Consider the following 122,033-nt stretch of genomic DNA (forward strand, 5'->3'; position numbering starts at 1 on the left):
TGCCACAGGAGGCCAAATGGTTTATCGTGTAAATAACCGGCTACTTGTACTTATGGTACATATTTGCCAAATGTCTCATTAACACATACTTAGATAGTCTCCCTCTCTCCTCCTTTCACTAAAACACACGGAGGCTCTGGTGGCCAAATTAATGCTGCATGTTTTAATTTACTCCCTGCTGGAAATTAAGAGCTGATAATGGATGCAAATCTGGCAGATTTCTCACTGGATCTACTGAGTTGCACTCTCCACAGCGGGGGGAATGTGTGTAGTTAAGTTTGTCTCACACACACACACACTACCATCACAACATTCCAATTAGAGCTAGGAAAACCCATATATTTGCCTAGTCACAAGATACACACAAAAACATGGGAGGCCATTTGCTAATTTGAAAAATAGACCATTTTAATAAAGGCTACATCTCTTCATAATTACAATAATTAAAGTACCGAGGCATCTTTTCAACTGAGCTCTATAGAACGTATAATTTACAGTTTACAAGTGGAGTTGAGGAAGCCATGAAAAATATTATAAAACATATACATGATGAAACGGATACTAAAAGGCATAAAAATATCTTTTCGACATAAGGCCCCTTGAAAAACCAAGGGAGTAACAGGACCCTGAAAACTGGGTAAAACACGGCAAGAATCCATGTAGGCACAGCTTCTGTACTCTATTAAAACACTATGGACATAGTGTATATCACCACCATCATGATCATCTGCAGCTCATAGAGCAGGTTTCAAACACACACAGAGTAATCCTAGTCGAAAGCATCTCAGTCACACATACACATAAGTAAGCACGTAGGGGAGCACATCATAGAGCTTTTTGTTGGTAAATATTACTATTGGTGTAAACACATTTTGGGGACTCTAGGACCTGTTCAGGGCAGTTTCCTCTTAAATACATAGGCTATTTGTGCGATGCCTGCGCCGCTGAAACAAAGGCACTAAGACGCGACAGATCAAGGCTAAGCTGGGCAGAGACCCAGAGTTAGGAATTAGACATTAAAAGCATTTTCATAGTACACTCAGGGCCCTTCAGAGCAGATGGGGGACATGGCCACAAATAGCGCTGTAGTAGTAAATATATTATCAAACTTTAAGTGATGGAGAGCCGTTCTCAAAGCTTCAGCAGTGAGCTCTCCAGCAAAGAGATCACAGATGTCCAATTAAAGTCTCCAGAGCAAGGAGTGGACATTTGGAAGAGGTATTTTTGGAGTTTACAGTTCAATATAAGGGGCTGAAAATGAACACAACCATTTTCTTTGATCGAGAACTGATGCTCAGAAGGGGGGGGGAAGAGAAAAAATCATGGATATGGAAATTGGAGAAGTTTCTCCAACTCCAAGCAGCTCGTCCATGGCAGAGTAATTAGGGTGGGACAGGGATATCTTCAATAAATAGCAATAGAATTCTTTACACAGCAATACGAGCATCACAATACAATGCAATGTACATGTATATCTGCATATACATATTAGCGATGTGCGAGCAAGTGCCCAGGGGCAGACGCTGGCACAGGCAGGGTCAGGTCGGGTATCAGTCTCCGATTTAAAACCCTCTGCCCCATTTCTTGACAAGTGGTCATTCACCTAGAGTCTCTAGAAATTTCTCCTCTGGAACCATGGAGATGTTTCAGTCCAGCAACACAGTCCATCATTTTCTTCACTTCAAGGTGGGCTGTTCACATGATAGTCCTGCAATAGCGCCAACTTGTCCTCCTTCCTTTTTCCTTCTCCATATTCCATCCGATCCTTTCGCCCAGACCTCGACGACATTCCTTCAACAACGTCTCCAGTCCGACAGTCTTAGCTTAAGAAGACACATGCTTTGCGTGTGTGGGCATAACAGAGAAGTACATCCACAGAGGTGCGAAGCGTTCGTAGGAGTTTATTCCACAACATGTGGGCACCCCAGCCTCACTCCATCCTCTCCACCTTGCCCAGGATTTTGCCCTGGTACGTGGGCAGCAAGGAGCCTTCGTCTGACACTTCCTCGAACACCGCGCCGCAGTCAAACTCATCACTGGCTTTTTTGAAGTAGTACCTGCAACACAGAGACGTGACAATTAAACAAAAAGCCTGGTACACTCAGTGCACAATCAACCAAGCCTGCTGACCCACAGACGAATTTCGACGGGTGGGGTGGAACCTGCTGCAACAGTCTTGGTCTAAAATAAGAGACCGGCTCTCCTCATCTCCTCCTCTCTTTTACATCTGTATTTCTTTTTTCTCTCCACCGTGCTGTTGTGAGTTTTGCCACGGCTAACACAGGCCAATTAGGCCCACGTGCTAATGAAGGGGTCCCTATGACATAGGCTGAAATTTTGGGTGCCTGCGAGTCTGCCTGTCATTACCCCCCAACTCCTACACATCCGCTCGTGCACATGTTAGAAGGCACATGTGCATTCCCTCCGCCCAGTTTCATTATTACAGTGACAAAGACGAGAACAGAGAATACGTAGAGGAGGGGGAGACGGACTAAACAGTACACTGTGTCCTGGCTTACCCCTGTCGATAGCATGAGCTCTCACTGAGTGCTATGGAAGGACAGAAGACGGACAACTTTCTGTGTGTGTGTTGTGAAAGAAAAGAAAGGAAATCTAAGGAGGGGCCTTATCGTCAGCCATGACTTCACTGGGCCATTAATGATGCAACCCCCCTCCCCATCCTCATTTTAGAGGAAGAGAAACCAGCAGGGGTGGGTTTGTTAGGGGGGGTCTCAGAATTCACTCATTAACTATGTAATGGAAAAATGCCTCAATTTGCTCCATGTGTGGGGCCACTGGAATGTTTGTGTGTGTTTGTGAGACTTTTGTTTTTTAACGAGACGAGAGGCTGACAACGCCGAACATGCAACACTTATAAAACGAGTGCTGTAGTCTTAAAATAAAATAAAAATCCTAGCAAAAAAAGGTGCCTGGGAGTGCACGTGCTCCAGTCAGCACGAGGGTGGTCACTAATAAAAAGCAGCTTCATCTGATGTACAGGAAGGCTTCAACTAAGTGGAATGCAAGAGGCTTCTCTGAGGAAAATGAAGAGAGTTAATAAGACTAAGTAGATAAATAAGACGGCATGAAAGAGCACAAGACATGCCTGATAATTGTATCCTCCTTTCCTATCTGGAGGAGGAAGAAAAAAAAAAGAAAAAGTTGAGCCGTCCTACTCTTATAAAAAAAAAACTTCAAAGAGGCATGATCTTTTTTTGCTGAGAGAGACAGACAGAGACAGAGAGAGCCTGAATTTCCACTGGAACATGTTTTATGTGGCTAGATCTGTTTTTCCCCCCTTCTCCCCTGCTCTCTGCGTTCGCACTGACATCTGGCACCAATATCGTCTGGCAGGGCCCAGCAGTACTGTTCTTTGTTGAACCGCTGCCATGTTGAAATGACCCAACTCCACACATTCTCTGGCTGCTATTAAAGCACCGCGCAGCTCTCTTTCCCAAAAAATGTGGATGGTATGACACAGGAACTGAGACAGCGAGCCAGGGAGAAAAGAAGAGGTGCGGGGGGGTTGGGATGGGGTGGGGTGCAAACAGACAGATGTGAAGAACTCGGCGCTAAGTGCCTGTCACATTTGTTGATCCAAAAACACTGCACACATCTGGAGGAGGAGGACATTTCTGGGAGTTCCTTTGCCTTTTTATTCACCCAGAAATCATAGTTTGATACCTATAATTATTAACACAATACTCAACCCGTGCTTATCCTGGAGACCGTGGCAGCCCGAACAATACGCTTTGATCTTTTCCCTTTAATGCCCACTGGTAAGAAGCAATCAAAGTAAAATCTCTCTGAGCAAACACACACTGAAACGGTGTAGCCTCAGCCGGGGCCCTGTAAGTACGGCAAACAAGCGGATCTGGCATTTAACAATCTGCCTTTCAAATATATCCATAAAATGATTACAACATGTGTAAACATTGTGCGTGTTCGACACAAGCACATTCATGCGTGCACACGCACACACACACACACACACACTCGAGCTGAGGGAGAAAAAAAAAAGAGCCCCTGATAGCATCAGTGAAGAATTTGCACACTGGCCATTTGTGTGAGTCTTTGTTGGTTGAAATGAAAGGGGCCGGGGCTTCAAAGCCATGTGTATTAAGTGTGCCTTAGCATGGAAATCAATACCAGATGGGACCCAAATCGCTGCAGTTCAAACTCTCCCTCTAACCCCCGCTCCACCCAGCCTCCCTCCCTCTTGTCCTTTCCTTTTCATTGCACCCCCCTCAAGAGACGCACACACACCACAGAGGCCTGAAACTGTTTGCACACACACATTGAAACCAACCCTGATAACGGCGCTTCACAAAAACGTGCATGAAACACATTTAAAGTAAGGAGGAGATTTATTGTTTAAGGTCTTGAAGGTCACAGGTACTGACCAAAACTCAAAGATATACATTTACCACAAGACGGTGCAGCCTGGATCATTCAGTTAGCAAACATCAGCCACGCTGGCCAAGTCACCACATTATGAGATTGCATTAAGGATCACAGATCGCGAAGTCAGCCATACTGCTCCCATGCCATCGAAGATACCGGGCATTGCTAATTTATATCTGTCCTCCACATCTTGCCTGTGTGTTTGCCATTTTGAGGAACTACACCAAGGAGGTTATGGCTTAATTTGTGTTTGTTAGCATGATAACACAAAAACTACTGGACAGATTACCATAAGACTTAATGGAAGGATGGGTCTGGAAAGAACCAATTCAAATGGAGCAGATCTGGATCAGGGGGCAGAGCCAGGATTTTTAAAACCCATTTTAGGTACGTTTTTTTTCAACATTTTTGTCCAATTCTAGTAAATATAGATGCAGTTTCATGTCTTCAAGGCTCAGAGATCACTTTGTAAAACTTTAATCAATAACCACTTCGTATTTAAGTTTTTTCTCTACACACCTGTAGTTGCCCTTCTTGCGGAGCTGCTCCTTGAAGTGGCCAAGGGTGAGACTGTGGCTCTTCATGGTCCTCCGGTAGGGGATCTCCTCGCCACAGAAGAAATATGTCACCACTGTCTCGCCACTGCAAACTCCATTGCTTCCGAACCCCTTCTTGCACTCCTTCACCCTGAAAGGGACAGAAATGATATGTGAGCCGGAGCGAGCACAGTTATGATATACGATCCAACCAACGATCGACAACTTGCAGCTACAGAAGACAGATGCGAGACTAGAGACACAAACAGCAGTCTGACTGAAGAACAACACTAGTGAGTGAGTGACCCAGTGCCATCAGTAAGTGTGTGTGTATGTGCATGCAGAAGGGGCACAATATTAACAATTCCCCTTCAGCTATGTCCAAGGCTTTGTAGGCCCACTTCAGAGGAGCGCTCCCTTTGCTAGGCTCTGCTCGCCCCAGCTGACTGCCAGCTCACTGAAGGACAGCCAATAAAAAATGATACATATATATGAAAGCGATGTCTAAGTCAGGTGGTGCAGTGACTACACACTCCCCACACACAGACAGCACAAGTACACAAGAATCATGCAAACACAGAAGCAGAGCCAGGCCTGTATGTACAAAGCTTAAAATAGGCTTCGCAAAGGGGGTCACCTTCTCTTTTCAGTGACTGCGTGTGTAGGCGTGTGCACATGTGTTATGTGTGGTATTGCGCATGACTACGCGTCTGTCTCCCTACATGTGCGGCGAGGAGTGCGGGTGACAAGAAGGAAGAGTTAAAAGAGTAGAAGTACACTGCGAGGTGGAGGCTATGGCTGAGAGGAGGAAGAGGAGCAGAGAGGAGGAGAGGAAGGGGAGGGCAGGACGCTAGAGGCATCGTACTCTTCTGATTGGAGACCGGGGCTGGTTGCGAGGAGACTGGCAGGGCTGGGATTGGCTTGAGAGAGAGGGACGGACCCCCCACCCTGGACAGGCACTAGGTGGCTCTTCTCTCGCTGGAGACTGGAAATTGAATGCCTGGGAAGAGATCAAACAGAAAGTTTAATGCTATGATCAACAATACTAACCGATATTTCCTTGTGGGACAGCTAGAAATCACAGCTTAGAGCAACATTCAACAACTGTTCTCTTTGTACCTTTGCTTGGTGGTCTTGATGGAGACCTCCTCCAGTCTGCGACAGGCCTCCTCCAGCTGGGCCAAAGTGTTGGGAGGGGGCAGGGGAGGCATGGCAGGGTCTTGGATGAATGGCTGGGCTGGCTGGTGGCTACGTAAGTGGCCACAACTTCCTCCACCACCCCATGTGTGTGTCTGGGTGGAAGTGCCTCCAAAGGATTTCTTGGTGGTCTGGGTACTGCGAGGGCAAATGGACAAAAGACAACATACATCAACAATATGCAAGGGTGGGACATTTTAAAATACAATAAAACTTATGTTAACCCTTAAGAATTCCTGCAAAAAGCCACTGCTCACCTGTGAGCCTTATGCCTGCCCCGCTGTTTACTTTCCAGGATCCACTGCAACACATTTTGGGCGGGGTCTGTCGTGTCACTGGGCAGCTGTACAAGCCCACAGTCTTCCATAGACCTCTCTGCCACTCCATCCTCAGCTCCTGAACGACACACACGCCTGGATAGAGAGCTGGAACGCCTGGAAGGAAGAGAGGAGCAAAGAGAGAATTGTTTATTTTTTTATACAATCAACGGATGAAAAGAAGAAATAAAATGGACGCAAGGTGCGTGGAACTGACCCCATATTGTTGTCTGTTGTAATAGCCCTGCACATCTCTCTGCCCAGGCTACGGCTGCGTTGGTATGGCTGGCACTCTCCACTGCTGGAGCACAGGCCATGCACCCTGAGGGCGGCCTCTCTTTCAATTTGCTCTTGAGACTTGGGACTGGCATGATGGTGAATGTAGTGGTGGTGGATGTGTTTCAGGCTCTGCCGGCTTACGAGGGTCCTGTTGGGGCCCAAAGCCAGATTGAACGCCCCTTGGTCAGGACTGGACACAGATGAACTGGGTCCCCCAGTCCTCACAAGGGCCTTGATTCCAAAGCCTGCCCGAGCGAAGGGCCTGTGTTCTGGGGAGCTGGAGCGAGGGGAATGGCGGATGACAGCTGGTGACTGGCAGCCGGGGGTCTTCAGTACACGAGAGAGGTGTTCATCCAGGATGGCCTGGGGGTCCTCATCAGAGGAGCCAGAGAGGAGGGTCAAGGGGTGGGGGGAGAGCTGGGGAGCACTTCCCATGATCTCTGTATCTTCTCTTTCCTCCTCCTGGTTGAAGCAAACACCGTTATCGACTGACAAAAACACCACTTTAAAAAATTCACTTTTTCCAGTAAGAACCAGTTACACACCTCCTGAATCTGCTGCAGCCTCTCCTCCAGAGAGCTGATGGTGTCCTGCTCTCTCTTCAAGCTCTCCAGGCGGGAGATGAGCTGCGCTGCGAAATCTGCCGGCTTCAGTGGGACAATCTCCTTGGGAGGACAACGAGTGCGCTTTTGGGGAGAAAGACATCCATTAGCTGTTGTGTCATCTTGTCATCCACCGATGACAAAGCTCCCCAATTCCTACAAAGACATCCGTCCTACTCTCGCCTCATCTAATTATGCATTGTTCTCCACCAGCGCCTACTCCACTGTTGGTGGTACTGATCAGGGCACTATCATAGGCACACAGGACTATGAGGCTGTTTAAAGGGGTGGCATGCCTGGTGTATGGTCACGCTGGGCCAGGCCTTGGCTGGTTCCCTCTGTCAGCATCAGCAGGCCTCTTTAAAGTCAGCTCACTTCAAAGACTTCCTCGTCAAATATCAAACACTCAGTAGGGGGAGAATAGGGTGGTGGTGGGAGGGATGGAGGGATAGATAGATGGGAAGCAGTGGCTTTACATCTAGGAATAAAAGCCACATATCGACAGGGGGTGGAAGAGAACTACAGGGAGGAAAGGATGGGGGATTAAAAAGTGGGAGAAGTTGAGATGCAGAGATGTGTGCTCGCAGGAGGGCAGAGAAAAAAGAAATGAAGAGAGGAAAGGATTGGAGGACAGAGATAAAGGTGCCAAAAAGGATGGGAGATAAGAAAGGTTGAGGTAATTTATTCCCCCCCTTGTCACACACTGGGCACCTTTGAGGTACAGTATAGTGACAGTATGAGAATCTCTGTCTGTGTGTGCACTTATTAAATTATTTGCATTTTTGCACTGGGGCTTTCTTGATTTTTCTTCCTCATTTTTGTTTCTTCCATTCCTTTGTAGTGGGGATGAAGGGGAGAAAAGACAGAGAAAAAGGAGGAGCCCGAGGCGGGTGCACCATGGGAATGGCAGCCATCGCCAAAAATCAGACGGGAAACAAAAACAAGAATAAAAGCGAAAATAAAGCAAAAAAGGGGACAGCGGGGGGAAAAGTGGTGAGAACCAATCTGTGAATCTTTTTCTAATATAAGTAACACACTCCCATCATGTTGAAAAAGGGGCTGACATCAAGTTTATTTTAACAAGCTACTCCTGCATGATATCTTTTCCTATCCTTCTCTCAACCTTAAGTTAGCGTCTATTAAGCCTTAAGCTACCAACTCCCCTCTGACCCACTGAGACGTCACATGGCACGCTCAGACTCTTTGCTTAAGTTAGATCCCTCAATTTTAGGGGAGGGGGGCTGGCTGAGTGTGTGTGTGTGTGAGAGTGTGTGTGTGTGTGTTGGGGGGGTGCAATGGAAAAAAAGGGGGCCAGCTCTGTTGGAAGTTGTCACTTCCCTGTGCGTTTGCTCCATTCATCCTTGGATCAAAGCGCTGCGTGTGTGTGCGCGAGTGAATGTGTCGAGTATCTTTGTGTTTTTGTTGGGGAAGTTGGCTGATTTCAGAGCCCTCGGGATAAAGCGGCAGAGATCTTCCTCATCTCTCCCTATTCTCCATATTTACAGCATCAGTGGGGAAGAAAAACCCTGGTGTGTTCCGAGCGCTGGGGCGATAAACAGCTTAGAGACCTCCCCGTTTCCCGCAGACTTCAAGGAACCCTAATGGGGGTGTAGGTGACACCAAAGGTAGCGGGTGTTTGTATGTGCGGGTGTGTGTGCGCGATAGTGGGAGGCTGGGTCTTTGACGTTACTCTTTAGATCTTTGCTGGTGTTGTCGAACTGAGGATGCCGAATACAGTTTGTGCGGTACTATTCATAGAACCAAGAGAGACCCGGAACAGAGGGTGGTATGGAAATTAGACAGTGCGACCCAGGTTCAAACAGACTGAGTATGTGTGTGTTTGTGTACTTACAGGGAAAGCAGGCAGAGAGACTTGGCTATTCATCCTCATGTTGCGATGCATCTCTCTGTGTAGCTGTTTCTTGGAGCCCAGTTTATACGGAGGGATGCCATCTCTGGGGGTGTGCAGACAGATCACAAAGGTCAATTACCCAATCAGCTACATCATTAAAGACCAAACAGCCATTCAGGAAGAAGCTTGTTAGCCAACTGGGTAGATCAAACACAGTGCAAGCCAGAAGAAATCTAATTTATTAATTCTCCTAAGAATTTTTTTTTCATCTTTCAGGCTTAATCCGAGAACAAAGAAGATACTCAGAGGTAAATTATGCCAGCATTTACGGCCTCGTATGTGTGTCGGAGCCGATTTTGTAACGTGGTTCTGAGTGAGGTGGTAAGAGGTTCTAGTTGCAGTAGAAGTGACACAAATTTTCTGCTCTGGCTTCAGCATAGCACCGGGGAAACCCTGCTGGTCAATTCCTTTCAACCCCCCCACCCACACACACCTACTAGCCAGATGTGAACCATTCTTTCATATGAACCCGATTCTTCAGAATCGTCCAGAGTTTTCCTTTAACACCTGAAGCACAAAACCGTATATTGTCTGTATGCGATGCACTCTCACCTACTGGAAATACTTACGGCTTAGTGCGTGCAGAAGAGATTATAGGACACGTCCACTCAACCTGCTCTATTCACGCATGAGCTCAATCAAATATTACACAGACTTTATATGAGGGTAAAGTCTGTTTAATGTCTTGTCAAAATGATTCAGACATTTGTACCTCACGCACAGCTCCTCTAGATAAGTTCAGGGTTGCAGTGCATGTGTGGAAAGCAGCTGTAGTGTCAGCATTAGCATTCCCCTGCTGACGTTTATGTTGAGCCGAGGACACCGTTAGCATTAGCGACTCATTCCACTGATTCAAAGTGTTACTGCGGGACAGGACCCAAGGGTGCAGCTAACCTGGTTAAATCTATCTGAGGGACTGAACGGCTGACTGGCGAAAAGATGAAATCAAACAACAAACGGCAAAAGCTCCGGCTTCAAACCGCAGCACTTGACAGAGTAAAACAGTGTCTTTTCTCCCATGCTAAACAGCAGTTTTCTGGTGACCTAGCCTAACTGAGGAGCACTTTTCCACTTTTGCTTTGAAATGCCACAGTCATGCGCATAAGCAACCCTCCCCACGCACACACACACACACACGTACACACACCCCACCTCCCACCCCCAATCTTCATTTGGCAAGCGCTGCCGCAACCAGCCTCTGATCTCCGCACATCAAAAGGCTGGTTTGTAAGATAAGGTAATGTTTGAAGTCTGCGCAGCTGCATTCCCCAGCGTCCAAGCAAATCCATAAATAAGATATAAGCAAAAATCCCCCCTCCACCACTCTCTTTCTCTTCCCACCCAACCGCCTCCTCCCCCATTGCTTTTTTCCTTTTCTATTCTTTCCTTTATCTGTAAATGAGATTCAAATGTTTATGGGTCGTTTTAACTGACCTAAAGAGAGGCAGATATTCTGATCAAGGACAGAGCAGGCAGGAAATGAGAAGGGGAGGGGGGGCGGTCATTGCTGTGGCCAGGGCTTTGTCATTGCACTGGGTCAAAGTACAGCAGAATAGGACTATATTGGCGTCTGCTCTTTTGAAGCTGGGCCGTCTAGAGATATGCCAGAGCAGAGGGCTCCCTGTTATAAAGAAAAACTCTTTATAGCTGCCATAGTCATGTGTGGCCAAGCGCACTGGTCGCACTAAACATCAGTGTCTCAGTCTTTAACTATCTTGATCTCCGTCATCTTGCTCGCTGTTTCAATGACATCATCCGCGCAGGCCTCGACGCCTCCCATGTGAGATGAGGTAAAGAAGAACTCGAACCAAGATTTTTCTGCTTTCTGTCCAAAAACCAGCCGACCTGAAATCTCCTGGCCTTGAGCTGTGCACCGCGCTATGACTTCATCGCACCTTGTCACTCGACAGACACGTGATTACGCCAAGCTATCCTTTAGGTGAACGAGGCCCTTAGCATGTACACAGATAAGCACTAAGCATGTGAGGACAGCTGCGTCGAGCACATTTGACAATCTCTGCAATTAATGACAACAAGTTTGCAAACAAAAATGATGCAAATTTGTAAGTATTAAGTTTGATTGAGATCTTGGAAATAATTTGGGTTTTGGATCAACAACTTGTCCACTGATGCACTAAACATAAATTCTCCGTACTCTTTACAATGCATCAACTCACAAAGTCCTCTAGTGTTCACAGTAAAATGTTATTTCAGAATATATAAGGAGGGGGCCTGGCACTGACTCATGCCAAAACCTGGCAGCTCCAGAGTCTTTAAGTGTTTTCAAGGGGTCACAATTCACCAGGATTTCCACTGTAAAGACTCCCAACAGTCAGCAGAGGGAAGGTGCGACTTTATTCGTTTCATTTATTTATTTAGTTCCATTTCCACAGCACCTTTATTTCATATTCCTGAAACATGCTTCTGTTCTGACATTCTCATGTATTTGGTTAATATTCACTTACACACTGCTGTCAGTCACGGACATGGCGTCGTCGGTCAAAGCGTCACTGGACACCTCACTGTCATTGGTGCTGCTGACAGGGGCGAAAGAGCCCATGTGGCAGGGGTTGAACGAGTCTCCTCGTTTGTATGATCTGAGGAGGTTACACAAGCAGAGATCAGATTAATACTAATGCAGCACCATGAAACAGCATACAACAGGTGGCTGACATTTAGTTTCCACTTTCTTGTGTGTATTTCACGTGGGTTTCTGATCTAAAATGAAGACAGAGAGGGTGCATTTGTGTGACCTTGTCTCCTACAAATAACAACTAGAGCCTGTAATGAATGAATGTGACTGGCTGGTCTGGGGTCAGGAAACCTCCTTCTCTGAACTACAAGTTCATCTGCATTGAGGAAAACGTTGTTTTTCCCCCCCTTATGCCTTCTTATGCAGCCTACAATTGCTCTCTTTCCATTTCTGTCTCCCGCTGTGTGTGTGCATTCTTGCCATGGTACAGGAGGAGAAGAAAAGGGGGGGTTACCAAAAGAAAAAAAAAGTATAGAGCGGAAGCATGAGAGTGTGTCAGAGAAGGAAAGAAAGGGGAGAGGAAAAAAAAGGGGGGAGAGACCCAGCATGACTAAAGCTGTAGGCCCCCAGCACCGGGCTGACCTTCAGAGGGGCTTGCAAAGAGTCAGGTATTTAACACAGCTGGCCTTGCATTCTTCCCTCCCTGCCTCTCTCTCACCCCCTCATTTATACTTTCTCCTCCCTCCCTTTCTTTCATGAGAAGCCCCCCCACCCACCCCTCTGTCCTTCCTTTCCGCTCTCTTTCCCCCTCACTTTCGCTCAAAAGCATTGCCCCGTCCTCCCCATCCCTGAGTTTTTGAAAAAAGGAAAAAAATAAGATAAAAGTGGTGAAGGCGGAGGGGAAAGAATCAGACAAGAACTGACGCAAACAAGAAAAGAGGGAAGAAGAGAGTGAGAGGGTTGGTTGGGGTCGGGGGTGTTGATTTTCTGGTGGAGCTGCTGCCATTCAGGGTTTGTTTTCTTTCTCTCTCTTTTTTTTAAAAAGAAAACCTGAGATGAGAAGAGGTGAGGAGAGGGAAGCGGAAAAAGGAGAAATGAGTTCCACATGTTTAGAAATCTGTGGGGTGACAATGGGAGGGGAGAAAGCCGTCTTTTCTACCTGCTCAGCTGACAAGCATCACTCAAACAAGAAAGTCTGGGATGGGAATGATCATCCCAACAACACACAAATGTTAATCCCTGTTGTTCAGATTCAATAGCTGTCATTGGTAAAGTTATCTTAGCACAATTTGGGATTTAGTGCTGCAATAGCAACAGGAGCATCAGCCCATGATCTAATGTTGAGACTCCTGAAATACCTCCTGTATAACTTTGGTTATTTATGATAATTTATGTTTCATGGGTTTATAAACCCTTCAGGACAACTTGTATTTGTTAAGGATCAATCTGATCTTTGATTTTTTCTTTTTAATTTGACAGGTCAAAAGAAATTCCAATTCCAGAAAGTGCCATCTATTGATCTGCTAAAGATCCTCTGCCAAAGGCGAGAGGACAGTGTGATTGTATACAGGAGGAGGCATAGCATAGCAATGTCATCATCTATTATTTGCTGGCTGGGGTCAGAGCCAGTCGTGCTCTGAACTTTTCCTGTGGAAGACGATCCCTCATTCTGCAGAACTATTTCAAAGCCCCGGAAATCCAGGCGAGCGCCAGCAGAGGGCTGCCGCTGGATATGGTGACAGGGGCCACAGAGAGCCAGGGCGAGAGGGCGAGAGAGAGAGAGAGAGAGATCTCTGCAAACTTAGCAGAAACTCCGGGGTGAAGAGGAGGAAAAATGTGTTTTCCACTTTTACGCATGCATGAGACAAAATGTATGTGTTGTGCATTATTTACGCACAGCATGCTCTGGATCTAAAGATAGATAGAGATTAATAAAGGTGTTGCAGCCATACCTGTATCCCCCCTCCAGCACCTCCACCGCCCTCATGGACACGGGGGCCCTGTTCACCTTCGCTGACAGTCCAACCAGCGCTTTGGCTTTGAAATCACAACTCCACTCCTCCTCTTCATTGAGCGTGGGCAGGTATCCACACACAACTTTCAGGTCGCCCAGCCCGTTGGAGTTGACGTGGTTGGGGTTTTCTCCTCCACTCCTCACGTACTCGAGGTAAATGTCAGAGGTCAGAAACATCTGGTACGCGTTCTCCTCCATGTTGGTCTGGATCTCGGTCTGCGCCTGGTCGAACATGGCAGAGTCTATGTGCTGCTTCTTGATATTATCCCGTATGTAGGTTTTAGTCGCAGGCTTGAGCTGTTTGGCGACAATGCTGTTGTTCTCGATGTAGCGCTTGTAAATTGCTTTGGCGACTCTATGCGTTTTGGTATCCTTGAGGTCCATTTGCCTGAAGCCATTGCAGGCGAACCAGAAGTCTAACGTGTCGACGCATTTCTGCCGCTCCAGGAATGTCCTGAAGAGAAGAGCACCGTCCTGGTCCCCGAGGAGAGAGTGCAAAGACTTTGTCCACCGGGAGAGCGGCGAATCCGGGGACGCACTCCCCTCGGGCTCCCCAAGTCCATCCTCGTTCCTCCTCGCCGATGAGCCCGGAGAGCCGAGCAGAACCGACCTGGGGAGTTCCGCGGTTTTCATCACTGCGAGTTTGCCGGGGTAGCAGGGCGCCTCGCCCTCCTCCCCAGGCACCGGGGGTCGAGGGGCATCTTCTCGGAAACTACTGGCGATGTGGTCCATGAGCGCCCGGCTCATGGCTCTGACGGCTGAAGCCTGTGTGCTGTTCGCCTCCTCTGAGCTTCTACTGTAATCTCCTCACTCTCTTATGTCAGCGGGGGAGCTTCTCTCCGGCTGCCCGTCTTCTCCCTGAAACACAAAGTATTAATCTAATCAAAACCAGATCCGCCCCAACTTCAAAGCGGCAGAGGCGCAGTAAGAGTCTCCTCAGTACCCCCACTGACTTTTACAGAAATAAAAGAGACGAGGCTAGTTCACAGAGAAACCAGAGAAAACGCTGCGGCAGCATTACGTAAACAGTGATGCTTCATATCTCAACGTGGAGTGGGATTTTGTACCGAGGCGCTAATGGCTGGGACGCGATTTAACAGTGATACCCTCACATGCGCCGGCGAGATCAAAACGATGCCTCCACTGAAATCACTTCTCCTTCCTGTGCCTTAACGCGGGTAAAAGTAGTAATTACACGTGAGTCAAGCGGGGTTGTGAATTGAAAGCCATTAATAAGTAATCTATCCTGGATGCCGGAGCATTACGCACGGACTGCGCGGACGCTTCCGGATCCATCACGGCTGCTGTCAGGGTTCCAGCCCGGCTGACTGGCAGCTGCAGAGCGCAAACACATGTCGGTCTTCTCCCATCCCTGCTGCCACTTTCTTTTTTATTTTATTCACCATGTCTGATCAGTCACTTCCACGCGTCTCTAACCTACATCTCATCACAAGCGACCGGGCATCACATCGAGCCCGTCGGTGATGAGAACCTGTAGGACACGGGACAAAACTCGAGGAGATCGAAAAACGTGACTAAAATTGTTAATGGAGCCAACTGGCTGCTGCTGCTGGCGTGTGTGTGAGCTACAACTCATGGTGCTTTAACGCGCTCAGATGTTCCAAACATCCAGATGTTGTGCCAGTAACGCGGAGATTACGAGCAGTTTGTTACAGACGATCAACGCTGCGATCTATCAGCTGATGAAGCAGATGTCAAAGAGAACAACTGGTTCCAGGTTAAACTTGTCAAAGATGAAACAGCTACAGCTCAAAACCTTCCCAAACCAACACCCTGTGCTAATTATCGAAAAAGAAGCTGCCATGCATATTTATATTCCACAAATGTACATTACAACCGCACTCAAAGTCACATTTAAAGTTTCTTTAACGTTACATTTAGGGCTAAGAGAGAGTAACCTCACCCCTCGTTACCGTCCAACTCCATGTACACAGCAGAGGTCTCAGATCTTGTGGGGGAGGAATTCCACACACACACAAAAAAGAAGAAAGCAGCACTTGAGAGAAAACTTCTACTTTTAAGTCACGAAATCGAACAAACCGGATTAAAAAAAGGGTTGAAATGAAGCAGAAGATACAGAAACGTCTCGAGGTGTTTTAATTTTTTTTGATGGGGGTCTTTAAACGCAACAAAAGCGGCACATTTCCCACAGAACAGAACTTCAAAAGCGAGTCAACAGCACATCAAAGGCAACTCCAGCGGGGGCCAGTTTGAGTAGGCGCGCACACACACACACGCACACACACACGCTTGGAACTTACCATCGATCTGCGGGTCCTCTCCTCAAATTAAAAACTCCTGTCGCGGCGTTTGTTTCGTATCCGAAAGCGCGTATAAATCCACAGAGCTCCGTCTCCTCAGCGCGTCCACATACAGTCCGTTCAGGCTCGAGTCGGTTTCACGGAGAGAAAAACGCACTCGAGAGGAAGAAGAAGAAGAAGAAAAAAAATAGCGCTTTTCTCCCTCCTCCCTTTCTCCACCTCCTCCTCCTCCTCCTCCGGTTGGTCTCAGGCTGCCATGCCGCACGGTGGCTCTCTCCTGCAGGCGACTCCAACACCAACTGAACCGAGAGGCTGGAGCAGCGCACTTCAAAGCCAGGAACCGACTGCCGGGTCCCGACAGCAGCATAAAAAACAATTACAGCCTCTCGCGCCTCAGAAATGCATTAAAAACAAACCGAATAGTTGCCGGTGAACGTTATTAACGTCAGAGTCACTGTGGATGAAATGCAATCCGAAGGTTTTTAGATTTTTTTTATTTCCAGACCTTTGCGCCCCTTTTTTTCTGTCACGTATCTCCCCATTCGTTTCCCGGCTCGCGAAGTTGCCTCGCGAGGACCTTATCAAAGGCAAGCAATCTTGAGCCAACTCCCCGAGGCTTTGGAGCGTCAGAAGTAACTGATCTGCCGCCCTAATAGCATTATCGCTACAATCCCTCTGTTGCTACATAAACTTTAAAGACGCAGAGATCTTTTTTTTTTCTTCTTTCTTCTCTTTTCAAGACCCGCATAGTTTTTGAGATTAACCCACTGGAGTCCACAGTGCATGCAACCCAGCGTAGATATCAAATAGCACGTTTCCTTACATGCATTTTTTTTTTGTGTGTGTGGTCACATTATAAGAAAACAAAATGATTTGAATCTCCTGAATGCACCCGTGGAGCCACAGATCAGAGCCCCTGCTGCAGGATTCAAACACTTGCTTCAGGGAACCTCTGCAGAACAAAAGTGTTTTTTTCGACATAGTTGAACATAAGCTTTTACTTTTTTCAATCCACATTCAGCCTTCACTTAGAGCATGCTGCAGTAGGAGGTCATTGCTGTGTTATCGCTCCACAGCTCCTACCAGTGGCAACAGAGGCCACATGCATATGCGCCAGATTCAAACATCTGCTCCTCAGTGAAGATAAGTTCTGTGAAGGATGTTATCATATCATTTATGAGACAGAAGAATGACTCCCCTCTGCAGCTCTCACTGTGCAGCTCTGTGCTTTGTGTATACTCCTTAACTGCAGTGTTAGATAACAGGAACAGGGGTGAAAAGCCCATACATTCAATGTACTATACACAACCATTTACTGGTCTGACTGAGAGGAGTTGTTCGGACATTTTGGAGACTACATTTCCTTTATTCGCACTGGAACCGGCTACAGTCTGTGATGCTGGTAGTGTTTATAGAACAGAGTCAATAGTGTTTTGGATAGGTCTTTAGTGTTCAAATGAGCCACCACAGGGGACTCTTTGTACAAGATGACTGGCCATATTCTTGAAAGAGAGACAGTAGGTGTCTCTGTGTGTCCTTGTTGTCTCAGTGGACACAAATTCCAAAAGTACAGTGCAAAGACAGCAAACACTTTGATCAAGTGCGTTCGCCAAAGGTGCCGTGAAACGTTCTCCCTCGATGCCTCGCTTCCCATCAAGGTTAATAAAAGAGCAAATTGCTCTTGAAGAGGCCATGATGACTAAGGGATTAGTCATCATTCAGAGGCCACTTCTATCACCCTTAAATTTTGTTCGCTCTCATCCCGCATGCGGAAAAACCCTCACTGATGTCTGTACACCAAACTAACTGTCCCGCCAAAAGTAGAGCAGCGTTGACTCCCAGCTGAAACTGAGAGGTAGCTCATCTACATATGGGCTGCATCAAAAAGTAAAGGATAAATGGTTAAAACAAATATTGTAGATGTATTATGCTACACATGGGCTATGTCGGCATGTCTGTTGAAAAAAGGCTTGAGGCCGCTGATGCACAGTATATCTGACATCTGGAACCATGCCAGATGTGAGACAGTAATGAGTCAATGAGTTAAAACAAGTCTGCACAAACCCAATTTCTTATCTCATAAAAACTCATCTACACAGTCCGGGTCCCTCTGCAGGTATACAGGTCATTTGGATAATATACTGAGTGCTGCCCACACAATGTCAGCCTTTGTTAACTTTGGACGGCCGTGGCTGAACTCTGACAGTAAACACACCAGGGTGGAAACCATTACCATGGCGATGGTGTGGACCCCCTGCCAGTACCAGAGGCCAGTTGGGCAATCGCATCCCGTCTTGTCAACCCCCTCTATGGTTCATGGGAGGTCCCCATAGGTCAGGTCTTCCCTGCTGCCCCTCAGGAGCTGACCCCAGGTCCGTGACTGGCCTCAGACCAGGGGTGTCCTTGGCTCCTGGCCCTATAAAAAGCCCTTGAAAGAGGGCTTCAGGGGGAGAGGTTATGGGATGTAACCGTCCCTCTGTTTGGGAAGATATTATTACATGGACAGGTCAAATTCAGCCAGACTACAAAGAGCACTATAAATAGAGAGGGGAGGGCACGCATAAATCACCTGTGGGCCCAATCAATTCTTTAATGTTGACTCTTTCCTTTTTTGGATGTGAACTACATACTGAAACAAATTGAGTTTTTATGGTATCTGAAGTCATATCTGATGAAAAACACCTACTTTTTTAAAAAGGACCAAGGAGGTTTTAACAACTGGGTTATATGGTCTCCTGAGCAACCTTGGCCTGTCGTAACTCCAACTGGCCACCTCAGTAGCAGTCGTAAACACTCGGAGTGTGTGTGTCTACCGGTGCTGTCCTCTCTGTGCTGCAGCTCTGTGATCAGTAACTGCTCTCAATTACAGTATTGTGTGCTGTTCCTTTTCGGCTTGGGGTTAAACTCTTTGCAGACCCCTTTGAAGTGCTCATCCCTTTATCTCAAGCCAGAGCCAAGAATTTGGGGGAGGACAATGGCAAATGAAACCAAGAGGGAAGCTTATGGCAATTATCAACCAGGGCCATGAGTAGGAAGTCAGCTCACACAGACAGAGAAAGAGAAAGAGGGAGAGAGAGGACGCAGATAAAGAGAGCAGGAGACAGCCGATGTAGGACAGGGGGTTACTGTTTCAAGTTTGTTTGGTGTGTACACACCCCGGGCAACAAGCGACTGCCAAGAGAGGAAATGGAGGCTACCTCTTCAAAGTAGGTGACAACAGGGGGACAATGGCCTCTGAAGGCAGCAAGGAGCTGATGAGAGGAGATGTGTGTGTGTTGGTGCCAGTGCAGAGGGTCAACACACAACATAAGCAAGGACCAAAGAGTGGAAGAAGAGGATGGAGGAGAAGGATGGTGGAGAACGGAGGGAGAAGTGCTGTTGTCAGCAGAATCAAATGGCACGCAGAGAGAGAGAGAGAGAGAGAGAGAGAGAGAGAGAGAGAGAGAGAGCTGGGGAAGATACAATTAAAGTGTGGAGTTAAGACAGGCTTTGAAGTTGGACATGGTGCATAATACCCTTAAAAGTTAAGGAAGGGCAACAATTTGCCAGTTTGTAATGGGGCTGTTTTGAAGGAGGAAGAGGAGAGGGGGGGAGGAAGAGTGCAAGTGGTAGGGGGTTTGTTTATGAAAGGGTTCAGTTTGAGGGGAATGAAGTTGGATTTCAAGCACCAGTTGGCCCCAGAAGGATGGATGTGTTCTTTTTTTGCAAAAACAGAATGTAAAGTGTGAGTGGGAGCCGGCACCTACCTGTGAATTTTGATGATGGGGATGAGTGCGTGAAAGATGGAAGAAGCCAAGGAGAGAGTGGGACAGGGAGCCAGACAGGTGAAGACAAAAGACTACGAAGAAAGAATGAGACATGAAACAGGAAGGGAATTGGTAGCGAAGGAGGGCAGAGAAGAAATAAAAGAGTAGCAGAAAGAGGGGGGGGGGTTGTTGAAGGTTATTTATTGGTTTTTTTCCCTCATTTTAATCCCATTTTGCGCTTGACTTTTAAGTCTACCAATGTATAGAAACAATGTCGGATGCACTGTCTAATCCCGTTTGGGCCATGAAGCTCACTCCACACTGACAGTAATGACTTTCATTTCCTCTGCCGCTCACACCAAAGCACCATGCAGACACTTCACAGGACGGACGCCACTGTTCTGCCATGCTCGACAGGACAGCTATCTCGCTCTGAGTCAGTCTTAACCTGGACCCTGGGCTCCCTGACTCATCCTTAATCCTTCACTTTAACCCCATCTTCCTCTTTCCTGACTCAGGAACACAGGGTTCTCAGGCTGGTAAGGTGATTAACTTGCTCGTCCGTTCAACAGATGCCAGATTTTTATCTCTTTCCCCCCGTTTCCTGTTCCTCCAGAAGAGGGGGTGTGACGTATCAACAGGGTGAGCACCATGGCAACACAGAGACAAGCTCTGATGAGGGCAGACGCCTCAGAAACTGTCTCACTTGACACAGGGATTTTTAATACTGTTCAGTATCACATTCAGACAAGAACCATGTCCACAAGAATGCAGAATCTTCAAATGCTGTTTTCATGGTGTATGTTGTGCACTGAATGGTAAAAATGTGAGCTGTACAAGCTCAGTATATTCGAGGCAGCTTCTTTAAAGAGCTGTTTGTTTATGGGAGCAGGTATAAAGACTTTATGTGTGACAGTCACACTGGTTGTCACAATGTCAGGGCCACATCTGCCAATCATTAGTTTAATGACCTGAGGAGGAGTTTACATAAAGTCAAACACAACTTTGGTTTTTATGGTCTTATTTTCTTTGATTTAGTAAATATAGAAACTAAAATGTGACCCTTTTAGGTAGAAGTCAAGGGATTTAATTTTCTCCACCACAAGTGCATAAGTAGCTATGAAGAGGAGGGTTATTTAGACCATAATATCAAAATGTAATGGAAAGTAAACGGTACTGAGAAATTGTGAAATATCTTAACTTCATATATAATCTATTTCATCAGCTTTTTAAATTCAAAGACTTTTTTGGTGCATTTTGACTGAATGCAGTGAATTTCAGAGATCGCAAAACTGCATAAATGAGTGGAAACATTGTGGTGCCAAAAAAACCCAACTCATCGATTGAGCAAAAAAAGTTTGCTTGTCTAACTTTATGAATGAACAGAGACAAAATAAAAAATACTTAAGAATGGACACACCTTACTAAGTTAAAAAATTCCTGGATCCACCATTTTGTCCAGATATGTGCCAAAATGTAATGAGTTCTTTCTTGGCCCATGTTCCATCATTCCACCAAGTTTAGTAAAAATCCATTTAGCAGTTTTTAAAATACTGAAATCCTGCTGACAAACCAGCCAACCAACAAAAAGGGGGAAAACAAAAACGTAAAATATCCAACCAACAGTACTGGTACAGATAGACAGGCCAAAAGGAGAGAAACTATGTATTTTAAACTTTGCCTGTAATGGTGGAGATGTGGCCGTTCTGTACTCACCAATGATCCCTTTAAGTGCAAGAACTTTAGTAAAATAAGGAAAGAGGCTGTGAGAGATCAAAATAAAGTGCATGGCGGCAGAGCTACCAGACACTTAGACAGAGACATATAGGGCATGCGATAAAGGCAAACCTCCCACACTGTCTTGACTGCATGGTCTTCTGTCCCTCTGCTCAACCCACACTATCAGCCCAGACGGCAGATTCATGGCACAGTCGCACAAACACAACCTGCTGTGCCCTCTTCTCTGAGGCCGTATAGCCTCTAACACGCAGCTGCATATCCTTTTCATAGCTCTTGCTGCGTTTGAGTGACAGGGCCGGGGAAAAAAGGAAAAATCATTGCCATAAATACCGTTATGAACAAAGAACGATACAAGCGAGGAGCGAGGCAAAGACGGAAGAGGCAGAAAACACGATGGAAGACAGAAAAAATAGCCTAAGTGAAATGCGTTGTGTGTGTATGTGTGAAGTGTTGGCGATAAACAGGTTTATTTATGCAAGCAGCGTACAGCAGCCAAACACAGGCCTCCTAGGGTCTGACTCCAAATACTGCTCTATAAAAAGATCCAGTGACACAGCTCACGCACGCACACATGCACACACACACAAACGTACAATGACTTTGTCAATCACACGCCGATGTACAGTCAATCCCAGAGGCCCATCACAAGCGCTCAGAGTGAGACACGTCACATGTGTAAATCTCGTAAGCGGCAGAGAAGCGAGGCAGTGAATGACCTCGAATCACCCTACGTATTCTACAGTTCGTTACAAACGACTCCCGCTCTTTGAATTCATGTCCTCATAAAACGCAGACGACATCTTACAGGAATAAAATACTCAAAACTCAAAACTGGCTCTGACTTAAAGAGAGAAAGAGAAACCCCATTTCCCGGTTGCTGTACAGTCGATTCAGTGTCACGAGGCAGTTTTTCGTGTGCACTGGATTTTAAACAGGCCTTTGTGCACTCAAGTCATGTAAACTGCTCATTAGACAATGAAACATTAAAACCTCCGGCTCAGGCAAACACATGAGAATCACCCAAATTCAACATGAGCAAGTGTTATACACCAGCACCAAGCACGAGTGCAGAGTGAGAATATGCTGGACGAGTGGAAACCTTGGGAGTTTCCTGACTGCCCTTTACTGTTGTCACACAACAGTCCACTGTCTGATGTGGAGATAACGAGAGGAAGCGAGGGCTTTGATCCTTAATGGGGCCGAGTCGGCCGTGTGGAAATGACATTCATGCCTTGTATTTACACAAGCACAATTATGGAGGTTATTTTGGTAGTAGACAATCAATTAGAGCGAAACTAGTCAGGGTAATAACACAGATTAAAGGAGAGGTTTTGGCTGGAGCATGCTTGGGTGTAAATGAGCAGCAGGCCCGAGTACACATTAACCTTTATTTCTACAGAATCAGCAGCTCCATGTAAAACTAGTCTGAAGGACTCGGTGTGCTTTAAACAATGCGTTAGTTGGATCACCTACAGTATCTTCCCGGTGGAGGGATTGGGTGTGGCTGCATCCAACAGTTTCTGTACAGGCCGGGGTATGTGTGAAATGAAATGTTTTATATGATGTGTCATCTGATGTGAAGGCTGATAAATACCAGGTGTATTAGCTGGTGGCTCAAATAGGCCTAAACTGTCAGAGCAGCAACACACATCAGTGCCAAAAGCTCTCAATGACGTACATGGACCAAACTTTGGACCTTATTCAGAATGAGACATACTTTGATTATAATGTTTACATGAGTTGCTGATTTACTATTCCATTCATATTCCCCATATTACCACGTTTCCTGACACCCCTTCTTGCTCCAGTGGTTGGACTTAAAGCGTAACTGAGTGTCTTCTTTCGGAGTTACATTAACTTTATCCTCATCTCCACGAGTCACTGGGTCGAGACCGAAAGACACAGACCTGTCGGAGACTGATCAGAGGAGCTGAGGGATGCAGCTCGGAGGAGGCAGGCTCTTTAGAACAGACTTTTGTCTTCAGACAGCCAGTTTAAAGCAGACTGAGGCCGTTGCTGACACAAGAATCACACATTCAGAACATGCAAAAAATGCATGTGCAATGCTATGTTGCAATAGTTATGAATCCTCTGCGTACATCTTCCAGAAACAACAGACTTTTCTAAGGCTTTGTGCTGAAAGACAAAATTCCTGTTTCTCAGATGTCGGTCTGACAGTGCTCTCTCCTTTCGTCTCTCGTTTTTTTGTTCTTCTCCCTCTGTCTGTCTCTCTCTGTGCCTGGGCAGCAGAATCAGCACATCAAATAAATACAGAGAAGGCTATAGTGTTTCGTTTGGAGACAGCGAAACAGGTCACGGACAATGGGAACACATGGAAATGCCTGAACTGCGGGTGTAAAATAAGAGAAAGCAATTCCAGTGCAAGTTAAGTGTAAGGGCCACTTTGAAATCAAATCCGATTTTGGAATTTAATAACAGCTCCAAACTGTTTTCCAGGAAAAAAAACCCTTTTTGAAATGATCAGTATTCAAGGCCACGCATTCCTCACCTACCAGAGACACACAAATACCAGTGGATGAGGGCTCATTATTCATCCCATTCTTGGTCCACCAAACGTTATTATCGTCATAAAACCCCCTCACTCCTGGAGGACCCTTACACACACTCACCCGCTCAGTTTATGAGGTAAATCAAGCTAAAACTAACACAGTCTAATGCAACAGTGCTGCAATAAATCATCTCTTCATGAAGGTCAGTTTTCAGTTTTCATTCAAACTGTTTTAAAGGTGTTGATTCAACTGTGCTTTGAACTCTGTTGCATTTTATGTAGAGTTGTCTGCTATTAACACACCCTCATTAGCGCGGTCTCGATTCTGGGGCTGCATCCTTCAGGGGGCGAGGTCTAGCCGGTCCACGAAGTCCACCTCCAGTTCAACTCTGACGACACATGGCCGGAGAATACTCACAACACAATGGAAGTGTTTCCAGGGGACACTAAAACGTGATGGACATGGCTGGGACACTTGCGGTCAATTCAAATAATCTGAGAAAATACATTTGATTAATTGAGAAACAAGCTAATGTCATGTTGGCTGGCAATATATCATGCTAACTTGATATTTTTCAGATCAACATGTATTGTCTTTGCTGTGGCGTTGTTGATCTGAAAAAGACAGAGCTAGCCTGTTATAATAGCATTTATCTAACACTGAGGGATCGCAAAATTCAACTTCAGGCTTCACAAACCATGGCAACAACAATGGTGTCCTCGCAATGTTGATTACTTTTTCGCGTCCCCCTGTAAACACCTCTGCTGTAATGTGATGAAGACGTTTTCTCCATTTGCATGTTTCGTGACTATGAGCATGTGTTCTCTTAAGATGCCGTGCGTTGAGCTCTCAGGGCCACCGTAGGATCATCTAGAGACATAACACATGCAGCTCGAAAGCATCGCTGACTACATCATGTAAAACGATCAGTTGAATCAACATCTGACACAGTTTAAACCAACAGTGAGCGATGAAACGGCCACAGATAGTTTCTACTGCACAAATGTTGTTTTGGACTACATTAGGTACAAAGGCGTTCCTAATAAACTGCTAACTGAGAGTACAGTGGCCATTTCGTGAACTCCAGTGTCTGATTGATTCAGCTCTGGTTTGAGTGGAGCCGTTGGTAAAACACAAAGTGGTGGCAGAGGCAGAACCAGCGGGGCCAAGGACTGTAGTGTTTGGCCAGAGGTTCAAGCGATCTAGTCGCAACGCTCTTTATCTGAACCGACCACAAACCCCCAACTACTATTTACAGTTCAAATGAGGGCTTGGGCAGAAAGGCGATGCTAAATACTGATGGGGGTGATGGGAATTCAAGGTCTTTGACTTTGTGTTAAGTTATGAAGCTAATCTTGGTTAACATGCATGATGTGGTCGTATAGAAACAAGGGCAACACCGTCAGTTCCCTTATTGAGGGATTAATTATGAGATTTTTAAGGCAGATGAAATCACATGCAAAAATAAAAGAAACGCATAACAGAAAATTATGAAAAAGTCATTTATTAAAATGATGCATTTTGGTGTGAATATGGTAAATGACGATGTCTATTAAATATCAACAATATCCGTAATAAAATAGAACAGAACAAAGTAGCGTGTTGAGAACATAAAAATACTCTTTTTACAAAAATACAAAGCAAAAGTAGAACATGAGAATTAATAAATATGTTTAGAATTCATGGGAGGCCACAGCATGTCACATTAAAACATGACTGGTCCAGGGGGGTGACAGGCGTGTAAAACACTCGTAACAGTCAATGATGCTCACACCTGATTGGACGTCTTCTCCTTCATGTCCCGGTGTAGGGGGAGGCTGTGGTTACACCATCGTTACCTGTTAAGAAAAAAGTTTAGTCATTCATTTGTTAAAGCATTTAACCAACTTAATTCTACGGATAAACTTTAATTTAAACCAACTGTCTTTAGCTGACTTGGAGATTTTCAGTCACTTTAAGTTGAGAGGTAGAAATAGCTGATTATTAATGTGATACGTGTGACTGACGGTGTTTAAAGGCGTTTGCAGTGATGTGAGCGGCAGCTTCATTTGACGGAGCCTCTTATCACTGCACATGTTTAGATGCTTATAAAAAAAAAGACACAAATGGCTCTTACAGTGTGATGGAAACAAGGCAAATCAAACAGGACTGTCACTCAGACTTCACTGTTGTCAGTAACACACAAGTTTATGGGAATTCAGGATGTTCTCACTCATCTGTTTGTGACAGTGGCCTTGAAGTGCAAATCAAACACAACAGCAAATACATAAAAAACTAAAACAAGAAATAAGAAAACACAACGGCATAAATAATGGAAAAGGTGCCTGATATCAACAAGGCCTGTTGCTGATTGGATAAATGCACAGTCCGCCTTTTTAAAAGGAACGACATGCTGACGAAATGTGTTTTCTGATTCGTCATCATGTTGTCTGATTTGTCGTTGTGTTCTCAGATTTGCAGTTGTGATTTGCACTTCAGGGTCACTGTAGTTTGCACTGTCAGCGGTAGACTTGCAGGGCATTGAGGTATTCACGTATATGCACAGTACAGAAGTACAAACGTCCACATGAACTCTGTACAGGCGTGTTTGCACACATGTTTCTATACAATCTAAACAACCATGCTAACCTCCTGCTGCGACAGGCATTCAGGTCTTCCTGCAGCAAAGACGCTCTCTTCTGAAGGAAGTTAACCTGCAACACAGACACACAAAGCAAAATGAAGCACTGAGAAAATTGTTTTCAATCTGATTACACAAGTAGGAAGTAGGAAACCAGTGCATCAGAAATAAAGAAGTGGGACGTGGAGGAGGAATGATGGCTATACGTCAATTGTGCCGTTGGGTGCAGGGGGTTAGTTAAGAAGAGGAAGGTGAAAGAAAGACCTGGTTGTTGAGTCCAGGGGTCAGGACAACAGGGGTTGGGGGTCAGGAGATTAGGTCAGAGGGGTTAAGGCACAGAGGGACAGAGGGGAGATTATGAGCCAGGTTAGTCGAGGTTAAGAGGCTGCGAGAGGAGGCTGCACCATTCTGTTTCTTGGGGGGCTACAAAGCAGAAGTTTATTTATGAAGTGTCTTTGGCTGAAGTGAAAATAAACCCCATCTACATTTACACGGCATCTCCAGCCTGGCAGAGTAATCACGGCCCCAAAAGAATCTGTATTGTTCTGGGACTACCGTACTGGAGCCGAGGGTACATTCCTTTCTGTGGGGGAGACCTCAGGGAAGTTCTAGCATTTCATTTGGCACTTCACAGTCAAGTAAATGCAAAACCCCACCGAAATGTGGTCGGACGCCTGAGACACAAACTCTCCCACCTCCCCCCCCCATGTAAAAAATAATGCACTTTCATGTGCAAAACCGAAGACATTGTCAATGAGAGGAGCGACCACTCATCATTAATTACATCTTATAAACATATTTGATCACGGAGCTGTGGTCTTTGAACTGAAATAGGATCTTAGCAGACCTATGAGAACGAGGCAGGGGTTCGTGATGAGCCCATTTAACAAAACCTTGTACCCCCGTTACAGAAAACCCTCTTTTGTTTATAGTAGAAATGCTGAGAAAATGAAAGCCCTTTATTGAAATTCATTGTCAAAGTGGGTCAGATGAAGAAAGACACATGGCTCCGAGGAACAACCTGGCGAGATGAGTGAGGTTTTTTTGGGGGGGTGAGTGTGGTTTTGCAGGGGGTGATTTTGTGATCTGATGGATAGAGAAGTAGAGATTAAAGTTTATAAAGAGGATTGGCAGGGAGACGAAAGCAAAGGCTGTGATCGAGTCTTTCACCAAAACCAATACCAAAGATATCTTTAGTCTCCAAACAAAGAACTCTGAGATGGGTATTCATTCAGTGTTCGGTTTATGTTTCCGCCGGTTTGGTTGATTAATAGCAGGGGGAAGTGAAAGATAACTTAAAAAAAAGGGGAAAGCAAGATTCCAGAACTGAAACAAGTCTTTGTACTTGACATGACCACAAACTCTGTCAGTTGTCAAAGACTTTGACAACCTACCCAATCTACATTATCCAATGTTATGGCCGCTTGTAATTCAAATAACGTTTTAGATTTATTTTTCATTTCAGCTAGACTTCGTTACAAAGCAGGGATTTACTTCTGTAGGACAAGTACAACTTGGATGTTCCTACTGAAGGTACAACAGTAGGCACGACTTCAACAAACCGCCCCTTCATTCACTGCTTTCAGACATAGACTGAAGTCCGAACATTTACAAGGAGGAAGGTTTTATATTTACACTAGATAGATAGTGTTGCATGTGTCTTCTCATCCTGCCTGTATCTGCTTTGTATGTTTGTAAGCAGTCAGTTCTCACCTGAGCTTTGAGAGAGGTGATGGTGTCCTCCAGTTCCTGTCGGAGCTCCACTGGCATCAAACCTTTGAGCTTCTCCTGGTACTCCTGACGCACCACAGTCACCTGAGAGGACAGCGGGACGACAACCAAGCAGAGTCAGTTAACTTAGTAGAACAGCTCACCAAATACAATTCATAACTCCAGATCACACAAATCAAACGTACACGTCTGTGCACGTATACAAACAAATACGAACTGCCAAGCAAATGAATAACACTAATCAATTCAATCAGTCAATATATCAGTAATATGTGGATATTGTTGCTGAATAAGTGTCTCTGTTGCCCCTTCACATCCACACTCACATGTGTACACTTTCAAACGCGGCGAACAAATGAACAGCTCCTTTGGAGGAGGCACACTCACTCACACCAGACAGTGGGTATCCCCTCTTTATTCATGGCTCAGAGTATTCCCTCGCTCTTCACAGCTCCTTCACATCTCCACAGGGGGTTCGCAGACCGGCACGGCTCTCTCTGCACAACACCCCCTACTGGCTGCTAATGACTGCAGCCAGATCTGACACAATGCATTTATGGGCTCGACACAGCTGGGTTTAGAAGAGGACAGGGCCACGGTGGAGGGGCAGGACACATCAAACACGGCAGCAGCTCAACAGCTCGCTAGCTCGCTAGCTCCACTGGGGAGGACCGGAGGAAGTCTGTCTGGGGCTAAATTACACTCCACTAAACCAGAGTCTGATTATAGAATTTGAAAAGGATTTGGTTAGCGCAGCCCCCCCTTTCACCCACAAACACACATGAATGGATGCGCAGGCGCACACATACACATACACACACAGACACACCACCAACATAGAGGCCTGTCTCCATGACTTCAGAGGACATTACATTGCCTTACATTCATTGACTGGAGACTTGTACTAACCTTAACTAATACTTAACCCTAACCCACAACTCACATCTTACCCCTATTAGGACCCCATGGGGTCGACTAGTCCTGGCAAGGTCAGTGCTGGAAAAGGTCCTTAAGAGGAAACAAAAACGAGTAAATGCTGAAAAAGAGTTGCTGACTCAATTAATTCTTAGTTTGATGAATAGTTCGACAGACCTGGACGAATCAACGGGGGCTGTGAAAAGCAACAGTTTTCACCCTCATATTTCAAGGTGTAACCAGGGGAGAGCCTGAGCAATTTAACTGACCATTATGTGTTTGACAGAAACAAAGTCCAGCTAACATCAAGAATATCCCCCCCACCTCTCATCAGTCCCCGTCTTTGAAGCGAAGGGTCTGTGAATGTGGTGAGGAGGAGGAGGAGGAGGAGGAGGGAGAATGACAGGTTTTCTTAAAATAATTTTCCTGTTGTGGATTTAACTGATTGTTCTGGCTTTGGCTAATTAATCTTCCTGGGCACAATGAAAGGGGAATTGGGAAGCACTTCAAAGCAAGGCTCAGTATAAATGATCCCAATATGAAGCAGCTCACTTTGTGTCGGCACAGTGTGCAGCAGATTACTCTGCCACAGCTTTGCCAAATTTTTATCAGGCTCCTTCTGCCCTGCCAGGTCAATAACACAGGGCTGAGAGTCCATTGGTTTACAGAAATACGTATTTTACTCGCTGTGTGAGAATGAAGTCAAGGATAATTTGAGAGTGACTTTTTCAAACAAGTGGCAAAAATAAGGTTTTCAGAAGCTTTAATTTGAATGTCCAGGAGTTAAAAAATGAGCTGAAGCTACAGGACTGCAGATTTTCGAAACGTCTATCTCTATCTATAGCAGCTTCTGTAGTCATAACAAAATGGCTAGCCAAGACAAAACACACTCCACTACCTCAGACCAAAGCAATAAACAATGGTTGAATAAACACATCCCTTACCAACCACTCTGAATATAAGTCTTAGATTCTTCAAAAGCCAAGCTCCTTAGTTTTGCATTCTTGGTTCATGTATGGTGCAGTCACCGCAGCAATGAGAGATCCGCTCTGCCTAAATTACAAGCTCCTTTGTGGCGATGCTGTCTCCATTTTCCTTCCCATACATTAGAATGGGCAAGGCTACAGCGGCGTATTCACCGGGACTCTCAGAGAGCAACGGGGACGACTGGATCCTGTACATACAAGTGTAGAGCTGATCAAACTGGACAAGCCATGAACGTTTGCTTTAACATCGGCATTGAGAGAAACCATGAGCTAATGTACTGAGTGATACAATAAGGTTGTGTGTTTCCCCAACGACTTCCTGGACAACGTGACCAACCATTCAGACAGGAAAGTATAATAAAATACCCCTTGTATTGGACAGTAAAAGTAGTATAGTTAGCAATTAGCATTGCTTTTGTATTATTGCATCACATATAATGAACATATCCATAAGTATATATTATTAAGCATGTGATACAGCTCTCTGCTCTTGCTGCAAAGTCGTAGACCAAAGGACTTGCAATCACATCTTTTCCCCGGCATGTCTAACTAAAGCTCAGCCATAGTTTACTATGCAGTGTGTGTGGGTGGAAGCAGCAGCCTTTTTCTGTAACAACACCTCTGTTGTGGAAACGTATGCAAGGCTAACAGACAGGAAAAAAGCAGAAGAGGACAAAGTAATGCACTGATTCAAAATTTCTGACTACGCCGTCGCTCTCCTTCAGTGGTGTTTAAACACAGGAGCATCTCTGAAACTCCCCAAAGATGTCTGACTCGTTCCCTGAGAGACATTTGTTCGCCTCCTCTTTGTCTCTTCCAAGGTCCCTCCTCTCACATGTCTATTTTTCTCCATGCAAACACACATTTTTCTCTTCAACGTCTTTTTACAGCAAAGACATGTTTGTTTTTCTGACAGGTGGCAGGAGGCATGTGATGGCATCTCGGAAACAAAAAAGCCTCCTCACTATTAGGACAGATGTTGGATGCCTTTGAACAATACTGTTGATCAAGCCTTGCATGAGGTTTTGGTCATTGACGGACTCCAGATGAGAGCGAGCACGAGAGAAAAGAGAGGAAGGGAAACACAGGGAAGAAAAGTGAGCTGCGATTTTTCAAAGCAATCAAAAGGGACTTTGACTTTCTCGAGAAAAATCAGGTTTCATCTCCACAGCTCTTTTCAAAATGAGATTTTGTTTGTTCCTGATGAAGCAGGATTCTCTAGTTTTGAAGACTGCAAGGAGCTGCAGTCGTTTTCCCCTCCCAGTCATCTTAAAGTGATAACATTTCATCTATATATAGTCTTTAGATTGTGGTTTTGACTTTCCCCTGCGTTTGGTACTGTCACATGGTGTGATTTTTGACAGCTGCCAGCAGAAAGGAACAAGCCTTCAACACTTTCAACGTTCAAATAAAATTTGTCACATTGTTGGGAAGCTTGATGTATGCTAATGAATTTGGGGTGTGTGTGTGTGTGTGTGTGTGGTGTGTGTGTGTGTGTGTGTGTGTGTGTGTGTGTGTGTGTGTGTGTGTGTGTGTACAGGTTTGCGTGGGCCGGTTTGTGGAGTTGGGGGATGAGTAGCTGCTGGAAAGACATTTTTGATAAACCCCCTTGTTCCAAAGTGACAAAAACCTTGTCAGGAACAAGGGTGTACATCAAAAATGACGCCACTCACGAAGTTCGCACCTCCACATTCACAGAGTTGGCACTCCGAGAGTTCACCAAGGGGCGATTTGAATTCAAAAATGCTTTGTTGCGAGTGGGAAAATAAAAAAAGAGACCGCTTCAGAAAAAAGGAGAGAAAAAAGGAAAAAGACAGGAGATTAGAAGCGGCTACAGATCTTAGGGAAGTTGTTAGAGATGGATTCGTAGCTGCTGATGTAATGTGCCTCAACAAAAACAGCACATAGGAAAATGACTGAATCCACAGAACTTAAGTTCAACTCCTCCGCATCAATACCGAAAACAGCTGCAGAAATTAATTTTTTTATCCAACCGAGTTCCCGTGTTACAGGAGGATACATCTTTAAAACGTGTACAGTTCACCGCGCTCGCTGTATCATTACGTATTTATAAAAAGAGCTGTACATTCTGCATCTCTCCTTGAGGAGAACTGAGCCTCACAGTGATCTGCCGAGCTGCCATTTTAGAATAAGGGAGCCTGCGAGGACCCACTAACATTGGGCTTTTGTCTGAAATGGGGATGGATTCAATTTGACACAGGCTCCGATTGGCACTCGTGGAAACATGACACCCAGGTGAACGCGCTAATTTGGCGAGACGTTGAGGCGAGAAAGCGCCTGAGTTGTTTGTGCGTTCATGGCGTTGAACATTGCGCAATGGGGGAGAAAAACACAGAGTCAAACTCCTCTACTGGCAAAGGATTTTTAATGCCTTTATTAAGCAGGTTTACCCACAGTGAAAAGAACCTGCGTATATTTGCTAACTGTGGTGTAAAGGAGGAATGAAACTGGAGAAATAAACCCACCAACACCCACTAACATCAAGCTTTCTTTTTACCTAAACACATTATACATGTAAGATAATGAACAGGAGGTGAATCATTTTATTCTGAAGTTAGATTGTTACACTGTTTTTCTACATTTTTCATTTGACATATTCTGGAGTATAATGTTGTAAAAACTACAGCGCATTAGCATCAGTGGTTCTGCAGTTTGATTGACGTCAACTACATGTTTGTCCCACAAATGCATCTTCTCTGGATACCAGAGAATTTGCTGAGGAGCTTTGCCTATTTATATTTCTTAAGGATGATGAGATGAAGAAAAGGTGGATGGATTTTGTCAAGATGCCCCCCCAACAGCGAGTTGTTTTCTCGGAGGTTTGATGTTTTCCATGACATTTTTATGATGAATATTCATATGTGTTATGCTCATATAGAAGTGGCGAGGCTCAAGTGTTTCCCAGAACCTGTCCGTCCAACAAGAGACAGCGTTTATCTGGGCGAGTCGATTTAAACGTCTCCACTGCCACTGCCTCTTCTTACTGTGATGAAGTCACACTTTATGTCAAACCGTTACCTGCTGCACCTCATTAAAAAGCTCTTACTTTAACTGTGCGCATCACATCTCCAGTCTCACATGTCCTGTCTGCTCAGGCAGCGGTTTCAGCTTTGACTTCACTGAGATTCCTTCATTCTTATCCCACCATGACTCGCTTCCTGCTTATTTTGTCACAACAACACACTCTGCTATAAATTAGCGAGATGTGTTTGTGGCAGAGAATCAAGAACTGTCAAGTTTCTAAAATTGGTACCAAATGCTTAGTCAGATTCTTGTTTACGGATTCTTTGCTCCAACATATCGCCTGGTTTAAATCATACTGTTGCTGATTTTATACCAGAAAGAAGCATCTTTGGTATCTGTACGAAAAGATCCTGATGGCAGAATAAAAAAAGATCAGCCATGCAAGTCTAACATATACACATCACAAATACTGGTGGCTCTTGAAAGCTGAAACGTGTTTCAATAAAACACATTTTTCTGTTTTTTTCAGCATCAAGTGCCGAGTATATTTCACGGCTTCACGATCTTGAATACGAAACATCTTTCACGAATAACATAGAGACAGAGAGTCTGCAGTAGATTGTAAGATGCTAAAAAATGATCTTAAAGGATCCTGACTTTTTTCTTATTTTGTGTCATTTGCTAAAACACAAAATGAGATTATACAATACTGCATGGAAATAATCTGACATGGTAGTAGAGACATAAAAGAGCAAAAATATATAAGAGCAGGCACATTTCTTTTAACAATTACACATTACACTGCTGCGCAAAAATCTTTATCAAATCAAGGGATTTGTTGCAATTATTCATGTCTTTGTGTGAGTGAATAACTCAACATAGATGCAAAGCCAAAAAAGAGAAATCTAAATCCTCACCCTGATAAAAAGTTCTGATGTTATAGAAGTCAGGGTCAGGGCACAGCTCTTCCTAAGGCAACTGTTACAGCTCAATTCCGCCTCAATCCTATTCCCTTACTCACACGTACATGGACCTGTAGTTACAACCCCTATAGGGTAGCGGCCACACAGACTTTGGGGGGTACACGGACATATGCACAGAGCCTCACATACAGTCTTATGTTCGGGTAGGGTCCACATAACCAAGTGTCCATGCATCGAGCTGGACTTCGAGTGGCCTGTAAATGTTTTAATAAGAACTTTGGGGTCGGTGGTGTCCGCAGCTGTCCGTGTGTGCATTCGCCGGGGAGTGTAATTGAGGATTAAGTCACAGGAAACATTGCGCAGCGCCTCTGGGACTGGGTCAGCGACCAACAGCTCCTAAAAACCACTGACCCTTTCCTGCAGATTTATGACAGCCAGACACTAAGGTGTGTGGCGAGTGTGTGAAGTGTGTACAAGGGTCAGTAGGCGGATCAGAGTGGACACAGGAATGAATGCCTATGGTGTACATACCAGGGTACAAAGAAGAGCCTCCTGTGTGAGCGTAGTCATTAGTGCTTTCTTCTCCGTGTGTGTCAAGGTCAAAACAGAGCCTGATTACAGGGCATTCTGGAGAGCCATGGGGAGTGTGTGTGCATACAGAGGGTTCCCTCTGAACACAGGCGGTGGTGGCATTCCTGGCCCTAGGCGCTGGCTCTTGAAGCCAAATCTCAAGGAATTTGGGAAATGTGCGAGGGGGCATATCTCTGGCTCTGAACAGGAGAATGAGATATGGCAGAGTGATGAGGGGAGGGAAGGAACGTAGATGAAGAATCTATTTTGTTTGTATTTTGTGGCCCCCTGGAGGGTCTAGTAAGGACAGCAACTAAGGGGTGAGGGGCGAGGGACATGAGGTGTCGGGGGAGCAAAGATGTTGAAGAGTTCAGTTAAGGTATTCGAGAATCCCAAAAAAGGAAACCGGAATTAATAAGAAAATTTCCTATAGATGTTTTGTGCGAGCGAGAAGCAAAAAGAAGTGTGACGAAAAGGCTGAGGGCAGCGAATGGAAAAAAGTTCATGTTGGGCAAGCGGGAGTGATGCAACGCTAATGGTGAGCAGCAAATGAGTTTGAGTGAGAGGCAGTCAGCCTCTCTTGTACATGCCTGACAACCATGAAAAAGAGAGTGAGAGATGGAGGGGGGAACAGAGTGAGCGTATTACCTTCTCTTCAGTCTCCAGCTCTTTGCTAAGCAGCTTCTTCTCTGAGCAGTGCAGCTGCCTCTGAAGACTTTCCACCTTTTCTTGCAGAGCCTGGGGAAAGGGAGAGAGAGGCAGTGCTGTCAGCTGACTGACAGGGAAAATAGTAACTCGAGATCTGTGTAGTGTAATTGACCCAAAGTGTTATACACACAAACACATCTACAGTTTCATTTGCACAGGGAAGACACACAAGCTGACTCGGAATGAGAGACTGATCCAAACCATGCATGTAATAAAAAAACAAGATAAGCAATTCAAGACACAAATAGATGGTCAGTGAGCAGAGATGCAGCCTGTGATTAGTTATCATGAGTTCAAGGGCTAATAATGAAATCATGATAGAAATTACTGGGAAGCGTCCCTCATTAGGATCAAACTTATTTCTAGACAAGGACACACAGTAAGAGTTTCTGACTCGTGGAATTAATAAAAACTTTCTTGGCTTTTGTGAAGGAGCATTTGTTTAAGGATCATCATTTCTTTGAAGGCAATTTAAAAGACATTGTATCATTTAGTGGATAAGGACCCTTCTCTATGTGGCCCACTACCTCAGTTGATCAAATCTCCAGCTAAGGTGGCAATAGAAAATGTAGCTTTACAAGAATCAGGCAAGAAAGAAGAAAAACAAAAGAAAGTGCACTGTAGGTTTGAGTGCGTGTGTGTGTGAAAGGCAGTTTCTGCCCGTAAGTGATAGCAGTGGAAAGAAAGGAGCAGTTCCTGTCTGTGACACAGAACCAGATGTTTTGAGTGCACATGTGGACACTTCGTTTTGGATTAGTCTGCATGAAAAGCAGTGATATATGCACGCACACACACATCTTATCATAAAAATAGACATTCATTCAAACTTCCACACACGCAAACACCATCAAGCGTGAGGGCCACTGTCTAGCATCAATATCCTCAGAGTTTCTCCCCAATGGAGTTGATTGAGGAGTCCAGGTGTTGCCTTGTTGATTTTCAGAGCTGAAGGAAACCCAGTCCAGGTGACAGCCATGACCGCCTGATCTACAACCCACTGCACTGACATAAATCACACACTGAGTGTTAGGCTTCAGGGCCAGGATGAACTTCAGGGTTGCAAGAGCCTCGGACCAAAAAAGGAAGGAAGCGGCAACAGAAAAAGAAAACTGTTGAAACTGTTGTGGACAGTTGGATAGTCAGGAGATATAGAATTCGATACAGTAGATCATACATTATATTTCTCCTTTTTTGACATGTAATGATTTTCTTTTAATAATTTCTAACCTCTGCATTGCACCTCGGGATGAATCTACCACCCGAACTGCACTGACACAGGTAAATTCACTTTTTCCTTGCAGTGATGGATTTCTCGATCAACACACATAACTGGCCTGTTGTGATTCGGGAGCGCAGTGAGGTCAGTTTCAGATCTGCAACATGAAAGGCAGCTGGTCTCCAGCATGCTGATCCTATTAATCAGGCTATTTCTCAGGCAGTCACGATCCCATTACAGCCCACATCTCCATCCAGTGCACCCTGTTGCCTTCGATTTCATCATTTCATTTTGTTTATTGGTGAATCAAAGGCTCAACAACCCTGGAAAAGCATTTGTTGTGGAGCTCGCACCATTTACGCACGTTTACAGATTGTAGTGGTCAAGCCGTGTGAGAGTGAGGTTTTTTCATTCTTTTTTATTTGTTTGGATCAAATGTCTTAGAGGCTTCAACCAAAACGCTGCTCGTTCACTTTGAATGGGGTGACGATATGAATGACCAAACTGCATTGTGATTCTGTTGCGTCACATTGCTTGTGCTGTGTACGCCAGAAGTTATTCAGAGATCACATTTTCATGCCGCAACGGAAATGCGTATAATGCGAAAGAGCGCAGCAGCTGGCTAACCTGGTTTGTGGCTATCTGGTTGTGAATTTTCTTTCCTGTTTACTTCTCTTCACCATTGCATTGATAACTAGCATGGCACGTTAGCATGAAAGTTGACTTGGATGACAGTAGACATGTTTACACGGACACCAATATTTTGATATTAACCCGATAAAGACAATTGTTTGAATAAGACTTTGCCATGTTAATAGTATTTTCTGATGACTCGTATTCTGACCTTAGTCCTTATGTCTGACCTGACATACGGCTGTTACCAACTGCTTGAAGACACGACTCTACTTGACTCTGGGTTCCAGTGTAAACAAGTAGAAAGACGAGATATTGACATGAATCACAATCAAGCTATGCTCTGTGACATGTAAACAGGAAAATTAATGGAATATTGTCATAGCAACTCATGTACACAACATAATCGAAATAATGTCTTTCAGATGAAGGTTAACAGTAGGAATATTGCCGTCCATGTTAATGTAGTCAGCACCACAGAATGTGATCTACAGACTGTAAAGTTTTCTGGGATAAATCTTGGATGTTGGGTTTAATAAATAGAAATCATAGAGCAATAAGCACAACAACATTACACTGATGATAAAGATTATTTCTTGTTGAGCGTCTGTGGAATATATAGTAGGCCTTTCCATCTGTTACTTACTTTTACCCTAATGTCATCTATTCTTTTAGGCAGCAGCATAGCTAATGAAGAAGATGAGAGACCCCAGCAAACCAACCCTGACTTTCTAAACCGCCGCTTCTGATTCACTGCATTGTGACACAGCCTTTCTGGACCAGGTCTTCTGGGAAGTAAGGCTGACTTGGTGTGCCTCACTACTGACGCGTTCCTCTCTTTCATGTGGGTTCTGTATCTGATGTGCTCAAAACAACTCTGAGGAAAGGAGTTCAGCACTTGTCACTTCATTAATAGAAATATATTGGATGATTCTGCTGACGAATAGAAGCTGTTGGTGAGTCAGAAAGGACCACGGAAATATTTAGTCATTATCGCTGTCTGGCATTGTGGTCACATTACATGATATTTAGGGCTGGGCTTATAGGCACACAGCAATAGATATGAGTCTGACAGACAAATGTGAATTAAAAAATAAAAGACACTGCAGACAGGTGTTAACATCTGTCCAGTGCAAACCTGGGGGCAAACATCTCAAACGATAATTAATTTGCACATTTATATCGCTTTCAGAGGTAATTTAAAAAATAACTTATAGGTGAATATAAGTATGGACACTTACCATTTTCTAAGTCCAACTTCCTGACTGTCTCACATTCACACTTACATACACACAAAATCCAGGATGTTCCTATAGCATTGAGTGTGTAAAGGTGTGTGAAGGACTGTGTATAGGGGATCAAGCTTAAGTGTTTCCAGATGGTATGGGTGATATGGTCTTTATCAGCCGTGAAGACTGGGATCATTGAGAACGGGCCAGGAGGAGGGGGACATCAAATTTCCTTAGGGACAGATGGGGAGAGGGGGGAGAATGAAAGAGAAAGGTGCATGAGGGAGAAAAACCTAAACAAAATGGAAAGACAAAGGCCTGTGAAGATGAGACAAAAATATGACAATATCAGAAACAAGAGAAGAGAAAGTTCAGAAATAACAGAATGAGCAACAGCAAGACACTGATGAGGAGGAGGAGGAGGAGGAGGAGAGTGACATGAAGGAGAAAGAAAACACATGGCCAGAGTGAAGAGATGAGGGCAGCAGTGCACCTCTGCTACACAGTCCCACAGTCGAGAGCTTCAAGGCCCCTCTCACCTCTCCATCAGCAATGTGCCTCTGCCTTTCATTCCAAAGTTTTGCTCAAAGGATTAGCGAGGCACACGCGCACACAAGCACCAACAAACACAACGCTCAGAGCGATCCATGCAGGTATAGGCATGCATTAATATTAACAGCAAAAGTTCTAAAAATGTGAGTGCTACACTCAGTCAAATGAGTGTGCGATTCTAGTGTTGTATGCACACACACACACATGCACAGAGACACACCAATCCCTGAGTCATCTTTCCTGGGTGGTCCTCGTGCTCAGATAAGGGAAGCATGTTTCCCTAGGGTGAAGTTAAAGCAACAGAGGGCAGGAAAAAAGCAAAGAAGGAAGGAGGGAGGGAAGAGTGGGAGGAGGAAAAAAGGCCAGGGGCCTCTTTAAACTTGGTGTTTTGTTAGGAGCCGAGCTGCTCTTCATGTGCGGCGGGGCCTTCTATTTGCAGCGTGCTGTCAGAAGTTTCTCCCAAAGTCTGGATTAAAGAGATCCTCTAATGACACTGAGGCTGGACGACTTCAGACAGCAGCAAAAACCTCACACTGCACCGCCTCCAGCCAAGGACACACATGCACACATACACATACCAACACACACACATACACACTGACAAGCAAAGGGCTAAGAACAGATACATACACATGGTGCACAAAGCACATAGACATATAAGCAAAGACACAGTATGCGGACTGCGCCCCCACACACACCAGCTTTAGTAGAACAAGGCAGAGTGTGTATGTATGTCTACTGATCTAATAGTAAATAATAAAGGAGGTGCTAACCTCAAGGAGAGATGGATGGCCAGAGAGATGAGCACAGACTCTCTTTTATCTGCACTTTTATCAAAGGATTGTGGGAAAGGTAAAAAAGTGAGTGTAAGAGAAGCTGGAGGAGGAGGAGGAGGAGGAGGAGGAGGAGGAGAGAGGTCTCCCTCCTGAGGTGTTAGAGAAGAGAAACTTTTGCTTTTGCTTTGCTGTCTGTCTGTCAGTGTGTAGGAATAAAAAGACGTGCTTTAGCAAGTCGACCAGGACAGCCCCTGTGAAAGATATCACTGATATTGGTATGAACTGACTTGCTTTCTGCACTTTGATGCTTTTCAGCCCTTTTCCCAGAGTTGATTCCAAACTGAAAGTGGAAGATACTGCGATGTAGTTTAACTCCTGTGAATGGCAAATAGAACAGTAATCTGGTCTCTTGCAGTGTGTGCACACATGGCGGCACAGTTATGGAGGCACCTTCGCTAGTACTCATGAAAATAGTAAGAAGACAATTGCTGCAGTAATGAAGACATGTTGCAACTGAGCTATGCCCACAGGGGGAACACACTGTTCTCTATCTTTCCGACTCTGTCTCTTTCAGCTGCTGAGACCTAAAGTAGAAAGAGAATAGGAAACAACTCTGTAATGTGCACCATATGCCGAGTGCGTGTGTTTGCGTGAGGGCTTACATACATATATTCTGTTTATCAAATACTATATCGTTTAATTGATGCTAAGTTTAGCTAAGTTGCAACTCTTGACAAAGAGTTGTAAAGATACAAGAGATCACGGTTTTTATCCACCATCGAATCACATAAGTTGCTACAGATATGATGAGCAGGCAACAGTATGCATCTATATACAAATTTAGCTGAGATTATTTGACAAAATTAGCTGAAGTTAGTTTTCCATACTGTTGACCAAAGCATTACTGTAGTTTAAATAAATCAAATCAAAAAGATGGTTCTGGTTTCACGTAAAACGGTGGATATTAACCATAGACTGTATGGATGATAGGACTTCTCCCCAAAAGTGTAGCCAAGGTGTCTCAACCGCCCCCTGATGGCTGGCTGCAGTATAGGTCATTAACCACCTCATCCATGTTAGCAGATGGGACATGTGCCAAACTAAAAAGTCAAAGTACACGTCAAATTATTTTTACTAAGATTATTTTAAGTAGTTCTTATCACGCTGATGTTGAAGTGCTTCTTTTTCTGATAAGTTTGGTATTAATTAGTTATTTGATGCTATAAAAACAGGTGGGAAACATCATGATTGACGGCTGAGACTGACTCGCACATATATTGGTGGGACCGTGATACCGTGGCTCCTTCCCCCTGTCGCTACACCACAGACTGTGGTTGAAAATGTGCAAGACGGCAGTGCTCGTATCCAAAATATTTTGGCTTAAATTCTGGATAGTGGGAGGAAGAGGAGACATGTCGTCCATCTTTACATACAGCCTAGGATATTAACATTATCTCTCACTGTCTGATTGTGAATGAGCTACTTGGAGTGCTGAACATGATGAGAACTACTACCCAACACTACACAGATTATTTGGATTACTTTTCTAACTGTATTCAAACTATATATTTTTTTACTTTCTATGGGATTCTTCAAACAGGGCAGCAGGAAATATAAGGCAATTATGGTTTCTTAGGATGAGCCCTGTGGTTTAATGAGTAATTTCCGTTTGTTGTCCTTGAATGGAGTCTGTCCTCTATGAGCTGTTCTACTTCCCACGTTCCCTTGTAGCATCCTGGAATGTTATCTCTCTCCTGCTTCCACCTCCTCTGATATGTGGATCAAACACTGCCGGGAATCAGCCCACAGCCGGAAAAGTCATCAATCAGCCAACACAATGCACACACAATACACTCATGCACGCGCACTCAAATATTTACGTGGACATGAAGGCATATGGGTGCTTATACAGACACATGAAGACAATAAGAGATAAAGAGAGAGGGGGATCTATACCTTCACACATACTTATACAGATACTAAGGCTACATCCGTACTACTAAGTTTTCATTTTAAAAAATGCATTAACTCTGCTACCACATACTCCAGAGTTTTTGGGGCCACTTAAATGGAGAAGTTTCAAATTGGAGTATGGACAGGTATTAAAACTAAATGCTAGCGTGGACAGATATCGTTTTAGTTAAAAAATTCAAATAAAAATATAGCAGTATGCAGCCTAAATTACATAATTGTTAATATAAAGGACAAAACAGACCTGAAATTGAAGTTGGAGCACAGTCTTAATGACAACTACAGTCTCCTCAAACCCTCTAAGATTTATGAGCACCATGGCCACTCAAGTGTAGCCAGACTTCTACAAAATGCAGTTGGGGCATAGCTGAGCAACCACGCTGGCTTTGTAACATTACACTAGACTTCAAACTTTAGAAGTCACACTAGTGAGAGCACACAATGGCAAAAATCTATTAACTGGTTGCTCAGTTTGGGTTCAAGACACTTAATTGGATGGAGACAGCATGTTAAGGAAAGTTTGAAAGCTGCACTAAGCAAATTAAGTAACTATCTAAACAACTCCTTTACATCTTAGGGTTTTTGTGCAAATTGTCCATTTACACATTGAGCAAATATACAAATACAAAGCATCAAAGGCACGGTAATGTTATCTCCCTTCTTAACACTTTGTAAAAGTCCATTAATCTGTCAGCTAACAGCTATGTGAAGTACTGTAGGTAAACCTAATTGAATTGTTAATGCTCAGTGTCGTCAACGTTCGAGGGGGAAGTGAAGTAACAGAGCTTTCCCCTCACTCAGCAACCATGGCATAAGTGCTCTTTAGCAAGGCACCAAGACAACTAACCCAAAGAGTTTAGCAGTAATATGCTTCCATATTCCAAGGAGCCATGAGAAACATTTCTTGATTAAAAAAAAACGAAAAAGTAGTGCTCATGGACAGAATAAAAAGAAAGTGACGGAAACACAGATGGCATAACATCAATAAACAAATGCTAGTTCAAGGTTGACATGAAGAACGTGGACATGTGTTGAAGGACGTGAACAGACAAACGAACAAAGAGGACAAACATACACACAACGATTGAAGCAACTCTTTGCCTCTGCAGCAGAGGGTATCCAGCACACCTGTTCTTGATCCACTGCTGCCATTCCTTCCCACAGGCAAAGTCATCCTTTCAACCCCCTCAGAAACTAATGCATATATAACTACAGAACTACAGACAAACTGCAGCTGCTACAACTCAGGCCTGTTGAATGTGTGCATGTTTGTGTGGCTGAGTGTGTGCGCTCTGGAAACTTGTCCCTTGTTACTGGTTCGCATGCATAAAAGCAAAGCATCGAGATCACATGGACGACATCTAAATGTGACAAAAAATATACACCCCACATTGTCCTGTGCACAAAGACCAGTGCAGCTCATGTATTCACTCTGATCCTCAAACAGAGCGAGACAATGGTCACTGTTGCATTATGTAATGTGTCTGCTGTCACTTCACCCAGAGGACACTGCAACTGGACCTTCTCTTTAACTAGCACCAGAAGTAACTGCAGGATGGGCCACAGATCCAAGGTGTGTAACGCCTGTCTGTCCGTCTATGCTTGTGTGTGTGAGTGCATGTGTGTGAAAACACAGGGTATGTGTGGGTGTTTGTAGAGACAAGGGCACTAACTCAAAGCCATGTTTGTGGGCGAGTTTGAGGGACAGAAATATACAGATAAATACTTAGTGAGGAGAAAATATGAGAGAATGTAGGCCCATGTATAAGAATGAGACATGAACAATATGTTAAAGGTGTGTGTGCGTGCGTGCTTGTGAGTGCGCGCACAGCAACATTCTGCAGGCAGAGACAGGAAGCACTGCTGTGGGGAGCAGGAACAGCGGTGCTGATCAAAGCCCAGGCGGGTGACACTATGGGCGGAGTGCCATTGTTTATTCACCAGCCACCTCTCCCTTTTGGCAGGGTGAGGTGAGCATGTGTGCTTGTGACTGTGTGTGTGGAGACAGACAGAGTTTGAGACAGAAAGAGTTGGAAGATACAGACTTCTAGAGAGAGGGTGTGTGTGTGTGTGTGAGAGAGAGAGAGAGAGAGAGAGAGAGAGAGAGAGAGAGAGAGAGAATGAGAGAAAGAGAGCAAGAGAGAGAGAGAGAGAGAGAGAGAGAGAGAGAGAAAGAGAGAAGAGACACATGTGTGTGTGTGTGTCTTTGTACCTTTCTCTTGGCAGGCTAATGTGGGCTTGAGGTCTGTCAGATTTGGCAGCTGCACATTTCAGGGAAGTGCACACGCACACTCATTCATACAGCCTTGCACACTCAACATGCACACACTGACAAATATGCACCCATGCCTGTGCATATTGCTACACAAACACACACACCATGCACTCAAGTAATTCCAATAACTTCACTATTAATCTCAAACTCTTGTGTCTCATCAAAGAAAAATAAAAAAATCCATCCACAAATGGAGACACTTCACGAGGTAACACATGCACAGAAACAGATGACATCAGGAAGTGAACACTAACCCAACTGCTGGCTACGTCCCAACCCACTACACTGGCTTCCTCTATATTGGTTCCCATTTCCCTTATCTGATATGAATAGATTGGACAGATGAAAGCAAATACGATGCTTTCATCTTGCTTTCACCTTCCACGGTCCTTTGACACCGGCCCGGTTCCAATGCATTAAAGCTGCCCACTCGTGCATTGATAACAGTTAAGAGATAATTGGTAACCTAAATATAACTGGATCAGAAATAGTGGCCCTCTAACTACTCTGACCACAGCTCCATGAGAGAGATCATTCATAAGAAACAAAGGCAGGAAGTAAGGTTAAACACTGGAGGGGGAGTTTTACAAAACCTCAACTTCTTTTTTTTTTACCAAAGAGTTAAAAGGGGCTTAAAGACAGAGATACAAACTTGGGTTCAGAAAGTGCGTCCGTATTACATGCAGTTATTTGTTTCAGTTTAATATAAATAAAATCCTAAATTGATCTTTATGTTTCACATGAGGTCATAACGACATATAGAGCATATGATATTTAGTCTATTTGACACTCAAGCAGAGCAGAGCAGAACAACATGCTCCCACACACGCCACACAAATATCCTACTCCACCTAAACATCACTTACACAGAAAAAAACCCAGATAATGAGCATACTTAACTGTACTACCGTTGTTCTAAAAAAAGGGGTTTACGAGATACAAAGGTCTCTGCAGTGAACAACCACATTTAAGTCACAAGTACAGTAGAGCCACAGAAGGAGCTAAATTCAGGCTGGAAATGGCAGAACACGGCTGGTGAGGAGGAAAAACAAGAGAATCTGATTTGGTGCAGCATGCATTCAGAACAACTGTTTTGGGATTATCCCAATTCAAATGCGCAGCTAACTTTGATGTTATTTTCTTCCCCTCCCATTGTCTGAAGCCCCTCGCTCTCTTCATAATCCGAGCCCTTTGAAGTGAGCAGCATGGAAACAATGTCAGCAGGCGACACACTCCCTCTGATGGCCCACTGACAGCTCTCCGCCATCTCTGTCTGTCTTTCCTTTCTCTCTCTCTGCCCCTTTCTTCTCTCGTCCCTCGGTTTGCTGTGTCAATCCTTTACACGTACTCCATCCATTCTTTGCCTCTTCTCCCCGTCTTTTCTTTAATTGTTTACGATCTCAAACTTCTCCTTACGCCAACTCCATCTTGTTTCTTTATTTATTTTTTTTGTCTCTTTATTTGCTGTTTGACCGAACTTACCTTCCTCTCCCCCACTGATTCTCTTCTACCGCTCATGTCTGGCCTTTAATAAGCAATTCAACCACTAATTGGACTCTCATTAGCGGGTGGTTAATACAGCAGGGATCATATTAATGAGGACACAGATAATGGAAACTGAAAGCCTCTGTCTGCTCCCAACACATACGCCGAGGCCTGTGTCTTGTGTACTACAAGAGGGGAGACAGTGTGTGTGTGTGTGTGTGTGTGTTGTGTCACGGTACAGTTAGATTACAAGCAACACAGCTACAATATGAGCATGTGAAGCCAAGAACAGCGTCTCCCTTAATGTGACAATCAAGAACCCTCTGGAGTAAACAAGGGATGAATTGTTGTGTAATGTGCCTTTAAGTGTTCAGTGTGTAACCGCATCATAGAATAATGTTTTTGTCGTCCATTTAGATAGCAAACACTGAGAAGGAATAAGTAACTACTGTTTCCATTGAAACAGGAATAAAGAATTCATTATAATAATTGCTCATGACTGAATATCAGTTGATTTTTGTTTTGTAATATTGTGTCACTAAAGTATAAAAAAGCAAACAGCTAATCATCTGCAATGTGTGTGTGTGTGTGTGTGTGTGTGTGTGTGTGTGTGTGTGTGTGTGTGTGTGTGTGTAGTCCCAATGAAAATAAATGTGTGAAGCTTTGTTGATCATAATCTGAACACGGTGCAAGAATTAATGTGTCAGTTTAGAAATAAAGCGGCTGTCAGACGTGAACTCTGAAAAATGTAAAGAAACTGATGTCCTGACATTTTCCTGAGTTTGCCTTTCACATTTGAAGAATGCAGCAGGAGCCTGAGAAGAGCATGCAGGAGGCGGGACATGACGTATAAATTTGGTAGCAACAGAGGATATGATATTTCAGACAGTTCCTCTAGTTGTGAGGCAGAGCTCAGAATAGCTATTACAGAGCAAAACTACCCGCTTTAGGAGAGAAGTCAGGTCTGAGTGTGTGTGTGTGTGTGTGTGTGTGTGTGTGTGTGGGGTGGGGGGGTGTGGGGGGGGGGGTGGTGGTGGTGGTGTGGGGGAGAGAGATATACAGGGAGGCTCACAAAACCTCACTACTTACTATATGAGGCAGCTGCAACCACAAACAGACAAGGTTGAGTTCGGAAACATGTCTTGATCCCAGACACAACAACTCTTTATTTAGTGAGCCACACCCAATCAACTGACACTGTGTCCCAGTGTGGTTGTTGGGGCAGAAGGCAGATTGAAAGATCCTGTGATTGCGAAAGAGGAATTTGCAATGGCGGAGGGAAAAAGACTGGCGAAATGAATGAATCATCCACTTTTATTCATCTGGAGTCTAAGTTATTAAGCAGTGGCATAAGTCAAACGTGGACATTTATCATCAAAAAAGACATTTGCACTTTCAGCTCTAAATATCATTAACTAAAATTGTGCTATAGATGAATTTAAATTACTTTAAAAGCAATAAACATGAGTAAAAAGTAAAGTTGACGCTAAAAAAAGGAGCAGAGCGTAAAATTGTATCTGTAAAAGGGAATGACAGTAATGATATAGACTTGAGAAGTGGGGTGAGGCAGACACAGCACACGAGCAAGTTTGCAACTAGCCATAAAAACGAAAGAGCGCATGCACAAACTGTGACCTTGCTTTAACAAAAGAACAGCGACCGGTGTCTACTCCATAAAAGTCAAATCCAGACAAGACTTTTTTTTAAGGTTTACTGACACACCCCACCCCCTACAGTTTTTACGTGTAAAAGGTTTTGGATTGACACCGCAGAGACCAGGGATAAAGGACAGGAGGTACATAAGACAGCCAAGAGATAAGAAAGACAGACAAAACACATGCCAGCTTGTGGACTCACCAAAGTGAAGTGCGGATGTTGCTAAAGGTACAATTTTCAAACCGCTCCATTAGTCAGTAGTAAAGTGAAAATAATATGCATTAATCCAAAGCTGCTTTCAGACATGCACTGAACTTGAAACACTTTTTCTGGTGGGACTGTTTGTGAGGATGTAAATTTCTGAGTCAGGTCTGTCATTTTCCGAAACAGCCCAGCTGAGAAAACAGCAAGAAAATGTCCAGAAGATTGACGAGCGAGTGAGTGGGCGGGTTGATGATATTTCTAACGCTAACGATATTTCTAACGCAAAAAAATGGAAAAAATAAGTTTATTATTCACACGTCTCACCAGATTGAGCCATTTGCTTCTACTTTTGTGCTTTTCCACAAAATCAGCTCTGCTAAAATATGATGAGGTAAAAACTGATAATACAGTAATATTGCTCTGGGCGTCAAACCTAATACGTTTAGTAAAAAGATCCATATTATGTGAAGAGGAGAAGCAGTTTTTATACTCAGCCAGTTTATATAAAAGAGGAATATTGCAGCAGAGTAATCTAGTTTCGCATATCAGGATTGCTGATAGATGCAAGTGATATCAAGTGAGTGTTCTCTTAAGTGGCTCTTCGCTGACCTTGTTGGCCTGATCGGCTCGGTGAGTTATTGTCCTCCGCTCCTCATCCCATCGGGCGTTGGACTCCTCCAGCTGCCGCTCCATCGCCAGCTGCAGACGAACAGCCTCCTCCTTTGAGTCACATACAAACGTCTGTAGCTCCGCGATAAGCTAAAGGTGAGAAGAACATGAATGTTTTTAATTACATTTTTAATTGATGCTCGTGTGTGTTGAGGATCGACAACAACTGCCTGATGGACTGAATATTGTTATGGGCACTGGTCACTCTAGATAAGCTTATGTTTTGTAACGAGTGATGCAGTCAAAATGAAAAGAAAACCTGCCGCCAGATGCAGTTCAACTGGTGAGGTGTGTGACCAATGCAGAGACTCATGCTGTTTAGAGGGGAAGAAGGTCATTTTCTGTCGCTACAAGTTAGAAATGTCACCGAAACACTTGTGACTGAGGACTATTTGTAGATGCTACAATACGATGGTCTTTTATACGCCTAAGGCTACGGTAGAGAAGCTACAGGCTGTGACAGGTGTGTGGGTCAAAAATAGGTTTGTTAGAAAAGACTGAAATCCGTTTTTTGTAGTGGAAGAATAAACCAAGTTAAGACCACGTGATTTTATCTCCCTGGGCAGGACTCAATCTACCTGGGTGGGCTGTGAAACACTGTCATGGATTTGGATGGCAGTAACAACCTCCTTAAAACACTGCTTTTCCCGGAGTCTCATGTCTTTTTTGAGACAAGACAGAAGATAGAGCGAGCTGAGAAAAAGAGAAAGGGGAGGCAAAAAAAAAAGAAAAAAAACAGACAGGAAGGAAAAAACAACTTCCTTTTTGAAGAGCAGAGTGACTTTGTGTTGGTGAACTTGCGGTGCACACTAAGATGAAAAGGAACTGCCTCAGCTTTGAAATCCTCCAGTCAAAATTAACATTCTATTTAAGCCACTGTCAGGGAAAGGCAGAGGAAAGATGAGAGACAGTAAAAGAGAGAGGGAGAGGAAGGGAGAGAGGGGGAGAGAAGAAGGGGGTGTAGGGGTGCTGCTGCTAGCTTTGGGCTAGATAGATAATTGTTTACTGTGTTCAAACTCTGGAGGACTAGCCCTGCTGGAATCTGCACGTTGTGTGGGAGTATGGGAGTTAGGGTGGTGCGGGTCGACGGGAGAGAGTGAGAGGGACAGTGTGAGAGAGTGAGAGGGAGAGAGAGATTAGGCTTATTTTGTCAGTGGGAAAGCCACATGAAAAGAACAAATGGCACATTATTATGGGAACATCATTTCTGGGCATAATAATTATTTTGCAATATGGAGTCCCTGCATCTGCTGGTCTTCGGCCACGGGGCGGTGGTGGCACTCTAAACTACACAACTCAGCTGCCTGTCTTGTGATCCCTGTATACACACACCACTACACCTTTTTCTGTGATAGCCAGCCAGGCCTTTTAAGTCACTAATGGTCTGGTGAGACTTCTCTATTTTCCCAGCCTGCTAGCATCTCTGTTTAGGGCTAAAGGCTGGCTTACTTCTCCATGAACCTGAGGCTAAACACAACAACACAAAATTTCTCGATTCTTAGATTCGTTGCAATAAAAGTTATGGAAAATATCTGGAGCAACTGACTCGGATATTTACATTCATACATACAGCCCCTCCAGAAAATTTCCGGAAAATTTCCAGACTTTAATGCATGTCTGAAAGCAGCCCTGGTCTCAGTTTGCTTCTTGTCTATTCTATGTTCTCACATACAGTATTTTAACACAGCTGAATTCCTGAAAAAGCTGTTCTCATCCATGTTTGCTGGTTTCAGACAGGACAACAAGTAAGAGATAGTGACTGAAACGCGGCCCATTATGACAACATGTTCACCAGCACTTACTTTCAAGCCACGTTCGACCAACTGCTCTGCTAAAATACAGATTTTATAACCGCGACATCCGACGTCCGATAAAAAGACCATACACAGAAGTTAAAGACAACAGCTGTTCAGTGATTTCAGCTATATGTACTTGTAAAATGATCACTTGGAGAGAAAGCTGGAGGCAGCAGAATATCTTTTATATTTTTGTCTTGTCACACAGCCCTCAACCTCCATCTGTTTAACAAACTGCTGATCCGCCACATACTCCACACGAGTAGACACAGATTTGTGTGGCTCGCTTCTGGGGAAAGTAGCTAATGTTTGTCCACAATGTTGTAAGATTTGTCTGCAGATGCTAAATTGGGTCAGTGAATGTAGACGCTCCTCATCCCCATGACATAATGGAAAGAACAACAGCCAATGGGTCATCACTCACCGTATTGATATAAGTATTGATTACAGCAACTTTAACATTGATCAATATAGATAATAACTCATGTTTGAACAGTGATGGCAATATAATACAATATAAGGACTGAGATTGGATCAAAAGGATTAGATCCTGTCACCGGTTTGGTGAATACATGCCTAAGAGACATGTAAACACTGTAGAACTAAATAACCAGTGTTGTGCTGAAATAAATGAGGTGGATTTGCATATAGAGTGAACTTCAACCTTTTTTTTCCCAGAACATGGTCCTTCGCATGCACTGTGCCTCCCATGACAAATTCCTTCCACCTCCCACCTACTCCCACGAGGACGGTCAGGGATAAAGTAATGATCTCCCACCAGCACCACTGCTACCACCCACTGTACCCTGATCATTAAATGGGGAAAGAGAGCAGCCCTGTTCAGTTCACAGGTCACCCAGGAGGACCACTCACAGCTAGACGCTTAACACACAGGATTGGATTGGAGAGACACTAATTAGGAGAGCCTGTGTATGTGTGTGTGTGTGTGTGTGTGTGTGTGTGTGTGTGAATAAGAGAGGCAGTGGAAGAGAGACAAAAGCAAAGAGGTAACGTGCAAGTGAGAGGGATGTGTGTGTGCATGCACGTAAACATATACCCTTACGTGGTGCGTCTCCAGTCCCCTCAGGATAATGTATGGCATGGTATGTTTTTAATTGGGCTATTAGCCATGCAGTTGAGCTCAAGAGCGATGCCCCCTGTCAGACACTGAGGGGTTAACAACTGGGGTTAGCCTTTGAGGTTCAGAGGCCTCTTGTTTACATTTGACTGAGTTGCCCCAAGGGGTAGGCAACAAAGGTCCCTCCGTTCCACCTTTACCTTTTAAAACAAAGCCGTCCAAGCCCATGACAAATAGCCTGCATTAATCACACATATTAATATGTTTGCACAAAAACCCACACCTCCAGCATCAGCCTCTGTATAACAACACACTTCACCAGAGGTGTTGAATTCTGCACACAGAGACTTTTCTTTAATGTCAGAGAGTGTTGTTTGTTGAGCCTGTGCCAGCTTTCTGTCCCTAAAACAGGGAGAGTAGGATTAGTCACTTGTTGCTGTCTGTGGCGGCGTACCGCACTGGGCAAAGCGGGCAAACATGGCTGAACTTTCACACAGCATTCAACTTCTTTTGAAGTCAAAGCATTGTGTAACCTAATAAGCTACCGTTTTCTCACAACATCTGCGCGTCAACCCCGCTTTCAACTCTGCGCCTCTGCCAGCCAACTCAAAATGGGGGGATTTAAAGAGAAGAAAGAAAGAAAAACAACAAAGCCCCCTCTTTGGGTAACGAGGTGCAATTAGGGCCAAATGATTGTGATATTTTAATCTGCTAGAAGACGACTCTTTTCTTTTATATTGTAAACACTACTCCGGGTGTTTTGGATCCTTTAAACCGCCGAGGTTAGAGCCACCTGAACTTTTGAGACAGAGTGTGTCTCCTGGTTGGAAGTTATATTCCTGGTTGGAGTGAAGAAATAATGTTAAACATATGGCCCTCAAACAGAAAGGTTTGGAAAGTGTGGCCAGGCAAAAAGTTGTAGAGGCAGTTGATAGAGAATGAAGGGGTGGAGAAAACAAACAAATGTTTGCAAGTGTGAGAAATATAATTAGGTTTCTTTTGAGGTTGATTTACACTTCGTCTTCAGGATGTTGCAGAGGCTAATTGTGCTGGATCAGTAGCTCCAATCATCACTGATCCAAACAGCTACAGCGATCACACAGAGAGGCGAGCTTCTGGAGATTCAAGTATTGCTGATAGTAAAGCAAATTGTCCTTTAGACTAATTCTTCTCCTAGTTGCTAGCAAAGCTTTTCCCAGTGCACACTTCCCATTATCACTGATATTAATGAATGCACGACATGGACGGTTGATATACGACACACTGATCTAGTCTAAAGTGATTCGATGTACAAAATTATACAGTCGATGATAAATCACTTCCATTATTGGAGATATTGATGTTGGAACAGATGGAACAACTAAATGCAGAAGCCTCAATGTGGATGCATCATCAGCACTCAGAATTCTAACAGCTCGCTATTACAGTGCAAGGTAGAGCAAGCAATGTGTGGATTCTAAAGTAGCAGCAATAGATTTTTGGTCACTTGGGGGCTATTAACTGATTAAGGACACTAGGAAACATCAGCAGGAATTTTCAGTTGTGTTTCAACTTATGAATGTAAGGTTAATATTTGCTGACTATTGGCGATATTTTTCATATCACACAGGTATTTGATTAATTGTTAATATGAAAATATGGATTAGTGCAGCTTTAAGAGCAAAAAAGGGAAAATCGTAAAAAACCTCATGCCAGATATGGGGAGTGTGTGTCCACGTTGTTGTGCAAATGTGAGTTGGTGCATATCTGCTTCAGGGTAAAAGGCAGGGTAACCTGCGTGTGTGTGTGTTTTCATGTGTGCTTCCTCACATTTCCCATCAGTACATTTGTCCACATTTTCAAACTGTTCCGTGGGAAAGGTAGAATATAAAATGAAAGAGGGGGGAAAAAAGGTAGAAGAGAAAATTGATTACCTGGGCAGACTTGGTGAGCCTCTGACTGTACTCCTTCTCAATCTGCTTCAACCTGCTGTTGGTCTGCAACAAGAAGGGAGAGGAAGGTGTGAGAAACAGATATGCAGACAGACGGATAGACACACACAAAGAGGGCGAGTTGTGAAATTGAATCTTCTGTTAGGAAGTGCACAGACACATCACCTTCCCAATCTACCCATGCCTGCTTGCACACACAGGCACGTGCACCCACGCACACACTCACAATGACCTCTGCCTCTTGGCAGGGTCCGTGTGGCGCAGGCCTGTGGCCCCTTGGCATATCGCCAGTCCCAAGGCTCATGTGTGCCAGCAGGCCGCGACAGGCATGGTGCACAGTGGGCACCACCCTACTGTCTGATGCCCTGCCAACAATTCATCACTTAACAAGAAGGGGGGCAGGGGGGAATTAAAACTTTGCTGCCAATTAGCTAAAGGGAGAAAAAAAGAGGTGATCGGGAGATGCTGGGAGACAACACAGTGAAGACAGAATGGAAGTGAGTGGAGATTGTTGTTAAGCGTTTATTGGGGACCGCTCATCTCTTTGTTTTGTGTTGTTTCTCTATGGGAAAGTAGCCAGCTGGAAGCAAAGACCGCGAGTTTCTCATACAAGATCTGTCTCCTTTCAGCCGACTGTGTAGTAATGCCAGAGTTTCAATGAGAGGCTGAATGGTGGAGTGAGATAATTAGGTGTGAAGTGCTGGAATTTGATGGTGATGTCTATGGCTACACAAGGTCCAAAAACTATTGTAGAGACTCCACGACAGGAAGACATTTGGGCAAGGGGTGGTGCCTGGGTAGAGCATCCAGGAGGCAGGACATAACGTTTAAATTCTACTGTGGAAAGCACATTGGTTTTGTTTACAGCACATTGATACTGGTGCCGTCCCAAAAGCTCTTGAATCTCGTTGCTTTTTTTCCAATTTGAAATCTTCGTCTGTCTTCCATGTGTACAGCACATATTTTTATTCTACATTTTTCATCTGTTGCGTGTTAGGGCTGGCAGAAAAAGTTCGGGAAAATGTCTGGAGCCAAACACGGACCCTCTGGATGCAGCTTTAGAAGCTCGGAAAATGTGTGATATGATAAGCAATAAAGTTTAACGCTTCCTTTTTCATTCTAGTAAATTTCTGTCCACAAACAAATAACTATAAAGATTTGACACAATCAATGCAGAGATTTTTTGAAAAACTATATCAATATGCATGAAACCTGATTTATACATAAAACACACATACAGACAGATCCATGCAGCCTGTACACCCACGTACAAAGACACACACACACACACGCACGCACACATCTATCTTGTCCTGACAGCCACTGACATACCGACAACTCCCTAACAAACACGGTTTCATTGAATACACCCCTCGTAGCCATCAACACCTGAACTTCGTTTGGACTCTGCACCCCCATTCAAACACTTCCTGACAAACACCGCCGTCCGCTCTGAGCGGACACACCTGTCACCACAGAAACACAGAGCCATCACCAAGGATACAGGCCTGTCTTCCTGCGCCAGGACGCTCTGAGTGGCGGCCCGCGCGTCCCTAGGGGCCCTATAGCAGCTGATGAGAGAGGGAGAGACAAAGAAGGGTGTAGAAAAGGCAAGAGAAAGAACTGTGTGTGGGAGAGGAGCGCAAATGAAGCCCTTCGATGTTTCTTCTTTACAGCTGACACATTTGTTCCCTTTAATGCTGCAGGACTGCTCAATCTTGGCAAGAGCTTAGCTCAAGTGACACTGGGACAGTTAGTGTTTAGTATAGTGAGCTAAACCTGCACTGCCTGGATTTGTCAGCAGGCTAATTTTCTTAGAGAAAACACCAAAAAACAGCATGGCACTATTAGAGGCACCATTCTTTTGATTTGATGTTATCTTTGTAATTTATATTTCAACATAAAAGCAATGTGGCTCTGTAGTAAAAATGAAAGTGAAAAATCAGCATCCTCTCTGCGACTGAATGTGGGGTAATGAGGTGTATGTGACTATCTACTGTATATGACTGAGTTCACATGTGAGTGTATTCCTGGAAACATATGGCCATATTGACATGCAGGCATGCTCAGATGTTTCATAAAAACATAAAGAGCTTGCTACTAGCCTATTCCTTTTACCGACAGTCACTCAGGGGAATTTGGCAGGAAGCATTTTACAACATCATACATTATAGAGCTCAACCATCTAAAAACACATTAAAATGGCTGGATATTGATGAAGATATGGAGGGTACATGGAAGGAAAACAGCCAAACAAGGCTGTGACAAATACAAAGGGAGAAATCTGAGATAAATTAAAAGCCCAGCCATAAGTGTGTGTCAGTGTGAGTGTGTGTATGTGTGTGTGAGCACTTTCAAAGAGACTACCTGTGCCCTGCCAAAGGCATTTTCGTGCTGAAGGCACTTTGAGGCTGTATCAGGCTCTTCAATCGCCTCTTAATCCTAGCAGTGTGGAGTGCGGCTGCTTTGAAGTGTGTGTGTATGTGTTTGTGCATGTGAACAGGGTTTGCATGTGTATGTGTGTTAAAGAGAGTGGAAGTGAATCTGAAGGCAAGGCATGCACCGCTTACCAGAACTTAATTAATAATCTACAGTGGGAATCAGGCCAAACACACACACTCTTAAAAAAAGGAATGACGGGAGTGGCAGAATGAAGGGTGACAACTTCCCCACTCGCCCTCGCCCTCACCCGCACACACAACCAAACACACAAACAGGCTTAAAGATATGCACACAAGTCACACCTCAACAGAGATGATCGACAAACAGGATACATGAGGGCCAAACACACATCAATAGTTTTATCTATAGCTATTTGGAAGTGAGATTGTGTCAGTGAGAAAGTTTGTGTTGTTTCTCATTCCAGCGGTATTATTAAAAAAGCATTTTTCCAGCCATGGACAAAATATTGTCTCCATATGGCTTTTTCTCCGATATGTTTCCAATCATCTCACATTACATAAAAAGCAATCATGGTTTTCAGCATCGCCCTAAAGCTGAATTAAAAAATAAGACATCAAATCACACTCAATACTCGGACAGGACATAGACAAAACACAATGTGACAGGTGAATGGACAAAGGGTAATAAGGGTTTTAAACCTATAATATGTAACTTCTAAGTAACGTCGAGAAGCAGCGTGGGATCATGGGAGTTTTTATCCTCACCTCCATTGCCAATGAAAATCTACCTGACAAGACTCATGCTTACGGATGAGGTAAAGTATAAAAGTTTTATTCACGTTATGAAACAAGTAGTCGATACAAGTGACCAATACAGACAGCCGACTGGCTAACTGGCTAGCTGGCTAGCAGTTCCTCATACGTCATTTGCCGCAAAGTTATAGCAGAGACGGGCAAAGCCACGAGTAAAGAGGATAAAATTAAAATATAAGACGATAAAAATGAAACACCCTGTTACATTGAATAAAATTGGGCATTTCTCTGAGTCTGAATTTGTGGAAACAATTTGGATAATGTAAGTACACAACAAATATATAACATTGGTCTAGTTGTTTTTAGACAATTTAATCAAGAATTTCTACATATTACATCTTTAGGGTGAAAATTATTCTCACAGCACATTCCTTTAATAGTGTTTGGTAGTTTCACCCTGCACACAACTTGCTGTGTATTGCACTCCATGGAGCCGATTCGCAGGGTTCATTTCTCCAAAACAAAGCACAAAACCGATTTCAAAGAGGAGCTTTTCCCCATTGCTCCACCAAAGCCTTCAGTTTTAGTGGCAGCAGTATTTGTAAGCATTCAAAATGATTCTCTGTTCACCAACGCATGTCTCTCATAACAATTTGAGTTCAATCTGCCAACGAGGGAGAGCTGGGAGATGTTATTTGCTAGTTTGTCTGTAATCATTGCTGTCTTGCTGTGCTTGCCTGTGTATCCGTGTGTGCAAGAGAGAGAGTTTGTGCTGTAATGACAAGAGGCTTTATTTCCATTTCACAGTTTGCCATCGCTGGCTGTCAGTAGTGATTCTCTTCATCCCTGCTGCTCAGTGTCAGTGCTGCATCACACACAGTACAGAAATAATGCATCATGGGCACACACAGACAGGCATACACAGATAAACATACATCAAATACACATACACACACACCATACCAAATGTTCAGTGATTACACACTCAACCAGCCAGTCCTTGGTATCAGAACCCCAATTACATCCATTACCATCAGTTTGAGTGGGCTTAACATTTAACACACATCATAAGGTCTAGAAAAAAAAAAGCCTTGAATGCTTAATGGAAGGAGTTTCTTGTAGAATCACAGATTGCTTTAACATACGCAGGTGGACAGATGTAGCAGTCTCACTCTCCATGTACAGAAAAGGTCCCAAGTTTGACTAAGATTTCAACAATTTTACTTTTTCCAATTGGTCGTTGAACTTTGATTGACCCATGACAAAAAACAAATCTGTATTTCTAGTTTTCTGGCTGGTAGATCTCTCTTCCTGTCTATTTATGCCTCCATCCTTCTTTTGATCAACAAGTCTGCCTGATGTTCAGATCAGGAACTTAACCCCCAAAAAACAGAGCCCAATATCATGGTGTCCCACTTAAAAACTCAACTTCAAACCAAAGTGTAATCTATAGCGTGCAACAAGATGGGAGCTGCCTGATGCCATGTTTTAATGCGATTGAGAAAGTGTGTCGCTTCCCTCCCTCCTCTTGGATGACTTCAAAAAGTGAGCAAGGGAGCTGTGTGATGTTTTTTTGGGACGGCAGATCCTTTACTTTGACTCTTTCATGTGCTGGGTGACTCACTCACTCTCTCTCTCTCTCCCTCTCTCTCCCTCCCTCTCTTTCTCTGCCTCTGGGCCCGATGGTGCACTGAGGAAACGAGGAGCTCACATAGGTCTGGGCATGCGTACACTCGCACAAACACACAACATGTGTTCACACAAGAACACAGTCTCTAGTGCATTAAAATGCTTTAATGTGTGATCGTGCATCCGCTATGATGTAAACACACTTGCAGCAAACAAATTCCGACACAGAGCTCCAATAATCTGAATGCCCCCGCACTGAATATCCTAAACTTTACACCCTTTCTCCTCTTAAATCTGATTCTCCGCTCCCTCTCCCCCATCTCTTTGTCTCCCAGTTAGTCTGTCAGTGAGGTGAATGTGAGCCCTCTTTGATCATCCCTCAGCTTGTGTTTCTCTCCTCCTCGTCTAATCCATGACCGACTGAATAATGTGATTTGGTGTATCTCCAAATGGCAGAGGACCAAACTAATAAGTCAGCAGTGACAGGGGGCAAGGGAGAAGAACAAAACGTGGCTATGACAACAACAATGACAACAACCTTGTACCACCATCTTCTGGCAAAGAGATAGAACAGTACCCTCACTGTGTGAAAGTATTTGGGATCAAAGCTGGTGTGTATGGACTGATATGGATGTCATTTTCTTAAATAAATCTCTCTGCTCATAGAAAGATTTCTCTATAGCTTCAGGAAGATGAAAAATATCCTCTTCATTTCAATAATTGATCTCATGACCTTGAGGATATTCTTCTTGTCTCAATAAAACTGATAAACAAACCCAAACCGCTTTCTGAAGAAGGAAGATGCAAACAAGTGTGGTGCAGTGTTGTGGGGAGTTGTAACTTCTGTGGAAATTTTGAAAATCTGCTGTGCATGTTTTTTGAACTAAAAACGCTTTGGGTGGTCCGTTCACAAGTGCACAGCCCGAAATATGAATGTGAATGCAGCAAGAACACACTGAAGACACATTAAGATCCAATCAGTCAAACCACGTTTGAGCACGGTCAGAGACACGTGTCCACACATGGGAAATTGTGTAGATGCATCTCCAGCCACATAAAAAGACGGTCTCGTCAACTCTGTTCATAGCACAACAAACAAAAGTTATATACACATGATTTTCTTGTGCCAAACAACTTAAATGAGGTTTTGAAGTCTGATGTACCAAAAAGCAGCTGCAGTCGTCTACCCCAGCTGTATCCCTGAGCACAAACAAGTTTTTCAGTTTTTAGCAACTTGCGATGGTCGCTTAAAAAGGAGTGTTTTATTTACTTCTCAGACAAAATCAATGTGTGTCGGGAGATAAAATCTGCTCAGAAATGATCATTTGAGACATGAATGAATTGCAAATCCTGTCAACTGAATCAAGATGTTAGGAAAATATCTGGATTGTAGATTTAGATCTATATAGGGCAGCGATGCTCATAATCTAAATAATCCCCACAAGTTAATCTTACCGAGTCACTTTTGATCATATTTATTGGTTATTGTTTGTTTTGATCTGCTGTTGGACGTGGACTAAACTCTGGACACATTCCTGATGTAAATGAGAACACAAGGTGATGTGTCAGTTGCTCCGGACATTTTGTGGAAACCTTCCTGCCCATGTGAGAATGCAGCATATAAATGTCAGCGAGTGAGTTGATGATGTTTCTAACACTCAACAGACGCAAAATTGAAACAAATATGTCAGGATGAAAAAGAGTTGCCGTACACCTAGAAGATGCCAACAAAAACGTCAACTTGGAAAGACAACAAAATTCAAGAGCTGTTGTCGAGAAGGGCCAACACTGGTGTAGTTAACAAAAACATGTGACCTCTGCAGTGGAATTTATACTTCATGTCATGCCTTTTACATTTGGTACCCAGGTGCCACCCCTCCCCTAAATGTTCCAGAGATCCAGATATGACCCAAAAAATCTGCTGCTTGCTTTAAACTCTAGAAAACGTCCGGACCCCCAATTTTCGTGTCTGGAAAGGGTTTTAAAGAAGCTGATTGGTGCCAAAGAAATTAGCACCTACAGTATACCTTACAGCAGTCGTCGATATCTGAAAGGTCAAAATAACAAGTCGACACACTCAAAAGAAAACTCCAGTTCCAGCCAGGGGACAAATCTCATACACTGTCTGAGCCAAACTAACTTTTATTGGGAAAACCTCAAAGTTATTGGATGAGCTTACACTATATCCTCGAAGCAAAAAAGAAGAAGAAGAGACTGAGTGCAAAACAGAGGCCTTCAAACCTGAGCTGTCTAGTGCCCAGCTTGTGTGTGTGTGTGTGTGTGTGTGTGTGTGTGTATTTGTATGTGAGTGAGAGCTGTCGTGGCTCTCATGTCTCGGTAATCACGTGGTGCATGGCTAGGGGGACACTGGTGGTGCTGTGACACAGGGAGCACCGATTGGCTACTGCATGCCAAAAAGATGATTTCTCATTGGCTGATGTTTGCCTCCAGGTGGTTTTGTCACACTTGGTTAGAGTTTGATGAAATGCCCTGTCCCTTTGATCTGAGGTGAAAGTAGGTGCGCGCGGACACACACGCACGCACATGCACAAACATGTACTGTATTTCGATCTTAGTGAGGACACTCATTGACATAATGCATTTTCTTGCCCCTGACCTTAATCTTCACAACAACATGCCCCAACTCCAGCCCTTACCATGACCTAAATCTAACCCAAACCATGACCCTAAAACCAATGCTTCACCTTCAAACAGCCTCTTAAAGGATGTGTCAGAAAGTGACGATAGGGCAAAATGTCCGTACTCCACAAGGTCAAAATGTCAAACTGGTCCTCACAAAAATAGAGGTATAAACACATGCACACACGCACACATGCAGTGGCCTAGGGAATCATCACATTTTAATTAATTATTTTTTTTAATACATTTTTTAAGCACAGTCATGGGGACGTTTACTACATTGGATGTAGTATACGCAGTTATACCAAGTACACCTAAGTATGCACTCACTCTCTCACACACACACGTGCACACTCATGGACAAACACAGTCATAGACAAACACACAGGTCAACACAGACAGACAAATTTGCAGATCTAATCTCTCTCTCTGCAGTTCAAAGAGCCGCGCTCTTCAGACAAAGAGTAAATATGAATTCAAGGTTCCAGACGTTATTCAAGCCTCCTGATCTTTTGTTGCACACGATCTCCCATCTCTAGTATTGACAAGCAGTGGGAGGTGAAGAGGTTCAACACAAAGGCCTTTTCTTTACTAACCAAACTTTTAATTTTTAACTTGTGTTTAATATGCTGCTCAGCATACAGAAGTGTGTGTGCAGTGTGCACATGCATGTGTGGTGTTCCCACACTTCCCTCAAAGCCTAGCCCTGATTTCTGGTAAGGCCGACTCTTTATAGGAAGCCCTGATGTTCTAGGCTTTGCCACAACTTGAAGGCAGAGGGGAGGACGTGGGGAAAAACAGATGGAAGGTGGGGGTTTTGGAGGGGAATAAAAAAGTTAGATAAGGAGGTGGTGTGGGTGAGAGGCAGGATTCATGCTAACTGTGGCCCAGAGATGAGGCATTTTTATCAGGCACAGAGGCAGCTTCACAGGCCCCTCAGTGGAGCACAGAGATTGGGAGGTCTGTGCACATTCATTCTCACCCATGAAAACACACACACGTGCACCAGCACACACCCACACACACTGACACACACAAAATCCCCCCCACACCTTCTCAGCCTACCTCCATCACTTTTCCTTCCCCCTTTCTTTCTGTTTGGTGAAGCTCAAATGTATAGAACTATCTTAACATCTGATGTTATCTTCTCTGATATTCTGTTTCTCATTATTTTATTCCAACAGCTCCAACTGTCTACTCCTAAAACATCCCCCATCTCTCAGTATCCCTCTCTGTCTTTCCCTTAAATGCTTGCGTCTTTGATGAGAATCCATTCATGGATTTAATGGATTTCTCTGGCCTTTTTTCCAGGATCTGGGCGATGTGTTCAAAAAAAAAAAAAAAAAGGGAAAAGCTGGCCTGCCCAGCTCTGCTTCTGAGAGCACAGTGGACTGCAGAGGACAGCATTTCTGTCTGCATCAAAAGAATGAGAAATTTTCAGCTTACAAAACAGGGTGAACAAGTCAATATGGATCTGAGGCCTGGCTGACTTCAATCCCATGTGAGCCAAAAAAAAAAAAAGAGCAATGAAGTCGTGAAACTTTTCACTGCCCACTCCGAAGTCAAACTTGGAGTCAGATTTGACAGTAGAAAAAATTGAGAAAGTAAGATGTTCAACCTTTGGTGAGTTTTTTTAGAAGCTTGCACTTTCAGCTGACAAAAAAAGGATGGAGAAATCATTAATCTCTTTCATGAAAAAGCAAAACTAGCACATTGCTGATATCGTTATCGGTCTAAGTTCAACATTCATTCTCACTGCTTTGAATCCACTCCAGATTCCCTGACAACTGCAGGTCATTTTCACCATATAGAAAGGAGAGAAGAGAAAGGAATTAAAGTGTGACAAAAAGATAAAATAACTTTTAGCTTCAAAACTGCCTTCACGTCCAAAAGGGACCGGTTGGAAATAGCGTAATTTCTTCAAATTAAGAGTACCCTGTCAAAAGGGCACTCCTTTCCTTGGATCTCTCTCCCCTCAGTACCCCTAGTTCTGTGCGCCATATGGAGCCAAAATGGCTGCCTGGGTGCTTTGGAGGTCCCTGCATTCCGGGGCTAATGCTGCGCAGCTGGCGTGGGATGGTGTCTAATGAAAAATGCTCTCTTTGATGGGCCCTGCCGAGGGATTAGGTTCTGATCAACACCACCTTAGGTCAGCTTCCTGCTAGACCAGCACAAGATTATGGGTGATTTCCCAGCTGTGGGGCCAGTTTCCGTCGCGGCGAGGAGAGCAAATATGACACAGAAAGAGAGAAAGAAAGAAAAAAGAGGGAACTTCAGAAGTTTTAATTGAAGCACTTCCTGGTTCACCAAGATAGCAAAAAGCAAAGCTGGATAAAGCCTCTAGTGAAACGCTGTGGGTTCTCCTCTATGACCGACCCTTAAGTTCAATCCTTCAGTAGTACACATTTCAAAAATAATACATCCCATGATGCTAAGACGGTCAAAATGACTGAATTTCTACATAAGTACTTCTACAAAAGTACATGTAGTGTAGATTATCTCATTCAACTCTCTGTTTAAGGATCTAGAAAGAATATGTAATAGTAACATGCAGCGTTTTAATTGGTGTTCAGCACGAAATACCTCAATAACACTGAGCCATCTGTCGGTGCTTCTGAGAACATTAACTTCTCTGTGGTGGCATGACATAGTAGCAGATCTCTGCTACGGTGGTAAACCCAGGCAAGCCTTCCTCCCCTGGGAAAGGCTGTGGCTCAGTAGGTAGAGTGGGTCGTCCACTAATTGCAGGTGGTGGTTTGATCCTCCTGTCCACATGTCTAAGTGTCTTTTAACAAGACATTTAACACCCATTGCTTCTGATGATCAGATCAGTGTTGTGCATGGTTAGCTTGCTGCCATCGGCGTGGGAGTGTGTGTGTGTGTATGTGAATTGCAGGGGAATTGTAAAAGCCTTTGGATAAAAGCTTTATATAACTAGTCCCACTCACATATACAAACAGGATCTATTTTCACTGTAAACACTGATATATATAAAGATGACATTCTTCACATGTTCTCTGACAAATATCAATCTGAGGAGGCAAACAGTGGAAGACAAAACAACTTTGTGAAAGGAGGTAAAAAAACAAATATTTTCAAAAAGCTTGAACAAAATATTGCAAAAACAAGATAAGAAAACACCTTTTAGACTTTAGTTACAGGGTGACACCTGCCTCCTTGTGCACTGCAAGTATATAAAAACTGAACCTGATGGATATAACTACGTAATGGGCTTTTTTTTTTAACAGTATTCTATTGGAAACTGACCACATGTCGTCTTTTACCAAACCTTCACTCACCTTTTCCTGAGCGGCGTCCTTCGCCTGCAGGTGGCTCCTCTCGAGGTCACTGCGGCTGTGTTCCATCTCAGTGCGGAGTCGGTCCAGGGCCGCCTTCTTGTCCAGGAGAGCCCTCTGCTTTTCCTCCTCCCGAAGCAATGCCAGCTCTGCAAGCTGCTGCTTATGCTGGGTGATGGCCCCCTGGAGCTCATCGCGTAGACTTGACAACTGATCTTCCAATTCTGAAATTGTCTGCAAAGAGAAAAACACAGATGTATAGTGGATTCAGGTAAGTGATATTAACTAATGGCATGCAGGCATCAACCCGCCTTGTAAATTATCTGGCGGGATTAAATAATTTATCTGACAAATACAAGATAGACGAACAGAAACAGAAAAAGATGATCTGTCCTGTAGAGTGAAAATATAGAAATAAATATCTCCAGATTATGTCATTAATTGCGTCAACTCCTATACATCAATACTTTATAATGATGACACCACAATCAGATCTTAAAAGTCCTGTATCTTACACTTTTCTGGAGTTTTAAGTTTTAAAAAAATCACTAAGCAGGTGTATTTGTGAAGAAACCATCTCACTGTAGTTTTCCATCTGCTTTCTCGTGTTTCTGTAAGATAGTTTGTAGGAAAGTTTCCCAAACATGCTCAAATGTGTCTGTTGTCCTCTGTGAGGATGTAAGGAGGCTGCTGCGATGGCCCGACCCTTCCCTTGACCTCTCTCTTTGAACTGCTCAGCCTTGAATTTGCCCAGAAGAGCCCTTTATTAGTGCTGCCAGTGAAAGTCAACAAAAGAAAGCAGGAATGATAACGACTACTACCACACAGCCACTGAAACACCAGGAGTTAGACTGTCCTGACACGTGCAATTAAGTTTCATCTCAGGGGTGGGGGGGGTTAGGGTTACACTTAGACTGTTCAGACAGAACTGCATCACTTAGGCTCGGTTCAGACATGGTATAGTGGACACAAGTACAACAGTTCACACCTGACATTAGGATACTTCCTGATATACTTGTGATTAGATCTCATTTCCCCGCTCTATAAGCAAATAAACGTGTGTATAATTTGTTTCCAAAAAGAACAAATTCTGTTGTTTTTAGCCAATCTGACTATACAGATGTATCCATTGTCAATGTGTGTGTGACGGTAAATGTATTTGCGTAGCTTTACAATGAAAACTTTCCCCCATTTGGAAAAAAAAAAGAAAAAAAAAGAAACCCCAATATATGGTGGTTAGTGTTAATATTGAGGCCACAAATAAAACAACATATTGTAACTGAGAAGTGCAAAAACCCGGTTCATTGTGAAACTGTAGCGGGTCAGAGGAGGTCAGCTGAGTAGGCAGTATGTCATTGTGGCCCAGGACGCATTTGCATTAACACTGTTAAAAGAACCACCACGAGTAAACAAGTGATCTGATCTGAAATACGTCCACGATGCATCTTAGGGGCGTTCATACCTGTACATAACACTGTCCACTAGTGACGGATTTTAATACCAGGTCTGAACAGGTCTGAATGGGTCGGTATGACGAAGATTGTTTGCAATGGATATGAGGAATAGGCTTCAAAACTGAAATTATTTCTTATTGGACATTTCACATCATTTCAAAATACAAGATTCAGTAAGAAACCCTGTGATACGCTGGCGACCGGTGTCCCCTTCCTCTATCACAGTGTCAGCTCAGATTGTCTCCTCCACGATCCTTAAGCAGAATCGAGGACGGATGGATGTAAAATTTATAAATACAAGATACTGAATAGCATTTATATAAAATGGGGCATCCATGTTACAGTAGGACATCACAGCTTCTAAAATAGACTTTATTTGTACTAAATAAGGGGCCAAACATGCATTTCATTTATCAGTTTAATCCAATAATTCCCTAAATTGTACTATATTAAATTAGCACAACATATAAAGTGAAATGTAGGTGGCACTGAAGGATGGAATACAGCTGCAGTATTTCACCCTTCACGACCTACATTGCATGTGTGCCACAGCTATTGCACATCCTCCCTCCTCTCCTTGGTTTACTTTCTTCCTCACTTTGGTTTGCACTGTGAGCTCTGCCTCCTGCCACCCCCCCCTCCCCTCCTGAAAGCCTGGGCATCCGAGGACAACGCCATGTTAAGGCAATCAGACAGAAAGTGTCTAAAGTCTTTTTTAGCGGGCACTGGGGAGAATTAAAGCGACTTCAAAGGAGTGTCACAAAAACAGGCAGCTGCTGTGGCTCAGTGTTACACTCCCTCCTACACTGGCACACACAGACACATCCACTCGTGCACACGCAGACAAACAGGCACACATGATCGAGCTGTCACACACACAATGACATGTATGAATGTGGCACGTTTAGAGAAAATTATGTAAAAAAAGAAAAAACAAACTAATGCAACCTTCCATCTCTATGTCCCTTTCCCCTGTCTGCCAACATTACCAATCTCTCCGCGCCGCTTGTGCCTTCAAGGGCAAGCAGCGATCAGATCTGAGCCCACAAGACTCTTTAATGTATAATTCTCTCTTTAACAAATGTGGATGATCTCTCCTCCAAAAAATCTTTTAATAAGTGCGAGTATAATCTTCCAGAACGGAGGCATTGGCGGTGACATGTCAGAAACTCAGGAGGCCAAAAGCGCACGTTTCTCTTGGAAGTCAAAGTGAGCGCAGGCGCTTCAGCAGTACATATTTTAGCATGCTGATGTGAGGCTTTGTGAAAAGGCAGTTCTCGGTGACAATAGGAAAGTGTCAGAGGAAATATACCGGGTAACACAGTGTCAGCTAAGACGACAAAAGACTGGCAGAGGAGAGGAGAAGAGCGGGACACTGGCTAAAGGACTGTGTTCAATTTAGAGAAAATGTCACAAAGTCAAACGCAAATGTAAAATACTACAAGAAATAACTACACTTCCTTGCATTTAATGAGTATAGTTGCAAAGACAAGTTATATTTATATAAATTGCCAGGATGTGCAGACTTCACAACCTCAACACAGCTGCCACTCTTTTTCACTGTTCTCTGATAGGCAAGCATGAAGACAAATATGTGTGTGCGTACACATAATCGACACTATGTTTAAGAGTATATTCATATCTTTGATTAAGAAAAGAATATATACAGAATTGGTAATAAGTTAAATATGTCATCAACATTAGATGAGTCCTAATAGATGCATGGTATATTTCTACAGTAATAATATAGGATCATTAATTTTAAAAAGTGGTTGTAGATTACATGGAACAGTAAAAATCATTTAGCATTTTAACATCTAAAGCGATGACATGAAGATGACACACGGGTCGGAAGACCTTTCTCACAGTCGACACTATGTTTTAGCAAACACGGGTGGAACTAATGACATTTATAATAGCTGTATTCCATCTACGCATGCCAGTCCCATTATCCTGGTATTGTGTGTTCTGGCTCACAGACACACCTAAATGGAACAGAGCCATACTTTAATCATATTAGTTACACCTGTGCTCTTCCTGCAGCGACGACTCAAACTTCTGCTGTGAGAAATGTCTATAGTTTGACTTGAGCACCTGGAAAATATCTTACTTTTAATTCTGTTAACCTTTGCTATAAGCCGCACGAAAAAATAAGTCTATGTCTTTTGACAGAGACGTTTTGGGACTTTGGGATTTAGTTTATTTTTGCAGGTTAAATAAATTAGATCCTTAATGTTAGTGATCTTCAGAGTTTTTATTTTTACGTGGTGTTATTTACATGGACACCATCGCGGAAAGTTTTGGTACACAAGTTGCTGAGTTGCTGATGTCATCACTTGTAATTTTACAGTCAACCCTAAATAGTAGCTTTTATTGTCGACTTGCAAACTGCATGCTCACCTCTCACAAGTGCCTGACACTAGACTTTACAGATTAACATGCATACGTTTTATATTATTTATATGCCTGTCACATCTGATCCCTTTTCTTTGCTTTTTGTTATGGTGCAAATATTGGAAAGATGAGTCGAGGTGTTGTGTAAACACTCTAGACGCCTAAATACAACACATTTTGTTTACAGTGTCCATATTTTTCCCACATTAGGACTTCAAAGCACAGAAACACACTGAAGTCGGAACAACAACGTCACAACTCAGGAAATGGGAGAACACACAGTGAGTCTTAAAGTCAAGTGAAGCTAAACACCTCCTGCATCTAGGACCAAAGTTAATCCAGAGACATGAGTGGACTCAGTCTTTTCATCCAACTCTGGACAAGAACACTAAACACGACTAAGTACTAATCAGTAAACCACTGTCACAGTTTAATATAGTGTATCTAACCATCCTATACTGTGATTATACTTTTCTTACTGAACTCAACTTAGAAACCAATTTGTATGAGTATAATGTAAGTGATTCTTAAAGCTCAACATATACATATTTTGTGTATAATGCAGGCATATAGTGTAAGCAGTAAAACTGACATACACATATGAATAATACTTGACTGAACCAGGCGGACTGTCGTAATGAACGCTTCCCTGTTGTCAGTCAGATAAAAATCCATCTGGCTGAAATCCAAGATGTGATGTATGCACATACTAAATGGCTTCATGGTTGGAAAGAGAGTATGCTGTAACTCCCGACACATCACAGAGCATCAGTACACGCTCACGACTTCGCCCATGATCAATCGTTCTGAATGGAGGAAAAGAAAAAAAACCAGCTGAGTTCTAACAGAAATTCTCAGATGTATATGATGAAATCATTTAAGGAATCACAGTGACACGCCAGCTCAGTGGGACTCTCCTCCACTACTGGAGATCACTGAGTAACAAGACAAGACTCACTTGACAGTACCAGATCTCAGGGACCAATCATTCGGTAAATGACAATACACACAAGCACTGAGACAATCACTGTCCACACTGGTCTCGCTGTCTGCCTTGTTCTCTTCATCACAAATCCTCTTAGCTTTGACTTAGTCTGTCATCACCCTCTTCATTTGACTCATCTTAATCACGTACTTAGGATCGAAACACTTTGAAAAATTGACAGCATCATTATTTAGTCCATCACGGCCCAGAAGAAAGACCTCACAAGACTCTCGCTCTCTCCCATGCTGTTTGAAGTCCAGATGGTGTGTATGTTCCTTCAGGAAAAAAAGGACATAATTATTCTGGAGAATAACAGCCATAAAATGAGTTTTGAGGAGGAGCTGGTGTCAAAAATATGAATGTTGGTTTTTGCACAGAACGAACAAATTCTGTTGTAATTCATGTATAATGTTGAGTTAAAGTTTCTGACGTGAAAAAAAAACAAAAAAAACAGCAACAGCGAATTATATTTAATTGTTTTTATCATATAATGGAATTTGAAAAAAAAAAAACTTCTTTTGGTTTCAGTTTAAAATAGTTTTCATATTTTCCACAGTGCATGGGAGGAAAGAACCAAGGCCACCCCACCATAATTTAAACATTTTAGAAGGTGACTTTTTTTCCCCAAAAAACGAACACCATGAAACTGCTTCGTCCTCTGGGGGGCATTGATCAGCCAACAGAACAACACGGTAACCGCTGCGGGCAAACATATTTCATCAGGAAGACGTTTCATCATCCTGGACTCGCAGCCAAACTCAAAGCTTCCTTTCACGCTTTGGTATTTTCAAAAAAAACGGTTTAAGAAATACTTTATTCTTTTAAGCGAACGGCAAGATTCAGGTCCACCAGACTGGGAATGGTGAGTTAATCCCCTGATTCGGTGAAAAGCAAACAACACAGCAGGCCTGAAAACCAGTCGCTTAATTTAATTCATTAGAGATTTCATAACATGGAACGCATAAGGTTCAGCAGAGGAAAGGAAAGATCATTTAAAAGTGTGGATGTGAACATCCTGAAAACCAAATGAAACCCATACACACAACAGGAAGTCTTTATAATGTGTCGTGCCTACACAGTGGTTGAAGTCAGAGTTTCTTGGATAACAAACTTTAGTGGGATCAGGACAATGTGTCCCTGTGTTAGCTCTCCCCTCCAGACGCTGCTACGACTCATTGGCTCTCCTTCTCAAACACAAGGCAAGAGTCAGGAATGCTATTTATTGCTGTCCCCCCACATCAAGGGGATGAGTGGGTATTACTCATCCTCGAGAGTGTGTGGCGGACAGTTGCTGTTCTTTTAGCCAATAAACTCTGAGCTGCAGTCGTCCTTCCACTGAGTCCAGGAAGAGAAAGTGTGCGCAGGAGAGAGGCAGAAATAATGAGGCTCAATTGCCAGGGCAAACATTTGTGTTGCCTGTTACTGACACAGCACTTGATGATAATATCATTGTCCATCTCACATATCTGGTGGAATTGTTTTGTTTGATTGGCTGTGAAAAGTTGAGAATCCAGGAACCACAGGATATGCAAGAAGTGAGAGAAGAAGAGAAGCTGTGGCATGTGCTGGAAAGGAAGTGGTCTATGTTTTCTCCAGGCATCATCAAAATGCTGCCTTTTTTGAAATTTTTCACAGCAGCTTTGTGTCTAAAAAAAATGCCAGTGCAGGGCCACATTAGCTGTGGTTTAGTATCAGTGTGAGAGATAAAGAATTCTCAAGGGGTAAACAACCTTGGTGATGCAAAAGTGTTTAATAATAAGTGGATTTGCTCAATATAAAAAAAAAGAAGCTCATCTTTAATACATTATCTGCTGGTGGGGTGTCAGCTTCTTGTCATTTTAACAGCACATCCATGGAACAGTGCTCACACAGGAAGTCAAACCGACTCACATCCCCAGCAGTTTCAGAGAGCTCACAATCCTGTCCTCCATCTTTCCAAGGCCCGAGTGAAAATTTCTGTCGCCTTAACATCTGACATTAGTCGGGTGTGTGATCGCTACTCAAAATGCTGCACGGGAAAACAGGAATTGAGAATATGAGATGAGGGCAGGGGAAGTTTGTTTTCTGTCACCTCCTGAGATTTGCCAAACTGCATGTCATTTTGACACGACTTGGACAGCATGTTATCGGCTGTTATCGTCTCGTTGTGACGGCATCTCCAGAAAACCAAATAACACACTGCCTGGTGTCATCGGTGGTGTCAAAGACATTTCCCCCAAAAATATTAGAAAAAGGAAACATTAGACAGGGAATGAAAAAACAGCACTTTTCCCTCATGTTTTACCATTTCCAGCTTTTTGATATATTTTAGACTGCTGTGATACAAGCCAACCAGTACAGCAGTTTGCTGGTGTGGTGGAATAAAAGTGGTGTTTACCTCAATATAGAGACAGATATTTTGACATTTCAGCCAAATTTGAGCTAGTGGTTATTTTGAACGTTGATGGGAACATCCCATATATTTTCCTTGTTTGCAACTAAAATTAAAACACCATCAAAGAATACAACGAAAGACAAAATGATTAGAGTTTGGCAAATTTCTTAATCCTTCAAATATCGACGCATTTTACAAGAATAGGCTTTAACCTGCAACAAACTGGAGAACACTTTTTGAAAAAATAATAAAATCAGTTATTTGTTGTTAGTGGTAAATGTAAATTATCTCTATAATGACACACAAATGATTGTGACGAATGAGGAAAAAATGTACAATAGTTTACGAGTACGAATACGTCGCGGTTCGTTCGGTGTCTGGCTCCATCTGTGCCCACATTTTGGGGTGAGCACGTTTTGTCCACAGTTAATAAATATGTCTGTCCGAATCCCTGTCCCCAGCTAATGATGATGACATTAGCTCCATTTAATCAGAAAGCTTGAAGAGTCGAATACATCCCCAGTTGGGGGCTGGTTTGTCAAATGGTTTCCCACAGAGCTCCAAGCTAGCTCAGGCTGCAGAGAGGCGAAGGCTGAGCGAGGAGTATGAGATGAGAACCTGCTGCTGGTTTGGCTTAATGGAAACAGAATTATTTCTCGGTGTCAGGGATGTCCGTTAATATAGACACAAATGTCGTGAACTCATTGTGGCCGTCCATGGTGGGATGAGGGAATCACCACTGTTTTCAAGAAGGGAGATGGATACCTGCGGTGAGAGGGGGATGCCATGCGGAGATGCACTTCGGTGGGAGCACTGGGCGCTTGCCGCTGGTCCATGACCGTACAGCGGAAAATAAAAGAAATCCTTGGGGTTTTGAAATAAAAACTGGGCATTCAACGCAGAAAATGTATTTTCCTTTATCTGGCTACCTGGGATTTTCAGAAATTCAAGACTTAACACTTGTATTACGAAACTCTGCGGCGATAATTTTTTTGGGGACATTTTTAGATATTTTAAACTTTGTCTTAAGCACAGCACCGTTTTTAAAAAATCAAAAGAATTTTCTTTTCAAATAGCTAAGTCTAAATTCGTACGTATGTTTGCGCCAAATACATAGCAATCTATAAAATGATTCCCGACCTATAGCAATATCTGTCTAGTTTCAAGTAAAAAAGTGTCTTAACCCGCTGAGCTTTTGAAACCCCTGGAAAACGTCAATGGGCAACATTCAAAATGGTTGTCCATGGGAGAGCGGTGGGTCAGCATGCATGATGTGTGCGGACGAGGATCAGTGGAGACCCCCTACCTGGGCATCGCGCTTCCTCCACTCCTGGGTGTGCTGTTGGTGCTGTTGTAGGGCGGCCCTGGCCTGCCTCTCCAGGCTGCTCACCTCCCGCTGGCGCTCCTGGACCAGGCTGTCCTTTTCCGCGCTATGCTGCTGCTGTAGCCGCGTCCTCTCTTGCTCGTGCTGCATGCGCTGCTCAGCCATCTGATTGGACAAGCAGGCAAAGAGAGACTTCATCAGCCAACACACACTCAGAGCAACCCTGTCGTCATGACAACTTGTCCATCCACCTATCCATCCATCCTTTCTTCGTCCTACTCCCTCTATCCCTTCCCTCCACCCAAAGCACCCATGTGCCCAAACAATTTGGTGAAATTGGTAAGGAGGTGGGGGGAAAGACAGGCGAGAAAGTTTCTCCGCTTCCTCACATTGTCAGAGGACAACATGATGTGATGTGTTTACATCTGGCTGGCTCCCCCGCCCTCCCACCTCTGTTGCCAATTGTACCGACTGGCCCTCAATGTCCCACTCCTCTCTCTCTTTAAATCTGTCCCCTATCCCTATTCTGCGATCGGCATATAAAAGAGCAGCTAGTTCATGCTATGCATGCAAGCTGGCAGGGGTTAGCCATCTGGCTGCAGTAACCACCCGATGCCCCATGCTAGGCGCCTGACAGCATGCGAAAATCGGCTTAGGCGATGACTATGATGTTCATTATAAACCCTGAATCAAAAAAAAGAAAAGAAAAAAAATGGATAGGGAGGTGAGAACAGCTTTAACATTACCAATATCAGTTTACATGTTTTTACAACTAATGTGATTATGCTCAAGGGATGCTACCATTCTGGTTTATGCAGCAGAAAGTCATCTAAATCAGAATATAGAAAAGGACCTGTATGCACCAATCAATAAGAAGGCTCGGTATAGATACACAGTGGACTTCAGTCTCACCAGAGTACTACAACTACACACAATACAGTACAGCAAAATAAAACACTTCTAATGGTACACAAAGCCCACATTTTTCAGGGCTTAATCATCCTGTCAGCTGAGGCAAGTCTGTTTCCCACTATAACTGGGAGCGGAGTCACCTGCTGAGAGGTGAGCATTGCCAGCGGAGCTCCCAGCCCCAAACCTCCGAGCCTTTCCCAGGCTCCGTTCCATTCCCACTCCCCCATGGCGGGGGAACCAGTGACCCCCACACCATCCCGCCGTGCAGCCCCAGCCGGAGCCTTGAAAGGACAGCAGGGGCCTGGGGCCCATTCGCCTCCCTGCTTTGAAGCTAATCCCCTGCACATTGTGCTTGACGGCACCCTACCTGGCCTGCCAGAGAGGTGGAGATCCACAGCTTCTATGTCCTGTGCTTGTTCTATCCACGGCCATATCTTCGGACATTGCATGCTATTCAGAGCAGGTGATGAATGAGGGGCTATCTACAGGAAGCCAGACTCTGTCTCCAGCACTGAGAGCTGGGCCACAATAGACACTTCATTTTGGCAGCCAAGAATTTACCCTTCAGCTTTTTGGAAAGCTTTGTTTAATGTCCTAAAAAAAAAGGCCAATTGGAGGATTTATAGCTGGATAAAAATGTATTTTATCTCTGCGGCTCAGTTAGTGGCATGGCAGACAAACACACATACAGCACAGCCTCAAGATACCTTTTCTTAAGTACACAATAGAACACCACAAAGCTCCATTCGACAAATACTATGCAAAATGTGGGCAACATGCTCCACATGACAATACTAGCAATGCTGATGTCGTCTACGGTACATTCCACAAACAGAAACATGCAACGCTTTCTCTATCCAAAGACATAATAGATACAATTCAGATCCACAGCCAGAATATGTAGTCCCATATGGATAGTCAGAATCATTCACATAAATCACAGCTGACAAATTGATAAGCAGGCAATCGCTTCGAGAACTCCCCAGCAGGACAGCAGGACATGCGGTAACAGAAATAGTTTGAGGACGTCCTGGCTGACAGTTCGCTCCTGTTTAGTTTCTGAGGCCAAGGGGATTTTGGAGGCAAGAGGGGATCTGAGGTGAAACGAGGACGAAGAAATGGACAAGATAGATCCATTGTGAGAAAAACATCATAAGGAAAAGGCGCAGAGGAGATGACAGTAAGCAGACCCAGCGAGGAGCCTGGTTGTGACATCACGCAGCGCTAGCATGCAGTGGAGGATGCTGGGTGCTGCGGTTCTTAAAGGGACCGGCGTGGCACTTATGAGGGAAGACGGTTATAGCACAGCTTGGTGCCACAGATACAGAGTGGGTCGGGTGTTACTGCACAGCACGACTCCTGTCAGCCTCGGCTGACATGGTTGTGTGTGTGTGCATTGTACGCATTGAGACAGGACAGTGAGGTAATAGGCTTCTTTCAACCCCAGGGGGGATATCTGAAATATTTGGGAAGGAGGAGGGATAAGGAGGGTGTAGAGGAGAGCAGAACAGAAGGCTTGTCTGGTCTCAGCAGGGGAGGCTGGGGCGAGTTTTTTGTGTGTGTGTGTGGGGGGGGAGCAAACCTCTTTTTCCTCACTGTAGGGTTTGAACAGAAGATGGCCAGTGAGTGGCGCCGAGTCTGGATATGAGTGCACATTTGGCTGTGACTCCTTTACTGTTTATATCCCAATCTAACAGCTGAAGTATGAGGCTGTTGAGCATTATGACAACTCTCAAGGTCATGACTCCACAGCAGCCATTTGACCTGCCTACGTCACTCCAACGTCAAGAAGCAGAGCTCTGTCAGGTCACCATGATGTCAGCTGGAAAACAACTCCCTCATACATGGCGCCCTGTTTGAAGTCTCACTGAAGCTGCCCTTTAGGGGAAGCTCTCTTGTGAGCGTCTGAATGAACAAACTTGACCGCTGCAATCTCGTGACACTGATCTCTCTGTGGAGGAGTGGAGGCGTAATGCATACATCATGCGGACAAGGAAGAACGGATCCACACAACAAAGTACATAGAATGTGCACACAACGTAAAACAACAGTTCTCACAGTAACTTACGAACAATCTCACATCTTTATATGCGTACGGAGACACATTTATTCTCTTTGTCTACCCTTCTAACTGTGCAGCGAATGTCACATCAGCACCATCACAAAGACAGGCTCTTTGTCTTTAGATGTTTATATCGTCAAGACCAAAGCTTCCTGATGTGCTGCTAACCCTGTGTAGCTGTCGTCAACTGTCAACTGCACCCCCACTCTGCGTAGCAGCAGATGATAATCGTCATTTGATTATTTTCTATGAAGCTCTGATTGCTGATCTGTTTTTCACATGAAAGAAAAAACATGTGACTCCTCAGAACAATAAACTGCAGAGAAGCGTGTAATGCCTAAGCCGGAAAATAAATCATGTATTAACATGAAAAGTTATAAAAAAAAAGATTTTTTATGTTATAACATATTTTCGTTTTAACAAAATATTATTCATCAACTAATTCCATAAGTCTCTGTTGGTCTGTAAGCGGCTCGCATACCTCGAAAACTGTTCCTCTTAACGGCTTTACACTTGGCACGTGTATTGTTAAGGGCCCAAGGAAGTGCAGTGTAGAATTTATGTAAATGCACTTTGAATAAACGTCGTGGTTGTGAATGCGCCCATTGACGTGAATGCGCTGTTGTCAACAATAACGACAATTCTCAAGTTCAGGGTTCTGCTGACTGAGTCAAGCTTTACCAAACTTTAAAGAAACAGGGGAACAGCTCTTTGTTTCAGAAAGAAATGTGCAACCTGGTTACAGCAACCTGTATAGAAAAGGGCACTGCACTAGTCCGGTTATTATGTGACAAATTCCTATAATGTCATAACCTAAAACTAATGCCCACTTACATGATCCGAATAAGTTCTACTTTTGACTTAAGACATATAGAGATTCTGCTGTTTTTGAGCAAGGTGGATGATTCTGTGATAAGTATGCTCACACAGAGAGGAGAAAGAGTCCAACGCTCTGGAGGTAATGTCAGTTTTTAATTGATCACCCGGAGGGGCGCAGACTGCTCCATGGATAGAATGAATGGACATTGTCTGAGCTGCCACCAAGCTGGGTATTATAACATATTCATCTTTGCTCAACACCAAGGGGGTCGAGAAACTTTAACAAAAGCCTTGATGTACTTTCAGTCATAACATGCCCATTCTCAGCTAATCAGTGATGAATGACACCATCCAACAGTCGGACTCATTCTCCTGTACGGCCCAGGGTTGGACTGGGAAAGATATTCAAATCTGGACTTATCTGCAAGGGTGTGGATGTAGAGGGTTTACACTTGGTTGTGATTGCAAATGAAATGTAAACAGATAGTGGTAAAGACACAGGGATGTTAAAACACTACGGATTTTTATGAAGGTTAACAATTTCTACTGGTGCTCCTGATACTAAAAGTATGTGTATGCACACGTACACTAAAAAGGATTTTAAAATGCATGGGGCTGTACGGAAAGAGGAATGTGTCAGACCCATTAGAAGGAGCATAATTTGACGTTGCACGTGGAGCTGTCTGTGCCCCTCGAGCTGATCAATGACAATGGGTCCAGAGGGTCGGACGACTTATTCCTTCTTAATGAGGCTTCTCTGATTTCAATGACAATGTGAAACTCTACATCTTCCATCGTCCTCAGATTGTGTATTCTAAAAAGATTTAAATAAAATGCATACATTATACAACCAATTCAAATGTTTTTTTGTTTTTTTTTTAACCACCCACAAATGTCATAGTTACAAACGCAGCTGTTTGACCATGGAGCAAATAAAATAAACAGATAACTGTTTCTGCAGTGTTTTTTGAAACTAACTCCAGCGTTGTATCCTCCACTTACAACCAATCTACAGCAAATTACACGCAGTGTTAACTCCATCTGGCCTGGAAATGAGTGCTAGCATGCTTATTAACTGACAGGCTGAGCGCTAGTTTTCTGCTTAGAAATCAATCATGTTGTGGATACAGATGGAAAATAGAGATGACGCATCAGATACTGGAAACTCCCAAAGCTTCTGTCACATGATCGTACTCATATGGGGCCACACACACACACACACACACACAGTTTTACATAATTTAAAGGAGGAAGTAAATAATTTAAGAATTATGTATCATTTATTTAATAGCAATCCAGGTATATACGACTTCATATATCTTGAAATCACATTGTGCAATAGTTTACTATGTTGAGCTTCATGATTATTCCTAACTTGAAAATCCCGTTCATTTTGCCTTGTGTTGTATGTACAATTATTAATCACAATAAGTTTGTGGAGTCGTTTTAAATTTTATTTTGTATGTCATTCAATTAAAATATGAATTTTGTGTTCTGCCTACAAGAAAAATCCTTCTTGTAGGCAGATGAGCTCAAAGTTAAATATTAAATATAAACTACACTGCCTGTCTCCTCAAATAACACTGGCTGCCTCTGATAACATCCATTTCCCTGGTTTAATTGAATCTGATGCTCTATAAGAGATGTCCTCCTATCAGTAAGCTAGATTTCAATGAGTTGTGAAAATGGTTACTAGACTCCTAATCGAAGGAGAGTGATGGAGATGGGATGATAAGGCAACGGTGCATCTGCTATGCAGATTGCATTAGTTTTCAATTGGCAATATTTAAGATATTTATTGAGCCGCAATTTATGGTTAATCTAAAGCGTGTCCCTTATCATGAGAAATAAATCAGGCAGAACAGATGGGGAGGAATAACATGACAATTCCAAATGGATGTCAGTCCCCTTGGCTCCATCGGGCCAAGTGTTCACTGATAATGTAGAAACGATAACAATGTGATTGTGATGGTGGAAGCAAGAGGAGAACTCTTCCCCCTGGATACAGCAGCAACACAGATGTCTCATACAGACCTGCTGCTCATATTTCTCTCTGAGATCATCAAGTTGTTGGGAGGAGTCTTTTGCCATGTTCTCCCTGAGGGACTTGGAGCGGATCAGGTCCTCCTCAACCTTCTCCATCTAGAGGCATGAGAGGATGAAAAAGTAAAATGTATTAATATGATATAAAATAGGGCTGGGGAATAAAATAATAACATTGTAATTTTCATCAATAGCAATAAAAGAAAAGTCCAATACATATATTGATATAATGCATATCTATCTTGCAAGCACAGTGAGGAAATAAAAAACATATCTAACTCAGATTTGTAATATGTTTTGCAGTTTATCAAGTGTTTGTCATTCTCTGCTCATAAAGAAGAAGAATTAAATATAATAAACCTTCACTCAGGAGCAAAATTCAGTCTCCAATCTTAACAGAAATAATAACCAGACCGTATCGTGATAATTATCGATATTGACCGATATGAACATTTACATTTTGACATAATTTTTTGGTCATATCACCCTAGCCCTAGACTGAAACCAAAATCAATATTCAAATAAATATAGTATTAAGTTTTTGAGTAAAACATTAAGGCTGGACATTTTAGCATTTTTGATTCTTTGCATTTTTTTTTTAACATTAGTTCTACAATAAGTTTAAAGCATGCAGAACTTGTAAAACAATGCCCCGTTTCTGCAGCAACATTTTTCTATTGAAATAAATGAACTGCCACTGGGAAGAAACAAAGTCCACACTTTCACGTGTGATCTTATGGTAATGGTATCGTAGTAGCAGCACATCAATATATTAATATATACATCAAAGTTTAATATTAAATTTAGCATTAAATATGTAATGCCAGTAGTTCACAATAGTTCACATATTTACAGCTGCAACACGACAACTGCAATGACTCACGTTAAAGAGGCAGAGTGAGAAATAACAAAGTCACAATCTTCTGGCTCATTGTGGACTTGTTGTTTGTGAAGAAAAAACATTATTTCAACACGTTATCTTAACTCACCTTTCTTGCAGCCAACCATTTTCTCATTTTGTTTTCAGATGATGATAATCAAGTACAATTGGAGAGGTAATTTACTGAAACGCCTCTGCATCTGGGCTGTGTGCAACACTCAGGAAATGCTAAATGTGTTCTGATTAATCCATTTAAAATGCCGAAGCCTGCTTTGAACTGTGCATGCAACAGAGATTTGATTCCTTATGGTGGTGCTTGGTTTTTTCCCCCCCCTCACCAAAATAGGGCAAACTCTTTCCTTTAAGTGTAGTCTAAAAGTGGGATGCTGATTTCAGAATGAGGGAAAGACAGACAGAGGAAGGGAGTGATACAGATAATCCATTTAGATATAACACCATCTGAAGACAGAGGGAGGGAGATGGTGAGAGGAAAGATGGAAGGATGAAAAAAAGAGAGTAAAAGCCTCTTTTGAAGTACTTTCTGTAACATTAAAGCCTTAGCAGGATAACGTGATGGAGCGATGCACAAGTGTGCTGGAGAGGAGTAGAGGAGAGGGAAAGAGGCAGAGAGGATGACAGGGATGCAGAAGAGACTGCTCCCCTCTCCAGTGGCTTTGATGTGGGCTGAGCATAAAGTCAGATTGGAGATTGGGATGCCAGGGGCTCAATGGGGAAAGAACGAGTGAGCAAGAGGATGGGAGGATAAGAACAAGAGAAAGGAGTAGGAGGAAGAAGAGGAAAAGTAGAGCAATACAGACATTTTCCAAGCATTGAAAAAATAAGATATCACTCGGTGCCCAAGTTTGAAAAAAGGATCCCTGCCTGTTGTCAGTCGGCCAGTGCAATGTATTTATTGTTGTGGCTACAAGTCAAAGAGAGCATCCTACGAATGCTGTTCCATGTTGCTCTGTGTTCTGCTTGTCTCTTCTATGTGTTTGTGCTCTATGTGCTCACTAATGACAGATTAGGGCACCTTCTCTCTCTCTCTCTCTCTCTCTCTCTCTCTCTCTCTCTCTCTCTCTCTCTCTCTCTCTCTCTCTCTCTCTCTCTCTCTCTCTCTCTCTCTCTCTCTCTCTCTCTCTCTTATATCAAGAGAGCCAGCTTTTTGTTTTGTTACCTCCGCCAAGTTATCAGTTAGCGGGATTACTGAAAACGATTTTAGTGAAACTCGGTGGGAGAGTGGGGTATTGGCTAAGGAGGAACCCACTGATGTTTGGAGTAGAACCGATTAAGGGGACAGATTCAAGGGTTGGTTTTGCACTTCCTTTAATATTGCAAGATGTGAGGCCTTAACATTTTTTTTGAGGTGAAAATAATTCAGACATCTTTATGAAAAAAAGTGAAGATCTTGATGATGTGGATGTATCTGATATTAATAAACGTATATGCAACATGGTGATAAAGTGGCCAATCAACCTTGGCAGAGATATACATGCTCTCCAGGTGCTCTGCTACTTTCTTTATGTTGCCCTTTTCCTAACCTTACTGCAAACGAATGGCACAATATTTTGCAACTATTTTGTTGTGGTGTGCTCCTGTTGCAGCTTCCACGTCAGTTATAACAATACTCAAAAAGTGCAGCATTTATAGGCAACCTATTAGCTATATACTTATACGATTATTTGCTAAGGGAGTTCAAGCCTCTGCAACCTTGAATGCAGTATCTTTTTCACAATAATGGAAAACAACTTATTTTTTGGTGCATTCTAAAGAGTTGAAAGGCAAGCAGCACAATTCAGACACAAGAAACATTTAAAAATTCAGTCAGGGAGCAACTCAGGATGCTCTGTGTACCCCAGAAGATCCATGCATAAGTTGGACTCCCACACAAACTCTCATTTTGTTCCACTACATGTGCCCCCGACATAATGATTAGCTGAAAAAACCTCACTAATGAGCGATTTAAACTTGCTAATCTCCTCAACATACATCGCTGTAAAACATTTAGGACCACACTCTGCGCTGCCTTGTCAATACAACACACGTGCACGCACGCGCACGCACGCACACACACACACACGCACACGCACACACACACACACACACACACATAAAATGCTTGACAAAAACGCCCATAGCCAAACTGACTTGTAAGACAGCATCAGAAGTTTACAGCTGAGTCCATATCGATCGAAGAAATCTCCAAAAAGGCAGCAGCCCACACGGTGTGGAGCGCTCATCATGAGGCTGGCCTGGTGTACTAATTAGTCTGGCTGCTTAATGCGTGTGACCTGCTCTACATCGCATGCCCACCGAAAAGGAAGTGAGGTCAAATTGTGATAGCGGAGAAATGCACCCAAGTAATGAGCATGATTATGAATCATTTCATTCGTTTGGAATGACTAAATGAGTGAAAATGGCCTGGGGATAATTATGTTCTTGGCTCTTCCATATAGATTTTTTCACTATAGGAGCAGTTAAAAGGTCCAGTTAAAGACCCATGATCGGATGTAGGACTCCCTACACAGCAGCAATGAAGGAGAAAGAGCGTGACGGAGAAAGGAGGACATAGGAAGGAATTCCAGCACAGCCAGTGTGGCGCCCTACTGCATCTGTGGTCGGGCTGTGTCTCTGCAATTGCAAAATGTGCACATATGTGTATGTGTGCCTGTATTGTCTTGGTTAGTGCCTGTCAAACAGCTCACTCTGTTTTGAGTAAAGTAAACATGAAAGGGGGTTAGGTTAAAAATGTTTGGCTGAGCAAATGCAGCTATATTTGGCACATAACAGAAAACAGAGAAAATGCACCAGACTGATGTGCAGTATGTGAACATGAGAGACTGACTTGATGTAAGGAATGTTTTCACATAACAGAAAACAGGTGTGCGTGGATACAGCTTAGCGTTAACTAGCTTGCACTGTGCATTCAATGTGTACGTGCTTTTTATGCCTTTCCCGAACACACACATGCGTATGTATGCATACAACATATGTGTGTGTTGTAAGTGTATATTCAGACCTGGAGCTTCATGTCAGCGTAGGCCTTCTCAGAGCTGAGCTCCACCTGTTTCTTCAACTGCTCCAGTGCCGTGTCCGCCTGCTGGATCTGCTGCCTTTGGCTCTCCCTGGCTCGGTTCAACTGGCTCTCCATCTCCCTTCAAACCAAGCACACACGCACAGAGATGAATGTACGAACAAAGCCATAGAAACGCAATTGCAGACCAGGATTCCAGAAATAATTCAAGAAAGGAACTTTTATAGAACTTTTCAAAACAGTAGTTATAAAGTGATTTCAAGAAGGGAGAAAAGTAAGAGATGAAAATAATAGATGGATGTAGAAATATAAATGTCGAAAAGACAGATCAGCCTGTTCTTACTGCATGCACAAACTGACTTTTGGTTACTAATCCAGGGACTCTTGATATAAACCCATTCAAATCTACAGCACCCAACAAAATCTCTTCACATGTTGAATGAAATCTTTGCAGATTTTAAAAGGACCATTTATTATATTGTCACTTGTGTTTTATTATACATTGTAGAGAATGTAGGAAAGTAATTTTTAGCGTGTGTACAGCAACTAGCAGCTCACTTCACACACTATCAACTATATTTGTGTGTGTGTGTGTGTGTGTGTGTGTCTTCCATGCAGGCGTGCTGCAGGTATTGCTGGCATATGTCAGGTCACAGAGTTGCGAGCGGAGAGGATTGACAGACATACTGAATGGGGTAGCCTCACCCTGAGGGCTGTCAGAGCCGAGCCAGGAGGGCCCAGCCGTAACATCACATACAGCAACACCGAGCGGCAGTCAAACTCAACCCAACCAGGCTGTGTGGGGACAGAAGTGTGTGTATTGGCGTGGTGAATGGGTAGAGTAAAATTAAACATGATTTGTTTATGATCTGGACACATACTGCAAACAATCATGTTGGCATGTGCTTACAACATACGTGTTCTATCTGCTCCAAGTGTTTGTCATATGATCCTCATATTGGGTCTGGAGTGTAAGAAGTTCAAAGGAAATCCTAAATCCATAACACGACCATTCCTGACGGGAACATGCTGCCAAAATCTGGCCCAAAAAATTCATAGTACTGTTAACTGTACGTGAGCCTCTAATTCTTACTTACCAAATAATGCATATTTTATATATGTACACCATCACATAGAACATTACTGTGGTCTGGGTAAATATGCAAAGACTACACCACATTAAATTCTAATCATCTAAAAAATGTTTACTCAAATACAATGAACATCTTTATACTGCTAACATATTAAAATGTCTCACTGGGAACTACTACAACTGGGGTTGATAGATTAAAATGCATGTTTTTCAGACAAAGTACAAACAAAACAGGGAGTTTTATTTTATACTTAATCACAGTCTTACAAAAATCCTTTCAAATAAAGTGAACATGATGAGCTGTGGCACCCCTGCCCCTGCGATCCGTTTATGCTACATGGTGAGAATTTTAAGGATGGTGAAAACATGGAACTGATGAAATTTTCACATTAGTTGAACTCTAAACTTCAAAAACAATATGCGGCTCTTTTCTAGTCAGCAAAGACACGACTGCTGCATAGCTTTGAGTTCACAGCAGCAGCTATTGAAACCATTCAAGAGCCGTCTGCTAAATAATGAACAAGGATAACAATGCTGCACAGAGAATGACTTGCTGTGCGTGGTTTTATAGTTTAGATTTTACAGTGTGTGGTCTACAGTGCTGTGTGTTTGTGTGTCACTTTGTCTTTTCCCCTGCTCCTGTAATTAATACTCCAACAATTGTATTTTTGTCCAATAAGTGCGATTTTTAAAGAAATTAGAACAGGTAATACTAATTTACAGCAGGTACTCAATGGGTAGCTGACATTTATTTGTGTTTGACAAAGCAGAGCTACCAAGTGTGTGAGTGTGTGTGTAGATGGTATAGCACTATGAACATGCAACTGTGTGCACATACACTTGCAGAAAATGTTGTCATTGCCTGCACACACACACACACATTCAAAGTTCACTTTTTTTTTAATGATTAATAGTCAAAGCAGCAACTTTAAGTGTTTATAAGGACAAAACACAGAATGAAACAAACAGAGGGAGACAGATGAGATGAAAAAAAAACCAGCAAAGGAAGGCAATAAAAAAGCAAAGAACAGAAGCTGAGGATTGAAAGAGGAATGTACAAGCTTTCTCTCCTCTTTATAGTGTTCAGTCTCTTTGTAATTTTGGTCTCTCTCATGTCGGACATCAAACGACAAAGAAATTGTTTTTTTCTCCCTCTCCCAATTTTGTGTACTCTGTAATTATTAATCAGTCTGGTTGCATTACTGCCTTCCAGGCTCAGACAGACACAAAGGGTATGTGGAGAGGTTAAGATGGTTAAAGACAGAGAGAGGGGAGAGAGAGAGAGGAAGATGGAAAAGAGGATGTCACAGAAATAGCAAGTTTTGGAAACTTCCAAGGCAGAGCAGAAATGAAGTAGGTGCGTGTCGTGCTTGAGAGACGACAGAACGCGCGCATGTGTATGGGTGTGCGCACGTGCAAGTATACGGCCCTTTGTTCGTGAGCCACAGCCGCAAACTCTGTGTGTGACTGACAACTCCACTCAAGGAATGCACTATGACTAAGTTGGAGGTGGCTGCTGGGCCTATACCTCTGAGGATACACTGAAAAACTCACTGCAGCTAACTTCAAGTGTGTGACAGCCTGAAACATATTATGCTCTAAAGCTGAGGACAGCAGGTAAACACATGGCAACTTCAGTGGTTCCTGGGAGAATAATTCTGTGTGTGTGTTTCTGAATGCGTGTGGTCACTACAGCGGTAGACAGTGTGTCACCATCAATAACAGAGCGATGAGGGCGAGATGAGAGGACAGAGAAAAAGAGTCAGGGAGGCCTGGCAGGGAGAAACAGAGAGGGAAAGGAAGGAGAGGGGTGCCAGCGCCAGGGCGGCCGGTTGGCTTTAAATGGATCTCTGGTCAGAAAAGTGGAAGGAGAGGAGGTTCAAATTAAAGATGTGCCTTCTCTAAAGAGGAAGTCCTCTCATCCCTCAATGCTAAGCAGTTGTTTAAAGGGGAGGAAGAGAGGGAGGAAAGGAGAGAGGAGAGTTTGTGCGAGAGAGGGTGAGGGAGCTTCCGCCATCCAGCCGCCCTGGCAGACAGGAGGGGTGCAGGGATGCCGGTGTTTTCCGGACTATCCTGACCACAATGCCACGTGCTGCTTGTGTGCGCCACATGCTGGATATAGACCCAGAACCTAATGTATATAAACATTCACATGCAGTTAACGCACATTAAAGTCATTGCACACAGAAACAACTCTTAATTACTTATGCAAATTTTCTTTTCATGTAAGCAGAGTATTTAAGAATTGTATGGGCAGCAATGTGGGTGGAGCAGCGCATGGAAAAGACTGACAAACACACTAGAATACACGCTTGCCTCTGTACGCCTCTGGTCTCTAGTATAAAAAAGACAGAGTGAGAGTGTGTGTACACGTGGTGTGTGCGCAAGTGCATGCGAGTGCCCGCGCATCTGTGTCTGTGAGCTCATCCAAACGGAATGATAACGAATCCACAGACACATCAAAGGGGCCTGGAAAAAAAGAGGGAGCACATAAAAAGAGAGAAAATGCAAAACTGAAATATTCAGCGCCCTCTGAAGAAAAAAATAAAATGGGCTTGGTTTTCATCCTCATCCCCAGAGAAAGAGAGAGGGAGAAGAAAGAAAGAGACAGAAACAGACACAGAATAAGAGACAGACCACAAATAAGTGAACACAAAAGAGAGACAGCACAAGGGCAAGAAAATATTAAAGACAGAGAGAGGAGGAGTTGAAAAGAGAAGAGGAGAAAACAGAGAATCATTGAGTTTGATGGCTTTAAAATTGCCTACAAATGTGGTCTGTTTATAAAACAGCATTTCACAACAAGATATGAAGCAACACAGCCACATACACAGAGAACGAGGCTTCATTATTATCGTCACCGAATGCAGCATCAGGACGCGACAGTCATCTGGCCACTTGCTGGGAATTGTTTCTTCCTCAGCTATTGCTACCAGCTTCTTTAAAAATAAATTAGCACTTCATGATTGTGGATTATTAAATTAAACTTTATCTTCACAACCATGATCATGCCTGTTATTTGTCTTACTTTTTTTAGTACTTATACTTTTTGTAAATGTGACAGATGACATTTCAATTAATCTTTACAAAGGGTCTCCTATGAAACATAGACACTCCAAACAGCGGGATAGAAACTGTGATTTTCCCTCGCACTAGTTAGTGTCCTACCTCAAAGCCAACTTAACACCCTAAGGAGAGGGAAGGATGAAGAGGAATCTGGTGCAGTCAGGGCTGACAGTACCACTATGTGGGTGACACACACACACACACACACACACACACACACACACACACACACACACACACACACACACACACACACACACACACACACACACACACACACACACACACACACACACACACACACACACACACACACACACACACACACGATTTTATCTCTTCTTTTTAAAAACACAACTTAAGCTACAGCTTCAGTCTTGATCCAGCGGAGTGAGTTATATTTTCTAGTAGAGAATAGATCTCACTCATCACATCACAAACGGGGGTTCTTGCCTTTGCTGTGCATTTAAATGCTATTTGGCTTTATGAATTATGCAGACTACAGCATAATATGCTAAATCAACTAGGCATGAGTCCCTAAAGTAAACATACTGTATTTACATATCCAAAACATTATACAATATTATACAATGGAAAATTAAGCTGGAAGGTTTTTAATTAAACAGTGAAAGCCCTAAAGACAATCTATCCGGATTGAGCTGTTTCAGAGTGACGCAGCCGGCTCTGGGATAAATTCATACTGACGCTGATGTTTGTAAGTAAGCTAGCTTACTGTGGAAATGTCAAATTTAGTTATGTGTGACAATCATGTTGGTACGCCGAGACATTTAACATCATTACAGCACGATATGAAAATGTCAAAATATTAAATGAGACTAATTTTGAGTAATAGAAACTGCAACAATCAGATACGACAAATTATATCTGAATGACTAAATGTCAAGAATACTTTTTTCAGAGCCCAAACTCATTATCGGCTTCATTATCTTTCAGTATAATTCAATATTTGACAAAAGAAACACTGGGTAGACTGACTTCAAAGCATTAGACTCAACTGCAATAATACAAGCTTTTCTTGTTGATATTTTAGATGCTTGTTTTGGGGCTAGAATTTAAATACATTTAATAATAATAATAATATAAAAACGTATCTTGTGTTAGGATCGTCTCTGGAAATCAGAGAGTATCTGAGACTGTAATTGTCCGTTAACTCCGAGAGGACCCAGTTTAAGAGCGCTTTACTATTTTCCATTTGCCAGGTCTGTGGGATTGGATTGGTGATTAACCCAGCTCCATCCTCTCCTTTCAGTGCAGTTGCCACGGGAGTAGATATTGAGCCCCGCTGAAGCTTTTCAATATTCAGGATCCATACATCCACCTGCTCCTGCACCTCAGCACTTACTGGGGCTGCAGGCTGTGTAGCCCCTACTCAGCTATACCTCTGTGTTCCTCTCTCTGGACCACCACCCCTGCTTCCCTCCATCCCTCCTGTCATGAGACAGGAATGCTGAGAAAGATAAGACCACTTCAAAGACCCACACAGATGTCGAAATAGGAGTAAAAACATTAAACTAAGGATGAAGAGAATTAGTGAGAGAGTGGGTGTAAATTCTACACACCGTGACAGCGAGTGTGGCGAGTGTGTGCACTGGTTTGGACAGGCACTCTCACAGCCAGTAGCCAGTAGCCACTCATAAAGACGAGCACACTTTCCCTCCAGCTGCCTACAGTAGAGGCTGCTTCTGCCACTCCACACTGGAAACGATCAAACTGAGGAGAAGTTGCTGCCGAGACGCAGTGAGAGTTTCTTCAGCGTGGCACCACACCTAAGCAGGCACATGTTTTTATAAAGCCAGCCGGGCGCCAAGTGGCAGGAAGGAGGAGGAGGAGGAATCAGTATGGAAAACAGCGTTGAAAAAAAAAAATATGACAGCCTTTTCACCGAGAGAGAAACACTGTAATGTAGAAATTAAGTTGTTTTCCTTTTCCCCTACTTTAACCATTCAGGTGGTTTTTCTGATGTTAGTAAATCGTGATTTGGAGGTCATTGTTGCAAAAGCAGGCAAGCTGTTTTCAAATGAGCTCCCTCCATCTTTTCCCCCCTCTGTAGTGCATCTCTCCATCTCTATGCTAATGCCCTGTAATGATCTGAGGCACGATGGGATGAAAGAAGAGGAGAGAAACTTGTTCTCGGCACAGCTTTGTAGTGCTTTCTGTTGTTGTTGCTATAGTAACAAAGACCTGGAACTGAAATTGGCGCAGCGTTGCTTATTTGCATGGCAGGACAGGGTGATTTTCTTTTTATACTGGAAAAGAAAGAGTGGGTGTAAACCATGGAAAGAATGGGGTGTGGATAACAGCTACTGTATATACACTACATATGAACAACTATTGTCTGTTGTCACTCTCTTACACAAAGGACATAAAATGCACAGTGTGTATGTACTTTTTGATGCATTGTATGAATTGCTATTGATATGTTTGTGTTGATAAACTTAATATAAAATGTTATGCATCAAAATGCACACACAAAATACCTATCATAAGAAAAGGTACATAATGCACAGTGTCTGGCACACAGAAGGCACATTGAGAAAATCTACGAAAATTTAATTAAAATGTATAATCCATTCTTCCATCTGTACACAGACACACACACACACACACCTCAGTGCGGTCTTCCTTTGACTTGCTTTGCCTGCTTTGAAGTTCTCCTGGATCACCTTTAAAGGCCGTCAGCGTTGCCACGGCAGCAGGCAGGTAGCAGACATCAGACTGCTTAGTGTGTGTGTGTGTGTCTGTGCGCGTGTGTTTTTGTGTGTATGAAGCCTGAGTACTTAATTAGCTAAGAGTCCAATGGGCCACTTGCCGTTTCTCAGTGTTTTATACTAAACGAGGGAACGACTGGCTCGTTACTGATACTACCAACAAGGATAATTTATGCGCCACTGGATCTGTCTGCTGTGTTTTAGCTCGTCCTCTGTTGTAGGGCTGACAATGACAAACAATAAGCAGGCACCACCGTCAATGTCCCTTTGCGATCCTTACGCAAAACTTGTTTTCATGTTCTTTCACACTGACCGAAACAAAAAGGAACAGCAATAGTAACTATCCTCTACAGCTTAACACAAATTCTTCCTCACAAAAAAATAAAATAAAAAAGGATTTATCCTTGTTTTCTGATGCCTATAAAGACACACATTGCCTTGGGCAATTGATGCGCAAATCATTATTTGAAATCCACAGTGTCTTGGTTGCTATTATATTGTGATGAACAAATTTAAATTTCTCGGGGGTGGGGGGGGTGGTGGTGACTAGCCTTGGACATGCATGACCAGAACTGGAAATGAGGTTGCAGAATGTGTTCATTTGTGCAGAACAAACTCTAGTTTCATCAGGGAAAGTGACCTCTACTTGTGACCAAGTAATGCAGTTCTGTATGGGATTAATTACCAAATGGAATGTACTGACTGAATGACTCTTATATTCAATTTATACTGTATGACTTTCATTATCATGTCTCACGTTAAAGCTGCTTTCAGATGTACGTGTACTGAAGTCGGGACGTTTACCTGGAATTTTCCAGAGGATCTGTATGTGAGAATGCAAATGTCTGAGTCAGTAGCATGTGACATTTTTGGGGAAACTTTTCCTGCCAGAGTGTAAAATATCTGGAAAATGTACAAATAGCCATAAGAATTGGCGATAGGAGGTTGTTGATGTGCTGTAAACAAAAACACTGATTTCCACAGCTGAATATAAACATTATGTCCTGCCTACCGCGTATGCATATGGGAACGGCAAACACAGGAAAATGTCTGTCTGAAAACAGCTTAAGAGTAACATATTGTCTGTTCAAGGATAGTAGTATTTTTCGTAATGATTACATTTATTATTGTTTGGACGGTTGGATTTAATTAGTAGGATTAGATTTGATCGCTCTTCTCACACAAACAACACAAATGCCTGCTCAGACATGTGAAGTTCTGATCAGTAAAACTTCTCATCAGTTTCCAGCCTCTCTACTCAATCTGTGAGTTACAAAAAAGATCAAAGGGTGTGTGCAAGGGCTGGCTTGAAAAGCCAAACTCCACCTTAAATCAGAATTCATACACACTTCTCTTATGATCAAAGGCTCAAGTCAGTAGACATAAACAACTCTCCAATACAGTTTGAAGCCACTAAGTTAAGGCTAAAATGTCTGAAAGTAATAATTGTATAATAAATATCATGCTTCAGTAACATTATATACGTTGGAAATTTCATGACCAAAGGGGGTAAATGTCTGTACAGACACTAATGAAGTAGAAAATGTGCCAACAGACCTGTCAAACAACCCTGGGCACTGTGTTTGTGTGTTGATGATGCTATGAGACTTTGATCAAGTTTGTGCACTGCGTTTTCTCTCACACACACAATCACACGCACGCACACAAGTTTGTGCAGCTATCCTTATCAGGACTTTGCATTGACTTCCATTCATTGTGGATAGCCTAGCCAAAAAAACACAAACACAAATACTTCACAAATAATTCACTTCTGACCATTAACCTTAAACAGGACCTCAGAAATGATGTCTCTCATTCAGAATGGGCTTTGTTCCCCATGACGTCCACTGGTGCTGAAAAGCTCAGTGTTTATACTGGAAAAGGTCCTAAAGAGGTTACAAAAACAAGTACACACACACACACACACATGCATGCAGTCTCCCTGACAGTCTTCCAGTCTGCTCCATCATGCAACAAACAACACTTTAGACTTGGCCCTCACCACTGTACCTGAGTGCATCCTCTAGTTTGGCTATCTTCCTCTTAGCCTCTGATTTCTCTTTCTCCGCCTCACTGTGGACTGCTAAAACCTGAGAGAGGGGGGGAGTAAAAGAAGAAGAGGGAGAGAGAAAGAGAGAGAGGGAGGGAGAGGTGTAAGTGAGTGCAACAGCAGACACCATCAAGCATCACTCAACAAAACTCTCCTGCCTGTGACCTTGTGCATCTGGTCTCGTCTCTTCTCTCTATCACCCCATCAAAACGTACCATGTGAGACTATCTGCCTGCACAGAAAGGGCCTCTCACTCTGGATGTATGGCAGCCATATGGGCCCGTCTTATGTCCAGATACCATACTCTGGCCCCCTCCACATATTTCATTTAACACTTCTGCGGAGTGGAAAGAGGAATCTTTCCAGAGGAAACGAAAAGGAAACTGAACCACTGACTTCTCTGTCTTTCACTTTTTATTTAATCTCATGTCACCTTGAAGAAAAACAAAAAGTAAACGTGGAAATAAGATGCAAGGACAGAATCAAAAACAGTCTACGGCTGAGGAAAACACGACAAAGCCACAGTTTCTTCTTTCAAGAGGAATTAATTTAAATTCTCTCTGACCATGAAATATAAAGTGGACAGAGGCCTGTTAAGTTCTTGCAGGTGTATCAGTCAGAGGGGCCCGGTCTTTAGCTATGCCAGCCTACCACCAACACACACATCGTAATTGTGGCACTTTGAAGATGACCCAGGTGCAGCATGGTCTTTAAATCTGATCTTCATCCAAGACGTCTGGCCTGGTCTGGTCCAGCTCAGATCTTTAACAATGGTCTCCATACTCTTTGGTTTATGACTATGAACTATGGCTTTGAAGAGGGCCTCTCAAAAAAAGAACTGGGTGTAATTTAAGCATAGGACTAGGTACACTGACAGTGCATGCTTCAGACAGTAGAATGTCCATTTTAAATGTTTACCAAGTGACAACGACTTTATTTGGATTTACTTACGACTCCTGTTCTCAAGTTTCTTCGCATGACGACTTGTAGCCAAAATTATTAAGTATCCAAGCTCCTTCATCCAGCCTTACATGTAGCTCTTAATCATGGCTCTGATTTTACGAGACCAGACATAAAGTCTAAAAGTATGGGGAACCAAAAGGAACATGTGACTCCATGCTTTGATCTCCACTTGACCGTAATCACTTTGTCCAGGGCTTTTTGATCTAATGACAGAAGCTGTGGAGCTCAGTTGATCAGAGGGAGCAAGTTGAAAACTACCTTTTTCTCACAGTGGATCTGCAGCTCATCTTTTTCTTGCTGGAACTTTATCTCTTGATCCTGGAGGGAAGAGCAAGCAATATGGTAATGAACGAGTGATACTGTGACACATTTATACATAAACAATATATTGTGTGAAAGACTTACTTAGACACACACACTTCACAAAGACAATCACATTCTAACCTTAGGCATATTCATCACTGGTATTACCATGGTGACGGCAGAAAAGATGCATGCTTTTTGTGCATAGATAAGTTGTACATGCAAACATCAAAATGTGCACCAACACAGATTTAAACGTACAATATGTAACTTCAGCCACTAGGGGTCTCTCAATCGAAACAATAACAAAAAAAACAGTTTGATGACACCGTGAAGCAGCGTGGGATCATGGGAGTTGTTGTCTACACCACTACTGCTAATGAAAATCTACCTGATGTGACTCAGGTAAAAATCCTGTTTACGAATGAGGTCATGTATTAAAGTTTAATTCGCGTAAAGCAGCCTACGCCGACGAAGTGACCCATTACGAGTGACTAATACAAACAGTGGAAGGTTAAAAACAGCAGACTAGCAAAATGGCTAACTGGCACGGAGTGTGTTTTTCCTTTATCATAGGTCATTTGCCCCGGAGGTTATAGCAATGACGGGCAAATCCACGGGTAAAGAGGTTATGACGCAATTAAAAGGCGACCAAAATAAATCCTGTTACCTTTCATAACATGGGGGATTTCTCTGGGTTTGAACATTGTTGAAAATATTTTGGATAATATAATTAAACAAGTCACTCAGATCATACCCTGGCTTGCTGGTGTCTTCGATGTTCACTGTCCTGCAGGTGCTGTTTGAGCAGAGCCACAGTTTTCTCCAAGTCTTCTATGACCTCCGACGCCTGGATGAAAAAAACAGGGAGGAAACTGGTTAGGAAAAATATAAATCAGTGAATTTGCATCAATAAACAGTAGATTTATCAGGTCAGGAAGGGGGGTTTGTGTGGAGGTGATGTGCTTATGTGGACCTTAGCGGTAGACAGAGCATGTTCCTGAAACAAGTGGCTCATGTCAGTCTCGTGTTTGGCTTGGAGCTTCTGATCGCTCTGCTCCTGCTGCTTGCTCTGCTGCACCTTCTCCTTCTGCAGAATCATGGTCCTGTGGTAAGTGAAGAACTTTATTCAGACTGCGTGGTTGGATTATTAATACACACACTCACTTACTCCTGTTCCCGCGTCAGTTAAATCATTAGAGTCACTTAACTTTCTAATTACATTAGTAACATGTTCTCAAACAGCCATTTTAAATTAAAGGCATTGTAACCGTGTATCTATACTTGGTAGATTGTTATTAGCTTTCTTTCTTGCAAAGCAGGTGTATCCTCTTCACCCCTCTACATTTCTTGACCCCTTTCTCTCTCTCAATTTCACATGTCAAACAGCTACAGACCGTCTGTTGGCCTCCTGAAGTTCAGCGCTGATGGATGCAATGTGGATCTCCAACTGGGCCTTCTCCTGTGACACCTTCTGACGCAGCGTGTTGCCCTTTTCCACCTCCACAGACTGCTGTTTCACCCGCAGCTCCAGCTCACGCACCGCTTGTTTCTGGATCACACGGATACACAGAAACCAATGAACCATCCAGCTTGAACCACTGAAGGCACTAAGCTGAGAAAATGTCATGTCAGACGACTGCGTGGTCCCATAGTCACACAGACAGAAATCTGGTTTGGTTTAACACAATACCAGATATTGAGAGCTGTTGGTGGTAATGTGATGTATAAAGCAGCAATGTGGCAATAACGGCAGAGTAAATATGGAAAAACAAAAGTTTTACAAAAATATTGGCTATGCAAATGTTTTTCAGCAGAAAGATATTTTTGTGCCTCTATCGATGGAAGTGAGACAACAGACAATCAGGGGGAGAGATGGGAAACAACACACCCAACAAGGCCACTCACACTAGGGGATGTTACACTGTATGGATGGTAATATACAAGAAAACACCTCTGCATATTAGGTACATATGTACATTTATATTAATGTCAATTGAGTATATGTATTAAGTGGCACAAATGAATTGAAATTTAAGCACTCTACTATACACTAATCATTCTCATTACTGCCAAGCAAGACTTATTTCAGTGTTTATTCTGAATGCCAAAAGTCCAAAGGATACAGAGAGCTTCTTCCGGCACCGTGTTGAGGAAATGTCCCCTCTCTGCATAATGTCCCTCAGCAAGAGTGAGTGTGTGTGCACATACGGAAACATGGAATGCAGTGTGGGCAGGCTGATAAAGGCGATGACGGGGCTCTGATTAAAGATGGAGAATGCTAGTAGATCTGGATGATGACAGAGTCCGGCGATGACAGAGGGTGAAATGACAGGAGAGGAGGAGGCAGCGGTGTATTTGAAAAAGTATGAGAGCAGTGCTTAGCGAGGCCGGTGAGAGAGATTTTTTGTCTTTGTGTTAACAGCGTAGGGTGCAGAGGAAAGGAACAAGGGGCCTGTGTTGTGCTGGGACGCGTGCTGACACTTAGGTTTCTGGCAGGAGATGAGAAGAAGCACCTCTCCATACCGACGCAGGACTGGGTACACCTGGACACACTCAGTGGGAGCAAATTATGTGCCTTAATGAGGTATTTTGGAAGAAGAATTACAAGGTGTGAAAGGCAGACTACATACGCCACATTGTAAGCCCTGTTCCCCTTCAAAGTTTTAGAAGTGATTAAGTGTTTGAAGATGAAAGAAGAACATGTATTAACAAAAAAGATTCATACAGAGTGAATGATGACCTTTTACAGTTAACGTGTCAGAACTAAGGCCAGCGGCTGCCTGCAACACTCATCTCCTGAGGCGTGTGTGTATGAGTGCATGTTGCGTAAAATAAGTTTTAGAGGAAGAACAGTAAGTGGAGGAAAAAAATCTGCCAGAGGCCACGAGAAATGGAGACGGAAGACTTGAGGAAAAAACAAAAACCAAAGGCCCCTTTAAGTTTAGTTCACTCAAGATCATCAATACTGACTGTGCATAGGGAGGTTTGTTTGCAAGGTTTTCTAAAGCTGTTACCACTACACAGAACGATATGATTACCTATTTGTATGAAGACTTAATGTAATTTAAGTGTTATTAACTATTTTAGTGTGTAAGACTACAAGTTAAAACAATCATCAATGCAAATGAAAGCATTATTGCTGCTAGTGAATATTTGCCCACTGCACAATATTAATAACATCATTAACAGCCATTTGGATTTGGAAGTGCATGGACCATAGTCAAGATGTTTGGCTGGCAAAATAAAGAGGTAAATAGCCGCTTGTCTCTTCTTTAAAAACATCTACTCAGTCATTCTGTCTGCTCTGCCCAGTGCATCGCTTACGTCCAAAAATAACATCTGACATATCTCTAGGCCCCGTGTGAAATCTTTGATCTGCGTTGGATAGAAATCAAACCAGGTATTGATGGGAGGGAGCGCATTCTTCATTTCACTGTTATTAAACTAGATCCAGTGTTGTGTATTTGAATGAGCATGAATCATCAATGTGTATTTGTCTTGGCTTGCACGCGACACATGTGACCTGAGCAAACTTTTCACATTCCGCCCTGGGTATGAACTCTTATTAGTGATACCCCCCCATAGTGAGTAGCAAAGCAGACCCCTTATTCAGATGAGCATATAGCGCCAATGACTGTACAAACCAAGTATTCGCATTTGATTCATTGGTAATAATAAACTCAGGTTTTCTGACAAATATCTTGAAATTTCTATAAATAACAAAAACAAGTCAACAGAGCAAGAGACAATATAACCTTGACTTTAAAGGTTAAGGCAACAGTGGTGTAATAACTCAGCTATGAAGTCCACTTTGAACATCCTATCCTAGGTGTGTGTAGGTCAGCCCCAAACTCAGAGCAGAACAGCAGCTAATTTTAAACGACAGAGGGCTCTTTTCATTCTCTGGGGCCTTGTCTGTCTTTAATTATTAAAAGAGGGGCCTTACCACCGGCCCTGCACTGTCCAGTGTTTGATGTCTTTTAAATGTGGGCCTGCTGACAGATTAAGGCCAGCAGCAATGTGTGTGTGTGTGTGTGTGTGTGTGTGTGTGTGTGTGTGTGTGTGTGTGTGTGTGTGTGTGTGTGTGTGTGTGTGTGTGTGTGTGTGTGTGTGTGTGTTGGTTATGACAGCCCATGAATGCTGATACTGACAACAACACTATTTATGAAAAAGTGCGTTCAACTGGCCTCTGGTGTTGATGACCTGCACTGACGAAATGTACGCGAAAAACACCTGAAACCAAAGTCTTTTCACATGACATCAAAGAAGAGGCGGCTGTGGGAGGTGCGGGTAAATATGTGTGAACATGCGTCTTTGAGCTGCCATGACCAAGATTTAATACACACTTGGATCAAAGACCTTTATGAGGATGACAGATATAAGATATGAGAGTCATTCTCGCCCAGACGTTACGGGATGTCTTGTCTCATTTGCGCCATGAGGTGGCTTGGGCCACTATTTCAAAACTGGAGATTTGATGGATGTTTAATTCTTAGAGCTAAACGACCCGTGTCATCACCCAGATTTCAGTCGAGGTGAAATCATGTCAAATGACGTCCAAGTAAAGTTAAAATAAAACAAGTAACACTTAAATAATGTGAAGGGGAAAAAAATGTATTAAATATCTAATTTTAATCTAAAATAAGCTGAAGTTTTTTATGTATTTATTATTTACATGAAACCATCATAGGGACTTTTAAGTGCTTGATTGCATAGTAATGAAAGAGTATCAGAAACCACACTATTAGGTTATAGAAATTCATACAATATCAATACAAATACTCAATCTTTAATGCAAGTGCCTCTAAACTACAATAAGCACAGTACCTGAGTAACTTTTTTTAACATTCCACCACTGAAAATAAACACACACTGATGCTGTACTCACAGTGGCCTGTGACCGGGCGTTATACTCTGCCTCCATCTTAGCCAGTCTGTGGTTGGTGTCCTCCAGCAGCTCCTGGATGCTCCCAGTGTGTTTCTTCTGCAGCTCAAACTTCTCCTGCTCCAGCTCTGTCACAGCAGCATGCAGCTGCAGGAGCATAGAATAACTATCAGTCACAGATTCCCTCTCTTCTCCTCCATTCAAAGGGATTAAACACCATTATGTGTCTATGTATATTTTTCTATTACATTTGTAAAAAATTGTTCCACACGGTTGCTCATGACACCCTAACTGACCTCAAAGAGAGGAGTGGAAATTTCATTAGGATCTTATTGAACAGCAACAGCATGATATGCTAGTAAAAACACAATTTACCCAGGACAGAGAGCATTAATATTTCAGCATAAAAAAAAAGAAAGAAAACACACTAACTTAAGCACAGCATGAAAGAATCAGGATTTTTTTCTAACAGTACAGTAGGGCCTGGCTGCTTGCAGTGAAGTCTGCTAGTCTCATGCTATCAAACAGTCTTCCTTTAGCTCAGGGCTGCAGAATATCCAAGCCCTTCCACTTTTCCTCGTACCTTCTTCTCCCACTCGTTTTTCAGGGAGTCGGTGCTCTGATCCGACATCTTCTTCAGCTCAGCAATCTGCTTCTCTTTGCTCTCGCAGATGACCTGGGATTCCCGCAGCACACTTTGAACTGTGGGAACGCACACAAACATACATGCACACAGAGCAGTCAGGCCCTGCCTCAGGGTATGTACACAGATGGACACACACATACACACAAACATATACTTGTGCTCATTGTAGCGCTGTCAGTAAATCAGTCTCAATAAAGATATTGCTCTTATCAAATGGCCAGTAGCGCTTGTCTTTGCCAAGTTCATATGGTTCTCATCAAATTTTTTCTGAGACAGGTGGAGGATTGAAGAGGAGGAAAAGGCAGGAGGAAGAAAAAAGGCACACATTATGCGATTACATTTTTGGATTGAGCAGCACAGCTGGAGAACGTCACTCTACACCAGTTCAGTCTCTGGAATTGCAGCTTTTGGGGCTTTTTGCTCTGAGTGTTCAGAGACACTAGTATAAACATCCTTCCAGTTAACCCTGCCTTTCTTGCAACCTCTCACCTTTCTTCTCCAGCTTATGGATCATCTCTTCTGATTCCTTCTGCTTGGCCCGGTACAGGCTCTTCATCTCCTCAATCTCACCATTCTTTCGGTTCAGGATCTAAAGAGAGAGAGAGAGGGGGAGCGATTTCTTTAGACATACTGGAGAAGATACAGCTTTTTTACTACTAGAAAATGACTATCATGTATACATTATGATGGTTCTTATTTAAGTGTCAAGTGTCAATTCCACGAGAACCTATCAAAGCTATTAACCAAAAACTATCAATTGACCTGTTTTCTGTACAAAGTTTGCGGTCACTCTGTGCACTGCAGCGATGAGCTAACAAGGCAGGAAGAAAATCTACTAGCACGTAAACATAACGCGAACACAACATGCAGATTTTTTATTTTTTATTATCTCCTCAATTATGTATTCTAGTTTATCTTGAGTCATAAAATTTAAGATTGGGTTATTCATGAGCACATGGAACATTTACAATGCTTAATTCGCTGCATGACCCGACAAGATGTCAGCTTCCTCATGCATATCTAATCCTATAGAGAAGACGAGCTAACTGAGTGAAATGATGACTGAGTGAACCACCTGTGCTAAGGCGCGATGAGGCGACTGCATCTGCTTGCTGCTGCCATCTGTGTGTAATTAGATAAATTAGACCATGGAGAGTTGGAGCTCCAGTAGAGAAGGACAGTTTAGCACTCTCCACGTCGAGGAAGATGATGTCCTGGCTCAACTGTATAATGCACATATGCAATACATGTATAACGTTTAACTGGTCTAAGCGATTGGTCGAAGGATGTGTTGTGCAATATCACGTTCATTCTGCAATACTTGCTTCTCAAGTAATTTCCTATATTCTTTTTATATTCCTATTTTAGTTCGCTATTTAGCTTGAAGTTAATCCTTTTATATTTTTACATTTTGTAACTTATCTTACCTGTATTTGTTAGATATTTAAGTATTTTGTCTTTCTCCGCATTACACTATTTTTGAACTTAACTTGCGTTTTTATATTATTATATTATTATGTATCTTATCTTATCGTATCATATTTTATCATATCTTTGTGCTCAGTGTGGCAGAAAGCATATTTTCTGACAGGTAACAAGGGTGGGTTTCTTTCTAGTTTCTTGTAAAATACTAGTCTAATCCAGAATCACATGTACGTTAAGACTATGTGCAATCAACTGTCCTAGTTTCACATAACTGAATTCCACCCTCACACTGGAATGAAATCATCTACTTAAAATGTTAATCTCAGTCTATTTTTAACCATATCTGATAAAGGTATTGATGTATCCCATCCAATTAGCCAGACAGGATAAACAGACTTGATGCCACAATTTTCTGGCTGAAATGGCAGAAAGTAAGAGTGATTATTCTTCTGTCAGGAACTGACCCTTGGAAGACTTTATCTCTCCCGCATTTTGTTTTACCCAAGTGCACTTAGTGACCAAGCCTGTCATCCTCTGTGTGACTGAGATAGGGGAGATGAAAGCAGGATGGGCCGGCTGGAGTAAAGTTCACAGGACATTTAGGGAAAACCCAATTTCTTCCATTTCACCACCCCAGAGAGTGTGTTGTCTTTTTAGGGGTCCACCAAGTGAGGAAATGACACAGAGTCACGTCCGGGGAGAGTGCACTAGACGGTGGGAAATGACAGCTTTTACTGTGCCCATTTCAGGCTTTTATAAGCCTAATGCAGTGGGAGTTCAGTCTGGTTGTCCGTGGCTTTAACCATTAACACCAGTTAATAGAGTAAAGAGAACTGAACTGGAAGAGTAAACACACCTACAAAATCTGGGGTTAGAACATAAGTTTTCTTTCTGTACATGCAGAGAAACAGACAAAACTAGAGGGGCACTCAGAGAGCACATGTCTCCGCAGAGACCCAACAGTCCCCTCATGAAACCACATTTAAGTTCACCAGATCAGGATTTTTATTTGGATCTGCACCAAATTCCACACACTCTAAATTTCACTCCACCAAAACATGACTGATTTTGTTTCATCTAGATCCATGAATTATTCTCTGAGAAGTCAACGACATTGTTGAAAAACACCCAATCTCACCGCACCAACATTTAATGGGTTCTTCCAAGTTTGGATGTTAATCTGTACAGTAGTTTTTGCGCAGTTCTGCTAAGTAACTAACAAAAACATAACCTCCTTGGCAGAGGTAAAAATCCACAACACAAATGGAATAAAATCACAACAAAAAGCCTCTGATGTTCCCTTGTGTACCTTGAGGTCTGCAGTTAATCTCAGATCACTTGCATGTTGAGAAAATTAACATAAAGATGTGTTTCTTCACCTGAGGTTATGTTTCAGAAATGCACATACTACTGATCCACAACCATTAGCTTAGAACACCCGCCTGGTCCCTCATTACCCTCTCCATTTCAAGCAGGGGGACAATGACCAGTAGCCTTTTAGCAGCCTCTACATTATTCATAAGGAGACTAATTAAAACTAACTCTTTGCTTTCTCACCTTCCATCATACTCGTTAGAGTGCACCCCAGAATCACTCCACTTTGAAGCCATTACAGGGAATACTGGGTAAAATTCTGAGGAAATTAAGTTGGACATAACTCGCAATCTGTATGTAATTAAAGAAAGACGAAGGGAGAGCGAGCTAGCTGTCACCCTGTCTCTTGTCAAACACAAAGAAGCCATGGGCATCTGAAAGTGGAAAGAAAATTTGAGAGGTTTTTTTTTCTTATTTATTAAAAGCTTCTGATGCAGCAAAGGAAAGTCATAGCGAGGACGTGACAGATCCCAGGTGCTTGATCTGCAGCCTAACTGATAGGCACCTAGCGTGAAATAAACCAGCTTTACTGTTATTCCCAACAGCCGACAAAGAGCTTTGAAGAGATGATTATTTGTGGGATGGGGCGATGAGAGGAGAGACTCTGTGCTTTTCCTTTTCATTAACCACCAAATGGGATCAAGAGACAACGATGGGCATTGTGGCACAGGTTAACTAGATTTCATGAGCTCTAGACTCACGTTAACAGCTCTGCCTGTCCAGCTGTTGAAGAATAAATAAAATAGAATAATTTACAACTCATTTTATGTTTTATACCTCAATATAAACCAGTAACTATAAAGACTCATTATCAGCATACAGCGGACATCCTACTGGGCACAGCCTTCTTTGGATTTACATTTGAAATTATAGTTGCCTGATGAGATTGCCAAATGCAACCAAAGAAAAGCAGTAATTGTCCAGAATTGGATTCCGCCATGGTCAGACTACGCCCTTCCCTTACAGACTCTGACTGTAGATGCAAACTGAAAAAAAAAAAAATACAAATACCTAAGAAGATGACACTAGTGTTGATGTGCTGTAAACTTAAATGTGATTTTTGCAGCAGAAATTATACGTCATGTCCTGCCTCCTGCAAGCTCTACCCAGTTGCCTCCCTTTGCCTGAATGTACCGTTAATGTTCCTGTTGTTGTTGTTGTCAACATGCCTGTTGAGCATAAATTCTCTGCTGCGTTATTCACATGTGGGACAAACACTGGGAAATATCCAGAGCCAATTTTCCAGAGTTCATGTCTGAAAACATGTTGTGATGGGGGGATTGCTAAATTTCAAAATCGCTAACACGTAACAACAACAACAACAATCCATGCCTGTTCACAGTCAAGTCTACACTAACTACGGCCAGAAATCACATATTGGTTGTGAAATGTTCACAGTGGTAGTTGTTGCTGGCAGAGAATCCACCAGCTTTCAGTTTGGATTCTTACTTTCTCAACATCTGCATCGTGTCTCTGCTGCATCTTCAGTTTCTCCTCCTGGTGCTTGGACTCCAGCACTTTGATCTTCATCTCAATCTGGAAACACACAGAATACCAAATGTCATATGTGTAACACTATGAACCACTTTTAACTCTCTGGAGATTCAGTTTGCCACCCCCCCTCCCAACTATAAAATTAAGTTGCTAAGCAAAAAACACGTGTTAAGTACAAGCAACAAATGCTGTTCTAGAAAGTTCTACGTTGAGATTTGTGTCCCAACTCTTTCGAGATGTGCTTTGGAAAAACACAAACAACCCATCATCATTTAGAGTGACAGGATAACAGAGATAACATAAATCAAGATGAGTAGATACACTCTGTCCCGTCTTCCACAGGAATGCAGCTGATGATGAAATAAACCACATTAACATTTAAAAACATTTATCAATGCACACAGCTTAAAAAACCAGTGTGAAGCTGAGATGTATCTACCTCGTGTGTGTTTGTGTGATACATTCTTCAGTCACCCTATGGTAAGAACAACAAAGTGAAAGCCTGTGTGTTTGTACTCCTGCATACACACAGCAGTTAAACACGGAGAGAGTGGCTGTTTTGATTTCAACACAGTCTTTTCAGAGGATCAAATGTTCAGTGCCGTCGTGTGCATGTTGGAACAGATCTCCTTCAGCCAGAGGGCTTCCCAGTGCTAGTCAAATAAAAACCCCTAATGACCTATTCATCAAATTCAGTAATTGACCAAGATAATTACAATCCATTTTTCATTGTCTACGGTCTTTTTTTTGTACAAAATGAGTCATTAGTGATTACTGGAAAATAATTATCACATCTTTGGCAACACAATATTACTCACAAATGTGGCCTGGCCTTGTGCGGCAATCACTTTGCATGAATGCACTTGTCTGCATAGAGACAATAAAACCGAATGAGTTTAAAAAATTGTTCTAATTGTTAGATGACGAAGACGTTAAGAAAATTATACACAATATTTTGTAATACAATTATTTCTATTCATTACCTCCACCAAGGAGGATATATTTTCATCTGCGTTTGTTTGTTTGTCAGTCTGTTCATGAGGAGAATTATAACTAAAACTAGTGGATGGATTACCACAAAACTTGGAAGGATGCGGTAGGTATCAGGAAAGAGATAGTGTGTACAATTTGGTGGTGCTTGATTGAATTCAAATGGAATGTTGGGCCTTGGCCGAGGTATTAACTCAGAGTGCCATTCTAGTTTTGCAAAAAAAAAATCCCATTTGCTTCCAAATACACATATTTCGTCATCTTCTTCAAGCTAGTTTTTCTAGCTTGTTTACGACGAATCACGCACGAAATGTTTCTCCTCACAACCACACAACACATGGAAATACAAAGAGAACCTTTGACGGAAAGATAACTGGCCATTTGCTTTGATGTCACAACTCACGTTTAGTCACTGTCTGTTCTGGTGTGTTAATCAACCCTGGAGCACGGTGACAATGCTCTTCCTTTGAAAGTGTGGTTGTGTGTGTGTGAACATGTCAGCGGTTAACAACGTCCCGAGGCTAGCTCTTGTTTGTTCTCGTCATCAAAACAATTAAGTAGAAAATTCCCACGACTTCACTTGGCACAGTCAAACCACATTAGACCGTCTCTCGGTATGAATCAAAGAAAAGCAACTGTGATAATAGACCAAATAAAAATATAATTTAATTACAGTATGATTGAAGTATAAATATTGACTTAGTATAATTAAGACATCAACATTATCCGAGACGTTGAGGAAAAACAATGTGTATGCATGCTATGGGAGTGAATTGGTGGAATCTTTGAAGCCCATTGTGATTTTTACATGCGTTTGTCAACAAAAAACAAACTGGCGCCTAGATGCCGCTCCTCATTATTACACTTGAGGTACATTTAGATGCCGCATCCTTGACAAAAGGTCTGTTAAATATTTTGTCGCTTTATTCATTGTCTTTTTTCTTAAATTACTGCCATTTCGTATGAATTTGAGGGGTCCACAGGAGACCTGTCGGAGTAGAAAGGAAAAAGCTAAAGCAAGCGTGTGAAAGATAGGCAGAGGGAGATGCTGCACCGATTGAAAAGCAGACTAAGTGGAGCCCTGATTCTGCAGGCACCTGAAAAAAAACAAAAACATGTGTGGGTGTCATTTTCTCATCCTTTCTTCAAATGCTCTTTGGAGAAAGTTTGTCAAACTAGATCAGGGGCGTTTGAAACTTGTTTATAAAAGGCGTCAGTGAAGAAAGGAGGAGGAGGAATGTCGTACACCTAAGGCTTCTGAGATGTCTTCAATCAGCCTAACTGGGTGGTACAGCTTTTTTCCCTCTTCTCTTCTTCTGAGTCGTAGCGAGTGCTGTAAGATGCCAAGTTTTTTGACACTTCACTCTTGAAAAGATGTGAGGGTTGGAAGGAGTGGGGGGGGGGGTATGACAGAGGGAATGCGAGAAGACGGAAACAGTTGTTTTTTCTGCTCTCAAAGCCAGCACGGGGTCAAGGCCTTTTTCCTCGGGGAGCTGTGTTCACAAATCGTCTGCTAACTGTTTGGGCTGCGTAATGCAAGGTTGCGTCTGTGAATCTCCTTTGTCTTGCCTGAGATGTACAATGTCTTTGTGCATCTTTCATCCTCAGTAAACACAGATGCTCCAGGATAGTTGGCACTCTGCTATCTACTAAGGAACAGCTACATTCCATTTCCATTCTCTGATGACAGGTTAATTTACTGTAGTCTGCACATATAGTGAGGCTGGATAAAGACTTTGGATAAATTTGAATCATGGCAAGTTTCAGATAAGGGTAGTTCTAAACAAAGATAAGTAAAAAGGTCATTAGTCGCTCAAATAATAACATTAAGAACATAAAAATGAATGAGAGAAGACAGAAATACTTGAAATACTAACTATCATTATAGAACACTGTTGATCCCTTGTGTCTCCCAGCCTGAAGCACCATCTTGCACACCAAACTACAGAACTAGCCCTTAAAACTACTAAGGCTCGCTAGCCTGCTCTTGTTTTAGCTTTGAAAAGCGATCAGATAAGAAAGGCTGTGGCCCTCTAAATCACAGGCTGAAGGCTCAAGCTTCATCCCAAAGGATCCACAAATTAAAGAGACTGAATCATTATGGTATCGGCGAGCAGAGGGTCTGATCCCCAGTCAGGGGCTTGTGATCAGTAGAGTGCGACTGCTCTACTTTAACACATTCATTTACCCTGCAACGCCTGCTGCCAACAACCCCTCAGGCCAGGCACCAAGCAGGTACATATAAATACATATATTTCATCAGTCTGTCAGTATCTTTAATAAGCTCATGACTCGGGCCTATGGCTAAGCCTGAGTCATCAGTCTCTATTTAATTGAATTTCCAAATAAAGACCCAGCCCTCATAACGCTCAGCCGTGCTAGGGTGTGCTAAAGGATTAGCGGGACTTTGCTGCTCCCGCGAGACATTTTCCACAACTCACCCATATGCAAACACCCTGTATGAGCTAAGTGACTCAAAGCAATGGCAGCTAGTGGTGAAGTTTCTCAGCTGCCACTCATTTTTCCATAGGAAAAGAGCAGTCAGCATTCGTATCAGGGCAGTCGGTAGCTTTGCGTGAGGATGTGCTTGGTGTGAAAGCTGAGATGCTCGTTAAGCCACCGCCGGCTTAATGACATGTGGCCTGTATAACACTTTAAACCTGGGTAAATTTTCAACTAGGCTTTGGGGATTAGAGGGAAGTGATGTCACTGTGATTTCCTAGACTGGACCTAGACAGCCACGCAATACCAGGGATGGACAAGTCTTTGATGGCTCTATTGGAAAGCTTAATGTGGCTATTGAGGATGATATGGTTAAGGTGGGACTGATGACTTGGATCACTTCTGCAGAAAAATACTGTGTGTGGGTGTGTGTGTGGTCACAGCTGTATCCTGTGGGGTTCAGGGTTCCAGAAATCCATTTAACACTCTATTAATTGCTAATGGTGACGCAAGACACATGATCACTGAGGGCATCTGAAATGATAAAAACTCACTAGAATAATAAGTAACATCATATCACTACCATCTGACGTCAGACACCTCACCAAAGACAAGCAATGCCAGCCATTACATTAGGAGAGGCCAGTGTGATGTGTGTTGTCCTGATATGAAAAGGGTTCTTCATTCCTATGATACAGTATCTTTCAGTAAAAAGTCCGCTCATATTTTATTTTTAACACACATTCTATTTCTATTGCTCTGGTTCCATTCTATTAAAAACCTCTATAAGAGTTAGACTACAGCAGAAGTGCAAGAGACTGGCACCAGTGGGCAAATTGCACAAATATAAGCACCCTGGAGAAAAAACACCAGTTCTGCACAATTTCCTCTCATTTCCCAATGTGTCCCTCCCAATGTTTCGATGTGACTTTCCTGAACTGGTGCCCATACTGAGAGTATTGTGGCCTCAGTGGAAATTACATGCCAGTACAGTTTCCTACAGCTTCCATACTAAGAATTAAGCTCTGGTTCAAGGCCAGCTATACAGTCAATGCAAATCAAATACACAAATCTTAAAAACATGAGGGGAAATATATGCACATCAATGTAACAATATTTCATGTTGGAGTTTATTCAGCAATTCTCTGACTCAATACATCCATCCATCCATTATCTATAGCGTTTATCCTCTGAGGGTTGCACTGGGAGCAGGAACCAACCCCAGCTGACACTGGGCGAGGGGCGGTGTACATCCTAGACAGGTTGCTGGCATAGTGCAGGGCCAAGACACAGAGACAAACAACCATTTACTCTCACATTCACACCTACTGTCAATTAAGAGTATGCAATTAAACAACCTCAGATCTACATGTCTTTGTACGGTGGGAGTGGGCCAGAGTACCTAGAGAAAACCCACACAAACATGGAGAGAACATGCAAACTCCACATAGAAAGACTGGTCCAAACCGGGATTCGAACCAGGAACTCGATATTAACATATACTGAACAATATAAGCTACACAATACTATTTATTCCAGGGATATTCAATCGGGTTGCATTACTAAAGATTGCACTGGTGTAACTAATAAACTTCTGAGATGTGATAAATTTATATTCCCACCACACACAGCTGTATCAAGCCAGTGAGTCTGAGGAAGGATCAAACAGCATGGGACGTTGTTTTAATGTTTTCGTATTGGTTATGCTTGATTCAGCCTCAGCCCACAGGTAGGAAACCCGACTGGGTGGATGTGTAGAGTGTGTGTCCACGCATGCAAATCCTCTTTCAGCAGTCAAAAACTGAGCTTTGCTTTGACAGGCCTATAAGGACGACTGTTCTTGTCCATCACGTCCGTGTGTTTCTCTTCCTTTCCCCTTCTTTCTGCCTTCATTTTCTGCCCTCTCCCGGTGAAGCTGATGTAACTGACTGGAGTGCTTTCCCCAAGCAGACATGAAAAGCCACGGCTATTACAGCCAAGTCATGCTCAGTTTTATATTTAACAGTGCAAGTAAAGGCGGATGGTGGGGGGAATGAGTGGTGGTTCAGAAAGGCGGGGAGGTGCAGAGGGGACTTCAAAGCATACTTTCAGAGTGGGATTTTCAGCTTAATTCCACATAAGGAAAAAACTGTCATCACTGGGAGCTGGCATTATTTTTGTCTTCTAAAAGGAATGCCTGCGTTTGCCATTTCAACAATGCAAACTTTGCACGAGGAAGTATGTACATGTGGGGTGTCCACTGCCATAAAGCAAGAGATCTTCAACCACTATGTGTTCAACACTTGCTTCCGTAGACAAACTGTGTGTACTGAATACCAAGGTTTTTCCTACCATTATAAGACGTGGGTGCAACTGAATGAAAGGAAAACTATGTTGAGAGTTCTCGACCACTCTGTAGAGAGAGGACACTGTATTGGCCCTAATATGAGACAATACATTATTTCTTACAATTAAATTTTAAAAATGACGGTTGTCATATACTTCAGGACTTGGAGCAAGTACCCATGTAACAATAATATTAAATAAGTGATTTATTATGGATTGTTTGTAGACTTAATGTTGCGAGGCTAACAAGTCTGTATGTCCATCTACGGCCACCATCTGCCCTGAGAGATCCGAACACTAGTGTCCAGCTCGAAGTACGTCTGTTCAGACCTGGCATTAAAATGCATCTTGAATATGTCTCATGTAATCGGATCTCACTGCCCTGCTCTATGTGCAAAGAATATACATAATTTGTGTGCGTGAAGATTCTGTTGTTTTTAGCCAGTATGAGTTTACCGATGTGTCCATTGTCGGAAAGTGTATCAATCGTTATGTGGTGCTCAGTGTTGATATTGGGGTGGTGGCGACAAATTAAAGTATGGGACACTGAGAAGCCTAAAAATACCTTTGATTCATTGTGAAACTGTAGCATGTCAGAGGACATCAGCTGAGCAGACAGTCTTTCCCATGTGGCCCAAGACGCATTTACATTCACACAGCAAAAAGAATGTGGCCACATGCATCGCACACCACCTCCGAATGTGGTATGAGTGATCGGACCCAAGTACGCACTGAGAATGCATTAGGGTGCATGTGGATCTGTACGCAGACCACTTGTGATCAGATCACTCAGGATGGGTGTTAAAACCTGGTCTGAGTGGTGTTGACAGTGACTCTTTCAGAGTTACTCAACCTTTAAAGTGTTCAAAGGCTGCGGTAACATCTGCCAATGTATTTGCAGAGAAAATATGTCAAACAGCCAATACTTCAGTTTGTCACAGATGATGAGCTCACAAAGACTGAAGTGTGAAACATGTTAAATGTCAGAGAATACAATGATGTGAAAAGAATCGACTCGATACAGTAACTCAGTCAGCAGACTGGTGGACACTGAGAAAGTTAGCTGTCTACAGACACTCATTCAAAGAAAGACTATATAAGCAGCCAAATGTGGTTTCCATCGTCATATCACTATGGGAGGGTGAGAGAAATGCAATTCAAATTCACTATAATACTATATATATTAACATAATACAAAAACTTGTTTTACCAGTGTTTTATTCTGAGGCACACAGTGTGATTACTCACAGACATGTGAAGAATAACTAGAGGCCATAGCACCGACTTCATCAGTGAACATATTGTTTCATTTTTCTTCTTGCTAATGTCTCTATTGTGTTTTTTTATATACAGTCTATAATGAGAAAATGTATTCCCCCCCTCCCCCACATAACCACCACCACAGGGCCTAAGCCCCCCAGAAACCCAGGGGACACCCCGCTAAATAGTGAGTATCAGGAATCTAGGCTTACTGGAATGGATATAAAGGGCAGGCGCTTAAATATCATGCACTGCCTTTGGATAATCAGGGAGATGGTATCAGAATTATAAAAGAATTTTGATATTTATCACACAAAGCAGTTTCAGGTACAGTTGGGGTTTGCTAAGAGGTCTTTGGTGCATACCTCCTTGCTCTGAACAAGCTGTGGGCCCTGATCTTCAGCCAAAGTGCTGTTCCTCCCAAAGCTTGACTTGAAAATCTACAGAGATAAAGGGGAAAGAGATTAGTGGACAGGGTGATTGTAAAGTTCAAAGACAAACATAAACCTCGAGGGAGCCCCTGACAACTTACCGGAGACAAGGGAACGGGCTTCTCTCGCAAATACCTGGGGTTTTCAATCTGGAAGAGTCAACAGAAAAACATTAGACCTCTCTCGTCTTCCGCTCCTAACAAAGCCTTACTACCACCAGAATCTAACCTCCACCCCCAGTTTGCCATAAACAAAGTGGGAAGCCCAGGGCTGTGGCATGATTCTCTTCTGTCAACTCTCGTCTGTGTAGAAAGACAGACAGGGTCAGGATACTTCTATGCATTGTGTGTGTGTGGCTGTCTCTGTTTCCGCTCTCAGCCCCTCTTTGCTGTCCTGACACAGTCCTTTTGTCAACACTCGCGACCACTAATCTGTAAGCTATCGCCGGTCCGTTTACCATCAGATGGAGACAAATGTGTACACATCCTTGCCAAACACTGACACGGCATGTGCTTTGATTATAATATGAAACACAAAAGATGGAAAAGAGAGCGAGCGCTAAACCACCTGAAAGTAAAAGGGTCACGGTTCAATTGACTCTACAGCATTACATCAATACAGCTCACTCACTGTGACTAAACTGAAAAAAAAAAAAAAAACTCTATTTTCCTTCCACTATTTGAAATGTGTTTATGACCCCATTACTTTTTTTGTGAAAAAAGTATCACACAGTCTCTCTTATGCACTGGGGCTGTCTGTAGGGGCTGCCAACTAACGGCAGGATCACGACCTTTCAAACAGGAGAGCTGACAGCAATGACGACGCCCAGCAACAGATCTGCTGCAAATATCTTCAACATGGGGGAACAAGGAGGAGAATGAGGTAGAAGTTGAGGAGGGGGGAGGAGAGTGGAACTCATTCAATGGAGGTAAAAAAAAGAATAAAATAATGTTGTGAGGTGGCACATCCCACACGAAGCTAATCCTGAATGAATGGAAGATGAGAGAAGAGAACCTGAAAGAAGAGCTCAGGAGGAAAATAGTTACGGTCACAATCTGTTGCTTCAGGGTGAGCCAGTGACAGGTGAAAGTAGGTCCGCCTCCTGACTGTGTGATATAGCTGCAAACAGGCCAGACATAGCACTAGCCCACATACTGTAAGCCCTCAACAAAGGAAGACTTCAGTACAGTCAGATTTTCTGTCAAGCGCATATACACAGAAAGACGTGTGCACAAGAACAGACCACTGAACACAGTCAGTGCAGAGCAGCATCAGTAGTGGATGCCATGTTGTGTGATGAATCGCTACTTAAATTTGGCGCTGGCTAAAATAAAAAATCCATATTTACCAAGGGATGAATCAATCAATATCCTTCTCAACTAGTGCCCAGGCTGCAAACAAGAATGGGATTTATTTTTATACCCACAGACAGCCAGTCATCAGATTTGATTGAGCACAGCCCACAGGGTAAGGAAGACATGTAGACTAAATGCTGTGGTGTAATGCTGGCACAGTGTGAGACTAAACTTGGGCACCCGTGTATGCCCATGCCCCTATGTGTGTCTGTGTGTGTCTGTCTGTTCATTTGCTGCATGCCCACACAGACATACACACACATGCGCGCTCTTGTTTGTCCAGTCTCACAGCTGGCTCAGCATCCTGTGTCATTGGAGCCTGACGTGGATGGATGGATGTACGCAGAAGAGCAACAACACTCCACATCACAAGGCCGGACTCTCCAGCCAAACAAACGAGCTGTGATTGATGACTTCCTAGTTTCGGACTAGTGTTGAGCAAGCAGACCCATCTAACCACAGACAATGGATGGCCAAGTGGAGGGGACTAGCATTAAATTGAAGTTGATATGAAGAAATAGGTCAAGATTTTATGCAATGTTTTCTTGTCTGAATGTTGTTTTTTTCTTCTTTACAGGCAGGTCAGTGTATACTGCGCCTAATTCTACTGACTCCAACACATTAAAATGATTTAATAGATTAAATAAAAGGATGAAGCCAGTGGTAGTCCAGCTGACTTGGGTTTTTGTGTATCTTAAAGGAACTCTTATCTGAGTCTCAGGCAATCTGCTGTTTATTGTCCAGTACGACCTCCATGCTGACACCGTCTTACATTAGAGGTGAGATGAACAAACTGGTACAGACTGCAGCCGAACATCTAAAGCAAAGCTAAAGATGTGCTAGACAGAGCGACGCTCGGTTGTGCTGAAATTTTGCAGGAGATGGGCGCTTTGAAGTAGTGCATCTATGAAACTTCTGTAAACTTGAAGGGGGTTTGTGTGTGTGTGAGAGAGAGTTTGTGTGGTTGTGTGAAGGAACATCTGTTGATTTGAAAGATGCAGGCTTGGGGGAGCGTTGCCAAGCAATGCATCTTATCAGCGTCTCAACACAGAGGAGTGCAAAGCGGAGCAGTGCACGGCTTCACGTCTGCTGATGGAGACCTCAGATTACCCTCGTCTTGAAAGAGAGAGGGAGAGCAACGATGAGAGTCAGAGAGAAGCTGGATGGACAGAGAAATGGCGAATGGCAGAACAGAGAGAAACGGAGAAAGAGTCGGAAAAGCCGAAAGAGAGGAGCTGCTCTGTAAAAATAAAGAAATAAAAGAATCTGTGTGTAAGAATGTGGGGGGAATGACTGAGGTGACAAGAAAACGAAAGAGAAAAAGAGAGACTCTGGGTCATGCGGGTGAGGAGATAGCGAATATATAAGAGAATAAAAGACATGAGGGCACAGTGCTTATCGAGCCCTGGCCCGGTGCACTCCAGACAGATGCATCTTCAAATTCTCAGTTTACACAACCCCTCATCATCCAACCCTCACGTCCTACAATAGCACTGAGCTGCCTAAGGGAAGTGGTTTCAAGAGGACATAGGTGAAAAGGATATTTTCCCCTGTGTTCAGTGTGTAAGCAATACAGCTAACTCAGCATCAATGCACTATTGATTTGATTTACAGGTGAGCTCAGGCATTCAGTCGCCGTCACTGTAGATGAGCTGCAGCGTGTTGACAGCTGTATTTAACCAAGAAGCTCAAGGCATGCCCCTGGACTCACCCCCAGGTTCCAGCTGTTGAGACGAGCCTCCAGGTCACTGTCATCGGGAGACATTTCCGCTTTCAGACCCCCATCCACCTGAGGAGGAAAAAGTGGGGAGGAAAAGAATGCGTAAAGCAGCAGAAACAAAATGGAAGCAAATGGAGGGGTGATAGAAATTAGAGGAGGGAATTTAAAAATATGTCTGACGGTGCTTTGACTGGCATTTTGGCCTGAGGGAGAGAACAACAGACAGTGATGGAGGTTATTATTTTGACAAAATATAATTCCTCTCTTGGCAACGACAAAAAGGCTCTTCAAAAGCTTACAAATATACATACACCCACATGTGTTCTCCTCCCATACAAAGAGCGCTCGACTCCCTCGTTATCTCCATTTCTCCACCCTTTGCTCCTCCACTCCCCTCCCTCTCACATGCAGCACTCCAGATGTTTGGCAGTTCCACATCATTTCCGTCACGCAGTAAATTCCACAAGAGGGTCATACGCAGATACAGCGCTTGTCATTCTTGTTTTCCCCCGGCCCTTTCATTTACAACGGGCCTCCGGATTTGTTTTATACAGTACGATACGAATGCTTCCAGGGGTTCTGTTGATATAAGGTCAGTTTACCCAAGTCGAAGTTGGGCAGAGAGGTTGGAGATGGGGGGGAAATATCTAATAAAGTTGAGCGAGCGATACGGAAAGGAGAGATGTTGTTGAATTTGATTAGGATCTGGTGGAGTGTGGACCTTGGGTGTTCCTCAGTGGAACCGCACCGATACAGGGAATGGCTGAGTGGAAAGGCTCAGGATTGAATGCCCCCATCTGATTAAATAGGCATTAAGGTCCCGGAGCCTCACTCTCTAACAAACACAGTAAACGTTTCATTTCAATATCTTGGAATGCGAAGTATGCGGCTGTTCAAAGCTGCGTGTCACAGTCTCTATCACAGCAAACATTTGAAAATGAATGACCTCAAATGCTTTTAGTCACAGATGTAGAAGCAGTTCTGACAATGAAAACACATGCCTACTTTATCAGACACCTGTATTATCTAATACGATCCAATCCAGCAGCCCTGCCAAGTCTTTACAGAGTTCATGATGTTCTGATTTTGGTGACGTTGTTGTAAATCTGTAACTGAGGTGTATAGAGGTGGTGTTGTACTGGACTGCGTGATATTGAGAGAAGTTGTTGCTTCCAGTTGCATACATAAGGGGGCAGTGTATGAGAAACACCACGCAATAATATGCAGTCCAGTAAACCACCACCTTTATACTAAAAATCCCAACAAAACACAGAACATAATGGGCTCTGTACAGATCGATGAGTTGGCAGGGCTGTTGGATTGGATTGAAATAGTACAGATGCCTAATAAATTAGCCACTATGTGTCTATGTCCATGAGAAATGTACTATCTAATGCACAGAGTAGATTCAACCACCATCTTTGATATGAAAAAACACATTAAAGTCCCTGAACATACATTTCTCAGTCAGATTCTTACTATGTCGAGATGTGGCCCCACATGAACATGCTATAGTTTTGGTTGATCCACTGTTTGAGCTGTTTTTTCTGTGTTCTTGAGGATTTGAAGTGGACAGGGCTCTGCTGGTTAAACATGTCACATATTTCAGTGCAGATTTGTAAACCACAATTTTGTGTATATTTAAACATTGATGAGTGAAAATGCAGAGTTAAGGTTATTATAATGTTTTTTGGAGAGTTGATTAATCGACCTTATGGTCACACTGACAGGAGATTATATAATTTCATGGCTATATTGTTCTCGACACCTCTCTAAATCAGCTTCAACAAAATGTGAACATTATAACACTCATACAAAGGATGATTTTTTTGCTGTAATGTTTGATTACATCAGTTTTAGCTCGGTGTACCTAATAAACTGGCAGTTGATGTGTTACTGAAACATTGTGTTGTAATCACAATCATTAGCTATTTTTGTTCCTTGAACATGCAACTGATGAGTTCTGGGAATTTCCTCTGACTTCATGGGGAAACTAGACCAGGAATTTCCAAATTGGTCGGCATTACAGAAGAAAGCAGAACTTTGTGGCTACTGTTTTTATTTGCAGGTATCAGCAGGTTGCTTTTAATATTCCAATGTGTCATTACGGCTACCTTGCAGCAATCTAATAACATAAAAAAACTAAAACCTGCTTGATGAATCTCTAGACAAGTATGCAAAGGAAGTCATGAACTAACCCTTCTGGCGTCATGTCTTGGCGACTGTTTGATTGGACTGGAGGCCATGGGTTGTGATGGGATCTTCTCCTCATACAGCATTCTCCTGGAAGAGATAAAGCAATAAGAGGTCATCCTACAGTGTGTGTGTGTGTGTGTGTCTCTAGAGTCTGCTCTTGTCTCTTTGTTTGCATATGAATGTGCTTGCGTAGGCAGAGTGCCTTGCTATTTGCACAGATCAACATCTGGCATCGGTTGCATGGTTTGTGGTCTGCATTTCATCCCATCTGAACAATAAACGTGGCAGCTATACATCTGCCTGTTTCCATGTGCAGCCCACATGGCACCAGTGTATGGCTTGTTCAATCTTTTTATAATAGTTCAACTCATCTCATTGTCCCTCATTATGTCCATCATGGTTTGAACAAGCTGCCTAACAAGGGAACTGCTTATATTCGTTGGCAAACATGCACAAACACACATTTCTCATTCACACTTCACTTTCCCTGTTCTCTCTCTAACACACACGGCAGTCTCATTACGAGCAGACACACAAGGCACTAATGACCCACTAATGCTAATTAAATAAAGCGGATGATGACGACAGAAAGATGTACGACAACAATGAAGAAAGAAATCAGTCTTTTAATGAAGACATCACATTACGTTCAGTTCGGAGCCTATAGGCGTACTTTTTTTGTCGTCCTGTGTAATTTAATTTAATTTATAAGAATTTTCATTTATCTCATGAAGGAAAGCACTGACGTTGTGGGGTTTCTGCTGAATAAAGTTCAGGAAATTATCTGTGCAAGCAGATACCCGCAGGAGCCACCTGAGTGATTTGTCTCATCTAACACAAATTTCCCAAATTTGTTGTCATTTCATTTCAAGTGTGTGATGACTGCCTCTGAATGTAGCACACAGTATTATGTGCAACCTGTCTCTGTTTAGAAAGGTTTATTCTTTATTCACTTCAAATAGGTTAATCTCTGAGACCTTTTATTAGAAGAGTTTTTTGTGTAAGCTGTTACTTTCATTGTAACTTTGAACTGTCCGCATGTTTTTTGTGCTTTAGATTCTTATTGAGAGCCAGGATCTTCTTGAACCTGGTTGATTTGTTCATGTTTAATTCAATGATGAACATGCTGTGCACTGCCTGACTTACAATGTCCACTCTTGAAGCTGCACAGAGTTATGCAGCCCTTTATAATAATGTAACAATCACATTTTGCTTCTGTACATGTCAGGTTGTGGAAGTCTCTCAGTAACATGCCCCATGTTGTTTTAAACGGTTAAAATGTATGTATTAACCTGCGACCCATTAAACTTGTTTTTTCACACCAATTACAATGTGAGGGTGGCAACAGTCACTATACATCAGCTCAGATGTCCGTAAACAACTTAGATTAAAAAATTATCACAGGAAAATACTGATTGTTTTCACTTATCTATAACTAATTAAAATCAAAACTTGCAAATCACATAGTAGTGGGTTTGTGCACGCATGCACACACAGGCACACACACACACCTGCATGCACAAACACATGCAGCTGTGAAACCTGGACAGGGGGGCCAAGCTTCACAATCTTGGGCCTCTAAGTCAACAGGTGGATGAGGATAATTGAATCAGATGTGTCTGGAGTCTGAGGCCCAGAGATCAAAGCAGTGGCAAGTCTGGCCAGAGCCGCACACAGGCGCTTGCACGAGCGTGCGCGCACACACACACACACACACACACACACACACACACACACACACGAACACACACAAAGATGAGAACACCATGTCGAGCCTCAGAAGCTGTAGCTTGGCTGATTAAAGCGTCCTGACATCCATACCCAAGCTTGACCTCCAGGTGCATAGCCAGAGGGCCCAGGTCTCAGCCTCGGGCAATCTCAGGAAAGCAGTCTGACCTTGGGAAACAAACATCCCCCTGCCCCTGCACACCCTCCAACACAACCCCACAGCACCCGGAGGCTGTGAGATCAGTGGAAACATGCTGGCCTATACGGGAGAGACTAGAGGCATTTACAGCAACATCAACAGCTGACTCCTGCAAGTGCAAGTGCACTGTTATTGTCACACTTACCCAGAGAGGAAAAAAACAGGGGAGGGGGAGTCGAAAGGGGGTGGGTTAAAGTCTTCATATGTGGCTGAAAACACAGATTGAAAGCAGAAGTCAAAGAGAGACAAGAGGAAGATAAGAACAGAAAAGGGGCCTTAAAGAGACCAAAGAAGATGGAGAGTAGAGCCAAATACAGAGATAAAGAAAGAACTACATGCTCTTCAACTACACTTTAGCAGTGAACCTGACCCTCACAGAGCTGATTACCAAGTTAACATGTCAAAACCAACCACACGTCATTTCCCCCTCACGTCTTTATCAGGGTGTCTCTACCTTGAACTCCAGTTGACATTAGAATATGGAGTGGACATGTGGACTAATCACCAAAGCTGTTTTCTATGATCCTTTGACCCCCATCGGCTGCATTTGCGTTCCCACAGCATTCCTCCTCCTCACTGAGTGCTATATACAAAGCAGTGGCTCCATCTTGTGGCTAAATTAGGAATAGCACAGCAGCAGCAGTGGATCGCATAGGGGAGTTTACTCAGGGCATTTTGGACTAATTTAGGTTTTAATGGCGCGTCCGTTAACGTACATAAACACATCACAACACTTCCGCTTCTGTGTGGAAAAAAAAAGAAACAGAAAAACTACCCAGCTGTACCTTCAGATGTTGAAACTTGAATTGGCTCTAACAGTTTTTTACGAGCGAAAAGAATCCCTGCCCATCACCTGACTAATGGTGAGTGAGAAAGAGATCAAACGTTGCCACATCATAGGGAGGGAGTCAGACAAGCTCCTTCCATTTAATCTTATCCAAATGAGAGAGACACATAAAAAGACCCTTGGCCTGAATAATTTTCTCCATCGGGACGTTAGCCTGTGATCTGAGTGTCTTTCATGGTCTTATCCCAATCAGACACTATGGTACTCAGCAGTCTGCTCCCCACAAAACCCCTCTATCCACACCCTCTACAGTAGAGAGAAGGAATGGCTGTGCCTTATAGAAGGTGGCCACAAATGAAGCTATAGAATTACGCAAACAGCTCGAGCTTTTGATTCTCAGCTTTTTGGTCACGCAAACTGGTCACTATTGATTTAACAACGCCTCACTGGTGGACATTAACAAGTTTGATCAGGTCATATAAAGCAAAGTCTTTTGAGAAACAATAGCCTGTGTTAAATTCAATGAACCGATGAAAACATATGGGTCATTCTGTGTCAAATCATTGCAATTTAGGGCCATAGTCAAAGATGTTTATAACATTTTTCATGCTGATTTGGTCACAACTGAACCTATGGAAACAATTTCCTGAATCTCGGATCACAATTAAGGGAAACAATGGACTCCTGAAGTTTGAAGTTTTTGTGAGGACTGGTCATATCACAATTAATATAGGTCACAGAGAAATGGATCTCATAACATTAATTAATTAGGATCCAAGAGACATGACATTTCAGTGGGTTTCTGTTACAACCAAACCAGCATGAAAACTCTCATTTAGATCTGTGATGATGTGGCCCAAAAGTGTGATGATTTGACCCATTGTATAAAATAACTATTATCCATAAACAACTAATACTGTGAGTCAATGGTGCAATTTAGCATAATTCCATTGCCCCTGTATCCAATTTTTGGACTGCAATTTTTTTTTGGGTGTCAATGTAAAATCTCAAAACATCTAATCAATATAAGTTCTACTAATGGGACGTGGGCTTTACAATGGAACTGTGACAAATATTTACAGACAAGTCCTAATTATCAATTTCAAAGGATCAAATACGCTACGACCCTTTAACAATTATAGTTTACCATAATGAAATATGGCAGCAAAGGGCCTGTACCATTTCTCTCACTGTGCCACAGTGGATATTAGACTCTTTACTAGCTCTCTTTTTATTATGCTAATGAGCATATCAAGCCACTGGGCTCTGATTTTCCGTTTCTTGTTAATTGGAATAAAAAACCTGGAGCCATTACTAACATCATTTTGTCAAACTCCTGAAGTGCCTGCAGTCAGAGCAAATATCCCTGAGCAAAGAGGGATCACTGATGATTTAAAGCATCACATTCAAAAACATCACACATTAACGTGTAAATATTTATGTACTTACACAAGGACCTGAGTAAAACGTGATTTTTTTTGTCATTCAGTCAGACCATTCTAATTTCAAAATACATATATTTAAGTATTATGCATTTAGCTGATGTTCTTGCGAGAATAGAAGGCAAACAATCAAAGAAAAACACAGACTGCTAATGAGCTACCAGACTCTATACTATGCTTTCCTCTCTCCTCAGGTTCAGCGACTGGGAAAGTGCAACGAGGACAGGAACAGAAAGATGGAACGAGAATATGAGAGGTTCCTCGTCCTCTCATGCTGTTTTTGAAGTACCTCTCTTTGAAAAGTCTGTATGGACAGCCAGGGCAGACTGATGCAAGTACTTGGCAATGTCTTCGGCTTCTCCGATAGTGCTGCTGAGCAAATATGACGGGCAATCAGTCACAAAAGCTGTGCGCATCCAGCTTCACAACTCGATATTTTCAGTCTGGTAAAAGAACTTCTTAAACAGAATACTTAGATAAATATCCAATGTGCTCAATGCAGCATCTGACTCTCCGTCATCAGAGATGTTAAATCACAAGCTGGAACAAGAAGAGCGTCCTCTTTTGAATCATCTCTTTGCTATGACATAATTAATAGAATTCATTTAGATCCAGATATATATTTGGATCTGCACCATTTTGCACAAACTTATAAATATCAGTCCCCTAAACATGCCTATCTCACAATGTTAAGAAAGGGAAAAAATCCTAGGAATATTCAACTTGCATTTGAGTACCAACTAATATCTGTTCTAGACAAGACTCAACATGACACAAGCTTCAGTTCATGTTCACATCAAACAGAAGAACAGGGAAAAGGTATAATCTCTGACTTTCACTGTGACATGATCATTTGACAGACTGGTTTGACTAATTCTGAAACTGCTGATCTCCTGAGATTTGCACACAGAACAGTCCCTTAAGGTTTTACTGAGCATGGCATGAAAAAAAATGATCACAACACAATGTAGTTCGGAGATGTGTGAGACATTTTAGCTACACTGGGCGTATGATAGGCGTTTTTCTCCAACAATCAATACACAGGATCAAAAGTTTGCAATTGTGATTATATGGGAAGTCAGAGTGCCACATTTGTGTAAGGACCTGTGTCCTACCTTCAAAATTAGCTTTTTTCAATTCAACTTAACACCTTTAAAAGATGTTGCAGTGTCTTGAAAACACAATCAAATCTATAAATACAATGAAAACAAACGATTTTGTTTGTTTTATTTAGGGAGATTTTCAAGCTAAACCTGTGTTTATATGAGCAAGATGATGTTCAGAGGAAAAGTACCTGTGATGAGTTCCGACAGGTGTGGAACTGATTCTGTCCTTAAGGAGGCCAACGCTCAAACTGTCATCAGTGAAGCCACTCAGCTCTCCTGTCACCCAGTCAGGCAGACCTGCATTGCTGTGCTGCGCGGATCCACTCGTCAGTGGCTCATCAAAGTAGATGGACTGGAAATAAAGATTCAAAACCAGAAGATGAGGATTAGATTAAATTATATCATCAGTATCTGCAATCAATTACAATGGCAGTTATTGGGTTTCAACTGCATAAGATTCGATCAAAGCTACAACCTTGTTTGTGTCACTTTGTGGACTCTGCATGTGTTGCCTTGGTTATGACAGAATCTTTGAAGTGCACTAAACTCCAACATCGGGCGCAAAAGTGTCTCGAAACCGGGAACGTTGTCGCACTACTAGATGGTAATACGGGTATATTGAGGGTTTGATGTAGAAGCCATCCTCACCATGTAGGTGGGGAGCGTCTTGAGGCTGCCGGGCTCTGGTTTGCTGACAAAAGGCGCCTCCAGGACCCCTCTTTTGAGCATGTGAAGAAGCAGGCGGGCGTACATGTTGCGGTTCTTACGGCCGACCAGACCTGAAGCACACGTGGCCGGGTCACACAGCTTCTTTATCCATGCGGCACACTGATGGCGCGCTGAGAACAGTAGAAGAGATGGGGGACAACACAAATGATTATCACAGGTTAACACATCACATCGGTTTGCTTGGCGTGATTCCTGAGCTCAAAAGGTACAAAACAGAGCCGGACGTGAAGTCAACCACAGCAGTGGTGTCGAATGATGTTAATGGAGGAGAAATGAGATGAAGTGAAACCTCACCTCTCCTGTTGGGATGATTCTGGACATGTGGCTTCATGTCCAGCAGAAAATAGTCAAACTCAGCGTCCAGGGTCTCCCATGAGTCCTCACGTTTGCTCATCGTGTCCTGAGGGGGATGAATAAGTTGTTATCACGGCTAATAAGGAAACTAGTACTACTACTCTGTTGACAAATACAGCCAACGTTAGCTAGCTAGTGCTTCAGCTGAATTACTCACGTGAGCCTAAGACCTTGTTGTATTAAACACAGCAGCATCGTGTCACGTGATGTGAGCATGACATGACAACCTGATGATCACAACTAGCGATGTTAACAAACTAGCTAGACACCATTTAAAGGGCAGCTAGCGTGTTGCTAGCCGAGCTAAAGCTCTCAGTAAAACCCTGGGGTAGCACCGGGGTACTTCCTCTCACGGGCACTATGAGACGTTAGCCTGTCAGCAGCGACGTGCTGAAAACACAATGTCAGTGAAAAGATAACAAACGGGAAAAAGAGCCACTTACACTCCAGTTGTGATTTCAGCGCTCAAAACGGTTCGAAAACTTCCTCATCACTTTGCGTCACATCCGTCCTCCGCGATGAGCCGGCGTGTGCCCGTTGCCATAGAAACCGCATACCCCGGATTCCCTTTCTCTGTCAGTCACATTCATCGTCTTTTTGTTTTTATAGACTCAACAGACTCTGCAACTGATGCACAAAAAACACGTGTGTTTTCCCACTGTTATTACAACAAAATACCTGCATTAAAAACAAGTCTATTGGGTTGTGAATTCAGTAAAATTGTCTTTTTGCACATTAATCTACAACTGAATGTCAAAGTGAAAACATGTTTTATTGGTTGTTTTTTTTTTGCAAATTCATTCAACTTTGAAACGGTGAAACTTTGTTGCTGATGGTGATGGAAGCCACTTTGAGTAAAAGAAATAGAAGCTGGATTGAACTTCGCCAAACAGGATTTAAAGACCTCTGGGAGCACGAGGAACAAAAGATTATCTGGTCTGACGAGACAAGAGCAGATCTCCGAACACTATTTTCATTATGGCATTTCATAGAAGATATCCGTCCATTTTGACAGA

General features: G+C 43.0%; 2 protein-coding genes across 6 annotated transcripts; both read right to left on the reverse strand.

Moving 5' to 3' along the window:
• Window positions 1-387: 387 nt before the first annotated feature.
• On the reverse strand, window positions 388-16,810 carry LOC118123519 (axin-2). Of its 2 annotated transcripts, XM_035180962.2 has the most exons (11): window positions 16,017-16,809; window positions 13,673-14,592; window positions 11,713-11,844; window positions 9,188-9,290; window positions 7,279-7,419; window positions 6,672-7,195; window positions 6,395-6,571; window positions 6,060-6,275; window positions 5,806-5,940; window positions 4,924-5,091; window positions 388-2,057 (listed from the first exon to the last, which is right to left on the reverse strand). In XM_035180962.2, exons 2-11 carry the CDS (start codon window positions 14,479-14,481, stop codon window positions 1,931-1,933), a joined length of 2,532 nt encoding a protein of 843 aa, XP_035036853.1. In that variant the 5' UTR covers window positions 14,482-14,592; window positions 16,017-16,809; the 3' UTR covers window positions 388-1,930. The 2 variants fall into 2 exon arrangements, with proteins under 2 accessions (XP_035036853.1, XP_035036854.1); XM_035180963.2 differs by lacking the exon at window positions 388-2,057 and having other exon boundaries at window positions 4,961-5,091; window positions 5,718-5,940; window positions 16,017-16,810.
• Window positions 14,502-121,573, reverse strand: cep112 (centrosomal protein 112). 4 transcript variants are annotated; one of them, XR_004698594.1, is made up of 28 exons: window positions 121,461-121,573; window positions 120,958-121,063; window positions 120,583-120,773; window positions 120,123-120,286; window positions 114,675-114,759; window positions 112,468-112,545; window positions 109,503-109,550; window positions 109,336-109,410; window positions 101,909-101,995; window positions 98,150-98,249; window positions 97,598-97,716; window positions 97,018-97,161; window positions 93,524-93,678; window positions 93,103-93,232; window positions 92,884-92,976; window positions 92,082-92,141; window positions 90,821-90,900; window positions 81,908-82,043; window positions 78,000-78,107; window positions 72,155-72,337; window positions 63,645-63,875; window positions 52,904-52,966; window positions 48,057-48,206; window positions 35,391-35,480; window positions 28,346-28,447; window positions 26,641-26,705; window positions 25,787-25,850; window positions 14,502-14,592 (listed from the first exon to the last, which is right to left on the reverse strand). XR_004698594.1 is itself a non-coding variant. In XM_035180959.1 (27 exons), exons 2-27 carry the CDS (start codon window positions 121,055-121,057, stop codon window positions 25,847-25,849), a joined length of 2,841 nt encoding a protein of 946 aa, XP_035036850.1. In that variant the 5' UTR covers window positions 121,058-121,063; window positions 121,461-121,573; the 3' UTR covers window positions 25,501-25,846. The 4 variants fall into 4 exon arrangements, 3 of the variants coding, with proteins under 3 accessions (XP_035036850.1, XP_035036851.1, XP_035036852.1); XM_035180959.1 differs by lacking the exon at window positions 14,502-14,592 and having other exon boundaries at window positions 25,501-25,850; XM_035180960.1 differs by lacking the exons at window positions 14,502-14,592; window positions 121,461-121,573 and adding an exon at window positions 121,175-121,363 and having other exon boundaries at window positions 25,501-25,850.
• Between the last annotated feature and the right edge of the window lie 460 nt (window positions 121,574-122,033).

Source organism: Hippoglossus stenolepis, chromosome 16 (genome assembly GCF_022539355.2).
Source record: "Hippoglossus stenolepis isolate QCI-W04-F060 chromosome 16, HSTE1.2, whole genome shotgun sequence".
NCBI lineage: Eukaryota > Metazoa > Chordata > Actinopteri > Pleuronectiformes > Pleuronectidae > Hippoglossus > Hippoglossus stenolepis.

Excerpts from the sequence above, each read along its gene's own strand:
- LOC118123519 (XM_035180962.2), bottom strand. The coding sequence starts at position 14,481 with ATGAGCCGGGCGCTCATGGACCACATCGCCAGTAGTTTCCGAGAAGAT. Across the intron at positions 7,196-7,278 it reads GGCTGCAGCAGATTCAGGAG|GAGGAGGAAAGAGAAGATAC; the intron begins GTGTGTAACTGG and ends TGCTTCAACCAG. Across the intron at positions 5,941-6,059 it reads ATCAAGACCACCAAGCAAAG|GCATTCAATTTCCAGTCTCC; the intron begins GTACAAAGAGAA and ends ATCTCTTCCCAG.
- cep112 (XM_035180959.1), bottom strand. The coding sequence starts at position 121,057 with ATGAGCAAACGTGAGGACTCATGGGAGACCCTGGACGCTGAGTTTGAC. Across the intron at positions 109,551-112,467 it reads TCAACAGCTGGAACCTGGGG|ATTGAAAACCCCAGGTATTT; the intron begins GTGAGTCCAGGG and ends TGACTCTTCCAG. Across the intron at positions 28,448-35,390 it reads AGCTGGAGACTGAAGAGAAG|GTGACTGTGGTGCGTCAGGA; the intron begins GTAATACGCTCA and ends CTGTCCTCTCAG.